A 144,179-nucleotide genomic window follows, 5' to 3' on the forward strand; every position below is an offset into this window, starting at 1 on the left:
GTCCCCCGGGGAGCTGCTGTAGCCCATCTCTCCTTGTTTTTTGAAACCTGTCCCATTTATCTGGCTTCTATGCTTCCCCCTCCCGCTTTTGGACAGAAACCAAAGCTATTCCTTTGTTTGCTCATTATTTGGACCAGATTGAAGAAAGTCCCAATCTTTTTGCTCTCTATACATTGGGACATAAACTGGTCATTGAATAAAGAAAATGTAATGGAGCTGAGGATGAAGCCCTATTTATAACGTCACCAAATTCTGTTCACATTTACTCTGGTGTAAATCCAGAGTAATTCCCTTGACGTTTGCATACTTGCTTTGGATTTATGCATGCGTAACTGAGAACAGTATTTAAAATGTAATCTGTAAAGCACCTTGAGGTACTTCCGGATAAAAGGTACTGTATAAATTGAGGGGTTATCGTCACTAGCAGGTGCTTTTCTTGGGAAGGGAGGTTTTCTTAGGCTTTTCTTCTTGGCAAGGCAGGATCATAACAAAAGCTTTAGATCTCTGAAATTTGACAGTGAATTCGCCTGTCCACGTGCCTGTGATTCAACACAAGATCAAGTGATACAGTGAGCTGTATGTACTTTCTGACTTGAAGCTGTAACTCTCTACATCATGAGCACACAGAAGAGACACTAATGCAAGGTATTGTTAGCACCTGTTCCTGACAAAGTGGCCTATAATAACTTTTTTATTTGTCCCTCTAAAAGGTGTTTTGTTTTTTTTTTTAAAAAAGGGTTCAACAAAGGCATTAAAAAGTCAGAGGGTACCTAGTTAGCCCTTCTCACTCAAACTTCAGATCTCCTCCTATACGCTGGGTTTAGAGTGCTGTTCGGACTATTTTTAGAGCTAAATTTAAAGAGGATGATGCAAGTTGGTCATACAGTCTACTTGTTGAACTACAACATGCATTGTTTGAGGCTTGGTTTATAAATAGTACATAGTTGCAAATGTAACCCACGTTCAGTCTTCCCCTCTCATGATGGCTGGGCCATGTACAAAGATCGAGAGGCCTGCTACAGCGTTGGATGACTGAGTTGGGTCTTCTAGCTCAGACAGTAGAGGTTTGTGCTTAAAGACCCTGAAGTCCTAGTCTGATCCCTGTTGCCAGTGATCTACCCAGAGACTTGTACTACAGCATTAGAATGATGAAAGCTGGAGTTTGTTTTTGTCAACATCCCTGTTTCATTTACATAGCACTCTTGTTGAGCATGATGCTTTTCAGGAGAAGGCAAAGTCCTTGGTCCAAGGAGCTTACAGTCTAAATAGGACAGGCATGAAAAGCACAAAAGATGACAACAGGCAGGTGAAATGCAGGGTAGGCATCAGAAAACGGGTTGGAGGAACCTGTTCTTAGAAAAGTCTTATTTATACAGAATAAATAGAATGACCCCATGGTCTAAAGATCTAGTGGACAGGGCAGAAGGATTAGGAGGAATAATAAATTCCTTTTTTGACCTGTCTAATCTGAAGTGGTGCAACATTCAGAAAGAGGTTCCTGATTGGCAGGTGGAAATGTGGGGTTTTGGGGAAGGGAAAAGATTCAGCACAGATGCAGATTTGATTGTTATAATTTCATGAGTGTCCGGTATTAAGTGCCTGACCCTGAAACAGATCTGATCGCTTCAGAATGCAGTGACTTGCCTGCTCCCCAGCACAAGCTGCAAGTGTCCATTTCCTCAGTCCTTTGCTTGCTGCACTGGCTCCCCAAACAGAGATCAAAGCTTCCACTTTTTACATTCAAAGCCTTCTGTTGGATTGGCCTAAGCCATTTCAGAGGCTATCCTGATCTCCCACAACAGCTATGATCCACTGGAACAACAACAGACCGCCTCGTGAGCATGGCAGACAAGCTTCCTTGGCAGCTGGCCCATCACTGTTGAATTCTGAGATTAGAATGAGCCTTGGTGCATTCGGAACAAACTGTAAAACTCACATCTTTGGCCTAAACCAAAGAGGACAATTCTATTTAGGCTGACCAGATAGCAAGTGTGAAAAATCAGGACAGAGGGTAGGGGGTAATAGGAGTCTACATAAGAAAAAGCCCCAAATATCGGGACTGTCCCTATAAAATCGGGACATTTGGTCACCCTAATTCTATTCAATAGGGATGAGGTGGAAAGGAACATAAGGGACCTGACTTCCCAGTGCCTTGCACCGTCATCTGCGCACTGGGTGTAAAATGTTACAAATCAAAATAGCAGCTTTTTATACTCTTTGCACAGGTGTAAATAACTGCACAAAGGGAAGCAGATTTGGGTCTAAAATCTTTTAGAAATGGAATCTTGTAAGTCACTCAAATACCTTGATGAGCATAACATACATGTGTGGATAGATTTGTGAGCCATGATACATCTGTGTGCGTACTGCTAGCCTTTCACCAATAGACAGCATTACATAGCATATGCAAAATGTAAGTGTCAGAAGGGGAAAAATATGAGTTGGGTTTAGGGAGGATTCTTGTATCAAAGCACTAAACTCTAAAGGAGACCCTGTTGCTCTTCATGACTCAGGCATCACAACTAGGCCTGACCAGAAAACAACAATCGGTTTAATATAAAATTTCAAGATTTTTTTTTTTAATTTTGTTTTGTTTGCAATATGTGGGTGCGCTCGCTCTCTCTCTCTAGGTATGTCATCATGAATCCACAAAACCTTCCAAATGCATTTTTTCATTGAAATTGATACATTTCCATGAAAAAATTTGGGTTTGATGAAATGACATTTCAGTTCTAATAACAATGTTGACTGGACCCCTTCTAGAATCTAATAACAACATTGATTGGACCCCTTCTAGAATTAATTTGTATTGCTGCCGGGGAGGTAAGAGAATCCATTAACAAGGAGGAAAAAAAAAAAACTCCAGGAACAGTTAAATGTGTTTTTTTTTTTTTTTCCTTCTCATTTCTCGTTTTATGTCCTCTTTCCTGGCTTTTATGTGTTTTTATATTTCTCCCTCAGGTTACAATAGCTGTGCTGAATGCTAATAACAATACTTGATGCAACTACAGGGTTCATTTTTGAATTATTCTTTCCCTTGAATATTGAAAACTCATCTGAATTATTTGGAGTAGTAGCTGGGTCAATTCACCAGATTATTTTGGCGTAGAGAGGGGTTCAATAAATGTTGTTGTTTTAACAGGTATTCCTTGCTAATTCGTTTAGCAAGGATTTCAAGCATAAATGACTATTTCAAAAAGGATCCCTAATGGGGGGCCATATAAAAATCTTTATTAAATGCATTAGTCCCCTGGCATGACCTTTTATTACATAAAAATAATACAATAAAAATTCATGATCGACTAAGAATAAAAGTCAAATGTATGTTTTAATTAAATGAATAACACTTAAAATATTTGGTGAAAGCAAAATTATTGCAGGTATTTAATTGATCTTTCTTTGGAAAAATGCATTTCATTGTAACTTAATTGACATATGTATTGCACTTTTAATGCAATGCGGCTAAATTTGTGTAATCTGAAACTTTTATATTCTGCTTCTGACAATTAGCTCTGAAAGAACTGATAGTTTTCATTTGATTTATATTTGTGTAAATACCAACAGTCTGGGCAAGTCTCTTTAAAAAAGTTTTGGCATGATCTTTCTTTGAGAGCGAACATAGAAAAAAGGTGATAAAGGACTGTTGTCTAAAACACGGAATTTAAAGGTCTTTAGAGTGTGAGACTTAAGTATTCACAGATGTTTGGTTGCAATTTATAGTGCAATTTAAAAGTTACTACTAATTTCTGCAAACACAGCTTTCTCTGCTGAGTCAGTCCTTCCCTTTCTGCCATGACTGTCTACTCATCTGTTGTGTGCTAGCCCTTAAATCCAGGGTTATGGGCAATATGGGGAAATGACTATCTGTTGTTTTTGTACAGTGTGAGGCACCCCTGCTCAGTCCCTTGCTTCTGGTGTGGCAGGACTAGAAATATTAGGGAGACACCAGGCCATGCCATTGCTGAGGGGTGATGGGGAAGAGTGCTTTGCATTGCTTGAAGGGATGAAATATTACTAGGGAGTAACATTGTTGAGTGCAGAGGAAGTCGGGATACGTGCATTCTGGCTGGCAGCTAAGTCGTACGCACACAACATGAGGGATAGGAGTTGGGACTTTCATCTCCAAAACCAAAGCCCCCTGTCAACTGAAATAAGAATTTCTCCTCTAACTGTTGGTAATGCCTCAAACAGTTATGCAAAATTCCCTGTAATCTCAATCAAACTCATATTCCCAGCAGTCTGTTAATTACACTGGTTTCAGAGTAACAGCCGTGTTAGTCTGTATTCGCAAAAAGAAAAGGAGTACTTGTGGCACCTTAGAGACTAACCAGTTTATTTGAGCATGAGCTTTCGTGAGCTACAGCTCACTTCATCGGATGCATACCGTGGAAACTGCAGCAGACTTTATATACACACAGAGATCATAAAACAATACCTCCTCCCACCCCACTGTCCTGCTGGTAATAGCTTATCTAAAGTGATCATCAAGTTGGGCCATTTTCAGCAGCAGCAAGGACCAACCAGTGGCCCACCTTGATTATCATGCACATTGTGTAGAGAGTTGTCACTTTGGATGGGCTATTACCAGCAGGAGAGTGAGTTTGTGAGTGCGGGGGTGGAGGGTGAGAGAACCTGGATTTGTGCTGGAAATGGCCCAACTTGATGATCACTTTAGATAAGCTATTATCAGCAGGACAGTGGGGTGGGAGGAGGTATTGTTTTATGATCTCTGTGTGTGTATATAAAGTCTGCTGCAGTTTCCATGGTATGCATCTGATGAAGTGAGCTGTAGCTCACGAAAGCTCATGCTCAAATAAACTGGTTAGTCTCTAAGGTGCCACAAGTCCTCCTTTTCTTTTTGTTAATTACACTGAAAATGTCCTCCATTTGGTCATCTAAAATTGCTCAGTGCATTCCGTGATACATTTGATAACTGAGGATGGAACTGTTCTAGTGGTAGCTAATGGGGTAGTTCAAACAATAGAAGATTGTATTTTAAGGTGGGAAGGTCCTGATCCCTGTGCTCCATCCTGCAGGTGTGGGATTTAGCTGATACTATACCAGTGTTCTCTGTATATTTATATCGCCCTCTAGAACCACATTGATTCTGTAGCTAAACTTTCAAAAGATCTCCACACCCTCCATTGGGCCAGATTTTCAAAACAACTCCACACACTGAGCTCTCTTGAAAATCTGGCCCCACATGACAAGAAAATTGCTATGTTGCACACCTCTGATTTGCCTGGAAAAGGGTCTCCGTGAAATCAGACATCTGAGAGGGGAAGATTCTGTGGGAGAAGGTCTTAGAGCAGGGGTTCCCAAGTTTCATTGCACTGCAACCCCCTTCTGACAACAAAAGTTACTACATGACCCCAGGATGGGGGGACTGAAACCTGAGCCCACCCCATCCCTGCCTCCCTGCATGGAGGGCCAAAGCCCCACTGACCTGGGGTAGGGGCAAAGCCAAAGCCCAAGGGCTTCAGCCCTAGGCAGGGGACCTGTAATCTCAGTCCCACTGCCCAAGGCAGAAGCCTGCAGGCTTTGGCCCAAGTCAGTAGGGCTTGGGCTTTGGCTTCCGGCCCCAGCAAGTCTAGCCAGCCCTGGCGACCCCATTAAAATGGGGTCGCGACCCACAGTTTGAGAACCACTGTCTTACAGTATAGCTTCCCAAGTACATGAAAAAAATCATTTTTACACAGCGGTCCTCCATGAACCCATGTCTATCATTCTATGGGTTTGACTTCCTTTCCCCTTCGCTAACAGATTCCAGCATTCTGTTGACTGAATTCACTGCAGCAAGTTCACCCAAAAGCCTATTGTCTTATGCATGCAGCTTATTAATTCACAGAGAAATAACACTACATTTGAATTTGGCTTTTATGTCAGTAAAAAGAAAACAAGTATAGCAATATTAAAAGAAAATATCCAGTGCAAACACCTTTGATGTATAGTAGAGATCAGTACAGTGTTCCTTAGAATAATGTTATAATGCAGACTGCAAAAAACCCCACAGTGATTATAGGAAATGTTATCTGGATGTTGTTTACAGAAGACTCTTTAGCTATGGCACTGAATAATTTTATAGCTAACATTTCCTGTTGAATAGCAACACCTTATTATACATAAAAATCTTAAAACATAAGTATTAATAACACAATCTTTATAATACAATCTTGCATTGAGGACTGGATTTGCAAATTAATGATTAAGTGAACAAACACAAATTTTAAAAAAGTACATTATTTATAAAGGGCCTGATCCAACCACCAATGGGAAGATTCCCAATGGGTTTGGATCAGGCCCGTATATGGAAAGTGTACTATAATTTGAATAATTGATGATAGTGTCCTACTAAATGTTGTATAGTGTATTTCAAAAAAAGGAGTGAAGTACTAATACGGAGACCACCCTGCAGATTTAATACCCTTGCTATTAAATCTTTGCTGAAAAAGGATACTGGGTTTTGTGCATCAGCTATGGGTGACTTAGTGAAATGCAAATCAGTGAAATTCTGCCACACTGGTTTAAAAGAGAAGACTTTAGTATTTGGATTAGCAACTATAATATAATCTAATCTTAAATCAAGAGATCAGCTAAACTAATTCCTACAGATCCTGCAAAACTGGGTATTTCATTGGCAGGACCCTGCTCCCATTAAAATTAATGGGAGTCTTACATCAGTGGGAGCAGGAGCCAGCCCATTGTCATCACTTGCCTAAATCCTGAAAACCATACATGTTTGTTTGACTAGATGCACCGTGCGCACTGGATTTCAGCTGAACAGGATGACTCCCCGCTGTGCATGAAGTTAAATATGCGCATGTGTCTTTGCAGGATCAGGGATGCAGTGGTGGTGGCATCCAAAACCTTGCTTATGTTCATGCCTTGGTCTTTCAGACAGACAGTAGAATACATAGATACAATACTTTCCTAGGTGGAAAATACCCATTTTACAGTACCTGTTTAAAAACAACATTCACAGTAATGAGACCCTTGACTTTTTTTCCCCTGAAATAGTTAAATTTCTTCAACAATATTAAAAAAGAGAACTCCTAGAAAAACCAACACCTGCTTAGCCTGTAATATGTGTGACTTGATTGTTGCAATCCAGTGAGACCGACAGTTCTGGAGCCTTAACATTCCACCTGATCTGCAGGTTCCCTGCCTGGCAGGATATAGTACATTGAATAGCACCAATATCTTAGTTAAGAAAGGAAAATCTTTTTTTCTGAGGATAAAGAGATTTTAATACTCCAGGATTGTGCCAGAAATCCCCACAGGCAAGCTTTTCAAAAATGACCAATTAAAACCACTCTGGTGGTCTTTTAAAAATCCCAAAGAGTTCTACTATCTTCCTGCAGTAGCCATTTTTGGAGTGGAAAGGTAACTAGTGAATTGGGAAGAAGGGAGAAATCATGAATCTCTTTGAACATAATGGAAGCATCTTTAGTATTAAATGATGATCCTCCCCTTTACTGTGTAAGCAAAGGCATGAATTATCCATGCAAGATGGTACAGGAGGCAAGGCAGACTTGAGGGGGAGGTGGCTACAGATGCCTCCATTATATGTTCCTTCCCAGAGCTGCTAGACTCCTCTGTTCTTAATTTTGCATTGATAACAGGGGGTGTGACCACATGGAATGGGGAAGAAATCAGGGCCATGCTGCTGTAGGCATCAGCATATATATGGAAAACTTTTGCGTCATTACTGCCCAGCACCTGTGAAAGACATGCTTTGTGGAGCCTACCTGTGGGTCATAGAGAACTAGTGTCAATGGAGGAGTCGGTGTGCTAGCTGAGCTGCCCATGCTGCGGGAATGGGACAAGAACAATGTCATTAATTTTTAAAAATGGATTTCGTTGTAATTTTTTAACCCAAAATGCGTTGAGTTTTTGGTGTCTAGAATCATAGTTACACGAGCAGTGCAGGATGTAAAGATCTGCTGATCCTCCTTTTGCATACTAGTTGCATCTTGGCTTTCCTATCTGTCTCTAGAGGGGGGAAAAAAACTAAACACAGTTGATTTGAACTTAATACACAAAGTCTTCATTTGGCTCCAATCCATAAAGCTCAGCTAACATTTTAAATCTTGGACCCCAGTCATTTAGAAAGTCATAGTCAATATCTGAATCTGAGGATCCTGACTCCAAAGAGCTAAGAGATTCTGCAATGGACTCAGCACCTTCATAGCCATAAATGTGAAGGGTGTCATATGGCAGCAAATCCCCATCATTGTCAGCTTCATCCTTCTTCACCTCAATCATAATTGCCATTTCCCCAGTGCCAGAATTTCCATTTCCTGTTGGCTTCTGGACCTGTGCATACAGGCAGGGCCTAGTCTCCAGGTTCATGCCATTCTTGCGGACAGAGTTGAGCACAGACACGTCGTAGCTGGTGGTGTCCATTTCACCACCACCTTCTTCATCGTAGGTGACAAGCTGCTCATGAATCTCTGCCACATTCTTCCTGAGTACAGTCAGCTCTTTCTTGTGCCTCTTTCTCAGAATGATTAACAATGTGATTACTGTAGAGAAAACATATCCCAGCAGTTGTAAATAAAGGCAAATATAGAGAATTAGAGTAAACCAAACTCAGTGTAGTTAAAATTGAACATAATCTGAAGTTTTTTCAGGAAAAATGCCATTACATTCAAAAAAGAATGTATCTAAAACATTCCTAAAGTAGGTCTGATGTGTTGACAAAAGGGGCCCGTTTTTGCATTCTGTCAATCTGCTTTAGTGTTGATCTCTTCATCTCCTTAGAACTTTATTTTTACAGCACCAGACTGTTAGTCCTGGAACCTGAAGTCCTGTAGTCATGAACACAGAACAGACAACAGCAGTGCAAGCTTTCCCTATGCTGCCCTGTCAATATGCCTGAGCCCTGCCCTGGAGGGTATATCTCTAGCAGAGAGACCATAGTTCATCCTCCATAATCAGCTGGCATTTGACCTCTTTTTTGCTGAGGCTGACTTATGGGTGTGGCGTCGTGATGTGGATATTTGTCCACCAGGAACTGAGTTTGGACCATCCAATCATTTAACATCTAGGCTATCAAACAATACTCACTTTCACCCTTACCAGTCCATGTTAAACTCAAACTGATGACCTAAAGGTGAACAGCTCCATCACCCAGCCAATCCCCACATGTCAGCCAGTTCATGTTAAGCACTATATTAATATTTTTTTAACATTATGCATTCTTATGTCACCCAAGTTACAATCCTGGATACCAGCTTTTCATTCACAATACTGCAATATCCATACATCAAGTACAGCAGCCTATTGTTGCACTATTAATGGGTTATGCAATATCATTTCTATTGGTGTCTTATTGCATTGTTGTGCCCATATGAATTCAGCCTTTTGAGATAGGGGCCCTGTTATTTCTCTGGCTCAGATCTCATGTACAGTTACACTATGCCTAATGGTGCTAAATAATATTAATGGTGAAATTACAACTGCTCCTTAGTTACAATAAGACAACTATTCTCATAGGCCAAAAAGAAAGTAAATGCAAGAGTTTACTGAATTTGACTGACTCTCTTAAAATGTTCTTTTTGATCCTGGAAAAGATCACAACTTCAGGTACTTCAATTAGAAAGAACATGTCAAGAGCAGAGTATGCTTGAAATATCAGATATTTACCAAGGATTGTGAGGATGCAGATAAAAATTGCCACCAACGCCTGAATGCTAACTCCAACTTGCTTAGCTGCTTCTTCGCAAAAAGTGAATTCTCCTTTCTCATCACACTTGCAGACACTGATGGAAAGTGTGTTTGTGCTGCTTAGCTCAGGTGTGCCACTGTCTGAGATGATGATAGGTAGGTAGTGGATTTTTGCCCGCTCACGGTTAAACTGTCCATATTTGACGGTGACATTAGCTGTGTTCTCTGGAAAAGGTAATGACATCTAATTAAGTGATAATGTCAGCCTCCTGACTTTCTTTATAGATTACCAATCATCTGGCACAATCCCCTGAGGCTAACTGAGCCTTTAAGGAACCCCGCAAATAGTTGGGTGGGCATGAACAACTCTTTATCTGCTGAAAAAACCTTAACTTGTTTATAAATAACAATAGCCCACTTGGACCCATCACAGATTATCTCTAGTTTTCACCTCCTGTTTCCTGGTGCCTCTTTTGCTATATGCTGAAATCTACTGAGGGGATACACTACCGTGATTGTCAACCAATGTGAAGTTGCTATCTTCTGTGGTCAGGGAATATTTGAAGTTAACGCCAGGCAACATTTCATCCTTGTCAGTAGCTGAAATCCTGATTATTACCTATAAAGATTCCAAAGTTCATAAATTTCAGGTATGCAGTGAACACAGTGGTAAAAACACTCCTTATGTAACGCAATAGCTTGTGCTGGGCCTTTCATGGACCATCTGCAGTAAGAGGTTGTGTGAAGCTGCATCACTCCAGAGGGGCCCCCAGAGAGGCGCAGTGCCTCCTGGGGCCTCCTATCCTTTGCAGTGCAATAGGAGTAATTTGATTATAGCCCTCTTCAAAGGGCTGCTTCCTTCCCCCGTTGCATGACTAGTCAGATCCACTGGCTGGTGTGGACGGAGAGTCAGAAAGATGGGTTTGCCTATTTCCTGCTTACGTACTTTTTATGGAGAGAAACTGGTGCAGAGTCTCTATACTCCCCCACAGTAGCAGGTGCTAAAAGCCAGGTAGCGTCAGTCCTGCCACACACACAGGAAAGGGATTCTCTCTCCTACTCTGCGGTGTGGCTGTGTTATGGCTTGTAATTAACCATAAAGAGAAAAAACTAATGTTCATTTAAATATCTTTAGGTGGAGTTTTTCTAAAGTGCCTAATGGACTTAGAGCACTAATAACAGTGAATGTCTAAGACTTCTGCTCCTAAATTCCTTGCTTGCTTTTGAAAATCTCCCCCAAATACCGAAAACACACAATACAGCTACTGGATGTATGGCAGATGAATAATCTATATGACATCAATAAATGATATACCAAAAGTATTTCAAAATCAAGTTAAAGATCAAATACTACCCCTGGGTCTGTACACACAGCTCCCATCAAATGGTAGAATCTGGCTCAAAAACTGTAAATTAATGAATATAAATAAAAAACTTACATGTAAAAGCTGCAGCTTGAGGAACCCATGACACCTAAAAATACCAACTCTATTTGTTGGCACACAAATTGGGCGCTGATGAAATTTGCAATCTTAATATTTACTCAAGTATTCGCCTGCCTATGTTACATAGCTCAGGTTTTGCATGTATGAATATTAGGTAGATGGAAAATGAATTGCTGGTAATAACTGCCACCTTGTAGGGTTAACTGAACTGGAATGACTAATGTGCATGCATACTGCTGACCTTCTGCTCGATGGGAGGGAGAGGGACTAAGGAGAGGGATGCTCTGTGTGTGTGTGTGTGTGTGTGTGTGTGTGTGTGTGAGAAGTGATAGGTCTGTATTATAGCAGCAAAAAGACCGAAGTAGAAAAGTTCTGAGGGCTGACAGCTCCGAAATCAATGCAGTCATGGAGTAGCCACTGGAAGCACATGCAGATCAGTATTTAGGATTAGCAAACAGGATAACTCTTATCAAAAGAGTTGTGGTTTAACTTGTGGTTGTAGATATATGGTTAAGTATAAATGGAAACAACCCTCTCATGTATTACCTACCTTTCCTGGTGCAGCATTTTCACACACTTTGGGCTCATAAGGATGAGCAAATTCTGGAGCATTGTCATTTTGATCAAGAACCTGGATATAAACTTGTGTATGTGATTCTATGTCAGACAGTCTATCTGAAATGATAAACATAAAATAATGGGTTTCAGAGTAACAGCCGTGTTAGTCTGTATTCGCAAAAAGAAAAGGAGTACTTGTGGCACCTTGGAGACTAACCAATTTATTTGAGCATGAGCTTTCGTGAGCTACAGCTCACTTCATCGGATGCTGAAGTGAGCTATAGCTCACGAAAGCTCATGCTCAAATAAATTGGTTAGTCTCTAAGGTGCCACAACTACTCCTTTTCTTTTTATAAAATAATGGATGATTTATCATTCAGTTGTCTGCAGACTGAGCCCCATACAGAATTCTTGTCCTGTGCTTTGCATCATTCATGGAACTTCTTCATAATGAGCAAGAATAGTACAGTATATCACACTTTGATGAATTTATGCTCATCCTACTTATTAGATGTGAATTTAGGCCCAGATTTGTTCCTACACAGGGTTGAATGGGATGAGGGGGAGCTGGTTACGGCTCCCTGATTTACTGTGCTGGACTCTGTGTAGGTTGTAACTACCTAGGGGCTGCTCTAAACTATGCCAGCTGTCTATAACCCGAAAGGAATGTATGCCAGTTGAAGATTGCCAAAGTGTAACAAGGAGGCTATTCTCCTTCCCACTTGCTCCTTGGCTCTTATGGCAGGACTTAAATGTTGAAGGGTCTGGCCTGGGAAGTGGTTACAATGGCTCTACATATGGATGTGAGGCGAATTTTGCTCTCTTTGTACTGTGGGAGTATAATCAGGCAAGATGCTTTTTCTATGACTTATGTTAGAGATCCAGGCATAAAGGTTAGTGGTTTTAAGTGATTCATTGCATTTGTACTGAAGGCTAAGTATTAAATCTGGTTTCTGGATTCTAGAGGGAGAAGACTTGCTGAGCTACCTTGAATCTAAAACATACATTGTATTTTACAGAATCTATACTTCACCTTTTAATGCTGACCAAGCAGTGTTCTTGAGTATCATTAAAGTGCCATATTGAAAGTTACATTCACTAAATCCAGTAGAACATAGATAATGTGGATTTTTTCCTCCTCGTACCCTTCAGTTTTACTAGTACTTTGAACTAAGAGGAAATTATTAGAGGTGAAATTGCCTCTGATGGAGAAGTGGGACAAGGCCACTTTAGAGTGATGCTATGCAGGGTTGCTGCTGTCCCAGCAGCTGTGTAGTGGGATTCTGCCATCTTGCATGCTTTGGAGGTTGAGCTCTGTGCCCTTCCTGCAATAAGTAGGTGTGAATGACAATGATGTGGCAGGCTCTGGGGATGCCTCTGGACAAATCCATTTACCTGAACATCCTGGGGAACAGTTGCTATTCCAGACTGCTTGTTGAGTGTCAGCCATGCACTGGCTCAAAAGTATATCTAGCTCAGCGGTTCTCAAACTGGGGTTGGGACCCCAAAATGGGTCGTAACCCTGTTTCAATGGGGTCGCCAGCGCTGGCGTTACACTTGCTGGGGCCCAGGACTGAAGCCAAAGCCTAAGCCCCACCGCCCGGGGCTGAAGCTGAAGCTCCAGGGCTTCAACCCTGGGCAGCGGGGCTCAAACTTCAGCCATGGGTGGCAGGGCTCAGGTTACAGGACCCCTGCCTGGGCTGAAGCTCTTGGGCTTTGACTTTGCACTCCCCACCCGGGGTGGCGGGGATGGGGCTTTAGCGTTGGTCCCTCCAGCTGGGGTGGAGGGGCTTGGGCAGACTCGGGCTTTGGTCCTCCCTCCTGGGGTCATGTAGTAATTTTTATTGTCAGAAGGGGGTCGCAGTGCAATGATGTTTGAGAACCCTTGACTAGCTTAAAGAAACAAGGTATATTCTGGTTAATGAGCTGAGTGAATTTGCATATTAATAACAGTCAAATTCTGAAAAAAGCATACTCCGCTCACTTGCTGAAATACACATTTGTTGGATTTGAACGTTTGCAATGCAAAATCATTCTAAAGCAAACATAGGCACTTTGATCAAAGGGGTGCATTAGCTTGTGTCAAATGTTGACAGGTTTTGTTTTTGGTTTGGCTTTTTTTCCCCTCTTTTAAACAATGATCATTCAGAAGAAATATACTGATTCTCTCCCCCCCCCCCCCCCCCGCAATGAAACCGGTTTCTAGTTGACACTTACTGTCTGCCATGATTTCTTGGGCTGCCACGGTTAGGTTATGCCAGGCACTGGCTTCTCTGTCCAGAGGCTTTGAGATGAAGATATCTCCACTATTGGATATTTTGACATAGTCCCCACTAGGGCTGGATCTTCGGAGGGTATATCTGTGTTTTATTTAAGAAGGATAATCCTCAACAAAACAAGAATAGTAACAGTGTGTAGCATTTCAGTGATTCATAGCAGAAGGTCTGGAAGTTGTTCAAAATTATATGATAAACTGCAGATCTGATCATTTGCATTTACCATGCGCTTTGCTAACCATTCTCCTCTCGGACTAACATTTTAAACAGCTTCAAACACGTGGCAGAGAAATATTTTCTTCTCTTCCAGCCCTCCTCACCAGATAGAATTTCCCCCCAAAATTACCTGGGCCAGAATAGAGTAATTAGCCCAATATATCTTATGTCAGCTAGAAAATTTTCCCAAATTTGTTGTGTAGATTTATTTATTTATTACTCCTTTGCTGATTTTAAATTAGTTCACTTTGTTTTAATTTTGGAGACTATACATGTCAAGGCAGTAGTTGCAATATAAAAAATTGCAACAGTAATTGTACAAAAACATAAAGTAAGACCTACAGAATTGTGCATTTTCACTTGTCTGCTAATCTGCATAGGCATAATGCGCATGTGCTATCATAGTGACTGTATGTGGTAATTGCATGTGCAAGTGCCCAGGCACTTAACTTTTGTGCAGTTATTGTGTGTGTGTGACTGCACATGCAGATTATGCATTTTTGCATACACAGTTCTGAAAGTTTGGCCAACTTCCTTTAAATTCTCAACATTTTAAAGATATAACAATGTCATTTGCTGGGAACTGATGTAGTATCCAGCATCATTTACCTGATTTTCCGTTTTGCTGCATCAGGATCTACTGCCAAAACTGTGCCAAGTGGGTTTTTTGGGAGGTAGTTTTCTTTTATTTTATAAACATAGGATGGCTGAGAGAAGATGGGAGGCTCGTCAACATCAAGAATTTCAATGGTAATGGCTGCAATGCTCTTTGGCCCACCAGACTTGAAGAAACGCATATTAACTGTTGGATCAGTTGCTTCAATGTCAAACTTGTACTCTTTTATTTTTTCATAGTCCAATGGCTAAATGAAAAGAGAAACATTCTCAGTCAGTAATAAAAATGCTATATATGCAAACTAAAGCACTGTACTGCAATGTGTGATTTGGAAATGCTAGTATGTTGTAACGGAACGAGATTATCAGGGAATCATTTATTCAGTGAATTTCTCCCATTTTATGTGTATTTATTACTTGAGCAGCTTGACTTTTTTCACAAATCTAGTCTTTATTCAAAATTCAGCACATAATTCTCAGTCTGTACTTTTATGTTTACAGTTCTGTGGCTACAAGCTTCAGTCAGAGCCAGCTATCTCTGACCGTAGGCAGGATAGCTAGTCTAAGGTGATCTGAGCTAGCTCCTTTCTTGAAAGGTGAGGCTGAAATCCACATCTCTGCCCTTCCCAACCACATTCATTGAATGCAGGAGATGGGGCTTTCTTGCCTGAGAGCCAAGACCCTTAACTGTAAACTACAGCCAGCAATCCAGCTAATAGTAAACAAACTATACCAGATTCTTATTTCATGGTAGAGGTCTGTTGGTGCCCTACCTACCAAAGAGAGGCTGGCTATGATAGGCCTCTCAGCCAAACTTGCTCACTGTGTGCAGAGTAGATTGCAGCGTTCATGCTACGTGTGAGAGCAATTGAACTCAGGAGAGATTTGGACATTTTGCCACGAGTTTGGAGTGGTGCAATATTATCAGTGCTTTAATGTAGCCAGAAATGCCTGGAAGTAGGCATGTCCAAGAGAGAACAATTTAATCTACAATGAAATAAGAATCCGGTATAGTATTTCTTTTTTGGGGGTGTGTGTGGGAGGGGGGCGGGCAGAATTCCTTTTCTGTATCCTATCAGCACCATACCTTCGAGTGCTGTCTTGTTTGCTTTTTTTAAAAGCTGCATATTTAGGGCAGTAGGAATGCTGCAAATTTCATCTCATGCCTTGCTGTAACTTGAACTCACTAAGGCTATAAAGTGTGTATATTCAGGATTCCTACTGCAAAGCTTGGATCTGACCTAAACGTTGGAGAGAGATTTCACAGCCTGCACAGGACTCAAGAAAATAAAACAACATCTCCAAACAGCTGTGAATGTTGAGATGCTCATAATCTCTGAGTTGGTATTCTGTCCGAAGCATTCAAAAGCCATGTAACAAGTCATCAGAATCATGAGATTTTGAGAAGTAAAAAAATGTGGGTATATTTCTTTGTCTTCTCATTTTGTTTTTAGGGTTCACATTTTCTTTTTTTCCCTTTTTCAACCATAAATGCTAGAAACCTATTTTTTTAATGAAATCTGAGATTCTCCTGCAATCACATTACTGTAAGAGCTGAGGCTTTAAGAAAAACACCAACCATCCCTAATTTTGAAGGTTGAGTCCATCTCTACCTTGTAGATAGTGTAGGTGTAGACAGCAGTGTTTGAGATACCCAGTATTCCTCATATAATACACTAATCTGAAACATGCTAATTAAATAGTGATAAAGGTGTTAAACTTATGACTGGACATAGTGGTAGAGACAATGGCCTTGAAACTGTTACATAAGCATTGACGTTTTGCCTTAGAGGACAGTGCAAACTTATCTCTGAGACAAAAACATGGGGACAAATTCATTCTTCTGGAAACTCCACGGATTCCAGTGAAATCGCATCATGGATGACTCTTGTCCATTATGAACTTCAAACAATGAACTGAGCCTTTAAGTAGTTCAAGTCCCGACTCCCCTTTTCTCCCACCCCTACCTTCTTCCAGATCATGTGCTCGAGCAGGTGAGGAAGAGTCATGCCTGCTTTGTAATATAAGCAGCAGCATTTTCCCCACAGTGGGAGAGGCCTGCAGGGAGGAGGAGATGCTTGGAGACCTGGGGAAGAGCAGCAGTTTGGTGGAGGTGTGTTGGGAACTGCGGTACTAGCGGCTGTGCCTTTAAGGGCTGAGCTTCCCGGATAGCATTTGGGTGGGGCTTTGTGAAGCTCTTGTTAAACTCAGCCAATTAGAAACAGACTCAGAATAAATCACAATAAATCTTGCAAGCACTCGCCACTTTCAGCACTGTGGGATCACTGAACACCACAGAAAGAGGCCATGGAGGAGGCCTAGTGACGAGGCCAATGTTACCAGCTCTTACGATTTTTATGAAGTCTTTGTGTTTAAGACCCTGATGCTGGAATAGAGGGATCTGAGAATCTCAGCTTCATTTAAAAAAAAAAAATTCTAGTCCTGTTGACGACAAAGAAAAGCTTGAAAACATGAAGTGTGTATATATAGTCAAACAGCTCAGGAACCAGGAAGCAAATAAAAACAGAACTGAATTTATAATATAAAGTAGTATCATGATTTTTTGGGGGGGCGGAGTCATGATTTTTGAATTCTTGGGGTTGGTAGTGCTGAAGCTAATGATGAAATATCCCTGATACCAGTGACGCAGGTTTGGGAGCTTGAGGGCAGGGTTTTGGGGAAGGCCCAGGCTCGTGGAGCCCCTACCACAGTACCTGGAGGTAGTGTGAAAACCCTCCTGTTTGCAGGGGAAAGGGTGGGAAAGGCAGTGAAGACTCCGGGAGGACAAAGTGCTATAAAACTTAAAGAAGGGAGAGGTAAAGAGATTAACTAGAAGAGTTTGAATTTTTCACTTCATTTGGACTTTGACCCCAGAAGGGGGTCAGGAAAGTCAAAGCATTAAAATTACTGGCCCACCAAGCTATCCAAATACCTAAGGACAGGGGAAACTAAGACGCCAAGCTGAGGGGAATCTGAGGTGTGCAATCTGGCATCTGATCAGGTAAGTCTCCATTATACACTGTGTGGGAAAATGAGTTTTTTATCCTACTAATAATACCGAATCAATGCACTTAATATGTATGTTACCTTGAAACTAAAAAAAAAAAAGTTGGATTTTTCTGTTCCATATTGTTTTTAGAGTATAGCTTGCCTAGATATCAATTGTCAACACAACAAACAACACATTTTTCTTTGTCACTAGGAATTGTACCTTCTTTGGCTTAATTATTCCTTCGTTGGTGAATGCATTTGGTATAATTTCAAAGGTATCTCTATAGTGTCCTCTGACAAAATTATACTTCGTGTTTCTGTTTTGTGGCTCATCAATGTCTTCTACTTTCAATCTGCCGACTTCACTTCCTACTCGAATGTTTTCAGGGACTTTAAAGTGGAACGATTCTGTTTTAAAACAAACAAACAAATTTAAAAACCACAGCCCCCTAAACACCACACATTCAAGTGAGAATTCTGTTAATCAATTGTTCATCTCAATTTATTTTTAGTAACAAGAACATAATTTCACAGAGAATATTGAGATTTGTCCCTGCAGACAAAGTAAGTTTTTAATTTTAAAAACTGCATTGATGCTCAAAAATGTCAAGATACCACTGAATGGATTTATTCTGCCCAGGATGTGCATCACAGCTTAATTGCAAAATTCAGGGCCTTTAATCAAACTTAAGCATACAGTGCTGGGTGGGGGGTGGGAAATGAGGAATCGGGAAGGGAGGAAGTTCTAATCATTTCAAGAGATATTTTAGCAATTTTTATAAAGAAATAAATCTTGATTGGATAAACTCTGATGAAACCATTTGTTTTAATCATGCCTGTTCGTGCCTTTCAAACAAAAAATCACTCTCACAACTTACGCTGTTTAAATGTTGGGAAGTTGTCATTGATGTCGGATAAAGTAATGATGACTGTAGCAGTGCTTGAATCCCCACCGTGAAGCCCTGGAGAATCTTTTGCTTTAACAACAATTTCGTATGTAGACTGAGTCTCTCTGTCTAAATCAGCTGTGGCTGTAGAAATCACTCCTTTAAAAAACACATTAAAAAGGATCAGTTTGTGATGTTACGCCCCATGTTCCTCATAGAAGTATTGTTATGAGATGAATATGGCCAGGGCCGTCCCTAGCAATTCTGGGGCCCTACGCAGCCCCGCCCCCAGGGAAAGGGGTGTGGGGGAGGGGAGGAGCAGGGGGCAGGCCCCAGGCCTCTGCGGAGGGTGGGGCTGTCTTGGTGGCTAGGGGGGAACCACTCACCGGCGGTGTGGCTGGGGCTTGGTCGCTGCACTTCCCGCGGCCGGTGAGTGCAGGCCCAGCCTTACTGCAGTCCTCAGGGGGCTGGGGCTGGGGCTGGGGCAGAGCAGGGACAGGAAAAGGCGGGGCTGGGGCGGGGCGGGAAAAGCTGGAGCAGCACACAGCTGCGCAGGGCACCAGGAAATGTGGTGCCCCAAATTTTCTGGTGCCCTATGCAGCTGCCTACTTTGCGTATGGGTAAGGATGGCCCTGAATATGGCACAACTAAGATATGTTTTATGCAAGATGGGTCATGTGAGGTTTATTGGAAAGGTTATGACTTACTGAATGTGATTATCCAGTTTGTATGAATGTATCATTTCTGTGTCTGAAGTTAGAAATATTGACTCTGTAATAATTACAACTGTGTTTTCACCTGGGGAATGCCCACCAGACAGTATGCAAACAGCCTGGATGGGCCATTAGGAAGGACAATGAGACTTTGAAGATACTACTCTAGCCTCCTTCCTGAGAAGTTTCCTGGGAGGCTGCTTTAACCCTGCAGGGTCAGGTGATCATGTCACCTAGTTCTGGACATCATTTTGGACTTCTGGTATTTTTCCATTAGAAGAGGTGGGGGTCAAACTAGGAAACAAAGGATTCCTGCAATGTGTAAATCCTATTTAAGGCTGGGGAATGAGTTAATCTTGGCTCGTCTCCACTGCCTCTCTCCCCAAGAAGGAAGACTGCTGAAAACACCAGAAGAAACAAAGGAATTAAGCTGCGAGGGTGGGTGGGACAGCAGCTGAGCCCAGGTGAGAAAGGTCAGCCTGTGAAGGGTATATGAGGAGATTTAAGCTGAAAGCAGTGCAGTTTACCTTCAAGAAACTCTACAACCTGCATAAAACAACATTTAGTGTGAGAAATTACTATTTGTAGTTAATTTCTTTAATGCATTAAGCCTAGTTGGCACATTTTGTTTTATTTGCTCAGTAATCTGCTTTAATGTTTTCTATCCCTGATAATCACTTAAAATCTACCTTTTTGAAGTTGTTAAACTTTTATCTTTTTGTTTATTCTAAAACCTGGTTTGTGTGATTCATAACTAGGGGATGGGGGAGAACGAATTTCATGAGCTTACGCTGTATAGATCTCCATACAGTGGAAGACCATATAATTTTGGGTTTATACTCCAGAAGGTGTGTGCACTAGAGTGCTGGGCAATTCCCCGAGCTGAGTCTTTCCACACACTGCTGATTGCAGATTCTGTGTGGTTCTACAGCTGGGTGTGTCCCGACTGGGGGGTGGGTGTGTGTGTGTGTGTGTGCGCGTGTGCAGCAGGACAGGGTAAGGGAGCCTTGGCTGGTGGGCTCACTGGGACCCCAATATATCAGGTGGCCGAAGTGGGGGGTCCAACCTGTCACATTTATTCTAGCATTTTTCACTTCTTGGCAATCTTCTGTTAGATGTCCCTGCGTGTACTTCTGCTGTTGGCTTTAAGTAGCGTTTTGGCTATTGCTTCTAATGCTGTGGTTAGAAATCTGATTTCTAAATGATGGGATGTTTTGTTTATCTCCATACACTATTTTGCATTTTTGAATATTTTGATTACAAAGCCACAAACACTGGCTAAATAGTATTCTCCTATTATAGATATCCTTTGTAGAGGTACTGCAGCTGGAAAAAGTAATGGATCCTTGCACAGTGTACTGCTGGGAATAACGTTACTGGTTTAAACATGTACATCTAATAGCCGGGTTTATTGTATGATGAATGAATTAGGAAACGCTCAGGTATTTGGGAGTAAGGGTAAAGCCCTTTAAAGTGTGTACATGTACTCTGTAGAAGCAATATTTTATGTACATCTGGATATAATCAGGCTCATGCGCTGCCCCCTATTTCTACTTAGCATGGGAATAATCTGAGGTGTGGCTGGACACAGAAAACATTGGCAGATCAAGCACGTTAACGTGTAACAATAGCTCCACAAAGGTCCTCGAGGGCTTGCAGAGCAAGGTCTCCATGAACTTATTGGAGAAGTCAAGTTCAGTGCTATGCTGCATGCATGTACATCCAGCCAAACTATGGTGCCATGGCTTTGTACGTGAATGCATCTAATGTAACAATGGAAGTCGTGGCATTCAACAAATGATGCAGCCTTTTTCTCTAGTGGAGATCAGTTGACTGTGGGTGGTGGAAAAAATGAGTGCTGTACGCTATCTCAAAAGGTGTCTGGAAAAGCTGTCAGACTTCCTTTTTAATTAATCTATAGACACAACCTCAGCTTGAAGCTGCTATTTATATGCATAAAGATTCTGGGAAATGGTAAAATTCATTTACATATTTCAAATGTATTTCTATAGTTTGAATATTTATAGGAACCCTCCTGCTGTACTATATCATCAAAAAGGTGACCATTGCACTTATTGGAAAAATTAGTGAATCTATGCCTTGTAATTGGTATGAAGACGGTGGGAGCTAACTCTCTGCCCCATATAGCAAACAGCATGATGGTAGACCTAAAATAGAGGTAAACACAGTATTTATAAAAGTTAACTACAATTCTGAGTGGTTTTACAAAGCTCCAGTAAGGCAGACAATGACTAACTCAATTGTCAGTGCTTAAGGGCCAAATCAACTGCTGAAAGTCTACCTGTTATCCCCCCAGTGAGATGCATAAACTGGATTAGTTGGGTTCAGGGGTCCCAGGACAAAGACACTTGGACACAGATGAAAGGATTGCCTCTCTATGAGCTCTTCAGGGGGAGACAATGAAAATCAGACTGAGATGGGGGCAGAGGCTGGAGAGGTGCAGACACTTGTCCTGGGACAAACTTGAACATTTAGGCAAGTAAAGATTTACGGGAGATAACAAAAGCCTATATGCATACTGTGTTAACCTTTTCCCTCTCTGTTACGTTCCTATGGATACGTTATTAATACTTTTGTTTTGAAGAGGCTGTTCTCTGTCACTGCATTTACCAGCTGGTCACAGCTGCCAAAGGGAAATCTGTAGCAGAGGACTCCTGGGTGGCAAACAGGGATACTGTGACATGAGGACCCTGTCTAAAAGTGGGGTTATTTGTGGGATTCCACCCTGAGAGAAATACAGGCATGAGCCTGTCACTTAGTGATGCCCATGGAGAGATTGAATGAAGGGTCTAGGATACAGCCACCCCTTGCCCTATAACAGGTTTAAGAATTTCGGTGATGTACAGTATTTCTGTGCTATCTTGTTCTTATTCCTGGTCAGTGGCATGAATGAGCTCACTCAGAACAGAAGTTGTTGGCTAAATTCAGCTCAATTCAGCCTTGAGCTATACTGCCTTCGCTGCACCTGCCTTCACCGGGGAAAACTCACCCCTTTACCTCCCCCCCCCCCCAGCAGTTAGCACACAAATGTCTTTTGGTTTTTCAGTTCACTTTTACATTCCTAAATTATACAGACATTGACACTTTGTCACTGTACCAGAACAAAACCTCTCTGTAAATACATACATTCTTGCTGATGACTAAACTTCCAACTCCTTCTCCCACTTGGCTAGAATGATAAAGGCTTAAACGTGTGACATTTTGTAACGTATATGGTAAAAGTCGAAAAATGTGTGTCATGCCTACCAGATTCATCAACTGTGAAATAGCGCTCTCCTTGAATAACTTGGTATATAACTGTGGCATGACCTGCAACTGTTGGGTCATCAGCATCCACTGCTGTCACTTTGGTGACTGAAGTTCCTAGAGAAGGAATTATCAAATGATACATTTTACTAAAAATCCCCTCTGTTAAACAGAAACATAAGGAGAAATGAGTAGTCAAAGAACTTACCTACTGGTGACATTTCTGGGACAGAACCATTGAATGCTTTTTGTACAAACACAGGAACATTATCATTAACATCATAGACTTTGATGATAAATGTGGATGGTGGCTCCAGTTCCTTGTTGGTTGTTCTGTCAATACAGTGAGCTGTCAGATTATACTCTGATTTCTTTTCTCGGTCCAGCCTCTCAAATGCATACACATCTCCGGTGTCTTCACGGACTTTAAAGATGCTGTTGGCATATTCCCCCTCAAGAACATACATAGCATTCTTCTTCCTTGCACTTGATGTGATCTAGAAAGCATAGTTGAGGGAGTTAAAAGTGAGTTTTAAAATCTGAAAACAGAACACTTTAAGCCTGGAGGTGGACATAATAATCACACAGATAAATTCAACAACTAGCTAAAGCCATTACTTTAGTTCATCTATAAATAATTTGCAATTGCTGGTTTGCACAAATCAAGTATAAATTAGGGAATTCCTGCCTCATTTTCCCCTTTGAAGGATGGGCAGTGTCATAAATATAAAGGGAAGGGTAAACCCCCTTGAAATCCCTCCTGGCCAGGGGAAAGCTCCTCTCACCTGTAAAGGGTTAAGAAGCTAAAGGTAACCTCGCTGGCACCTGACCAAAATGACCAATGAGGAGACAAGATACTTTCAAAAGCTGGGAGGAGAGAGAGAAACAAAGGGTCTGTGTCTGTCTGTATGCTGCTTTTGCCAGGGACAGAACAGGAATGGAGTCTTAGAACTTTTAGTAAGTAATCTAGCTAGGTATGTGTTAGATTATGATTTCTTTAAATGGCTGAGAAAAGAATTGTGCTGAATAGAATAACTATTTCTGTCTATGTATCTTTTTTGTAACTTAAGGTTTTGCCTAGAGGGGTTCTCTATGTTTCTGAATCTAATTACCCTGTAAGATATCTACCATCCTGATTTTACAAGGGGGATTTCTTTATTTCTATTTACTTCTATTTTTTATTAAAAGTCTTCTTGTAAAAAACTGAATGCTTTTTCATTGTTCTCAGATCCAAGGGTTTGGGTCTGTGGTCACCTATGCAAATTGGTGAGGCTTTTTATCCAACATTTCCCAGGAAAGGGGGGGTGCAAGTGTTGGGAGGATTGTTCATTGTTCTTAAGATCCAAGGGTCTGGGTCTGTAGTCACCTAGGCAAATTGGTGAGGCTTTTTACTAAACCTTGTCCAGGACGTGGGGTGCAAGGTTTTGGGAAGTATTTTGTGGGGAAGGACGCGTCCAAACAGCTCTTCCCCAGTAACCAGTATTAGTTTGGTGGTGGTAGCGGCCAGTCCAAGGACAACGGGGGTAATATTTTGTACCTTGGGGAAGTTTTGACCTAAGCTGGTAAAGATAAGCTTAGGAGGTTTTTCATGCAGGTCCCCACATCTGTACCCTAGAGTTCAGAGTGGGGGAGGAACCTTGACAGGCAGTTATCCAATTTACAATCAGAAAGGCGACATTTATATACACCCAGAAGTGCACCACCAAACTTTACAGTTGGGTTTTTGAGGCCATTTGATGCCTATATCGCTTTTCCACTATCACCTCTTCCTAGCTACTCTTTTTATAAGTTCAATCCAGCTATTAGCAATATACATTGTCCCACTAAAAATGGCCTGAATTTTCAGACCTAAATGCGGAGACTGGAAACGCTCACCAGTTTTGTTTTTCCAATAATGTTGTCTTATCCCAAGTCTTTCAAAAGTGACTAATGACTTTCTGATTTCCAGAAAGTGCCTAGGACCCACCCTCTGAAAGTTTGGCCCTCTTTTTAATAAGGTTTCCTAAGCTATCATTCGAAATCACTAGTTAATTTTGAAGATCTAGGCTTAAGTTTCTTGGTTTTAATGCCATTTTTGTAAACCTTACCCAAATGTTGAACCAGAGCAAGTATGTGACATTTCAACTGACAAAATAAATGGACTTGATGAACAGTTGAGGATTTTTATAATTTCTGTAATGGAAATATTATGCAAACACTCAACTTCGGATTGCTATGATCATTAGGCACGTGTTCCACTTATCACAGATTTTGGATCATGGGGTCAAATCCTGACCCCAGTGAAGTCAATAGCAAAACGCCCAACTGGGTCAGGATTTCATCCATGGAATCCAGGGCCCCTTGGAGTGGTGGATCATCTGTCACATCCTGGTATTAATAATGTATTATTTCTTCTACTGCTATTTGGGTTATAGTAGTAACCTCAATGTGCTAGGCGCTTTCAAAGCATGTAATAAGATTTAGTAGTTTACAATTTAAGAAGATGAATAACATAAGAAGGATGGAGGAAAAGGGGAAAAAATATATGATCAACTTTTTAAAAATAATTGAATCCACTCCCCCTACTGGTTCTGTGCATTATTATTAATCTGGAGGTAACTTTATGATTCTTCTATTTCCACATTTTATCTCCCAATTTCTGTCAGAAGATTTAAACCACTTAAAATAACACTTATTATACAATGATATATGTACTCGATATATTAGCACTCTGATTCCATTTATTGCAGTTGGATACTCACTGGCAGTCCTTATAATTAACCAAGAATTTCCAGTCCTACATCTCTGATGTTATCAGAGGTTGCATTTGTTTTTGTGTTTAGCATTTCTGCTTTAGCTTGCTGATGGTCAGGCTATTGCTGTTTAAACAGTTTTTTGTTTACACCTTCCCTTTTTGTAGTATGTCATGGAATTGTTCTTCCTTTAGTCCCCATTTTACGTCACGTTTTTTGTGGCTCCCTGATCCTGTGGCTGCTGAGGGGTGACTTAGAACTCCGAAGATGCAATTTAGCGCAGCTTGAACTCTGCTGGCTCACAGTGACCTCCAGAGGTCATTCTGGCAGCCAAGGCTTCTCAGGTTGTTGGGATGCCCCAGCACATCCCCTGCACCAGGGACCATACTGATGTGACCCAGAGCCTTTACACCAGCTCTGCACCATTCATATATTTCCTTAGTGAAGAGAGATGCTTATGATGGCTTTAAAACTATTCCGATTTTAAAAAAAACAACTCTTCAATAAGTAGATTCTATGCAGGTATTTGTATATTTCAACATGTTCCTTCAAAGTTAATTTTGTGATTGAGTTTGTGGGAAGAAAGTTCTCTTCATTGAAGGGCTTCCTAACTTCGTAAAGTGGTCTTAGGCCTAGGTGCTATGATTTTGATATGAAAGTCTAGCTAAAGAGGGAGAGAGATTGTAAATTTTGGTGGGTTTAACACTTTTTTCATTAGCTTTTACTTTTCTCACTGGTAGAATCTGCCCAGATAGATCATGGTCCGATTAGTGGAAAAAGCTTATTAGATTGGCTAGTTCATCCCCTCAGGGAGTCGTGCCAGATTGTTCCCTACAGCAGTCTTCTTTTAAATGTGTCAGAAAAATTCATATTGTTGTGGGTGTTGTCTAGCTCCCAAGCAGATGCCTGAATATTATTTCTTCATGGGATAAGTGCTTCTCCACTGACGTTTTTTGCTTTGGATCAGCCCTTTCCCCTTGCAATGCTCCAAGGAAGTGCCCTCTCTTGATACATTTTCAGGCGACTGATAAGACAGTCTCACAGAATTTTGGCTAGCATCCCATTACTGTGTCCATTCCTACTCTAACTGAACTACAAAGAATAGAAGATTCTCTGCTTTACAGTATGAATTCTTTTCTTCTTATACTTGGTGATGTAAATTTTCCATTCCACTGTTGTCCTATTAGCACATGGGGGAAAAAAACTTCCACCACATATTAAAGGTAGGAGCGTACTCTTTGCCTTCTCTCACAATCTCTGTTTTACTGATTGAATGTAAAGCACAGGGACTTCCAAAATTGCCTTTGCTACAGTTGTGGGGATGAACCTACAGGGAAAGCATCCCAGGTCATAAAAAATAAAATCAAACTGTATGAGCATATTCCTACTACTGTCACTCAATTTTACATGTCTGCTGCTGTGGCCTTTATTTAAAGACTTAAGTGTTCAGTCCAATGCACTGAATGCAGACGTTGGAAAAGTAATCAAAAGCATTCCACTGCTGGAAGACCACAGAGCACCATACAAAGTGAATTATTCTCTTATTTAGGACAGCACCAGGAATAGAGGTGTTCTCCTCAATCTCCTATTGAATTGGTCTGAAATGAAACAGAAATGCCCTGTGTTATCTGAGAATACCCTATGGCCTCTTTCTGTCTCTCGCTCTCTGCCAGTAAACAGCACTGATCCAGAAAAGTCTGTTTCATTTTACCAAGGCAGGCTGACAGATGCTGATTGTCGTACATGGGAAGAAAACGTACAGCTGCATTTATCAGAAAAGTGTCAAACTTGTTCAGATTGAAGGACTACATTTGAAGAACTTTGCCAGGGTGATGTGCAGTTAATCACAGGATTTTATGAGCAATGCCCTATAGAAAACGAGTTTGCAAGTAGGTCAAGGCTCATTTTTTTTTTTTAACAATTTTTTACTAAATTGTGATAAAACCTGAGGACTACAACATTTCCAAACACAGCCCCCCCCCCCATTTTGGTCTAATCTGAGAACTGTAGGCTTTCTTTTAAAAGAAACAAAACCAAACAAGTCAATCTCATAACTGCATCTAAGATATTACCATAAAGTGGTAATCAAACCACTGAGTGAGTGCTGGTATAACTCTTCTGCCTTTTAAAGTCCATTGTAAACTTTTACATGAAGTCTAACGAGAGTAAATTTCAAGAGTGGTGGGCAATGGCCTAAAATCCCACCCTTTGCGTATACCTAAAGGGAGCCTTTCAAATGATGTTCACTCTTGCAGTATATAGCATGCATGTCAGGTTTAGCTGCCAAATTTTCATGGTTCTTGTTTGATGGCTCGATGAATAAAACAAAACACAAAAATTGACAACCTGTTTGAGATTAGCCATGAACGCAGCATGCCTGGAGAATGGCTGACAGATTAGAATTGTATCCCTTTAGTATATTTAATTCATCTAGTGTTCATGAGACATTTTATATGTCATGGTGACTGATTTTTCTTATTACAGAGACTTGCAGTCAACACAGTTGTTTAATTAGAATATGCAAATTTGCCATGCACGCGGAAATAAGTTGATTGAGTGCTGATAATGACACTAGTCTAAATACAGTATAATTTAGGAAGCCTGCAGATATAAGTGGTAGGACTTAAACTCTTCTGAGACTGTAAGAAGCTGAAGATCTGGTAATATATTTTTGGAAAGGTAGTTTTCCTCTGGATTTGCGGTAAAGTTGTAGATCTGACCTATGACTTTGAAATTAGGACCTGTTAAAGAAATCCATAAGGTAATAAGCAGAAAGAACTTTCTTCAGATTTGCTACAATTGTATTTTGGGCCCAATACAACACAGACTGAAATCAATGGAAAGACTCCTATTGATTTCACTGAGCTTTGAATCAGGTGCTTGGTGAGGGTAAAATCTATTCATAAACTCATTAACTTCTGAAATCTGATTTATTCACACTGACTACATCCATTCCTTAGCTATGTTGCTGTATTAGCTGTTTATAATTCATGTGTGCAGAAATAACAAATCATCAAATTAAATGAGCACACAACACAAGTTTTTGTGTTTGCATCAAATATACTCTGCGCATCTTGACTTCTGGCATAATTAAAAAAAATGTGCACAAATAAAGCATCTCATTCAAATTACTCTTCATTTTTTGATCTGCACAGATTGGTATCTACAGTTAATAATGAAATGCAGACGCATGAATCTACAATTACACATATTAAGCATATCAGAGCTTTATTATCCTTTTAAAAGTGAAGCACAAGTTCAGTAATGTCATATGTGATTTTTAGGGGGCAACCGTGGAGTAATTAGAATATGCACTTCTGCTGCACAATGAACAGATTAAATCTATTTTCAGTAAAACTGGATTCTCAAAATAGACCGTGTTGCTTGTTGGTGGATCAACTGTCTCAAAATGCTCTGTAGGCTAATTTGTTTCATGACTGCCACATAAATCTATCAAAGTTGCAGATTATAGGTTGTTTTAGCAGAATTGACTTCGGAGAGTCAGAGTAGAGGGTAAATAAGATTAGCATAGTTTTGATACTTAAATTTAAATGAGTGATTTGTGTGTGTGTGTGAGAGAGAGAATTTATTAAGTAGTCTTGTAAAACTACCCCTGCTTACTGCAGGCATTTATCACTAACTCCACAATTCCCAAAGCAGTTTGTAAATTGGGTTCCTAACTCTCCCTAAATAACCAGATACTAATGTACAGTCATTGGGGGATGAGAAGTAGTAATGTGTATCTAGGGAGAGAGACTGGCATGCTAAACTACCTAATCATTTCTCTATTGTCTATAGAATTATACAGTTTCTCTGGTAATCAAGTTTTGTCTCTGATACTGAACCACCCACAACCACTTCCTCATACTCACTTTCCCTGTAAAAGGAGAACAGTAGTCAGAATTTATGAATATTGTAACAAAAGCACAAGTTCACTTCTCAATACATTTATTTAGAACTTAGAAGCATGAGCCAGATCCTTTGCTGGAGTAAACTGATGTAGCTGCACTGAAGTTAACAGAGCTGGGCCAATTTACACCAGCAGAAGATATGGCCCTTAAAAGACAGAATTCTGGCCTGTGCTTCAGAAAGAAGATAAAATGGTAGTGTAATATTTAGTGCAACTAATTTACAATTCATCCCATTACATCTGTATGCCACCAAAATACTCCCCAGTTGCACGGATGCCTAACCAATCTATAAAACTGATTTGTATTTTACAAATCAAGTAACTTTATTTTTGTAACATTCTTCTTGGCTTATTATAAATCTTCAGATTGTTACCATTACCCCTATCCTGTAGTTTGGGATTAAAACCACATTACAATTCTTCTTTCTTCTATCACATCTACAATGTCAAAAAGTAACGCTGTTCATCATGCTCTTGGATGGTATTAATTCACCCTAGTTAGTAACTGCTGACTGATTGACATTGTTAATTACCTTTCCAACATGATGTGGTAATGGTGAATTAATCTCTTCCATGATATGCATTTGATTCCAGATCCATTCTCTTTTAAATCGTTTATGACTGTCTGGTGAAAGATTTAGTTTTGTCTTGAAATCTTCTGTGTAAGCGGAGGCTGGAGCCAAGATCAGGGAGAAAAGGAGAATAAGCGTTTTCATCTTCTTTTGCAACCTAGAAAACATTGTAAAATATGAACAGTAGGGAATATAGAACAGATTTCTTAAGCAATGATAAATTGTTGCTAGAGATGGCCAAATTCATGAAGGCTCAGAAATGGCTCTGGCTGAGCTCAACATCCAAACCTATAACCCTACAGAGCCTACCTTTTTGTTCACACACTAATATAGGTCACAATTAACTCCACTGAAGTTACTGGATTTACCCTAGAGTATCAGGCCAATTCATTACAGTAGAACTAAACCTGATTAAAAAAAAATGGAATTTCCATCAGTAGTATGTATCTCGATAGCTTCATCACCATGTATTTTTGAAAGGTTTCTGCGTCCCATTTACGGCTTATCCTGCCCTCCGTCCCCATTTCTGTTGGCACCGAAGTTTGGCGCCATCAGTCATTTTGAAGAAAAGATTATTTTTTTTATGTTTGAATAGGGGGTATGTTGCGTGCTTGTGCTTTGATACATTTGATTGTTTAGAGAAAAAGGTTGAAAGAATAGTGTGTGAGAGCATGAAGATTAAAAATAAGAAAGCTTTGGTAAGGTTTAGAGCAGTGGTTCCCAAACTTGTTCCGCCGCTTGTGCAGGGAAAGCTCCTGACGGGCCAGGCCAGTTTGTTTACCTGCCACATCTGCAGGGTTGGCCAACCATGGCTCCTAGTGGTCACGGTTCGCTGCTCCAAGCCAACGGGAGCCGCTGGAAGCAGCGGCCAGTATGTCCCTCGGTTCACACCGTTTCCAGCAGCTCCCATTGGCCTGGAGCAGCGAACTGCAGCCACTGGGAGCCGCGATTCCTGAACCAATGCTATAATCCCAAGGTTTTTAAACAAGAGCTATCTCCCTCCCCCACCCATCTTTAACTGCCTTATTCTTATCTAAAAAAACCACACCCCAAGCATTTTTCCCCACCATGTAGCCCTTTTACATAGGGGCTTTAATAAAAGTTAAAACCATAAGCCCTGAATAACAAACAATTTTTAAAAGTTTCCCCCTATGTTTTAGACTAAATTGGTCATTTTTTAGTAAGAACAATTTGAAGCTGCAGCAGAACCCCTGTTAGCAAAAGATTTAGTGACTGCCACATAAAAACAGCATCTGTGAGTCAGTGGATCAGAGATAAGAAGGCTGCTTCTTCCCCAAACTTTTTAACAAGTGCAAGTAAAAGTTATATTATGTCTTGTAAAGGAATGAACACTTGAAAAGACAAGCCTATATGAAGACACATCCCTTCATTTAGCACTTTTGCATATGTTTCAATAAAAAGTGAGCATGCAGAAACATCCCAGGGTTAAAAACACAGAGAACCTGTTTATAAAACTAAATTATAGTGATAAAATAGTTTTCCCCCTATGTTTTAGGGAGGGAAAGCAATGGCAGCCCTAAACTATTGGTAAGAGTATCAGGTGGCCTCCCTCCCTAAGTAAGGAGAAGCTTCTATTTAAATGGGTCTGATGATTAAAGATGGCTGCACCTAGAAGTCCGTGGCCAACACAAGCAGTCAAGCCTCTCATGAAGAGACATTATACGGTTGCTGCTATGGGACCTGAAGAAACAAACATACCTTTGTGGCAAACAGTGTTTGACACGGGTGATGGGAGCGGGGAAACGGGGATCGCTAACGATGCGTGTACCTGCAAGAACAACGCGATGGAGAAACACGAAACCAGACCGCTGGGCCAAGATTTGTTTGAGACTCCAGACCCTGGCCAGGAGAACCCAAACGAATCAAACAAAGGGCTGTACGGAGACGAGGCACAGGTACCTTGTATGTAAGAAAGTTCAAGGGATAGTTTGGCAGGGACCCATTCACCAGTGCTCGGTTGGCTAGAGCCTTTTGGATCAAGCCTGCACAGAGACCTATTTCATTTGTTGTTTTTAAAAGCTGCATGCGGAAAGGGTCTCTTGACACACGGTGTAAAAGGTTTTTAAATCAGGTTATGGAAAAAGTACAAAGATGCCTTACACTTATTTCTTACTGTGAATTTTTCAGCAGCTGAGCGATGGCTCTTCAGAGGACTTGGAGGTTCTGGACTCTGACGGCTCCAAAGGGCCGAGTGGACTGGGCCTGATCTGTTTTTGCCCAGATGCTCAACAGAATGCTGAAACAGAAGGGGATGCTTATTCTATAGGCCTGTACTATCTAAAGTTGAGGGAGAAATTTGGTATTAAGCATGTGCGAGTTCATAACTGTAAGACAGTGATTTGTGCAAGCCGTTTTGCACGGAATCATCAAGCACTGCCTGAGAAACAAAATGAGGATTGTCCTGGGTGCACCATAGATGCCCCCAGTCAGAGACATCACAACTGCATGTACTGGTCTTTAGATGATGTGAACTGTAAAATTAAAGAAATTAGCTATAGTTTGTGTATGGAGAGTGTGTTAAATATCATCACCAGGTTGGGATATGCACTGCAGTGCCTCTGTGTAACCCAGGAACATTTAGCTCTAGGGGCAGATTTGGTGGATAAAGTGACAGAGGCCAAGGACCCAAATAGCATTTTAGATGAAATCATCAAACCGACAGATAAATGTTTAATGCGAAATGTTGAAAGTAGTCTTTGTTCAGCAAATTACAAAATCTTTCTAAGAAAAAACACTAACAGTTAGAGTGTGTTTTGGGAACAAAAGAGGGTGTATTGTAAAATAAAACGTCAGTTGAAAATAACTGTGTGAAGCGTGTTTTTATGGAGTTAAAGGGGTGTGAGGTTTGTCAAAAGGGAAGCAGGTTGTTCCCGTAGCATACGTGCAGTTAGGTTACAGTTTGTCAACAACAAGAAGTATACGAGTGTCCTGTTGCTTTAACAAAGGCCCACCCACCCCACACAGCCCTGGTGCTTGTGGATGAGGGATATAGGCTGTTGGGGCATCTGGACCATTGCAAAGCAGCCCCAGAACCCCTCTTAAATCATACCATCTTCTGCTTCGGCTTTACCTTTTCATTTCCCCCTCAGGTCCTCTGAATTAGGACTTAATCATGACCCTTCAGATTTCAACAATGTCTCAGGTCTCTTGTCTGCTGTTTCATATTATTTAATGCTGTACATCATCAAGGATTACAGTTTGCATAAAAGGGTTTTATAAAAACAAAAATATATTCTCTAGTAGCTTAGACAAGATAATGAACAACAAAATTGTAATTGTTGCTTTGCAGGCATTGCTACATAGTGTCTTTAAGTTTGTTTTTGTTAATATTTCTGATAGGCCGTAGGATGTAGGAGGTAATACCTCATAAAGTGGGAAAGTGTTTCCGACTGACTAACGCTTGCCCGTGCTAAAGCATAACAACTAACACAGAATGGCTGCCTATGAAACGGTTTCACTAAAAGAGTTATCAACATTCCCCCTAAAACTCTGGTCAGCTTCCTTACTCCAATGGGCTGATCTCTGTGGCTGTGGCTTTTTTAAAAATTTGTTTGTCCTCGGTTTAGATTTTCTAAAAAACATTAGAAAAGAGGAGAAAGGAGGTGGTGGTTGGGATGGGGTTAGAAAAGTGTGTGTGGCAGGGTGGGGAGGAAGACTCTTTATCTCTGTGTTAGCTTTTTAAAAAAGAACAAAACAAAAAACCTCCTCTTTTTACATAAGCTAATTTTTTCTTGTGTTTTTTGTATAAATCCGAACTTTAAAAAGCAATCTTGTTTATTTTTTTGTTTGTTCTCCCTTCAATTGACAGTTTTCATATTCTTACCCAGTTGCTGTTTTGGTACTTTAAAAAAACTATTTTAAAAAGGATAGGCTAGTATCTTAAGCCTTTTTAGTTCACTAAACTTCTACAGAATATCCCTAAGAAGGGCCTTGTTTTGTTACATCTCAGTCAATACTGCTTTTTCATATTAAACTTTTAAAAAAACAAACATAATGCTTCAAATAGGCCTCACTGCATACAGAATATCCTTAACAAAGGTCATGTTATGTTACATCGCAGTCAATGCTGTATTTTCATGTTAAATGTTAAAACAAACAAACAAACTTTATACAATGAAACACTGCATGTTTAGCAAGTGTTTAAAAGTATGGGGGAAAAGTCGAGGACGGGGGTGTTCTTCAAATAGCCTATCTCTGAGTTTCATGCAGTCACAAAGCGATGGTTTTTGTCTTTTACAATCCGTAAATGGAATAAAATATTTGTTATAACTTTCACAAAGTATCTTTCAATGCAATCTCACCATGTGTTAAAACTTTAACTGTGTTTAAAAAGTTAGGAAAGAAGTCTGTTTAAAAAAAAAACAAGCAAACTGAAGGGGTAACCCCTGGAGCCTTGCTAAGGCAGACTATAGTGCAAGGATCCGCAACCTTTGGCACGCGGCCTCCTAGGGTAAACCTCCTGGTGAGCCGGGCCAGTTTGCTTATCTGCTGCGACCTCAGGTTCGGCTGATCGTGGCTCCCACTTGCTGCAGTTCGCTGCTCCAGGCCAATGGGAGCTATGGGAAGCCGCATGGGCTTGGCCGCCACTTACTGCAGCCCCCATTGGCCTGGAGTGGCAAACTGCAGCCAATGGGAGCCGTGATCATCTGAACCTGTGGACGCAGCAGGTAAACAAACTGGCCCAGACTGCTAGGGGGCTTACCCTGGCGGGCCGTGTGCCAAAGGTTGCCGATCCCTGCTATAGTGCATGGATCAGTGGCTAGCCTAATTAGTCTTATCTGTTTTTAAAATGTGGAGAAAGCCACAGCTCCCACCTGTGCTGTATTATGTTAATAAAATGTATGGACCCAAAACAAACTCAGGAGTTTGTACTTGTGTCTCAGCACATGGGTTGCAAATATTTAAAAACAAAGACATTCTGATGATGCAACAGAAAAATTCATATTAAAATCCAAAAGTCCTAAGAAAACGAAAGCTTAATATTACTTTTGCATGGATTTGTTAAAAAGTGAGGAGGAAAATAAACTTCTTTGATCCACTGGATTACAGAATAAGGGGAATATAAACTGGCTGTAACTAAGGCCCTGTGGTTTTAAACCTGGGGTATTTCTGCATGTTCTATTTTATTGAAACACCTGTAAAAATGTTAAATGAAGGGATTTGTCTTCATATAGGCTTGTCTTTTCAAGTGTTCATTCCTTTACAAGACATAATATAATTTTACTTGCACTTGTTAAAAAGTTTGGGGAAGAAGCAGCCTTCTTATCTCTGATCTACTGATGCACAGATGCCGTTTTTGCTAACGGGTTTTGCTGCAGCTTCAAATAGTTCTTACTAAAAAATGACCAATTTAGTCTAAAACATAGGGGGAAACTTTTTTAAAAATTGTTTGTTATTCAGGGCTTATGGTTGTAACTTTTATTAAAGCCTCTATGTAAAAGGGCTACATGGTAGGAAAAATGCTTGGGGTCTGGTTTTTTCTTTTCTCTTTTTTTTTTTTTTTTTTTTTAAGATAAGAATAAGGCAGTTCTCAGAGACCTCCCTACTAACACTACAAAAAGAAGGATTCTAGGTGGACTCCTCCTGAAGGTCAAGACAGCAGACTGGACTTCTACATAGAGTGCTTCCGCCGACGTGCACGGGCTGAAATTGTGGAAAAGCAGCATCACTTGCCCCACAACCTCGGCCGTGCAGAACACAATGCCATCCACAGCCTCAGAAACAACTCTGACATCATAATCAAAAAGGCTGACAAAGGAGGTGCTGTTGTCATCATGAATAGGTCGGAATATGAACAAGAGGCTGCTCGGCAGCTCTCCAACACCACTTTCTACAAGCCATTACCCTCTGATCCCACTGAGAGTTACCAAAAGAAACTACAGCATTTGCCCAAGAAATTCCCTGAAAAAGCACAAGATCAAATCCACACAGACGCATCCCTGGAACCGAGACCTGGGATATTCTATCTACTACCCAGGATCCATAAACCTGGAAATCCTGGGTGCCCCATCATCTCAGGCATTGGCACCCTGACAGCAGGATTGTCTGGCTATGTAGACTCCCTCCTCAGGCCCTATGCTACCAGCACTCCCAGCTACCTTCAAGACACCACTGACATCCTGAGGAAACTACAGTCCATCGATGATCTTCCTGATAACGCCATCCTGGCCACTGTGGATGTAGAAGCCCTCTACACCAACATTCCTCACAAAGATGGACTACAAGCCGTCAAGAACACTATCCCCGATTGTCAAGGTTCCTCCCCCACTCTGAACTCTAGGGTACAGATGTGGGGACCTGCATGAAAAACCTCCTAAGCTTATCTTTACCAGCTTAGGTCAAAACTTCCCCAAGGTACAAAATATTCCACCCTTTGTCCTTGGATTGGCCGCTACCACCACCAAGCTAATACTGGTTACTGGGGAAGAGCTGTTTGGACGCGTCTTTCCCCCCAAAATACTTCCCAAAACCTTGCACCCCACGTCCTGGACAAGGTTTGGTAAAAAGCCTCACCAATTTGCATAGGTGACCACAGACCCAAACCCTTGGATCTGAGAACAATTAAAAAGCATTGTTTTCTTACAAGAAGACTTTTAATAGAAATAGAAGTAAATAGAAATAAAGAAATCCCCCCTGTAAAATCAGGATGGTAGATACCTTACAGGGTAATTAGATTCAAAGACATAGAGAACCCCTCTAGGCAAAACCTTTAAGTTACAAAAAAGATACACAGACAGAAATAGTTATTCTATTCAGCACAATTCTTTTCTCAGCCATTTAAAGAAATCATAATCTAACATGTACCTAGCTAGATTACTTACTAAAAGTTCTAAGACTCCATTCCTGGTCTATCCCCGGCAAAGACAGAATATAGACAGACACACAGACCCTTTGTTTCTCTCCCTCCTCCCAGCTTTTGAAAGTATCTTGTCTCCTCATTGGTCATTTTGGTCAGGTGCCAGCGAGGTTACCTTTAGCTTCTTAACCCTTTACAGGTGAGAGGAGCTTTCCCCTGGCCAGGAGGGATTTCAAGGGGGTTTACCCTTCCCTTTATATTTATGACACCGATAATGTCACAGCTAACCTGGTGGCTGAACTTTGTGACTTTGTCCTTACCCATAACTATTTTACATTTGGGGACAATGTATACCTTCAAATCAGCGGCACTGCTATGGGTGTCCGCATGGCCCTACAGTATGCCAACATTTTTATGGCTGACTTAAAACAACGCTTCCTCAGCTCTCATCCCCTAATGCCCCTACTCTACTTTTGCTACATTGATGACATCTTCATCATCTGGACCCATGGAAAAGAAGCCCTTGAGGAATTCCACCATGATTTCAACAATTTCCATCCCACCATCAACCTCAGCCTGGTCCAGTCCACACAAGAGATCCACTTCCTGGACACTACAGTGCTAATAAATGATGGTCACATAAACACCACCCTATACAGGAAACCTACTGACAGCTATTCCTACCTACATGCCTCCAGCTTTCACCCTGACCACACCACGCGATCCATTGTCTACAGCCAAGCTCTACGATATAACCGCATTTGCTCAAACCCCTCAGACAGAGACAAACACCTACAAGATCTCTATCAAGCATTCTTACAACTACAATACCCACCTGCGGAAATGAAGAAACAGATTGATACAGCCAGCAGAGTTCCCAGAAGTCACCTACTACAGGACAGGCCCAACAAAGAAAATAACAGAACGCCACTAGCCGTCACCTTCAGCCTCTAACTAAAACCCCTCCAATGCATTACCAAGGATCTACAACCTATCCTGAAGGATGACCCAACACACTCACAAATCTTGGGAAACAAGCCAGTCCTTGCCTACAGACAGCCCCGCAACCTGAAGCGAATACTCACCAGCAACCACATACCACACAACAGATCCACTAACCCAGGAAACCTATCCTTGCAACAAAGCCCGTTGCCAACTGTGCCCACATATCTATTCAGGGGACACCATCACAGGGCCTAATAACATCAACCACACTATCAGAGGCTCGTTCATCTGCACATCTACCAATGTGATATATGCCATCATGTGCCAGCAATGCCCCTCTGCCATGTACATTGGGCAAACTGGACAGTCTCTACTAAAAGAGTAAATGGACACAAATCAGATGTCAAGAATTATAACATTCATAAACCAGTCGGAGAACACTTCAAACTCTCTGGTCACTTGATTTCTGATCTCAAAGTGACTATCCGTCAACAAAAAAACTTCGAAAATAGACTCCAACGAGAGACTGCTGAATTGGAATTAATTTGCAAATTGGAAACAAATAACTTAGATTACTTTTTATAATGAATCAACCATTCCCAGTCTCTATTCAAGCCTCTTTCCCCTTGTTTATTCCTTTCCCCCCAACACTGTTCCTCAGACGTTCTTGTTAAACCCTGGATTTGTGCTGGAAATGGCCCACCTTGATTATCATACACATTAGATAAGCTATTACAAGCAGGAGAGTGGGGTGGGGGGAGAGAGAACCTTTTGTAGTGATACACCCATTTTTTCATGGTCTGTGTGTATAAAAACATCTTTTGTATTTTCCACAGTATGCATCCGATGAAGTGAGCTGTAGCTCATGAAAGCTTATGCTCAAATAAATTGGTTAGTCTCTAACGTGCCACAAGTACTCCTTTTCTTTTCTATGTTTGTGTTTCTCTTTTATGTAACTGCTTTTAAATGCTCTTTTCTTAACCCATCCTTGTATTTAATATTTTAAATGTTTCTTTCGTAACCAACCTTTATATTTTACCATGTGCTTACTAAACAGTTTCTGCTTTAGTAAATGCCCTTTTTTGCTATGTTTGTTCTTTATCTATTTTTCAATATTTAATGTTTTTAAATGCTCTTTTCTTAACCTACCCTTATTTTAAATGTTTCCTAACCAACCTTTATATTTTTACCATGTACTTACTAAACAGTTTCCTTTGTTTCTCTATTTAACTCTTTTTAAATGCTCTTTTCTTAATCTACCCTTATATTTACATTTTGCACCTTTTACATTTATCTCAAAAATTGTTATTCTATAGTATTCCAAACTAGTCCTTTAAAAAAACCTCTCCTTACTAAACCTCACCAAAAATCTCTTCTCTTCAATAACTTGCCTTTATTCTTTCAGACTATCCCTTTAAAAACAAAAATCTTTTTTCTTTAAACTCTTTCTATTTCTTTAATAATATGCCAAAGTAGGCCTTTAAAATAACCTCTCCTTACCCAACCTCACCAAACAACCTTTCTTTCCTTTTTTCCTCTAAACCTTACCAAAGCTTTCTTTTTTTAATCTTTGCACTCTCTCACTCTGTTTCGAGAAAAAGGTTGAAAGAATAAACAATCAAATGTATCAAAGCACAAGCATGCAACATACCTGCTATTCAAACACAAAATATAATTAATTTTTTTTCAAAATGGCTGATCTTGCCAAACTTTGATGCTTATGGAAACAAGGACAGATGGCAGGATATAAGCCCTAAATGGGGCATGGAAACCGGTCAAAAATACATGGTGATGAATGGTATCAAGGTATATACTACTTCAATCCCATAGGAAAATTCTGATATTTTGACATTCATTTTCATCCAAATCAGAAAAATATATATGAAATATCAAAACTTTTCATGGAAGAAAAAAATTGTTAGAACATTGTTTTGATACTGTTCATAAGAACGTTTCAACATTCATGAATCAAAACTTCCTATTTTGTTCAGCTGATATTACTCTGCGTCCACCTGAGCTGCCTCAGTTCATCATGGGAGCAACTGCTTAGACACAAGGGGAAGCTCTGTGAATCACAGGAGATGTAGTCAGGCAAGGAAGCACAGTCCCTGGGGTGAATGGGGGTAGGAGGCAATACGGCAGTTTAGGCAGATGGAAAGATTAATGTCAACCCAACCTGAAACAAAATGTTCTGGCTCAATTAAATGAAATGTTTTGATTTTCCTGACAGTAAATTCTGCTGAAATCAGTATTTTCACATGGAAAACATTGACTTAGACAAAGCCCCATCTTTTGAATGAAAAAATGTTTCACTTGAAATGTTTCAACCAGCTCTGAATAGAAGACAGGAACAAATGAGCCAGCTCAGAGAAATCTTTAGGTACTACTTCAGTTCCCTGTATTTGGAAAAGTTTCAAACCAAACATGCAATCCCCTCTGCCTTTGTATTCTTAAATTGTACAAGGTATAGAGTTAATGTTTCTAAGGCTGTTCTCTAGAACAATTTTTAAATCACGTTATTACTAGCTAACTTTAGACCTGACTTTCATATCAGATGGAGAAGTTCATATCATGTAGCAAAGCTGCCAAATTTTCCTTCTGAATCTTCCTTTCTACAGTACAAAGGACTGTCAGGGAAAGTTAACATTCAAATAGTTGGAGAACTTGAAATTACACATAAATTGTTTCCCATTACCTCTTACCAACTGTCAGTAGGTACATCAAAAGAGAAGCAATTATTAGTGATAGAAAAGTAGACACCACATGATTAGCTGAATGTTCTATTAAGCTAATATTTTGGGGGGTAAGGTAGTCAGATGTATTCCAAAGTTACTCTTCAGTATTAGGCAGTTACTTTTGTTCTGTAGTGCTGTAGCATGGTTGGAAAGTGGTGTTTTAGGACCTTCATGTCATAGTGATGTTTTTGTTTTTTTCCTGTCCCTTTATTCTGCATCGTTGTATGTGAGCTACACACACTGCATTCCTCATTCTACACGAATGTGTAGGAAATTGCTGGGCAAAATGATTGTAGCTTCTTTAACATCAAATGCCCATTGTTAAAGTATGTTTAGGATGTACATCTAGGAAGTAATTGATTTTTGTTTGCAATTGAGAAACCTTACACTGCAAAATGTAAAGGATCCTGGGGGGATTTTGATTCTGAAAGTCATGGTGACCACTTAACCGTATCTGTCCACCCTTAATCTGAACTATGGATGATCAATTTGAAAACAGCTTGTTAATGTCAGTTAGGATTGACTGTAGCTTTGGGAAATACTTGTGAAAAAGACCCCTCCACCCCCATCCTCAGGAAAGAGAACAGCAGTTGGAAATCTGTCCTTGCACCAGCCTAGGACTGAAGGGAATGGTACTTTTCATCATTCTGTTCTAGCCCTAGTACAGTAATTATCTCATTGTGCATTGCTGTATTGTAATGGCTAGTTGAGAAGACTGAAACACTACTCTGCAAGCTTAAATTGCTATTAACTTCACTAGCACTGACATATTTACAAAGACGCTCTCAGAAAGTGTTATCAACGTAAATGGCCAGCATTTTCATTAGAGCATGAGGACGGGAGAGTAGCTTGTCTTTCACATTATTCCTATCTTACCTAAAGGAGAATAATTCACGTCTGTTAGTTTGTTTTGCTTTTTACAGGAGAATATCCAGAGGCAAGAGATATTGAACCAAAACCACTTGCTTTGAACCAAAACCACTTGTTCAATGCCAGCCACTAGAAAATTCAGATATGGATCCAAACTTTGAGGCTCTGGCCTGTATCTACCAAAGAACACCTTGCTAAGGATACCTTTCGTTTCAATTAACCTTAGAAATATGCTGTCCAGAAAGGCATAGGTGCTGGAACTACGGTGCTGGGGTGCTACTGCACCCCCTGGCTTGAAGTGGTTTCCATTATATACATGGTTTACAGTTTGTTTCCATGGGTCTCAGCACCCTCACTATACCAATTGTCCCAGCACCCCTGTAGAATGGTGTTCTCTTTTCTGAACATCCTAGTCTTTAAAGAGCAGTTGCTAGAAAGTGAAGAATTTAATCTGAACAGATAATCAGTACCTTGGCTATCTCAATGTTGTGGTGATCTGTGGGCATGGAAATTGAAGACCTGTATCCAGAGAAGTCTGAGTGGATGGGTTTATCTATTGTATGAGCTCTGGGCCTGCTGCGCTGTCCTGATCCTTCTAAAGATTTATCAAGCTGGAACAGAGCTCCCTGAGAGGGAATATGGGGCCTTCACCATTTGAACCTCCATACAAATATGTCAATCATTAACACAGAACACAATACAAGAATAAGAAGCCAGGAACATCCCTGAGGCAGAGGGGAATATTGCTGTAGTTTACAGTAATAACCCCAAACATAGTGCAGAGCACAGTAATAAGTGGTGAATATCCCAAGGCATTGCATTTTATTTATGGGCCTTTGTCACCTACGTATCAGACCGAACCTCTTAAACAGATGTATAGTTTGGTTACAATACAAAATGTTTCACTTCACTCAGCAGATCCCTCTTTCCATGTTTTCCCAAGTTTTGAAATGATTTCGCTTTTGCTGGCTGCTGGCTAACAGACTGTATGTCCCCAAATGAAATAGTTTTACTGTCTCTTGACTTGCTTCAGAACTGCAGCTTTGGCTCCTTCCTCTGTAAAACAATTTCTTCAGTTAAGCTAGTACCCCACCCTTTGGTGTATCTTTCAAGTCAAACATATAGTGAAAACAAAACTCCAGGACTCCTTGCAAAAATACTTCCTCTTTTCTCCTTGGCAGCTTTCATCATTTCAATCAGAAGTGTCATTGTCTACTCTGCAGTTCCTTTGTATGGTATTGTTATGAGTGATGCTTGGCTCCATAGCACAGCTGGAGTCTGGAAGGAGATACTCATTTCGGGCTAGTCTGTGAACATCTCCTTCAGCAAAAAATCCTCCCCTTCTGGTGAGCCAGTCCCAGGGAGCTCCTTTCCCTGAAGTTGGAGATGTAACCACTCATGTTCAAGTATAACACATCCCTCACCACCATTCCAGCTTTAGAGGTCCTTCAGAAGTAACTGGGTAAGGGCATGAGGATCAAGTTCTGCAGATGTTAGACTCCTGAAGAAAGGCTAGGTAGTGCACTATTTCAGTCAACAAACCCCAGAGATAGTAGCAGGAGTTGTTGAAGCTGAGCAAGGGAAAGTATGCCCTATGCAACATGGTGCAGCATGTTGGAGTGACCAGAAGCAAGCAGCTAAAAATGCAGGGCTAGGTTATACCCATGTAAGTAGAGAAGTAAGCCTCCAACCAGATGTTCCCTTGCTCAGCCTACCTGTATCTTGGGTGTGGCTCAGGGGTGGAGCACACTCTGCTCTCCAGATACTTGCTGTGTCAGCAAGAAGGTGGCAGTGCATAGGGCAGAGTAGTCCATCCTATCCATCCCCATCTGCTGCCAGGAGTAGTTGGCCTGGCTTGGGGCCTGGTGGGGCCAGGAGAGGCAAGAGTAAGCTGCATTCATTTAAATGCTGCAGCAACTTACTCCCTCCTCCTAACGTCCTTCCAAAACAAGAGGATAATAAAGGATGAGCTATGACTGAGACAGTTCCTTCCCAAGTTGTTCCTTTCATCAGATCTGAGACTATAGGCTCAGTCTAGCTTTGGTCTGACTACTTGTACCAATAGCTTAAACCCCATTTATCTGAAGCAAGGACCTTAAATATGTCCTGAAGAGAGCAGGTGAAAAAATTCACAATTAGTTTATTCAATTAACTGAGCTCTCTACACTCATAAATCTTCTTTGAGCAGATCATGATTTTCTCAAATGTATTCATTATTTGAAATTGTGCTGGATAATTTCAGCAAATAATTCTCAGCCTGCAAAGTATAAGTGGAGAGTTCACTGAAAGATTTTGATATTCAAGCTGCTTTGCGATACACACGTCATGTGGTATGGTTTTTTTTTCCTAATTGGAAAAGTATAATTCTTTAGAATCAAGTTTTTGGTGCAAATGCATGTAAATAGTGTACTAATTAGAAATGTGCTTTGCACAAGTAGTTCTGCAATATTGGCTTTAAAATGTCCTGTTTCAGTGATGGTTGCTCCAGAAAATTTTTGCAGTCCCTGTCCAGCTCCGATTTGTTTTCCTCCCATTCTTTAAAGTTAATGTAATGCTTAAGTGAAATTAGTTTTAGTCAAAAATAAAAGATGAATATCTAGGCTCTCAAGTGCACTGTCCTATAGCTCTATCCTGTGGAAACTAGTAATCCAAATCTAATGTATGGTTGATTAAATAAATGACTAAGCAGTCGCAGTTGATACAATTTTTATTGCCCTGGCTGGGGAGGCTGAAATATCTCACAATAATCTCATGTAAAGAATCATTTTGATTTTTTTGCAATGAAGATTCCTTTAAAAGAATATCTCTAGCCCAACTGGAAAAGAATGATAAATATCCCATAAAAGAATTTTGGCTAAAAACAACAGCCATGAATCAGACTCGCAACAGAAATTTTCTGACCGGCTCTAGCAGCTCTTAAAATAGATCTTTTTACAAAATTTAAATTGAAGACAACTCCCGCCCTCCCCCAATGGTTTTTGTGGAATTTTCTGGGTTATTGTTGACAAACCAGAAATCAATTTTTTTTGGTTGTTGACAACCTAAAATGGTAGGTTTCCCCCTTCCCCCCCCAGTTTTTTAATGAGAACCTGAAAGATATTTATGAAAATGGCTGTTCTTTTAAAAAATATTAGAATTTTAGGTATAAAAAACAAAATAAAATATATACCGAAGAATATTTCAACCAGTTCGAGCACTTGTATGATGAACTGCAGAAAAATTAAACCTTCCCATAATATAAACGTTTGCCAGTGTTTGTAATAAGAATGCTTAAACTGCATTGGAATGACCAGATAGGTACAGTGCAGGCATTTCACTGATGTAGTGCCCAAGCCCCCACTCACTGATATCAACGGAAGGACTCACATTGACTTGGCATTGGACCTGTAATTATATAGTGGAAATGTTGCTCAAAAATACTGGGGTCCGATTTTGCTCTGTTACACCAATGTAAATCCAGAGTAACTACCGAACTCAGTTAAATTACATTGGATTTATACCCATGTAACAGAGAGACTATTCTGACTCGATATCTATCTGTACAGTAATAGTATGTATCTCCATGTAGAATCTACACTAAAAAGTTCTCACTTTGTCATCTATCTATGAACTTTGAAGGGTAAAGGCTCATGAACAGAATAACTGGCAATAAAACATACAGCAAGGTAACCACTAAATGACATAAGGTAAATAAATTATCTTTTTTTCTTTCTAAGGTGAGTGCACACCCTATCTATATAATGGAGAGACCTTCACTGCAGCACTCAAAGGGATAAAACCTTAGTAAATGAAAACAATCCTAGTAATACTTTGCACTTTGAAAACACCTTTCATTTAAGGACCCTAAAGCACTTTGCAGAAATGAACTAAGAAAGCTGCCTCAAGCTCCTGAGCAGTATAGTAGATACAGCATGCATTATGTACATCTTACAGATTGGTGAATTAAAGCACTTGCAGGTTCAATGACTTGGCAACGTTCCCACAATGGACCAGTATCAGAACTAGCCATAGAACCACAGGTTCTGGTCTCCTAGTCCCTTGATCTAATCATTAGACAACATTTCCTGGTGAAAGTCTAACAAACCTAATTAAAAAGAGAGGCAGCACAGTACAATAATAAAATAGAGAATTGTTACCTTTACTGTAGCTTCTGTTAGAGAACTATATCTAAAACTGTCAAAATGAGCGATTTCATTTCCTTGGGCTTAAAATGTAGCAATAGCTGAGGCAGTACATTTAGCTCAGTGCAAAATGCTAACTGGGTAGATTTTTAAACTCAAATAACACTTTTTTTGGTAGGATCCATGATATCTTATGTGACATGAGAGTCTTGGGACATTCGTAACTTTATAAAACCATCATTTTCTGAGATTCCAAATGGGATAAACACTGTTTTTTGTTATCAGAAATTATTATTAAAACACTCAACAAATGTTCCAAGCAATATACAGAAGTTAGAGCACTTTTTGGAAGTGACCTATTTTGACCTTTCTTTTATGACAATGATCTGTCACTTTGTGCTTATTAGATTAAGGAGCTGATCTCAACGGTGACATGGTGCTTTCCTTTGTTGTATCATTTTATTTTGGAATGTCATTTTCATCTCCTGGTTTACAGATCACAGAAGTAATCTCTTTGGGTAACCAAGCATTCTGGAATGTTTGTGACTATCTAAAAACTATTGGAGCATCACAGATTCTGAGACATCTTAAACAAGGATGTCTCTTTGCTTGTATTTTTATAAGAAAGATAGCACTACATGGAATACATAGGTACCTCAATATCCTAACCATAATTCCTCTGAAAATCTGGTCACACAATGTTACTGCCTTTGCAGTGTCCTTTGCATCATATTCACTCAATTCTGGGTCCCAGCAAGAAAGGGCCACGTATAATTATGGTTAAGGAGGCAATACACCGTTTTGTTGTAGGCCCCTGTTTGCAGGTGCTTATATAATTTTTCAGAAGAAGTTTATGGGCTGAAATTTCCCAGGCCTGTTTTATCCCTTAGATGATTCCTGGGAACTTCAGAAAAATTCTTATATTTCTGAATTAACTGAACATAACACTGTTTTTGTACATTCAAATATTATTTAGAAATGTCTTTCTATTTAGAACTCAAACAATTGCATTTTAAACTTCAGGCTTTCCATGGACTGAGTCTTCAGTCAGGACTGGTGCTTTTTACATCTGAAGAAATTTGGTTAGGAAGTTGTAAGCGTTTTCAATCGTGTGCTGTGCATGGTGAAGATTTATTGCTTATCAGTCATAGTCACAGGCTTTATGTTCACAGAGTCCAACAGCGAGAATGATATTTGCTTTCTTAACCCAGGACAGGCAAAACTTATATAGACCTGCTGGAAAGTAACAAACAGAACAGAAGTAGGACATCTGGTCTTTCTGTAACTATTGTCTAAAATATAGAGCTGATAGGGGAATAGGGGAGGGGAAGTGTTGACTATTGGATTTTTCATCAAAGTTTCAATTTTTGTCGGTTTTCCAGCTGGCTTTAATGAAATGTCAAAAAAGCACCAAGCAAATGGACAGATAACAAATACTAAAGATAGCTTGGTAGCAGCAGCCAGAAATACAGCAAAATCCCAGAGACGGTACCGAACGGGAGTCCTCTGTGTGCATTTTGGATCTATTTGCTGAGTCTTGGACTAAAGAACTGGAGAAAACGCTGAGGGGGTAAAACAAAACAAGGTAGAATGAGCTATCCACACCAATGTGGAATGAATTTAGCAAAGCCCACTGAAAGTGTTCTCAAGATCTGTATGTAAATGAGTAATTTCAGGGTAAGGGAGATAAGCCAGGAGGAAAAAAAAAAGCTTGTACAAGGGGCTCATAAAGGTCCCTTTTTCTTCCTCTCTCCTGGGAATTTTTTAAATGAAATTAGATTGATATTTTGTGTGATCCTTTTCACAGAGGAAAAAAATGTTTTTCAGAAGTGGCCCCGTTACTGTAGGTATAAACCGTTATGTGGTCCCTCTCCCCTCCCCATCGATCTAAAATGGGAAGACAAATCCTGAGGCCATATTTAGTCTAAGGGTCTAATCCTCCTGCATTCCTGATCCAAAGAACTCTCATTGAATTGATTAGGAGTTTAACCGACATCAAGAGTGGGCCCAAAGTATTTTAGCCATATAGGCAAAGAATAGGATAAAATAACAGTGAATGGAGAGGAACAGTAAACACGGCCTTTTGTCTTTTGGTTTGATTTTGAATGAGACTCTCAAAGTCAAATGAGAGCAGTTGCTCTGAGTAGCACAGCACCAAGCAGCGTAGCCATCTCACCAAGCCCAAATGAGGACATTTTGTGTCATTCTATCATTGTCCACCTCAGACTGACTGATTTTTGCTCACGTCTGTCTTCCCAGAGAGTCCAGTCCAGAGAGTTTCTTTCCCAGCCAGTCACTGCGTAGCTGCCACGCGGAGGAGCACGGACATACCATAAACTGTGATCTTAAGCAAACATCCCATTTTGCTGACAGTCCTTGACTCAGATGAAAAGATTTGGCAATGGGAATGAATGCTCAGCAACAAGCACCACCAAGATCGTCCTCCCTCCCCCTGTCCTTACCTCCATCCCCCCTCCCCAACTGCAAGCTACAAAAGTTATCTCAATTCTTAGAGCAAGTTAATGTGTGGCAGCCAAATAAGCACATGTCTATGTTTAAATTGCAGCCTCTCTTGTTTGGATTGCTGGGGAATGTTTGAGACTATGAGGGAAGGGGAAGAGAGGAATTGAAGTTCCTGAACCAGGAATGAGGTCACTTGGGTCATAAACCTTTGAAACCAATGTCAGTTTTGTCATTGGTTTCAGTGGGTTTTGGATCAGGGTCTTAGATACCATGGTGACAGGCACTTCTGATCTATTTTTGATAGATGAGAAGCCTGTATGGGGTAGTTTTGCAGTATCATACAGGCATGAACTCCATGAGAGACAAGGTTATTTTATTCCTTCAACTCAAAAGCTGCTTTTTCCTGAGCAAACTATTAAAAGGAGCCCAAGAGCCATATTGGAGACAACTGGTGCTAAAGAACAGCAGGGATTCTGTATGGTATACAGGAGTTAATTCTAAACTGATTTATACCCTGTGCAATCCACCTTGATCTCAGTTCTCATTTGGCCTGCAAAAACTCCTCAGGGCTAGGTATTTACTTTGTTGTTGAGAGAGTTCAGTCTAATGTTTTGTCTATGGGGACTGCTATACGCTAACTGCTTCTCCATTGTCTCTGGACTTATAATGAATAGTACATGTAGTCTTGTCTTTTTTTTTAAAAAAAACCCTCTAATATCTGAAGGGCATGTTTGGAGTTGAGTACTATTTGGAGAACTGTGGTGTTTTGGATGTGATGGAGAAGGCCTATTGTTAGAAAACCGGTTAATATGTTTTTGCTGGCATACACTTTTAGGCTTAGCTTCATGCTCACAAGAATGTGTTTGGTTGGCTTATGTTTTGATTAATTTATCCACCTCACAGTTGCATGCATGCCTATGGCTATGGGACAAACTGTGAACCCTAGGAGGAACATGATAGTTCAAGTCTGACACGTCCATGAAATTCTTTGTGGAAGCAAAAATCAAAGCATGTGACAGTTCAGTGAACTCTTCAGACTATCAGACTGCATCAGTTTCCTCCTTTCTAGATATAGAGGGCCAAATTCACCTCTGCCTTAACTCCATTAATTTCAGTGCAGTTGCACTGGCTCTGAGTGTGGCCTGTGTTAGAATAAAATGCAATCACCACTTGCCAGTTAGTTTATTTTAAAGTTATTGTTGGAAAGCTTGAAAGAGACAAAGAGACACACAGTCCATTGGGAGCCTGTCAGAACTTTTCAGGGGAGATTTGTGTTTAATCATGGGATTTGTTTTGTGCATACTGGGTCTGCCAGAAGCAGAACTTCTTTTTTTTTTTTAAATGCTTCTATTTGCCTGTACTTATGAACATGGGCATTAGGATGGGATTAGGATGTCGTATAGGGCTATCAAATGGCCTTGCAAACAAACAAAGCTGTGTAGATTTATTCAGAAATCTACATGCACAAACATCTAATTAAACAATTATTCCACTTACAGAGAATAGGTTATATTTTTTTAAAACAGTACTTCCTTATCTGAAAAAGTTGCTATAGAGTAATAGAGTTTAAGGCCAGAAGGCACCTTAAAAACTAGTCTGATCTGCTATATATCACAGTCCACCAGCGCCCACACGCTATGCCCATGAACATGAAGGAAATGGAATGGTGTGTGTTTTATTCATTGAACTAGACTCTTTCCCTAGACTTTGCAGGGGCATGCACCCCAGAGACTAGGTAAACTAACATTTCTAGAAATCATTTGAATGGCCCAAAGGGAATTAATGCTGTCACAGAGAAGTGAGGCGTTGTTTACTATGGTAAGAGTGACACATGTATCATGCAGGCAATTAAAGAATTTCAAATCACAAAAATGGACAGTAGTGGCATTAACCAGTCTCACCCACTTCTCCGCACATCAGTTATGCAATGTAGCTGTCATTAAAGTGGACGACTGTTTTCATTTTATTTGAGAATCTCAGCATGACTAGTAAGCAATTCACCAGATTTTATGAGACTGCTGGCTTTCCATCTGTCCCAAGAGATGAACGCACACAAAAGGCTATTAGTGCACCACTGCATAATGAGGTGAGTCTGAGGAATCTCACATCATTTCACTCTCTCAGTATGCAGATCATGTATCATGCCAGGTGCAGAATCAATGATGTCCTTGCCCAGTTTCCAGGATAATGTTATTTGTCATCATAAAGACTAGGGAGACACTTGGGAACTGGTGAAAACCCATTGCGGGCTGAACAGGTATAGTGCCTGCAGTATTCTATGTACATTTGTTTTGGCACTGACTAAGAGTTCTTGTTCCTTATAAGCTCTTGAATGATATATCATAACACCTTATTCCAGCAGCTTTCCCTGAAGTGATCTGCAAATTGGATTAGAACACTCTAAAGGGTGGAGCAAGCCTTATTATTGAAAATGGTGCAGGGTTTCCCTGCTGCATGCAGCCCTTAACTTCACATGCAAATCTATTTGCACAAAGGATGCTGCATGAGTATGCTGAAGAAAGATACTGAAGGCTCCTGAAGGGGAGTACTGGCTAGGAAGAGGGAGTAAAGCCGAGAGAAAAATCTATCTGTTTTGGAAGGAGAGTAGAGAAGAGTGTGTGAAGGAGTGGTGGGGGTCACAGGGAGGGAGAAGAGGGACCTAAGAAGGTTAGGCTCTGCATCATGTGCTGAGACTGAACCCAGTTGCTGAACATTTTGAAGTTTACTACTTAGCATAGCACCAGCCCACAGTGGTCATTATTTTATATTTGTGACATCACCCTTCATTTTGTAGTAATGAATGTAATGTCACAAACAGAGGATTATGACAACTTGCATGGAGTTAGTAGCATGACCAAGGAATCGCTAAAAAATTCTATTCTCTGATCTGCATCCATGGCTCCCAGGAATGGGCCGCAAACACCTGAGAGTAGAAGGGACTCTGGAGAAAGTAACAGAATACTTTGCTAATGCACATATAATTAAACAGATCAGCAGAACTTTTGTTTCTGATACAGAATACTTTCACTTAGTGCTCTATATTATTCATACTGTGATATAGCAATTTGTATTTTGTTGATTCAAAGGATTCCATTTTTAAAATCAGCAAGTGCAAGGGACCTGTGACTGATGTGATTTCTTGGCTTGGAAAATATTGTAGGAAAAAAGTAACAAGCGACACAAGATTTACATTTTGACCACAAGCGTTTTGATGACAGTGGCCAAATGCCATCAAACTCCAGGCTGTGTTTTCACGGTCAGATTACTCTGCACCTCCACCCATCTTATTAGATCATTCTGGAACAAAAGAGCTGTATTCAATGCACTCTAAAAACAGAAAGTAAGTAATGTTCTCCTGATGAATCCTTCATGAGAAGTAATAAGGTAAGAAAAGGTATTGTTAGGCAAAATGCTAGTAACTTATTGGACAAGGACAGATGTAGAAAAATATGACAGTGACCTAGTGAGAGGGAGCAAAATTGCAAGGGATATGTTATCCGCTATATGCTCCAAACAGAAGAGGTAGTTAGAGATGATGATCTGGCAATTTAGGTTCACTGATCCGTGAAGAAGGCCTCATCTCATTTGGAGAGTTGCTTTGGTTTGGATGTATTTCCTGAAGGCTGGTACTTAAAAATTCTGAAACAATTAGAGCCTTTTCCTTTCCTTCTCCCTAATGATAGCCCTTGCTCCTAAGTACATCTCTCTTAATCATGGCATTGGATTACTAGCTGACTTCCTGCAAGTCCCCTCAATCAGGATCTCCAGCTGCTTATGACCTGCAAAATGCAGTGACTTGGGAAACCTTTAAAAATCCTTCTGTTTTGGGGAAAGCATTTATATGGGGCCTAGTGGGTCTCTGTTCTATCTGCTGGGTGCAGGTTTTTCCCTGATAATCTTACTGATTCTGGTGTTTCCCTATCAGAAATGCACAGCAGTCCCTAAGGCTTGTTGATTAATTAGGAAGGTGTATGCTGACATATCTAAACCTTTACAAAGGTTCTAGTTCATTAAGACTGGGAGTTGGATTGAGATTCTGTCCAGTAGAATCTGTAAACATTGACCATCTTTATTTTCCTTTATACAACCTTCCTGCCAAAGGCCTCATTGTCAATACAATAGCCATGAAATTTAACTCTGAGACTACTGTAATCGTGAGGGATGACTTTTTCCATGATGTGGCAGGATAATTTTAGTAAAGCTTGTGTTATAAATAATAAAGATCTATATCTGGCTAGGCTGCTATTCATAAGGACCCCAGCCAAAATATTGCAAACTATTTTCTGTTCTTGCTGCAGTGAATTTAGGGTGTGTTTTGGAAATGATCTAAGTTTTGTGCCTTCCCCTGGTTAATTCTGCTGTGTATCGAGGTGTTAAATATTAGCTAGAGTTGTTCCTGAATGTTAAGAGTTTGTATAAGCCAAAGCAGAATAAGGTCCACTCTGCACAATTATAATAATGTAAAGGAACCTATATAGAGTACAACAGAATGAAATGTATTGCAAAGCTTTTATTGCTCCTCCTGTTTCCAAATGGAGACAGCCCTGAGTGGTGCAGAGGCTTCCTAGCACAGTTTTTAGTGTGAAATGCCAACTATGTTCTTGAGCAAGGAAAAAATCTCAACACTTCAAGACTTGTGTACAGTAATTATCACATGTTTTTAAAAATAAAAACTTTAAGGAAGCTGTCTTTACAGCAGATAAAATTTTAACTCATTCATTCGACAAAGGCTTAGTGAATAGAAACATAATATTCCCCCCAGTGCAAATACGGTGTATGGTCCACAATAACCAATATTTATTACACAAAAGCGCTGAAGTTTTGTTTTCTCAGACTGCAGTTAAAACTGCATCAGCTTGTGATAGGATGCATACATGCCACACTGGCAGCAAAAAGGTTAATGGAAGCCTGAAGGCTCAGTTAGCCCACCTAAGGGCACCTGTAGGGAATAATAGGTACAATTCCTTAGAAGACATAGCTAGGCCTTCTTTGTACAGGGAGCAACTCAGCACAATGGTGGAAAATATAGTGCCAATCTATAAAAAGGGAAATAAGGACAACCTAGGGAATTACAGACCAGTCATCTTAACTTCAGTACCCAGAGAGATTATGGAGCAAATAATTAAGTAATCAATTTTCAAACACCTAGAAGATAATAAGGTGATAAAGTAACAGTCAGCATGGATTTGTCAAGAACAAATCATGTCAAATCAACTTGATAGCTTTCTTTGACTGGATAACGAGCCTTGTGGATAGGGAGGAAGCAGTAGATGTGATATATCTTGACTTTAGTAAGGCTTTTGATACTGTCTTGCATGACAGTCTCATAAACAAACTAGAGAAATACAGCCTAGATGGAGCTACTATAAGGTGGGTGCATAACTGGTTGGAAAACCATTCCCAGAGAGTAGTTGTCAGTGATTCACAGGCAAGCGGGAATGGTATATCGAGTGGGGTCCCGCAGCAATCAGTTCTGGCTCTGATTCTGTTCAATATCTTCAACAATTTAGATATGGCATAGAGAGTACACTTAGAAGTTTGTGGACAGTACCAAGCTGGGAGGGGCTGCAAGTGCTTTGGAGGATAGAATTGATATTAAAAATGATCTGGACAAACTGGAGATAATGGTCTGAAGTAAATAGCATGAAATTCAATACAGATAAATGCAAAGTACTCCACTTTGGAAGGAACAATCAGTTGCATACATATGAAATGGGAAATGACTGCCTTGGAAAGAGTACTGCAGAAAGGGATCTGGGGGTCTTAATGGATCACAAGCTAAATATGAGTCAATAGTATAACATTGTTGCAAAAAAAGCAAATATCCTTCCGGGATGTATTAGCAGGAGTGTTGTAAGCAAGACACAAGTAAGTAAGTAAGTAATTCTTCTGCTCTACTCCATGCTGATTAGGCCTCAGCTGGAGTATTGTGTCCAGTTCTAGGTGCCACATTTCAGGAAAGATGTGGACAAATTGGAGAAAGTCCAGAGCTGAACAACAAAAATGATTTAAAGGTCTAGAAAACATGACCTATGAGGGAAGATTGAAAAAAAATTGGGTTTGTTTAGTCTGGAAAAGAGAAGACTGAGAGGGGACATGATACTAGTTTTCAAGTACATCAAAGGCTGTTACAAGAAGGAGGAAGAAACATTGTTCGCCTTAACCTCTGAGGATAGGACATGAAGCAACGGACTTAAATTGCATCAAGTGAGACTTAGGTAGGATATTAGGAAAAACTTCCTGTCAGGGTAGTTAAGCGCCTAGGGAGGTTGTGAGAGCTCCATCATTGGAGAATTTTAAGAGCAGGTTAGACAAACACCTGTCAGGGATGGTCTAGAACAGTCCTGCCTTGAGTGCAGGGGACTGTACTAGATGACTTCTTGAGGTCCCTTCCAGTCCTGTGATTCTAAGACACCTAGGAGACAGGAGGCCCAGGGAGAGAATAGACCTTGGGATCCTCTCCCAACAAGGGAGCTCTGGCAAAGGGCCAAAGTTGGGAGAGGGACTGAGAAGCTTCTGGAGTGGACGGAATTCCTGTGATGGGCACTGATAAAGGGAAAAGGCCACAGGCAGGCAGTCCTGTGGGGTGATGCTCCAGAAGAGGTGCAGGGAGCTGGGGAGAACCCAGAACTGCAAGCTGAGACCTGGGATGGGCAGAGTGGCTGAAGTTATGTCTGGTTCCATTTCAGGTTTGAGTTTTGCTGGGAAGGAGTCTGGGAGCCCACTACTCTGGAAGAAGAATGGGCTTGAAGAGGAGCCGTGGAGGGGCAAAATATTATATTGATAACTAGTGTCACGGGAGACTGATGCGGGACATTGATACCCTGGAAAGGAACTATGGTGTGACTTGGCTGGAGGACCAAGTCACCACACCAGATCACAGGAGCCCTGAGGACAAGAGGAGGCGGAAGTACTGCAATGCTGGGCCTCAAGACAAGGGACATTCTGGGATGGTGAGTCTGTCATGCAGCTATTAGAGCCCTTGTTTATATGTCGATACTCATAGATAACTACATTCATTATGTTATGATTAGAAAAGGAAATATTAAAGACTTCTTATCACACATACATAAATATCTTTTGAGGAAGGGGGCTACAATGTATGGAGAATGTGGATCTGCAGTGTATTTTGTTGAGTGCATAACCACTCTGTAATCTTTCCCTTTTAAACATTCAACTCAAATGTCCATCTCTTCTCTACTTCCTGGAGCTAGTCAACTAGTTCCCCAGACAATGCCTACTTAACCCTTCAGACCTTCCTGGTCCCCCACCTATATTTACCACCTCTTCCAGTACCCTTTCTATTGTTGTGACCACTGTGCATTGTGAAATAATGTTATGAATGACACGTCTGTTTTGTATTACCCATTTTGAAACTCTTGTGCTTTTATTGTGAGTCTTGTCATTTTTTCTTAAAGCCCCAGCTCCTGGAGTCATGTTGTTTTGTAAGAATCTCTCTCTTTTTTGGGAAAAGCAAGTTTTTCACTCTCATGGTGGTAGAGAAAAGCTTGAAATGAGAAGCCTAAAGGCTCAAGAGTCAGGAGGCAAAAAGTAATTTTAAAAAAATGTTTTGTGACTTTGATTTCAAGTCAATTTCATTCTTTTTTGTTGCCTGACTAATTTTTGAATGGTTGGATATGGCGATACCAGCTTACATTGTACTGCAGTTCAAGTGGCCATATATTTGTTGCTAGGGAATGGGGTGGACTTCAGAGCCTGAGCTCCAGCCCAAGCGTCTACACAGCTGTTTTTAGTGTCATAGGGCAAGACCCATGAGCCTAAGTCTGTAGACCTGGACTCTGAGACTCTCTGCTGCATATTCTGCTCATGGGGGTAGACATACCCAAAGAGGCCTTGCCCACGCTGGGAAACAGGATGGAGGTCTCCCGCCTTCTCCACAGCTGGAACACCAGCCACTGCTGCTGTGCCACTTCTACAGCTTGAGACCTCAAACAGCCCCAGCATCTGTAAAGTTCTTATTCAGATTTAGACCCAAATCCAAGTTTTGTGGCTTGATTTTGTTCAGAAGGTGGGTTTGCTCTCTGACTCTGAAAGATTGGTAGCTGTATTTCTTATGATTAGGAGGTAATTGTTACTACCTTTGATTAAAGTGAGAATATGTGGTAAGTGTTTAAGCCCTAGCCCGGTCTTTTAGTTATAAATTTCTTATGTAACTGAAGCATTTGTCTTGATTTAGAAAAATCAAAGATGAGACCATATAGGGAAAGGGGAACAACTCGCAACCTCTCTAAGTTAGGTCAGCACAAGGGAAATGAGGCAGCGTTTTATGACGGAAAACTTACTCAATTCCTCCTCCTAGAGATTTTAGTCATCTTTAGTACCGTTACTGGAAGATGGACCTGTACTAATCCAAAGATACTAGCAAACTCTTGTGGCAATTCTGGCCACAAGGGTACAGAGCTACTGTATCTTTTTGTTCCGTGCAACATTGTAATGGTTTAGTTGCCTTCCCAAAGGGAAACTACATAAGATTTCCTCCCCTTCTACTCATTTCCGTATTGGACGAGTCTTTGTTTTGTAGTGTTTAGAGGTATATTAACCCTATGCTGGCTGCCTGTATAGGCAGTGGCATTTGTTGACCTTTTATAAGGAAGATAAAATACCAGTCAAATTAGTGAATCACAGAAAGTGTATCTATTCATTGCAAGTTTGGGCCCCTAGATACCACAGTAGCGTAAAGCCGAGAACACATCAGTTGGTCATAGTTATAATTTTGACATTACTGTCATATAAAAACTGTTTTCCCTAAAAACAGATAGAAATAAAGTGAACCTCATATCTTATTAGTAATAAATATTGAGTACTTCAGACTAACCCCAAAATGTTGTTTAAGTAAATTGGCATTTTCAGATAAAATTTCATTTACTTTGAGTGGACTTTAAAACAAATCTTATGAATCTGGGAGATGACCATGACACCCTTCTATAAGATGCTAATGTAGCATAGAGGATGTCCTCCTCTGAATGCAGGCTGAGTTCTAAGGGGGAGTGGCAGCACAAACAGAATGGAATGGCTAATTCTGAATCTTTGCCCCAGAGGAGATTAATCGTTGTATGAAGTCTGTTCATTCATACAGGGCCCGCTCCTGCTCCCATGGCAATTAATGGTAAATTCTCCATGGTCTTCACTGAGAGCATGATCAGGCCAACAAACTATCTGAGCAGAAATCACAGGCCTACACATAGATTAGAGGGTGTCCTTTGTGCTCCTAGAACATTTTCAAAGCACAAGCTGAAAGTGGGTAGCATGGTGCGAGGCAGAAGAGAGCCATGGTAGCTGGGATGATTTAATTGGGGATTGGTCCTGCTTTGAGCAGGGGGTTGGACTAGATGATGTCCTGAGGTCCCTTCCAACCCTGATATTCTAGGATTCTATGAAAGGTGAAATCAAGCCCCTCCTCCAAATACCATGTGGAGCAGGAATGCCCTTCCCCAGCCTCACTGGACCAGAGATAAAGAGCCAATGGTTGCTGTGCAGACACCACGACTTTATAGCCTGGTGAGCTTCCTGTGATATCAGGAGCTGCTATTCTAAACTCTGCATGTGCAAAGGGGATGGAGATTTTTTCACAGGGCGGGTCTGATCTCAGGAGGGGTGTGTGGGGAAGATGCAAGGAGCGTGTCTTGGGCTCACTGTGTTGAGGGAAGGACAAAAGTTATTTTGTGGGGGAGAGACTGGAGGGTGATGGGTCGAAGAATAGTTTGTTTTGTTTTTTTAGTAAGCTTTTCTTAATAAAATAAAAAAATAAATAAAAAGCTTATTATGGATTTAAAGGTTTAGGTTTTGGATCTGATCTAGAACAAAAACTGTACGAGAGGGTTTAGATACCAACTCCTACCTGAAATTCAAATGGGATCAGATTCTGTTTTTGGCCCATCTCTAACTGGAGTGTGGCTTTGCAACCATCCTTCCCACTTGAGACCCTGGTGCTAATACAGCATGATACTCCTGGTCTCTATCGGCCTGGGAAAGAGCTGACTTTATATGGTGTCTGAAGTGCATCTCAGGTGACCATGCTTTTCCCTCCCTCTGAAATAGCAGGTTTTTCACTGCAAGCTCAGTGTTTCCATACTTCCAAATGTAATATTTAGTAATACTTTTACCTGATGGTCCTAACCTTCAAGAGCATTTGCTTACTTGGCCACACAAATATATCTGTGCTGAGAAAAAGACTGCTCAAATGTTTGGGCTGGCAGTATTGCTTTGCTAGAAAGGTTAATTGCCAGATGACTGAATGACTGTAGTTTTACACTATCACAGACAGACAGGTAGGAAAAAAATAGAAAGCCAGAAATAAACTATACCTAAGGGAAATTATATCCTTGATCTTTATGTGCCTTTGTTCCTTAGTGCAGCTACTGTTTTCAAGAGTTATGAAACTCAGATGTGAATTGAAGTGACTCAACAGCCTGATTGCTGAAAGTTAACTCTTTTTCCCAAATTATTTTTCATATAAATTATAGTAAGTCCCATATAAACCAGGGCATACTAAGTTCAGGAGAAAAGGAGTACTTGTGGCACCTTAGAGACTAACCAATTTATTTGAGCATAAGCTTTCGTGAGCTACAGCTCTCTTCATCGGATGCATACTGTGGAAAGTGTAGAAGATTTTTTTATATACACACAAAGCATGAAAAAATACCTCCTCCCACCCCACTCTCCTGCTGCTAATAGCTTATCTAAAGTGATCACTCTCCTTACAATGTGTATGATAATCAAGTTGGGCCATTTCCAGCACAAATCCAGGTTTTCTCACACTCCTCCCCCCCTCCCCCACAAACCCAGCAGGAGAGTGGGGTGTGTGTGTGTGGGGGTGTGTGTGTAAGAAAACCTGGATTTGTGCTGGAAATGGCCCAACTTGATTATCATACACATTGTAAGGAGAGTGATCACTTTAGATAAGCTATTAGCAGCAGGAGAGTGGGGTGAGAGGAGGTATTTTTTCATGCTTTGTGTGTATATAAAAAAATCTTCTACACTTTCCACAGTATGCATCCGATGAAGTGAGCTGTAGCTCACGAAAGCTTATGCTCAAATAAATTGGTTAGTCTCTAAGGTGCCACAAGTACTCCTTTTCTTTTTGCGAATACAGACTAACACAGCTGTTACTCTAAGTTCAGGAGGTGCCTGAAATGGGCATAGAACAACAGCTACTGCCTTTCAGCAGAATCAGCCACAGGACAAAACGTGTGTGTGTGTGTGTGTGTGTGTGTATCTATATCTAAAATATCTTTCTAGCTCACTGACTTCATGAGTTTCATGGAATTTGCACTTACACAGGGTCTGGTTCTGTAAGGTGTTGGAGTACTTCCCAAGCTCAACACTTCAGAGGTTCAGGCCCAAAATACCATCTCTGCCTGCCATACTGATATTTCATGCAGTACAATGAGCTCCCGGAGGCAGTAATATATTCTTGAGGTGTGTTGTAGTTAGAACTGTGCAAAATGTGTGCAACAAAACCACACATCTCTCAAAATTTGCCTGAATTTATGCTTTGTTACGAACTTGAAATTCAGATCAAGTTCACTAAAAGGTATATTTAAAGCTCACATTATTTTTGAGTAAACATAAGGTCAGTGAATGGGCCAATTTATGTTTTTGCAATGAAGTTGTGGCCTTTAATGGAAAACTTGGCATTTTTGATGGAGTTTGTTGGGGATTTGAACAAACTCCAAACTCAAAGCAGAACTTGGGTTGTGAACTTGAGAGAGGTTGAAACCAAATAAAATGTTAATGAAAACCCCTGATAAGTGAATTATGTTGAGTTTTATGCAGCTCAAAACATGAAAAGGAATGATGCCATGGTTACCAATTTCACAGCAGTATTTCTGAGAATGGATCCCAGAGCCGTGGAGCTGCCCGCAGCAGGTGACATGGTGGCTTCAGATCACCATGTTTGCTTGTGACTGGCAGTATGTTGGCTCCCTGTGTTTTGGTGTTTGTAATAATCGTGACACTAAATCAATTCCCCCCCCAGACTGGATCGCTCCAAAATGTTGTAGGTGTTTGAAATCTAAATCCAGAGTTGAGTTTAGCAAACAGCTGCTATCTTTGTAGTGGGCCACACCCATATCCTTGGATTTGAGTGTAGCCAAGGTCTGTTGGGAATCCAGATATAAATTAAAATTCTTGAGAGGATTTTCAAAGGTACAAGTAGGAGATAAGTATCCAGCTCACAGTGAAAATCAGTGTGGCTTGGGTGTCTGTCTGCCTTTTGTGTCTTGCAAATTCCCCTCCTATCCTCCCACTCCCCTGGCTCTTGGGCACATCGCCAGTTTGCACAAATAATCACTCTGACACACAACAGTGCAAGAAGGAAACTAATCCTTCCAACATGTGTGCTGAGCAGTAGGGGTTCATCTAATTTTAAACATACTGGATGAAGATTGGAAAGTACTTTGTAAACCTTTAAAATGTTTTTCTCCATCACAAAATATTCCCATTTTACACATCTCATGAAATAAGTCGGAAAGACTTTTTCCCCATTTGCCATTAGAGTTTGGACCTGTCTAAATTAAACTCCAAAGTGATCTGGAATGTGGATACTCTTACCTCAGAAACCAAAATGAAGTACAAATGGATTAAAAAATTATAGATTAAACCTTTTTAAAAACCCAACCACCAGCAATAACCATCCTCTTCTCCAGCCAGAAAGCACTAATTGTTTTAAAGCCAGACAAGAAACAGAAAAAAAATTCCTATTTTTCACTGGAAAAAGGAAGAATTTTTCTTTGAAATATTTTTTTATATTTTTATAGCCTAGTTCATCAAAAATTATCATCATATGCATGTGTAAGGCAGAAACTACACAAGTCCCTTTACCCATATCCTGTTTTCAATTACTCTATTCTACTTCAACAAAAGCAGGATATGAGGCAAACATATATTCTTTTGGCAAATATCTTCAAAACCATTAACTGTTTAAGTGAATCTATTTCTGCTTAAGCATCTTGAGCACTGAGCCCTGCATCTGGTCCTATAACAAATACCACAATTTTAATACTCTTAATGACTGAAAACTGTTCAGGTGTCTTCACAAAAGTAACCTATTCCATATTTTTCTTTCATTTCATTACAGCACGGCACACTGCACAGTAAGATATTGTCTGCCCGACAATCCCACCACTACAAAATATAATTCCAACAGAAACAAAGATGCATCAACTCCTCTCTTCTTCATAAACATTTGTGTCTTTGAAAGTTGTGTGGAAAACCTGTTAGCTGAGGGACCTGCTACGTGAAACATTATAGTTATAACAGCATAAAAGCCCTGTTAGCAGTTTGCTTGTTTCAAGGCTTTCTCCGTGAAGTAACTTACCGGAAAAATAAGTAAGTTTGGACAGCTGAGAGCCAGAGATTTCTACTTCCAGACCAATAGACAGTTGTAAGGTCTAGGTACTGTTAACTGGAACTTGGAAGATCAAGGGTAAAATTTTCAAAAGCACCTGAATCCCATTTTCAAAAGTGGCCCAGGCACTTAGGCCCCAAAATCTCATTGAAAGTCAATGGAGACTTAGGTTCCTAAGTGTCTGAGTCACTTTTGAAAATGGGACTGAGGCTTTAAATCACTTGCATGCTTTTGAAAACGTTACCCCTAGTCTTTACATAAATGTAGTTCCAGCTATGTGAGATCTGCATAGTGGCTGCCTTGGAAGATGAGAACCCTAACCCTTTGGTTCTTAGTCCAGTAGCGCTAAAATTCCTTTCATAATTTTAAGAAAGAAAAAAATACCACGGGCCTCTGCAACCTTGATCCAATGTATTTATGTATAAAGGAAGCGAGATATAACATGTACATTTTTCCAATGACAAAATAGTAAGCCTGTTACTGTCTGCACTGCAACTGAAAGGTCCCCAGGTACATTTTATAGTATTGATCTTGTTGTTATGTCTCATTGTAAAAGTCCAGTGGCTGCATACCCTGGTATCTCAGTTTGCAGTGTGAACCAGAGGTACAAAAAGATCCATTTCTTAATGTCTAAGCATTCCTTATAGTGTGGAAGCATTTTGCTGTAGCCTCAGAGAGCCTGACTTTCTTCTCACACCAGTGTAAATTACCACGTCAATAGAACTATGCCCAAGTGACAGCAGTATCCGATCCGAGGATGCTGCGAAGATGTCTGATGCACAGAATATTAAGTAAATAGCCCGTCTCAGAACTTTAAACAAAAATCAAAGCAATTAAATAGGGAATAAAGCCCTGGAAATTAACCTGCAGAGAGCAACACCAGCCCATTGTCCCTTACCTGATTCACATGAGTCAGTGAAGCTTCAGTTTTATCCCAAGTTAGGCAAACTAAATCAACAGTATCCAGAAATCTACACAGCACTACCCAGAGTGAAGAACAATAACAAAAAATCAGTTTTCATTTCATTAAGCAATACTGGGAGTGTTCAGCTTTCCAGTCTCCAAGGTTCCCCAGCTGGGAGTCAGCCTTTTCCCATCCTCCATCCCTGCATCCTGTTATTGTTCCAAGCCTTACTAATGCCAGTGAGAGAAAGGAGTGGAGGAAACCAGATAAACTTAGACTTGTTATTACTATACTTACCTTTTCAGAGGGAGCAACAAATAAGTAGCTGAATAAAGGGAAATGGACTCTAACAGAAATACAAAGCCAGCGCTGGTGCTTAATATATCAAGTACTAAACAGTGTAAAAAATAAATCCAGAATGAACATTTAGATTACTATTTGAATGTTTGATCACTATGGTCAGTATGGTTTATTTTCAAATGTTTTGTGTTCAGGCGGAACAGGATTTTTCAGCATTTTGGTGAGTCCTAGCCATCGGGTTTTTACACCAGAAACAACAAAGACTGAAGCTCACATCCATCATATGGGAGTTCCCATAAAGTTCCACTACTTCCCAAAAATCGATGAGTCAACCTTTGCTAGTGGTATGAAAAAATACGTAGTAGATTGAAGTATAATGAAATTGTGGGAAAGAAACCTGGGACAAATTCTGTTCTTGGCAACAGTGATGTAGATTTAAAGTAACTGGATTTACAACTGAGAGCAGAATTTGGTTGCACGTCTCCAATTTAGGGCCTGATTCTCCTTTGCACTTTGTATATTCATTTCCACCTGTACAAGAAGGGCGCAAAAATGCTGCCATTCTGATTTAGTTGCAAGGCAGTAAAGAGTCAGGCCAGAAAACTCTAAAGGGAAAACTGTTGAATTAAATTGTTGCCCAAATTGCATTTGAATTTTTAAAGCAGAGGAATATTTAGGGGAGAGGGAAGGGGAAAAGTTAAACATTCCAAGTAAGTGGTTTGAGTTATGCTAGTGGACCTGATTTGTTCCTCTGTTGCAGCCCAATGGGAGTTTCCCAGATTCAGGCCACAGTGACTCTAATGGGCATTGCACCCATGAAACTTAAGGTAGTTCAATGTGATGAGTAGATGGGCCCTCCTAGAACTCATATAGAATATTGGTGCTCTGTTCTGGGACAGCAACATATACTTAAATTTCTCCTCCTACCCTAAAACCAAAGAAAAAATGTAGACCCACTATTTCTTTTACCCTACAAGCCAGAGGGGAATTACTTTATTAAATAATTCAGGAGACACTCTGAGAAGCGTGAGATGAAAAAAGAGACCAATTGTTGAGGTCTTACAGATATGTTATAATAAATTTAGCCAAACGTGCAACATATTTTATAGAAGACTTTAAATAATAACATCCTGCAGTGAAATATGCTCTCACCCCTATTCTTCATCACAATTTAGCAAAGGTAATGGGATTGATTTTTCCAGTTTTCTAGAAGACTAAGCTTTGGTTACATTATTTCACATTTTTATGACATGCAGCAGCAAAGACGAATAGCTCTTTTAAAATTTTGATACATTAATTATTCAGGAAGGTTAAGCAGCTAATGAGGGGACATTTTTCAAAGTCTTCTTTAAGGAGACTGATTACAATTAGGTTTCCTCATAAGAAAATAAGCAATTTCTATTTCATTGCTGAGAGAAGGGGGCGGGGGAGGATGTTAACTGCCGTTCACTGGAAAACAGTCATCAGCTGAGGATGCAGCTTAAGCAATAGGCTCTGGTACCCAGAGCAGATGACAATGCTAGATATTGTTTATTTTTGTAAATAACTCTAAATTTGTTTGACTGACAGAATCATCTTTGGTGCCATCAGTATAACAAAGGATGGGGGATAAGATAGTCCTTCATGCCCCTTGCTTTCAAAAATGCTCATGTCTTCTTTACAGGTCATTTCTAGTCCAGGTCTCACCAAATCCACACAATAATCATCTACTTCTATCCCTTTAAGGACCAGTCATATAGGGCCTGATCCACAGCCTCTAGAAATCAATGGGAATCTTTCCATGGCCTTTACTGCAGTGGTTTTCAAACTTTTTGTATTGGTGACCTCTTTCACACAGCAAGCCTCTGAGTGTGATTCCCCCCCCCCTTATAAATTAAAAATGGGGGGGGGGTTAATTTTAATCAGGCTTGGGGATGTCAGTAACCACTTGAGACCCCCTGAGGGGTCACTACCCCAGTCTGAGAACCCCTGCTTTAGTGGGCACTGGAGGAGTCCCACAGTGACAATTTGTCTAGGTCTTGTAGAACTTGTTTCCTTTGCCTTTTCTTCCGATGCGTATCCTGGGACAGCAGACCAATCTTTTCCTTTGGATCCTATAGAACTTAATGGAGAATTGTCTGCTTCAGAGTTCTGAAAGGTGGGGGGGGGGGAAAACAAAACCAAGAAATACTATTTTTCTATCAGTTTTTAAAGTATTAGAACCTTATTAAATTTCCATAGACCCTTTTCTCACTGTATAGGTTTCACTTCTGCTGAATCCTATAGGATTTAAGAGATGATTATGAGGTAATGTAAGATTGGATATTTTAGGATAAACAACCCATCTTTGGATACTTATCCAAATAGAAACAAATCTCCTAACCTTTCAGGCATACTCTTCACCAATTTGAACCCAGCCTTTCTCACTCTTGTGCTTTCTGGACAACATAGATTTTAAATAGGGCACCTAAATAAAAGTGGTCTGGTTTTCAAAGGTGCTGAACACTTGCAGCTCATGCTGACAGTAATGTAAGCTCAAAATCAGATCCCTGTTCCAAGAACAGCTGGCATGATGGTTTTCCCTTAGACTGTTTTTTTTCCACCTCTTCTATAGGCCTGCAGGGTAAATCTACTAGTCTATGGGGAAGTGCTCTGCTGACTGGCTGCTTACAAATTAATGTAATTGTATGCAAATCTAAAAGGTACTGTGTTTTGTCCAAAGATGTTGGTAGAATCATAGAACAATAGGTTTAGAAGGGACCACAAGGGTCATCTAGACTAACTCCCTGCCAAGATCAGGATTTGTTGCGTCTAAACCATCCCAGGCAGATAGCTATCCAGCCTCCTCTTCAAAACCTCCAGTGATGGAGCTCCCGTAACTTCCACAGGCAGTCTGTCCTATTGTCGTACTGTTCTTACAGTTAGGAATTATTTCCTGTGATTTTATCTAAATCTGCTATGCTGTACTGTGAACCGATTGCCTCTTGTCCTGCCCTCTGTGGCAAGAGCAAACAATTTTTCTCCATCTTTTTTATGGCAGCCTTTCAAATATTTGAAGACTGCTATCATGTTCCTCCCCCCTCTTTTCCAAACTAAACATACCCAGTTCCTTCAGCTTTTGCTCATATGGCTTGCTTTCCATCTCTTTGATCATCTTTGTCGCTCACCTCTGGATTCTTTGTAGTTTCTCTACATCCTTTCTATACAGCTGACACACTACTGCAGCTGACACCTAACCAACCAAGTAGAGCTGTCCTATCGCCTCTTGTGATTTGCATGATATGCCTCCATTAATACAATCCAAAATTACATTTGGTAGGTATGTTTTTATTTAGGTGCCTAACTTTAAGCACACAAGCTTAAAAATTTAGACATCTGTGTTTAAATAGAAAAATTTCTGGAAGTGGATGGGAATGTGCAGACAACGCATGGAATCCTCAGCGAGAAATGAGCTCCATGCAGAGTGAAGGAGAATTAATGTTCCTTAGGAAATGGAAGGACTCAGAGGATGCAGACGTCGAGCCTGCAAAAGATGCTGAACTATTCACATAGGACCCATGGTAGTTTGGTGTGTCTGCATCTGTAAATCTCTTCTACCTCAAGGAGCATTCAGCCTTTTCCACTGATGACATATCTCTTCAACATTTATTCCACAACACATTTTTCAGTTAACTGTACCCAGCTATTTCACCCTGACAGCTTTGTTCCCTTCCGAGTCTTTGCCCCTTGGATGTTCAGCAGCTGCTCTGCATGCTGTTTTTGAGTAGCACAGTCAGTTTAGTGCCATCTGGTTCAGAGCAGCACCTCTTTCTATCACAAGCTAAGGTTTCAGAATCCTCCTTATGTTAGAGATGTTGAAGTAGACGCAGATGAGCTGAACAATTTACTTTTGTAAAGTTCAGTTTTTAAACAGTCTTTTTACTGGACTGGATAAAATTCTAGCTTTATTGTAGAGATTTGTCAGTCTCATCCAGCACTGTTTAACCTTGACATTTGCATGAATCCTAATAAGTATATAGGGGTTTTCTTTTATTAATGAGAATAACGCATTTCTGTGGCCTGTAATTGACCTACAATTTCATATGGTAAATACAGTCAATCTGCTTCTGCGCTCACTTCCGTAAATGTAAATTGATCAAAATCAATGGCATTACACCGGTGTAAAACCAATATGAAATCTGAATCAGTATATTGTCTTTTTTTTAAATTTGCAAGATTATATTTTATGTTTAAAGTACTGGGCAGGTTGTTTAGTTTATTATGAATCACGTTTTATTGTGATAGTGCCTAAAGGCCAACTCATAGTGGGGCCTCACTAGACACTGTACAAACACAGGCTCTGTTTACGGTTCGAGCTGGGGCTGTGATTCATAGCTGGGGCAGGTATGCTCTCGCCTCATTCTCATCATGCTGGCACGCAAAAATAGTAGTGTAGTCATGGTGGCATGGACAGCAGCAAGCAGTGGAACAGCCTAGTGACTCCAAGTGCCTGGACTGTATGGGCACGTACCGGGGGTGGCTATTCTCTGCTGACACTTGGTGCTGCCAGTGTTACTGTGACTATGCCACTATTTTTAGCAGGCTAGCTTAATAAGAGCTAGTACGAGTATGTCTACCTGAGCTGGGAGTCGCATCCCTAGCACCAGCAAAGACATAGCCACAGCGAAGTACAGAGTCCCTGCCCTGAAGAGCTGGTAACTTGAAACTCTAAGTCCTCATTTTTGTAGCCAGCACAGTGGTGTGAAATTCACCGTACAGTGCAATATATTATGCCAGGTTTTAACTCCTGATAGGACTGTTGCCTCAGTCTTTGCTATTACAGTCTCCATCAACACTGATAGCCGCATTACTTCACATGCTTCCATACGGAGAGCCCAATTCTCTCTGTTACACTAATGTAAATTCAGAGTTACTCCATAACTGAACACAATTTGGCCCATAATGTTCATACTTTTAAAGTTGCTTCTTCTTATTGTTCCCCCTGAGAAATGTGGAGTTTACATCTCAGTAAATGACTTTTTGTGCGGTATCTTGTTTTGTTTTTAATTTTCATTTTAGTTCTTGATTTGGGTTGCTTTCTATCTCATCTGACTTGTCTCTTAAACATTGCTGGTAACATTCCTGTGAACTGTAGTTTTAGGGCCAAATTCGCGGCGAGGTGAAGCAGGAGAAATTCTGCTGACATCAATGGAATCAAGTCTGCTTTTTGATAAGAGGGAGTTTAGTCCTTCAAGTTAGATGCCCCCACATATTCTGAGTGTCTTATTTAATTTATGAAATGAAATCATTTACCATGACAGCTATTGGAATGATAGAAACCAATATTATAGCAATTGCGGATTCATTAATCATAAACACTTGCTGTAATAATTTGACTCCCTTTGGCTGGAGCTTTACATTTGAGCAGTATACCCATAATTTGTTCCCACTGTATGTCTTGTAACATAACATGAAGACCAGGGCCAGTACACTTAGGGTGACCAGATGGCAAGTGTAAAAAATCAGGACAGGGAGTGGGGAGTAATAGGTGCCTATATAAGAAAAAGCCCCCCAAAATCGGGACTGTCCCTATAAAATCGGGACATCTGGTCACCCTAAGTACATTGTCCTCATAAAACTTACCCACAAGGTACTGTGTAAGTGAAGCTGTGCCAGAAGTTGACATTTAATCACAGCTGTGATATTTGTGTCAGTATTTTTAAGACTAGCTAAGAATTATGGAGAGACAGCTTTGCACCAGTTACACAAATAATCCCTAAACTACTAATTTGAAAAGCTTACATAATCATTGTAAAATTCCTCACATTTTAAATGGGGCACAATGGCATGTGACAGCTGTCTGAGTCCTCTCCGACAGCAACATAATTTATGGTTAAAAATAACAATTAATGTGCAATATGGCAGGTTTAATGTTGGTAAAAAGTTTTGTTGTTATTTCTGGGACTTTTAATCAGGGCTCTGCAGTGCTATCAGTCATTTCCATTTACTAGCTGTTTCCCTCTGTCACCGATTGATGTTTATATCTTGGAGCAGGTCTGACTTCAGCCTCCTATAGTGAGATTTGTTAAACAGAGGAATGTAATGCTGGACGTATTTGTGATGTAAGGTTTGTAGAAAATGTGAAGAAACATCAGCTCAGCAGGCTAATGGAAGCCGACATCGGTATGTGTAAAATAATAGTCTCAGTAATGTCTTCAGTTTGGGCTACTGCAGTGGTGACATCTGTATTTGATTACCTAGATCCCAAATTAAGGGCCAAATCCTACACACACTTATCAGGAAAGCTTGCCACTGACTTATTATATCTGAGAGTTCTGGCTGCATACAGACTAAGGCCTGCAGAATTTGACACTAAAAAATTCACTGGGGCAGAGTCCTACCAGGCAAATTGTCCTATTTCCTTGTTTATAAATGACAGGAAGAAACAGTTTTTTTGTTAGAAAAGTGGATTTATATTCGACTCTGACTCATAGTAGCATTGTCAGAATGAGCTATCAAATGAAACTCTACCTTACTGCAGAGTGACAATAAGAATCTAAAAAAAGAACAGGAGTACTTGTGGCACCTTATAGACTAACACATTTATTTATTTATTTGTCTCTAAGGTGCCACAAGTACTCCTTTTTCTTTTTGCGGATACAGACTAACACAGCTGCTACTCTGAAATTTATTTGAGCATAAGCTTTCGTGAGCTACAGCTCACTTCATCGGATGCATGCATCGACTCACGAAAGCTTATACTCAAATTTGTTCATCTCTAAGGTACCACAAGTACTCCTTTTCTTTTTGCAAATACAGACTAACATGGCTGCTACTCTGAAATAAGAATCTAGCAAGCATGCAAGATGAACCTGTTTGATTTGGTTATTAAAATTACAAACAAAGTTTGTAACTGGCAAGCTAAGCTAATCAATCCCTAATATGTAATATACATTTGTACTTTAATGAAGTAGGACTGGTCAGAAATTTTCCATCAAAACTTCTTTTAATGGAAAATTGTTTTTTTTTCTTTTTCTTTTTCCCTTTTTCCAGAAAGTGACTGTTTTTCTTGGCATTTTTTGGTTTTCTGATGGAAAACAAAGTTATTTGAAAACTGTTTTTCCCCCCCAATGACAAATCAAAAATTTGCATGGAAAACTTGAACAAAAATGAAAAATGTTTAGCTTTTGTTCTGTGGATGCTCTGGCACCATTCTCTGACTAGAGGAGACAATACGCAGTCAGGAGAGCTGCACTCTTTTCCCAGCAATTGATACTGATTTGGTGTGTGACGTAACTTCTCTGCCTCAGTTTTCCCATCTGTGAAATGAGGAGGATAATGCTCAGCCACCTTTTTAAAGTCCCTTAAGATCGTGGGTTAGAAAGTACTATGCAAATACAAAGTATTATGAATATTATTCTTAAAACACTCTCATATCAGTGGATAATTGACAGACTGTATTCCTATATTCACCACTTTCATAAGACTATGATACATTTTGTACAAAGTATGCCTTCTGAGGTATCATTTGAAAAAACATAATTTGCTGATTATTGTTGTCCTAGTAAAATATGTGTGGCAACATTGTATGTAAAATTATAAGATTCTACTGTATGATGTTACTAAGGCATATTCCAAATCCGGGGAAGCAGCCCAAACCAGTTCCTGAGAGACAAAAGGCAAACTGATGCCTCAGCCAGGTGTTAACTAAATCAAATGGACTATCACCTGGTTAAGCAGCCATTCTTTGGCAGGAAGAAGGGTGTGAATGAGGAATTTACATCTTGGCAATGGGAACAGCTGTTCCCATGTAAACAAACTGGCTGTCACCTGAACTTGGAGATGATTCTCAAAGAAGTGGAAAAGATATAAAAATGAGGAACAGAGGCCTGGAATCACCTCTCTCGCCTCATCTCTACTCACAGCATCAACAATGTCTGAAAGACACCCACCCCCCAAAAAAAGCATTCAACTATGGGAGTGGTTCTGGCAGAAGGATTCCAGCCACATAGCTGTAAGCATGAGAAACCTTTTTGCTTTGAATTCACTTAGCTTGATAAATCTGGTATTAATTTGTTTTACCTTTTATTTCTTTGTAACCAATTCTGACTTTTATGCCTCATTACTTGTAGTCACTTAGTCTTCCTTTCTCTCTTTTGTTAATATACCTGTTTTATTGTTTTATCTAAACCAGTGTGTGTTTGGATTGAAGTATGTGGGATAACAAGATTTGGGCATATGTTCTATAAATGAAATGGTGGACTTTCTATGAGCTTGTATTGTCTAGAAAGAAAGAGCTGGCCAGTGCAAAATGCACATTTCTGGGGACAAGTCTGGGACTGGGAATTTGCTGGTGTCACTCTAAAATATAATTTTAAGAGCGGCTGGCCAGGAGCACTCCTATAACTCAGGCATTTACATGCTAAAGGCTGTGTGTGAGTAGGCCAGAGTGATGGTTTTCACACCAAAGCAGTGTAAAAGGCACCCCAGGATAGAGAATTGGGGGGGACAGCTGTTCAGCAGTCCAGATTGTACCCTGGGAATGTCACAATAATGGAGAAGAGAAGGGAAGCAGTGCTTGTTAAGTTATGTAGTTCTCCACATTAATGGAGCAAACTCTGCCCTCTGAGATGTATATGCACCTATAAATGTGGGGTTTAGTTGGACGTTTGTAGTGATCTGGTTCCCTGTAGTCTCGTGGTTGCATCCAGCAATTCAAACTGCACTCAAAGCTAAATATACTCCAGAGTACTCCAAAATGAAAAGAAACTTAAGAAAAGGTTTAAAAGAACTCGCAGAAGGTGCTTTCTTTCCCTCATTTTATTTTTGAGGTTGCAGGGTAAACCAAAATCTGACATTTCAGCATCTCATTGTTTTCTGAAAGAGGCCAAGAGGGATAAATGCCAGATTTCTGTTTTTATCCACAACCCACTGAACACTAAATAAATAAATTAAATTAAAAAACAACCCAAGGACCTGGGTTCTATTTCCAGATCTGCCCCTGACCTGCTGGGTGACCTTGGGCTAGAGCTGGTTGGAGACCTTCTAATAGAACAGGGTTTAGTCAGAAAAGGCCAGTTTGTTGAATGCTGCCTATTGGGCAGGGGTTTGTTTGAAACCTACCTGGTTTCCTGCCAGCTTGTCTGACAGGCTGCTGGAAAGCCTAGGCTTTCCAAGACCATCAGGCAGACTGCCCAGGGCTGGGGACCCCCAGCTTCCCAGCTCCCTGTTGAAGAGCTGGGAGCTTCAGCTCTCACTCATGCTTGGCTCCTGGCTCCTCAGCTTGAGGCTGGGATTCTCAGGGCTTCCATGCATCCTACCACTCAGCAGCAAGCCTAGGCACTCCAAGGCTCAGCCAGGGCTTCTGGCTACCTGTGAGTCCACTGGGAGTAGAAATTCCAGCTTTTGACTAGCTCTACATTGGACAAGTCATTTTGCCCCTGTTTTGCCCCAAGCTTTGTCTATCTTGTCTATTTAGATTGTAAGCTCTCAGAAGCAGGGACTGCCTCTCACCAGGGGTTTGTTCAGTGCTTGCGGTGTCTTGCTAATTCTTGCACCAAAATATGCACCTGCAAATTTTTGCAGAAAACATGGCCCAACGTTTTAAAAATACAAATTACTCACAGAAGGGAGGAGGGACTTCTGAAAATGGAGTATAGGCCTTTGTACTACACACGGACCTGAGCAGCAAAATTGAGTTGAGCCATATTTTGAAAGATCTCTTTTCCCGTCCCGCCCCGCTCAAATTTCCAGGGTTTATGTTGTCCCATGAGTGCAATAAGGACCAGATGGATTCAGATCTGAAAGCACAACCACCACCATCCTTATCCCAAGCCTCAGGATTTCAGACCTGGTTTTCTTGTGCCCATATCTAACACAGTACACAGAAAAGAGAGGCAGATACATGTGCTCTGTATAAAAGCTCTTCATGAATGAGTCCACCTGGCTGTTTGTTTCAGTGTGTTTGGGTGTATCAGAAGGGAGTGGAGAGAGTTATTCTGAAAGATTTTGCTTCTGAAAGTTTTGGGGGCAATGCACTAATGGTTTAAATATTGCATCAATGACTTTTCCCTCATTTATATCCCTTCTTTTTATTATACCTCAAGATCTATGTTGCTTTGTTTTTGATACTGCTGCAAACATAGTGCAAATGCAGATGATTTAAGTGTATGACTGACATTCCCCCACGTACTGTTCCTGTTCTGTATTCTGCTTTGTGCTTCCTTTGAGCGAGGGAGTGTATGCATCAGAACTCTTAATGGCTTGGAAATCTCAGTCAGTATAGATATATTTTTCCCAATAGACACTGATCGATATAATTGGAGGTAGTTAGGGGTGATTTTAGTTGCACATCTGAGGTCCGTTTCTGCTCTGATGTCAGCAGGCGAAACTCCACTGATGTCACTGAAGCTGCACCCATTTTCACCTAGACTGAATTTGGCCTTTGGCTTTGAATATAGAATGAATGGAGAATTTGCTATAAATAGGGTTTAACTTTGCCCCCGGGACTAATAGAAATACCATCATTTATGTAATGTTAGATGGAAGACTAAATCTATTTGCCAAAATAATTCTTGACTAGTGTCCAACAGCATAGGCGGAGCTCAAATCTTCTGGAAACCGTAGGAGTGAACTTGCATTTATTTTTCCTTTTAAACTAATTGAAAGAGATGCCGGGGGGGAGGGAGAGATATTGAAGGTCACTGCCTATAAGACTTAATTCCAGGGTTATATTGTTCTTTGTCACTGTTGGGAAACATCAAAAGCTGGCAAAAATGAGTCAAGTTCTAGAGCACATGAGTGAGTTGGCTGAGTCTCTTAAGTTTTGCCCCCAAAGACTCCAGTGCCAACCCTTCTGCCATCTCTAGAACTATTTGAATTGTTTGCTGCTTATTGTATAATTTGCTTCTTCCTCCTTCCACCTCTACTGGTTTCATCGAGCTGTTGTTTCGTCATACCTCAGATTGCTAAACTTCAGTGTAGGGACTGAGGTTTCTATTGCCTGTCTGTACAGTGCCTAGAATAATGGTGTTTGATTGGTGCCCTTAGATGCAGTTTGGCTGTGAAGTGGTCACTTTGACTCTTTGTGCTATGATGTGTGGTTGGTCTCCTCAATCACATGGTATTGTTTCTGCTCCCTAACCGTATTATTGCAACTCTTTTAACCTAGAGAATAATGAAGGATGAGTAATGCATAGTGGATAACAAACAAGACTCTTCTGGTTTCAATTTTTAGAAAATAATCATTCATGCTGAATTGTGTTCCTGGATGGCTTTCTTTTGCTGATATGCTTTGTATGTCTAAAATGTTATCTATTGCCCCCCACTCTTCCCCAGTCCACTTTAACCTGGCTTTTGAAAAACAGAAGCCTAAAATTAGACTCTTAAATCCGTATTTCTCCAGTGTCACCTCAATAAGTGGGCAGCTTAAAAGTACTGGATAACCAGCAATGGTACTTCTGGATGCTTAGAACTTCTGAAAATCTATCTATTTAGTAAAGTGCCCAAGCATGGATTTAGGAGTAGTGCTGAATGAATAATTGGTGGTGGGTTTTTTTTTTTAAAATTCAGTGGCTGAAATGAAAACATTACATTTCAGGTTATATGAAACATTCATTCAACACAAACTGACTTTTTAATTTTTTTCATTCCATTTTCAGGTGTTTCTACCTTTTTTGGTTATTTAAATAAATTGAACTAAATTTTGGAAAAAAGATGTCTTTCAGAAATGAAAAGTCAAAACATTTCATTTAAAAAAAAATGTCAAAATGAACGATTTCAACTTTCAAAAAAAAAAAACAACCAAACCAAAAAACCCCCAAAACCGCTTAATTTTTTCCAGCAGAAACTACTTGCCAATTTTGGCCTGAATTTGTAATTTAGTCAAATAGTTTCTTCATGTTTGTGGTGAATAAACTATTCATCTGAAAAACTTTACTAGCTTTTTAATGAATTTAATTTTAGGATCCTATTTTAAAAAAATATTGGCTGTTTATTGGTACAAATTTATCTTTTATGCTTTTATGAAATCCAGCTAAATGACATGAACTATATCCTCCTATCCTACCCATAGAATACTGTACTCAAAAATTCAAACACATTGTTCATGCATCTTTGAATCCATTATGATTTTTTCTTACTAAATTTTTTCTGTAAACAAAAAGGCCTCAGCAACCACTTGGTGGGTGACTTCCCTTTGCTTCTCCCTAAATAAAATAGTAAAAATCTTTCCCAAGCATATCAGTTGGGATAGAAATTATGTACAAAGAAGCCATTTTTATCTGTCTCCCCTTCACTTTCTCATATTGGGACAAATTTTCAGATGCAGAATTCAATATCCAATTTTGTGCATTTTGCGTAGGCATCCTGTATTATTTACACATGCAAGTGTTGGTGCACTGTCATGCAGGTTTGTGCAAGCTAACAGTAATACATTTTTGTGGGTGTTAAAATCTGAAAATTTTTCTTTTTCCGCCATGCTTTTGTCAGGGAGGCAACAACTTTCCATCTCACATATTTGGGCTATGGTTAAGACCTTCTACCTGAGTCTACTCTGCCATTAACTCCTATTTCTTTTGAGGGATTATTGCTGCTATGAATCTAACTGTTCATTCACACTAAGTATTTGTCAGCGCTGGACATGTGGAGTTAGGCACATTGTGCCAATTATTGTTATGGGAGGTTTTGCACATAATCAAATATATGTGCACTTCAAATGTACCTGATGATGATATATTAATATTTTACATCTATATAGCTCTCTGCCTTCCGATAAGATCTGAAAGTGCTTTACAAATGGTATGAAAGTACTGTATGTTGAGTTGACATAAAATGCTGCACTAAGACAGCCATATGCAATGAACAACAACAAGCTTATGGGTCCTACAAAAACTTGGAACTGTGCTACACATTTTTAAGTGACACCTACTGGCACCTTATCTAGCAATTATTTACATATATACCCATCACTCTTGTAACACAGTTTTTACCTACCACTGAAATGCAGCCACTTATTGGGTGTTGTATGCTGTGTTTAACAACTCACAGCAACACCACAACAGTTTAGGACAGAAAATGGATCAAATTCTCTTCTCAAATTAAAATAGCATAATAAATGTAGACAGGCATGCTGTCCTTACCAGCTGGGATTTCCCTAACCTGAAAGAATTCCATGCCAGTCTTGAACTGATTTTGTGCCAGTGGACCATAGCAAAGCAGCTGCAATCTCTATGGGGGACCAGGATCTGGCACATGGAGTCCACATTTGATTGAGATAAATGTCCAGATGTTAAGATACTCGACAAGTGCTTATCTGAGCTATCGTAAAGCTCTCAGTTTCCAAAGCTGGGCTGAAAACCTTATGAGAATTGACTTCTGACATTCCCAGTATTTTCTGCTTCCAGTCTGAATGGCAAAACAACAAGAACAGCCTTTCTCGAAGAAGTTCGTTGTTCCCACTTCTTGCACTGGCTGGGGCCTACCCGGTGCAGGAGTAGCACAACAGTAGAAAGGGTATCCTTTAAACCTTCAGAGAGCTTTGGTTTGGGCTTGGATCAAATGTGGGGCATATGGGGATGGCTCCACCTATTCCTAATTGTTTCTGTGTAGCATTATCATGTACTATAATTAGGGCTACTAAATAGGAAATCAGTGTAAAGTGCTATGGGAAAGTTTGCATTAAAATATAAGCTTTTACATTCTGAATGATTCTTTAAAATCTGGTTCCTAAGAAAGCAAAAATGCCTCTGTGCAGACTCCTGTAATATTGAATCAATGAACTGGAATATTCCCTTTAAGTCTGAGCAGCTGTTGCTGGTGCCTGGTGGTTGATTGCTCTGATGGTGGCCTCCATCTGCAGTGGGGAGGAGGGGTGTCTTAAGATTAATAAGGAAAGAAAAGATTAGCTATCCAGAGTGTTTGCATTTTGACTTAGGTCAAAGAGATAACATAACCAAATATAACACCCTCCTACTCACAGTGAGATTGATTGATGTGCACCTGCCAAGGCTGAATTGTGAGTTACTATGCAGTGCTGTGCCATTGGTGTTTGGGGCCTCCTTCCCCCGCTGCAAAATACTACACAATCACTACTAAATACTTTTACTAAGGGAGCTTCCTAGCCTTCTCTGAAGTAGTCTCGTTAATTAGCTGATCCCAGTCTATCTGCATTGCTTCCAAGTTCTCTAGAGAAATAAGTCAAATTGCTTAACCTTTCCTGTCCCATGGACATTCTTAGATAGGTCTTGATTAATTTTAGCTTGCTGAAACTCCTTTCATTAGCAACTATGGTATAGAAAGCCAGCAAAAAACGTACATTGCTATTTCTGAATTCCGGAAACTCTCCTCTATATACCTTTTGTGAATCTAGCTAGCGAGATCAACAGGCACTTTCATTTCCAAGTCATCCTTAAAAATTCTACAAAAACTGGTGAAGAGCTTCATCTGATTCTCAAAACTGAGTTTAAATCCTCAAGATGGCTGCTTGCTAAGTTGTGAGCATGCCTTTTTAGGACTTCACCGCAAAGGCTTTTCAGCATCGCACCTGTCAAAAAAGCTAACCTTTCTCTGACTCCATTGTACTTACACATCCTATTGGCCAATTATGTTAATATTATGCATAAAACAGGGCTGAAAACCTCACATTCAGAAACGTTGTCAGGATCTGATGTAATTTTCCTTGGTGTTGCTTTCCTCCTTTTGAGATCATTTCTTCTTGTACGGCTTGGGTGGGTATTCTAATGTTTCGGCTTGTGAAGCAACAGCTTCCATACATGCAGCAAACCCAAAAGATCATAATTCTGATAAAGCATCTGATAAACTAGGACCCCTTTGAACATCAGGATCTGGACTGAGCAATTTTTTCTTGCAATGTTAATTTTTGATAAGATAGTACACCATATCTTGGCCAAAACAAGAAACTAAAACTCAGAAATGTTTGTTTTGTGAGGTATCTTCTTCTGACTAATAGAAGCAGGAAACAGGGTATACAATCTGTTTTTTGGAATTGTTCAAGATTGTATACCCTGTTTCCTGCTTCTATTAGTCATTTGGATGTGCTGAAAAACACGTATTAGGATTACATGCAAATGGTAAAGCATGACCGGCAAAGGCCAGAGGCAATCCATCTACTATGAAATCAGGTTGAGGGTGTCCTTCATGCTTACGGTGAGATCAAGGTTTCACACAGTTTTATGCCAGAACTTAAGTCAGAAGAGGATACCTCACAAAACAAATTCTGATCTTGGTTAGGGAGGCTGGTATAAACCCAGAGTAACTCCACTGAAATCATACCATAATTTAAGGTTTCCAGAAGGCTGTGATCATATCTAAATCACAGGTAGTAGTAGAATCTGCAGTGGATTTCCTTATCTTGAAGTGATTTTAGCTAGTTTGGATGCCCTAGGGTTTTAAACCCCCCGTCTGTCCCTCCCCCCACTTTTATTTTTGTATAATGATCTGGTAAGAAAGGAGAAACTACAGAGAGCAACTCATCATGGAGTTTAACCACTAAGTAAGAAAGTTTTCAGCATCACAAATAAGGAGAATAACAATTCCAGGATCTGGCTTTGCTTTCCAGAGTGAGACATAAAGTATAATATAGGTACCAACACTGTAGTATGGTATATAAATAAGAAATATGTACCATAGAGTGATATAAACTTCAGAAGCCCTCTGTAGCCAATATAATTTAGTGCCAGAATATTCTTATTAGCCATGAGGTTTCTTTCCCAGGTTCTCTCTATTATAACAAGAAGATTTCCCACTTTGTTCCTTCTGTATGCTGAGCTGTACACCCAATGAGTGAGAGGAGCATGTGAAGCTGCGGTCTGTGATAAGCGTAAGCAGCAGCCTGGGGGGCCAGAGATATTTCTCTGCCTTGAGCAAATTTGGTGCAGGAGCTCGTGAGGTCAATGCCCCTTCCTGCAGTTGCATGCCTTCTCCACCTCTATCTTTGGGGCTTCAGCCCCTTTCTCACTCTGTGAGCTGCTACTGTCTCTTTGTGACGTAGCCCTCCAGCCAGGTCACTATATGCATGTTCCCCTTCTGGGGTATCAAGGTGTTTCCTCACCAGAAGTCCTAGACAGTCTTCCCATTCACTGTCTCATTGTGCCACTGCCTCAGTAACTGGCAGGGGAACCTGGGCCTGTCCTTTACTCTGGGTTCCGGCTCAGGAAACCTCTAAACAGGAGTTCCCAAACTGTGGGTCACAGCTCAAAGATGGGCCGTGTCATAAATATAAAGGGAAGGGTAAACACCTTTAAAATCCTGGCCAGAGGAAAAACCCTTTCACCTGTAAAGGGTTAAGAAGCTAGGATAACCTCGCTGGCACCTGACCACAATGACCAATGAGGAGACAAGATACTTTCAAAGCTGGAGGTGGGGGGCGGGGAACAAAGGGTCTGGGTCTGTCTGTGTGATGCTCTTGCTGGGGACAGAACAGGAATGGAGTCTTAATACTTAGTAAGTAATCTAGCTAGATATGCGTTAGATTCTGTTTTCTTTAAATGGCTGAGAAAATAAGCTGTGCTGAATGGAATGGATATTCCTGTTTTTGTGTCTTTTTGTAACTTAAGGTTTTGCCTAGAGGGATTCTCTATGTTTTGAATCTAATTACCATGTAAGGTATTTACCATCCTGATTTTACAGAGGTGATTCTTTTTACTTTTTCTTCTGTTAAAATTCTTCTTTTAAGAAACGGAATGCTTTTTCATTGTTGTTAAGATCCAAGGGTTTGGGTCTGTGGTCACCTATGCAAATTGGTGAGGATTTTTTATCAAACCTTCCCCAGGAAGGGGGTTGCAAGGTTTTGGTGAAGATTTTTGGGGGGAAAGACGTTTCCAAATGGGCTCTTTCCTAATAAAAAAAATGGTTAGACGTTTGGTGGTGGCAGCGAAAGTCCAAGGGCAAAAGGTAAAATAGTTTGTACCCTGGGGAAGTTTTAACTTAAGCTGGTAAAAGTAAGCTTAGAAGGTTTTCATGCAGGTCCCCACATCTGTACCCTAGAGTTCAGAGTGGGGAAGGAACCTTGACAGGCCGCAGCACAGTTCTGTGTGGTCTGCCAGCGCAACTGCATTCTCTAGTTGAGCTCTTAGTAAATCTTTAACTCCACGTACCAGTGTCATCTACTTAAAAGCTATATAAATGTAATGCTTTAAACTGTATATGTTGGACACAGTATAGAAAAATCTTTATTTTAAAAAGAAAAGGAGTACTTGTGGCACCTTAGGGACTAACCAATTTATTTGAGCATAAGCTTTCGTGAGCTACAGCTCACTTCCTCGGATGCATCACGAAAGCTCATGAAAGCTTATGCTCAATTAAATTGGTTAGTCTCTAAGGTGCCACTAGTATTCCTTTTCTTTTTGCGAATACAGACTAACATGGCTGCTACTCTGAAACCTGTCTTTATTTTAAAAAACCCAAGCTGCAATATGTCAAGTTTAATTCTTGCGAGTACAATGGTGTGTTTCTTTGCAAGGTAACCTAGCAACGTACGCACAGCCCGCCATTTACAACTGTAAAAAACGGCAAGCAGTATTTCAATCTGACATGGATCGTTTTATTTTTCGACAATGAGAAGGGTGCGCTGGTGGAGAAGATAATGAAAGTCTTGGACCATCTACGGATACATGAAATGAGCCAGCCAAAAAAAAAAATAAAGTGATAAGAAAATATGACACATACTTGAAGTTTGGATTCTACTTTACCAGATGAGTACCCATTGCCTCAGTGTGTTATAAAGGAAACATGTACATTTCTTATTTACAATGTTATAGTTTATATGTCTATAATAGATAAAATTAGTAACATTCCTAAAGAAGTGACAGTAGTGGGCTGCGGTGCCCATTGTAGCAGCATAGGTGGGCCTCAGGGAAAAAAGTTTGGGAACCTGCTTTAAGCCAGCAATCAAGATCTGTTCCCTTCCAGACCTGGCTGTATTTCCCTGAGCCCTTTTTGAACCTTCTGGCTCTTCCTTGCTTCTCTGGGTCTGCCAGTTTCACTGCTCCCTCCTCCCAGGGAGCAACTGCTGCCTACACATTTCTGCTGCCACCAAACAGACCTCCCCCTTCCAAAGGAGTGACTGTAGACATTCCCAGCAGCCCCTTCTGCTTCCAATTTCCTGTCTCTATTGTCCCAGCCCAGCTCCTTCCTCCTCAGCTGGGCTCCCTCACACAGTCAGGAGATTACTTGGCCACCTGATTCCTCTCAGCTGTGGCTTGCTGAGTTAACCCTTTCCAGGCAAGTGTAGGGTAAACACCCCATCACCTAGGGGATGTGTAGAGTGTCGGGGCAGGGTAATGGGGACTGCGGGAGGAGGAAGATACAGGTGCGTGGGGAGCTACAGACACCCACCAGACAGTCCCTGCAATCACAGCTACTTTGTTTCTTACCTTCTAGTTATTTGTTAACCTGCTCCCTCCCCCCAGTTTCCTTTCCACCTGATCCCAGTAGTTCACACCCCTCCTAAGCTCAAGTTGGAATTGCTTCCCCCACATCCCCTTTTCTAGAGTCAATATTTGCAGAGGTTTAACTGAGAAACCCAGGGTTCCTTATAAACAGTTCCTGCTCCTCTCCCCTGTTTTCCTCTCTTCATCTCTCCCCTCTTCTCATCCCTTCTGGGTCCCTGCAAAGTACAGCAGCAAATCGAGTGGAGGAGCTGGGGAACAGAACAAGAGTCCTGATTCCCAATGACTAGAACTCATTCCTCACTTAAAGCTTGATTGTTTAAAGTGCTGAGGGATCCCAACTCCCACAGGCTTCAATGGGAGTTGAGGATGCTCAGCACATTGCAAGAGTGAGCCCTGATCCAAAGCACATTAAATCAATGGCAATCTTTCCACTGATTTCAGGGTTTTGAATCAGACCAGTGGTTCTCAGACTTTTTGCAGCATTGGTGACCCCTTTCAGACAGGAAGTCTCTGAGTTCAACCCCCCTTTATAAATTAAAAACACATTTTTTATAATTAAGACTATTTTAAATGCTAAATTTATAACACTACTGTTTAAAATGAATTTACCTTTTCTCACTGCTTTTCAGTTAAGATTAACACACATTTTTATTGCAACATTGTTAAGCAGAAACGTTTTTAAAAAAAGTTAGTGTTTGTTTAATACTGGGAGGGCACGAAGAAACTTTATCAGTATCACTTTTCACAGCAGACTCACTGCCCCATTGCCACCCTTACTTCTGCGCTGCTTTCAGAGCTGGATGGTCGGAGGGTGGCGACTGCCAGCCAGGCGCCCAGCTCTGAAGGGCAGAACTGTTGCCAGCAGCAGCGCAGAACTGTAGAAGTAAGGGTGGCAATGCCATACCATGTCACCCTTCTTTCTGCTGCATAATGTCTGACCTTTGCACTGGGAGGGGTGGCTATGAGGGTGGGGCTAAGGCAAGTTTTAGGGTGGCTATAACCCCTGCAACCCCACCCCACCAGCACTGCCCTTGCCTGTGTCTGACTGTTAAAATATAAATTACTTTTTTTTTGCTGATCTCAGTGTTCTGATTGGTCTGCTGTTTAATGCAGCTGAACAACCAAGCCCTCTAATGTTGCCTCAGTCCTACCCTTTTACTCTCTCAGGACAACAAATCTGTGCACAATATACTACAATCCCCAGAGTCCAGTTTCCTTAAAGCAGTGGTAATACAAATATATACATTTCGTTTAGGAACAATGATCACTGCATTATATGTTTACAATGCTTTTCGAAGTAAATACACTTCAGCGGACAGGTGTGTGCAGTTTTCTAAAATGCTAGATTTAAATTTATATATTTTGCGCTCTGTTTCGTGCATGTACTCATGATCCCCCTAGCTAATAGCTTTGCGACCCTCAGTTTGAGAATCCCCGAGTCAGACCAGTGAAGCTGAGGTTTAGCTAGGGTAACACATTTATTGACTTACCCCCACTCTAGCTTAATTAATATTAAAAGTGGGCTGGCTTTGCTTTTATGACTTAATATGCGCTTAACTTCTGAAATAGAAATTTGTTTGCTGCAAATGTATTACTCAAATGTCCTATTGATTGTTTATACTCCTTGCAGAACATATTGCTTTAAGAAAGGCATAGATTGTTCACTGTCTATTCTGATCCGTACACTGTAATTTGATAATACATTGCTAATGCTACTCCCTTCACTCATTAGAGTAGCCGCATTGTCTTTAATAGAACTGCTTGTATGAGTAAAGTAAACTGAGTTTTGTCCCTGTAGGCTGACACTTTGCAATGGATCTTTTTTTTCTTTAATCACTCTGTTTATGGCTGTTATGTGATTTGCTTTGGTACCTTGCAGAAGGAAAAGAGAGAAATTAAAACACTGTTGTAAGACACAAAACATTGTTTAATGACTCTTATTACCCTGTAATATCAAATATTGTGTGTATTTTAGACGTTGAGAGCAGAAGTTGATGTTTTTTCATTTTTATTCAGATACGGGTGATATTTCCATTCACTTTGTTACATGCAGCTGTAATGCAGCAGAGCTGCTTCTCTGATTATATCAACCATTCAAATGCTCACAAAGCTCTCCATCTCGTTTGCAAAAAAGTAGAGCTGGTGATGCTGTAAAAGTGTCGAGCAGGGAAAGGAGGGTTCGTATTCTGCTGTGTTATGCTGCGGTAACTAGGTATCAAAGGGTACTTCTTGATTTACACCAGTGTCGCCAAGATCAGACTCTGGCCATTAGCACTGGTGAACTGGAAAGGGCCCTGGAAGCTTCTTGTTAAAATTCCACTAATAAGTGAAGGGGTGATCTGCATCCAGCTAACTTATTCCTTGCCAGAGGATCCCTGGGGCTAATAAAAACGCATCTGAAAGAGCAAATTGAGATGCACCAGATGGTGCCAAGTGTCAGATATGTTGAGAAACATTTCCTGGCTGAAGATAACCCTCCCAGATCCTCTTAGAGTCTTCACCCCCCAACCCCTGCCACTCCCCAAAGTGAAGATTGTGCTGATACTATCAATGTACTCTATAGTTCACAGGAGCAAAGGATCATTTCCAGCTAAGTGCACTTCATGTGCATATTTACTAAGTGATGTTGCTTCTCTCCTTGGTTGTATGAGATGCTGGGAAAACAACTGATTTACTCTCCAGCCTCTCACCCCACTCTCAGTGGGCAAAGCCGCCTCTTGTACCCAGGGAATTGATCCACAGGATAAGGGGGAATGTTATTGGGTGAGCCCCTTCTTAAAACATCTCAGTGTGGTACAGTAAACACAGGAAAGTCCAGCCCTCCACCTCTTGTAGAAGATCCCCTGGCAGGGGAATGGGTCTGTTTGTGCTGTGTAAGGGGCAGGGGGCCACTCAAGGGGTAATAAATAATTGAAATATTTTGTGTTTAATAGAGCTGCAGAATTGTGGAGTTGGAGTACATGGGCCCTGTCATGGCCTTGAAAGTTTTGAATTTCTAGCCTTATAAGTTTTGCTGTCTCCTCTCAGTGGGAAGGAGTATTTGGAACCTTCTAATCTAGAATTGGGCTGTTTTTTAAAAGTTTGCAAGTTGTTTGTTTTATTTTAAAGAGGTTTTCAGAAACATGACCTGTGCAATCTCTGGGTAGGACGTCAAAGTTCTCCATTAATTTATTTACCTCTGGTGGACTGCCCTAGACTCAATGTTGTTACTCAGATGATGGGGTAAAATAACTTAAAGAATACACTCCCAAAATACTGACTATTTATTTTTCCTTTCATTTGTCTGGTCAACTAAATGACACATACAGTTATGGGAAGAATCTCCCTTTCCAAAATTCCCTTCCCCCTGATTTCCTAGCAGATGAATCTTTTAAGGTATTGCTTTCCTTTTCCTTCCAATCCTGAATTTTAAAGAGTTATATTTCAGTTGGGTGCTACAGTAGATTTGTTAGCACTTTCCTGAAATGCTTTAAAAAAGGAACTTCTTGTTTCCTTTGCTGAGCATGTAGTTTTGCTTGTGTTGACCCATCTGGGTTTCCAGCTAAAGGATTTCCTTTGTATAACAAAGCTCGGGATGGGGTCTAAATGACAGGAAGCACATTGTATTTGCACTCTAGCTGAAAATGCTCTAGGCTGCTGTAAGATTAATGCATATTAAATCCTTGATACTGAAAAGTAGGTTTTCTTTTTTGAATTGTTTCTTTCCACTTTAGAAAGAGCCTGTTAGGAGAACAAAGGCAAAAGAAGCAATACAGAGGCTAACGTCTTGCTCTCAATGTCCGAGTAATGTTTATACACTAACAGAGATGGAAGAGCTTGGGAAAGGGAAAAGTGTTCTTGCTTCAAAGGTTAAAAAAAAATCTCTAGCTTGGTTATGTTATTGCATTTACTAGGCTAGGAGGAACCCATGGGATTTTTAGCAAATCACTTATCCAGTACATTTTTCTTTTTAAAATTCATCCCAGAGCAGGCATTGATTGTTACAATTTTGTTTGTGGCTCAGAATTGTTTGAGGAAGTTTTATATGCTTACACTTCAACTATGGATTGTCTGTGACCTGTCACTTTGGCTGTGTCCTTCAAGTATTTGCTACTTGTTCGCTGAAAGATGGTAGCTAGGCCTTGTTAATCTACAGGCAAGCCTGCGTGCCTTGACCCCGCTCCCTTGCATGAACGCTGGGCTGTAATGATGCTGCCTTTGGGGGACACTTCTGAGAGTATCAGTTCAGGACAAATTGCTTAGAGCAGGGCAGTTACAGCCCAAGGCTGGGGTTTCTCCACTTCTAAGGCACACCAAATCAGCCAGACAGGACTTTGGTTTTACTCCACTGGCTAACCACAAGTCATACAAGCAATTTCCTTAGACACTCAAATTTCCCAGTATTACCACCAGTGCCACTCTTTATGGGGGGGCTAATGGTTATGAAAACTAATACCCCAGTAAAAGACAAAAGGTTCTCCCGATTCCAAAGGACCAAGCTCCAGACCCAGGTCAATATACAAATCAGATCTTACCCACAAACACACTGTTGCCAATCCTTTAGAATCTAAAATCTAAAGGTTTATTCATAAAAGGAAAAAGATAGAGATAAGAGCTAAAATTGGTTAAATGGAATCAATTACATACAGTAATGGCAAAGTTCTTGGTTCAGGCTTGTAGCAGTGATGCATCACATATTCAATTTGTGAACCACTAGAACCCTCAGATCCTTTTCTGTAGTAGTACCACCTAGCCAGTTACTCCCCCTTTTGTATTTGTGCTTTTGACTTTTCTTTCTTAAGGATAGTGCATATGAGATAAGGGGGTGAATGGAGAGATTTTTGAGGTAGAAAATAATGATGTAAAAGAAGTATTGTAGTCAGATGCAAAAGGTTTGCAGAAAGCATCTGCCTCTGAAGTCAGGAACAAATTTGTATTGGGGCCAACATAGCATCAATATAGACGGTTTATAGGACAATTTACTTTCCTGATGTTTTTCCCTAAATAGGGTCTCAAAGCAAGGAGAAAATTTGGAGTTTGTATATGAAATTCTGTGTTAATTTCATTGTTTTAATGAGATACTAACTAGAGAGCTTGTTGAGATTATGGAATTTTCTACTGGACATATAGAACAAATGGCTTGAACCACTGTGATTGTGTATGAATGGAAAGATTTTCTGCACTCTTCATGACCCTTCCTAAACCCTGCCCCAGAGCTGCTTTCACCACAGGTTTATCTTCTTCATGCTGTTTTGTCCACAATATGCAGGCCAGCCCTCATTCCAACACTGAAAAATGTACCCCACCTTTTGTGAGTGAATCAACTTTTAAGTTCAGAAGGAAAAACTCATTGTATCAATTACTGTGCAGAATCCCTTGGCAAGTGGAAAGTTCAGGGAAGCCTTAAGAAAGTAAACTGAAAACCAGACTGTGTTAAACACAGTTTTTAACCTTCAATGGATAACATTTTAGGTAATTTAGTGGATGTTATCTGTGGCCAGAGGCTATCGCATACCTCAGCCAACTGCAGGGAACATGCAATTCATTATGGGGAGAAGTCATTGCTAAAGATAGAACAATGGTCTCCCGTTTCCAGAGCAAAAACTCTTTTACTGAACGTAGAGCAGCTAGTTTTAAGCCAGCATGTTTCTGATGCATAATCAAGAAGTCTTCAGATGTCATCGTGTGGAAGGACTGAATGGAGATGTGTAATATGGTACAGAGCCTTTCACTAGTTCTAGTATGTGACTGGTGAATAGTAAATGGCTGTTCAGTGCCTTAGGAAAAACGACTTCATGGCTTCAAAGTTGTTCCGAGGGAGAGGGCAACATCTCGGCAGCAAAGCTAAGGAGTGAATGGGCATTATGGAATGTAACCTACCATCTCCTTAAAACTGGAGCAATGCATGGGATATTTGAAATGCTGTTCTCTAACAAAAAAAGGGCTAGGGCTGGTAATTCCAAACCATTCAGGAATTCCAGTTAAATGGAGTTAATTTTTTAATATCAAAGTGGCTCACGTAACTAAAATGCCAAATCTTCCCCATCTATATCAAGCACTGAGACTCTGTTCTGGAACTTGGGGGATCTGCAGGTGTTAGTTACTGATAGCAGATTCAGTGCCATTCTGTGGAGAAATAAATTTGCACCTTTTACCAGTGTTAAATTCACTTAATGAGAGAAGAGGAAACTGCTAAAAAGTTTTCTCAGAAAAGATGCTAACTGGTTTTCAGGTTTTAAAACAACTGATTTCATTAGTCTCCTCAAGTCCTGTGAATGTCTCAGAAGGTCTGAAACTCCTCCCAGAATTACTGAACTGCTGATGAAACAAATAGTGTTTTTTTTCCCCCTTGCCTTATAGCTTCTGATTACATCAGTGACGTGTTACATGAAACCACAAATTCTGGACTTCAGAAAAGCAGACTTTGACTCCCTCAGGGAACTGATGGGCAGGATCCCCTGGGAGGCTAATATGAGGGGGAAAGGAGTCCAGGAGGGCTGTATTTTAAAGCAGCCTTATTGACGGTGCAGGAACAAACCATCCCGATGTGCAGAAAGAATAGCAAATATGGCAGGTGACCAGTTTGGTTTAACAGAGAAATCTTCAGTGAGCTTAAACATAAAAAGGAAGGTTACAAGAAGTGGAAATTTGGACAGATTAGGAAGAAGTATAAAAATATTGCTCGAGCATGCAGGGGTGTAACCAGGAAGGCCAAAGCACAATTGGAGTTGCAGCTTGCAAGGGATGTGAAGGATAACAAGAAGGGTTTCTACAGGTATGATAGCAACAAGAAGGTGGTCAGGGAAAGTGTGAGACCCTTACTGAATGGGGGAGGCAACCTAGTGACAGATGATGTAGAAAAAGCTGAAGCACTCGATGCTTTTTTTGCCTCAGTCTTCACAGACAAGGTCAGCTCCCAGACTGCTGCACTGGGCAGCACAGTATGGGGCAGAGGTGAGCAGCCCTCAGTGGTGAAAGAACAGGTTAAGGACTATTTAGAAAATCTGGACATGCATAGGTCAACAGGGCCAGATGCAATGCATCCAAGAGTGCTGTGGGAGTTGGCTGATGTGATTGCAGAGCCATTGGCCATTATCTTTGAAAACTTGTGGCGATCGTGGGAGGTCCTGCACGATTGGAAAAAGGCAAATACAGTGCCTGTCTTTAAAAAAGGGAAGGAGGAGAATCTGGAGAACTAGAGACTAGTCAGCTCACCTCAGTCCCTGGAAAAATCAAGGAGCAGGTCCTCAAGGAATCCATTTTAAAGCACTTGAAGGAGAGGAAGGTGATCAGGAATAGTCAGTATGGATTCACCAAGGGCAAGTTATGTCTGACCAAACTGATAGCCTTCTATGATGAAATAACTGGCTGTGTGGATATGGGGAAAGTGGTGGATGTGATATACCTTGACTTTAGCAAAGATTCTGATATGGTCTCCCACAGTATTCTTGCCAGCAAGTTAAAGAAGTATGGATTGGATGAATGGACTACAAGGTAGATAGAAAGCTGGCTAGATCATCTGGCTTAACAGGTAGTGATCAACGGCTTGTTGTCTAGTTGGCAGTCAATATCCAGCAGAGTGCGCCAGGGGTTGGTCCTGGGGCCAGTTTTGGTCAACATCTTCATTAATGAATGATGGAATGGATTGCACTCTCAGCAAGTTCGCAGATGAAACTAAGCTGGGGGGAGAGGTAGATATGTTGGAGGGTAAGGATTGGGTCCAGAGTGACCTATACCAATTGGAGGATTGGGCCAAAAGAAATCTGTTGAGTTTCAGCGAGGACAAGTGCAGAGTCTTGCACTTAGGATGGAAGAATCCCATGCACTGCTACAGGCTGGGGACTGACTGGCTAAGCAGCAGTTCTGCAGAAAAGGACCTGGGGATTACAGTGGATGAGAAGTTGAATGAGTCAACAGTGTGCCCCTGTAGCCAAGAAGGCTAACGGCATATTGCCCTGCATTAGTAGGACCATTGCCAACAAATCGAGGGAAGTGATTATTCCCCTCTATTCGGCACTGTTGAGGCCACATCTGGAGTATTGCATCCAGTTTTGAGACCCCACTACAGAAAGGATGTGAAAATTGGAGGTTTCAGAGTAACAGCCGCGTTAGTCTGTATTCGCAAAAAGAAAAGGAGTACTTGTGGCACCTTAGAGACTAACCAATTTATTTGAGCATGAGCTTTCGTGAGCTACAGCTCACTTCATCGGATGCATGCCGTGGAAACTGCAGCAGACTTTATTTATACACAGAGAATATGAAAAAATACCTCCTCCCACTCCACTGTCCTGCTGGTAATTACCTGTCCTGTCCTGCTGGTATTTTTTCATATTCTCTGTGTATAAATAAAGTCTGCTGCAGTTTCCACGGCATGCATCCGATGAAGTGAGCTGTAGCTCCCGAAAGCTCATGCTCAAATAAATTGGTTAGTCTCTAAGGTGCCACAAGTACTCCTTTTCTTTTTTTTAATAAAATTGGAGAGTCCAGCGGAGGGCAATGAAAATGATTAGGGGGCTGGGGCATATGACTTATGAGGAGAGGCTGCAGGAAAGGGGCTTATTTAGTCTGCAGAAGAGAAGAGTGAGGTGGGATTTGATAGCAGCCTTCAAGAACCTGAAGGGGGGTTCCAAAGATGATGGAACTTGGCTGTTCTTAGTGGTGGCAGATGACAGAACAAGGAGCAATGGTCTCTAGTTCCAGTGGGGGAGGTCTAGGTTGGATATTAGAAAAATATGAAATTTGCACCACAGTTTAGAATTATTTCATAGATTACACTTTCATTTCTAGACATCTGAATGCACCCCTGCAAGGTCTGTTGCTAAACAGCTTCAAAGCAGCTCCGTTGTGAGAAAAATAAATCAAGGCAAGATAATGATTTCTTTGTGTGGAAGATAATGCATCACTAAGCATGATTCATTACAAGACGTATTGTGCTGGCAAATGAAGTACATTTTCGTTGCCCCTTTTCACAGAGATGAACTTATTCGTTAACCTTTATGTTAGCTTGCTGAAGAGATAAGCGTTTACTTATTTTGTCTTTGTTCTTTCTTTTGCTGCTTGTTTGCTTATATCTCCTATTTAACATTTCCACACTTTGCTTCCTTTTAAAATATATAGTGAGTAAATACATAGGCCACGTTGAAGTAGCATTGATAAAACCCAGTGAAAGATAGATGATCTTAAACTGATGGTATATGTTACAGGTTTAGTTTCTGCTTAGGTACACATGAAGGAAATGTGCAGACAAGATAATCAGTTTAAGAGTCAAGGCTCAGCTATAAAGTTGATTGCAGCAAGACAAACATCCACATACCTTTCCATACCCTGCTTTCTCTGATGGTCTGATAAAATTCTTCCTCAGCTTCAGTTTACACATTCATATTTCTTAGCTAAAATGTTCTTGTGATGGGTTGGGTCACAGAAACCTCCTTGGGACTGCCACCTCATGTGCTGAGACTACCTCCGAGCCCATTTTCCCCGGCAGCTTGGGACTTCAGAGCCCTGCCTTGTTGAGCCAGACATGCCAGTCTGCTCCAACACAGATCCAGGGTCTGAACCACATCCCCCCAAAACTGCAGACTTAACTGAAAACTGCCTAGAAAGTGCTCCTGTCTCTAGCACCCAGATACCCAGTTCCCAATGGGATCAAAACCCCAAATAAATCCATTTTACTCTGTATAAAGCTTATACAGGGTAAACTCATAAATTGTTTGCCCTCTATAACACTGACAGAGAGATATGCGCAGCCGTTTGCTCCCCCACGTATTAATTAATTGCTCTGGGTTAATAAGTAAAAAGTGATTTTATTAAATACAGCAAGTAGGATTTAAGTCGTTCCAAGTAATAACAAACAGAACAAAGTAAATTACCAAGCAAAATAAAACAAAAAACACTCAAGTCTAAGCCTAATAGAGTAGGAAACTGAACACAGATGAAACCTCACCCTCAGAGATTTTCCAATAAGCTTCTTTCACAGACTAGACTCCTTTCTAGTCTGGGCCCAATCCTTTCCCCTGGTGCTGTCCTTGTTCCAGCTCAGGGGGTAGCTAGGGGATTTCTCATGACTGTAGCCCCCTTTGTTCTGTTCCACCCCCTTGTAAACCTTTGGCTCAAGGCAGGAATATTTTGTCTCTTTGGGTCTCCACCCCTCCTTTTAAATGGAAAAGCACCAGGTTACTTGGTCACATGTCCTGTGAGACCCCAAGCCTTCATTCTTCCTCGCCTGACTCTCAGGAAGGCTTGCAAGTAAATGGAGCCATCTACATCTACCACCATCAATGGCCCACATAATTTGCATAATTACAATAGGACCTCAAAGATATATTTCATATTTCTAGTTTCAGATACAAGAATGATACATTTCATACAAAGAAGATGAGCGCACTCAGTAGATTATAAACTTTGTCATGATACCTTACAAGAGACCTTTTGCATGAAGCATATTCCAGTTACATTATATTCACACTTATTAGCATATTTTCATAAAATCGTATGGAGTGCAACGTCACATTTCTATCCCATACTTAACTCTTACTGTTGGCAGGTGGAGTTCAGGGATTTCCTGTTGACAGCAAAACTTCAGTGTTGCTGGCATGAAGGTGTTAATTATGTGCAGCCCATCCTGTTCCTTCTCTTTGGTTATGTTTTCTTTGTGATCTCTTACACAGTATTCCTATCCTCCCCGGGTGGGGGTGGGAGATGATTGGGTTCATATAACAGTGTTTGGAAGGGTAGGTAAAACAAATAACTTAAGCACCAATGTACAGGTGAGCTGGCAGGGCACCACTGCAAGCAGTATGTACCTCTGAGAATGAAGGCTGGAGATGGTGTAAAGACTTTTGGGTTATCTGAAAAAGTGTCACCTTTAGCCATTGCTGCTATTCCTCTAGCACAATCAGCAGATCACTTCAGCGGTTGAGTAAGCATTCCATCAGTGACTTCTCCCTAAAAGTGATTTGAATGACATGCACAGGGCAGTATTGCTGCCTAACTAGATTTGAAATGGTTTGTACTGTTGCATCTGTGCCTGGAAGATATAATCATAATAATGCTGTTTTGTGCTTAACTAGGGACATATTCTGATGCCCTTATGTTGGGTGGCATCTTACTCCATGATGAGTTCCACTGATGTCATTGGGGTTATTTGTGCAGTTCAGTAATATTCGTTGTGAGCAAGGGGATCTTTTCATCTGAGTTACTCAAAGTGCTCCAAAAATACTGGGCTGGATCCTTAGTTGGTAGGTCAGCGTAGCTCCATTGACTTTGCTGATGGATTTACCATCAATGTGCCAATTAAGTGGTCCATTAAATATTATAGCCATCATTCTATCCTTTTAAAAAGAGAGTCTAGCTCAGTGGTTCCCAAACTTTAATGGCTCATGTACCACCTTTTTAAAAAATTGATAATCGAAGTACCGCATGCACATTTCTCCTTTCTGTGCACATTTATTTAAGTCCAAAATAGGTATTTCTGGACTCATAGTAAAATAAAACACTTAAGGAACCCTATAGAACACACTTTTTAAAATATCTCAGCTTTTTAGACAGTGCATTCTTTTTTTGCATTACTCAGATTACAGGAAACAATTAAATGTCAACTGATGTCTTGGTGTCTTTTTTGGTATGCTGCTGGACTAAATCAAGAGTTTGACTTGTCTAATTTAAAATTAAAGTTCCTCCTAATTCTTATCTGGATTTTGTTGAACATGAGCTAAATTTCACTTTGCTTATTTTTGTACAAAAGTTAAATTGAGAAAAATACAAAACTTTTGAGTAGCTTTCAGAGAAAATTAAAAAATGCTAGAGTGTACTTGCTTCACAGAACATAGTTGCTTTATCACGTGAAGAGCTGGTTCTGCATCAAAGTTTGTCCTGTAGTTGTTTTCAGTGGTACACCAGGGAAGAAAAATTAATCTCACAGAAGTGCATAGTGCTGAAGGGCATCAAAATTTCAAAGCTCTGTCAGATACCAGACTAAACTTCTCTCTCCCCTTCTCAACCAAAAGTAAGTGAGCTGCATTTTATTGAACTCAAGCTTGAGCCCACCATTATATGTAAAGCAACTCTTTCTATTCCTTTGCCGAGAACCCCTCTGGCAGGATGTCTTCTACAGAAAATGGGTCTCTGATCCTAACCTGGGCCCTGGGCAACTTTTGCTTCAGTTCTCCCTTGTTCCAATGCTTTAGATTCCTGATTGCCCTCCAGCTCACTCTGAGCTGGGGAGCCTCTGCAAGCTCCACTTCAACCCTTGGCCTCTCTGGATAAACTTTTCCACAGATTTCTTCCTGCCCTGATCTTGGATTTGCAACATCTTACCCCTCGACTTAAGAAATTCTTAATACCTCCTTCATGGGGCTGTGCTGCAATTCAAGAAGGCTTCTCCAGCCCACCAGTTCCCAGGTTCTTGGACTCTCCCTCCTTGGTTTTAGACCCAACAACCCTCCTCCTCAGGGCTGTGCTGTGACTCAGGCAGGCTTCCCCAGCCCACCAGTCACCCTTATGGTTTGGTTCCCATCCTAGGGAAATTCACTTGTGACTCAATGCTTCCCTGAAGTTCTCCCCTCCAGACTGTCTGTCCTCTATCATCTTGGGAGTCACATGGGCTTCATCACGTTATGGTGGTATTAACACCTGGCCCTATTCTTCAAAGAGTCTACTGCTCCGTCAAATGTGTGTTTCCTTAAAGAGGCCAGGCTATGGAACAGGAGTTGGCTGGTCCCAGGCCTCACTACCTCTTAAAAAGAAAAGGAGTACTCGTGGCACCTTAGAGACTAACAAATTTATTTAGCATAAGCTTTTGTGAGCTACAGCTCGCTTCATTGGATGCATTCAGTGGAAAATACAGTGGGAGATTTATATACACAGAGAACATGAAACAATGGGTGTTACCATACACACTGTAATGAGAGTGATCAGGTAAGGTGAGCTATTACCGGCAGGAGAGCGGGGGGTGGGGAGAGGGAACCCTTTTGTAGTGATAATCAAGGTGGGCCATTTCCAGCAGTTGACAAGAACATCTGAGGAACGGTGCGGGGGGGGGGGGGGGAATAAACATGGGGAAATTGTGTAATGACACATCCACTCCCAACCTCTATTCAAGCCTAAGTTAATTATATCCAGTTTGCAAATTAATTCCAATTCAGCAGTCTCTCGTTGGAGTCTGTTTTTGAAGGTTTTTTGTTGAAGAATTGCCACTTTTAGGTCTGTAATCGAGTGACCAAAGAGATTGAAGTGTTCTCTGACTGGTTTTTGAATGTTATAATTCTTGACGTCTGATTTGTGTCCATTTATTCTTTTACGTAGAGACTGTCCAGTTTGACCAATGTACATGGCAGAGGGGTATTGCTGGCACATGATGGCATATATCACATTGGTAGACGTGCAGGTGAATGAGCCTCTGATAGTGTGGCTGATGTGATTAGGCCCTGTGATGGTGTCCCCTGAATAGATATGTGGACACAGTTGGCAACGGGCTTTGTTGCAAGGACAGGTTTCTGGGTTAGTGGTTCTGTTGTGTGGTTGCTGCTGAGTATTTGCTTCAGGTTGGGGGGCTGTCTGTAAGCAAGGACTGGCCTGTCTCCCAAGATTTGTGAGAGCGATGGGTCGTCCTTCAGGATAGGTTGTAGATCCTTGATGATGTGTTGGAGAGATTTTAGTTGGGGGATGAAGGTGATGGCTCGTGGCGTTCTGTTATTTGCTTTGTTGGGCCTGTCCTGTAGTAGGTGACTTCTGGGTACTCTTCTGTGGGACAGACCACCCTTTTACAGCATACCACTTCCAACAGGCTCACATATGACAGTGATATATGTACTGCAGTTTGGGAACCCCTTATCAAATATGCCTGTAATTATACCTATGAAACCCCATTAAATCTGTACAACCAACCACACTGCAAATGTTCAGCTGGAACTAAATTGTAAGTGGTGTCACAGGGATGTAACCCAAAACAGATGTTTAATTAGTTGCCAACTTTATCTCTCTTGTTCTGAAATATTTATACCTGCAGAAGATTCTTTAGAAAATCTGCAAACAAGGTATGATACTTAACATGGAACTTCTTAAAAGTGCGAGAGGTGCGGAAAGCTGTGAACAGATTGTTTTGTTTTTCAGAAACCAAATGAGGTTAGTAGCACCATCATGCAAAGAAATAATGCAACAATGGTATGTGCATTTTGTGCATCATATTTTGCTGTTGTAAAATGTGTATTTTGTGCATATGTAATGCTGAGAACACCTTGCACTGACAGCATTTATGCATGTTGCTTGAATTTTATTGAAAAACGTATATAAGGCTTTTGGGAAAACTGGTATAGTAACTATGATAAATATTTTACTTTGGAACATGTAGAAGCTAGTAAATATGACTGTGAAAGAGATATGAAATGAGTCCTATATAGTTATAGTCTACTAATACCTTACACTTCTGTAGTGCCTATCATCAGGGGAGCTCCAATTACACACACTAATTAATAAATTATGCCTTATAACAGGAGGTGGGTAAGTAGTAGTAATCTTCAAATGTTTAATTGGGACAGAACAGGTCAGCATTAATGTACTCTAAAAGTACAGTGCCCTGGAAAGTGACCTGATTCAAAAATTTCTGAATAGTTTCTGTCCTCTTTAAAAATAAGTAGAAAACTTAGAGCAGACAATTCCAAATCTTTCATGAGTTCCAGTTAAATGGTTTTAATTTTTTTAATTTTACATTAGTTCAGATAACTAAAATGCCAAATCTTCCCCACATATATCAAGCACTGAGACTCTTTCCTGGAGCTTAGGGGATCTGTAAGGATTGCCTTCAAACTTTCCCCAAAAGTTCTCTTTTTTTGGCTGTGACAAAATAGACAAAATTTTCCCAAGAGCAAAAATATTCAGAAAGTGAAATGAGTAAGTGAAAATAGATTGTTATAATGGAAATAATTTCCCATACTTCTTAAAATTATGTGTAGTACTTTTTTGTGTTAATAAGGGTCTGTACGCATTTTTGGTGAAACTATATATTGGGCAAATCATTTACTTCATTTTAAGGTCAGGCTGCTTTTAAATCACCTATTACTATAACTCAATGTGGAAAGTAGTCATAAATTGCATTGTGTAACATTAAGCATAAAAATGTTAATGGAGTCCCATTGGATTATAAATAGTGGTGGTTGGAAGACCTTCAAAAGTTTGTGGCTTTGCCATGCTTGAATTATGGGCATGATCTTTCACTGGAGGGATGCATATAAATATCTATAATCATTCTGTATACAGTTAAAACATGGGAATATAAATGAGAGCACAGTTCAGCAAAAAATACATTTTGACATTTTTGCTGCAGTGGTTTGTGCAAGAACAGGAAACCTGGCAATAGCACCTTCCTCCATTCTGGGTTCACTGATATGAGAAGTACTATGGGCAAAGTCAAATCTGTTGCATATCAGTAAATTAAAAACGGATGGTGCTGCTGATGGCTGATTAATATTGATGGTTACAGCATCATCCGTTTTTAATTTACTGGTTTAATCATTTCAGCTCTTCTCACACTGATGTTTAGGTATATTGTTCGTGGTACCAAAGCCTGTCCACCCTCTTGGCTTCAGCACTTAAGATTTCATTCCTTTGATGTGGTAAAGAGCGGAACAGTTACAAACTGTAACAAAAGATAAATAAACAGAAGAGACTTCTTTGGCAATACAGTGATTATGTTCCTAGTCCGAAGAGTGGAAAATTGTCTGTGCAGTCATAAAATCTATAACGTTCAGCTGTGTATCATAACATATTACAGGACGTTCTTTGAGTTGAATGAGTTCATCATACTCAAGCTCAGTCTCTTTGCTTCAATAGGCACTAAACCAGAGCTGGTTAAACCTTCGGTCTGGCTTTGTGGTGAAACTAAGGACTGACATAACATTTCACTGAAAGCAGAGAAACAAAGCTATGCAACTCGTTGTGATGCTTGTCAGCATGACATGAAAAGTTGCTCAATATAATTCAAAAAAAGCGCTGTCGCTGTAGCTAGCAATACTAACTAAGAGCACTGAAGAGTGCAATTCAGGGACTTCAATACCAAACACTTTTAAGATGCATCTCATTGATCCTCTTATTAGATCTTACTGAAGAGTGGTGAGTATACTTTCCATGAAAGTGCATGCAGCATATGTTTGTGCATTGTATATTCTGTATGGAAATGTATCTGCATGCTAGGTATATAGCTAGTTGTGATTAATCTGACATTTCCCTAGGAAAGAGACATTTCCCTAGGAAAGAGACTTTGAATTGGAGTGGGGTGGGGGCAATGAGGGCAAATTAAACTTTACTTATGCATAAATTGCGTCTTCAAAGAACTGCATCACAGCTAACAGCACAGTATTTCTGCCAGGGCTACTTAAGCACTGCAAGTATGACTATCTGTAACAGCACCATCTGTGACTTTTGCAAATATTACAAGCATGATTGCCATCCCAAACTCCTAAGGGTAAAAATCTTTACACCACACCACATAATGATGTACTCATTTTCTCTGCTTCACTCAGTGATGCTGCACCATGCACACCAGGTAGCGCTGTGCCTAAATTACTCTTTTATAAAATTACTCACAGGGAAGCCCTTTTTACCACAGAAGAGGAAGGGGAGGAGGGGACAGGTGAGGGTAATCCAGAACAGTTCTACTAGCAAAAAGAAAAGGAGTACTTGTGGCACCTTAGAGACTAACCAATTTATTTGAGCAATCATTTCAATAAAAGGAAGAGATGCAGGAAACTGTTTGCTGCCATAGACTGTGCTTAATTTTTGCTGTGGTTTTTTGCTCATTGCTGTTGAGGGAGCTGGTTTTCCTTTTAATGACTCATTTAGTTACGACTACCCAAAAAACTCCTCTCCTTCCCATGAAAAAGTTTGATTTCTAGCGGCCCCCAAGCTTGCAGGCACCCCTCTGAATACTTAAAAAAGCTTGCAGTTCATTTCTTCTGCTCTTGTTAATGAGCTTCCCTTTTTACAGTTATACATGACTGCAACTTTTCTGTTATGCCGGGGAGACCTGGATGAAATAATGCCGGAGAATGAAATTATTCTTGAGGTTGTATTCCCAGTCCTCTTGTGATTCCCTCCCGATTTGAAACTTTGGAATGAATTTACTTGCAAGTAGAAGAAAAACAATTTTCACTTACAAGCACCATCGAATAAAATACTGCAAAATAGACCCCACTAGTGGGCAAATTTATAAAAGCACGAACAGAAAAATACTGCCCTGTCACAAGAGGCATTAACATGTTGTTTTCAAATTTCAGTTAAATCGCCAATGTCTGAGGATTTGTTTTAATGTAGTTACCTGAGGAGTTATTTAAATGCACTTCCTCCTGTAATACCATCAAAAGAGGTCTGTAATACTCTACTTAATTATTTCAGAGAATGAAAATGAACCTTAATGCCTCCTTCTGCACTAAATATGTCCCCTGTAGAAGAAAGGATGGTGCACATTATAATTTTCATGCACTGAATGATGGTTTCATGCCAGGCCTAATGCAATCTTGATTTACAGTATATCAGCATATTAAGGCAGATCAGTTGCTGCAGTAATTTGGACTATGTTTCTTTCTTAGTTCCTGTTGTGAATACTCTCAGCTGTTTTCATCATATAGCCATATGACTTCTGCAGCTAAAAAGGCTGAAGCATGAATTACCACTGTCTACAATGTGCTTATTGTCTAGATTTGAGGGAAGAGACAGTTTTTTGTGCCATGATTCAGCCCTCACTTTGTAAACGTCTAAAGAAATGCATTACTGCAATTTTTATTTTAATGAGAAACATTTTTTACACTAGAGAAGACTGTGTTTTAGAAGAAAATGTAGAGAAGTTCACTTTATAAACTACCCCTAAAGTTTACTGTCACCAAGCTCCGGCGCATATTCCATGAAAGAGCTGTGTTGTTGTTACAGTTGTGGTTTTCAACTAATAAGTATGCTTGTATTTTCTAACTGCTGCTCCCACAGATCTTGCTATGCCATGGCTTCACCTATAGATGAATACAGTGTCTGAATAAATACCACCAAGTGCTGTTAAGATCAAACGTGATTCTCTAAGATGGTGAATAAGCACTCGGTAAGCGATAACAGCAGTGCAAATCCTGAGGCCAACAGTCAGTGACTGTAAAGCAATGTATTTTCCTGAATTGACATGGTTTACTGTAAGCCTCATCTAACTTAGGAGCTTTTATTCATTAATTGTTTTGGCTCCTTGAATACTGCAGAAAGGTTCAATGTTTTCAAAACTTTGCATGATTGCATGTTCGTGCTACTTTTTATAACTACTCTAAGTCTAAACACCAATTTTTAACAGTTGCCCTTTAAAATTGTGCCTGGAGTTTTGCATGGACAAAAGGCAACATGCAGCCAATCTGTATTTTCATTTGCTAAGCATGTAGCTGGGTACTTAACTGGCCCGTTTCTGCACCAGATCCTGAGCTGGTGTGCAGCACTGTTGTAATCAATGGATTTATGCCTATTGACATTAGCTTGGGATCTGCCCCGTTTGTGTAAATGTGAGGTTAACATGGTAAGCAATTGGAGGTGCAATTTAAGGCACAGAAATTTAGAGGTTCTGGCTGAGAAGTTGGTCAAAGTAAGATAAATAGTACTCATGGGCGATGTGTGAACCCCACCTTTGGGGAGACTAGTTCCCCGATGCCCCGCCCCGGCTCTGCACCTACCCCAACCCTGCCTCTTCTGTTCCCCTCACCCGCTGGAGCCCCTAGCCTCCCCACCCTGTGGCCGGAGGAACTCTGGCCAAATTGCCCTGAGCACCGGCCTGTCTGCCCAACCCGCCCTGAGCACTGGGCCGCCCCAACCCGCCTCTGAGCACCGGGCTGACAGGTGGCCCTGAGCACTGGCTTCAGCTGCTGGTTGGCTGAGCCCAGAGCTCCAGGCTGCCAACCTGAGCTGAGCCCCTGTTATCTTTGTGGGATAGTGGAGCGAGGGCAGGGCCTTGGGGCAGAGTGTGGGCAGGGCCATGGGCTGGGTTAGCCTCCCCTGGCCAATTATACCCACTGCCCATGCTAATACTCCATGCAGTTGTTAACAGTGAAAAGAATGGGTAGATGACAGCATGTAATCAGAGCATACAATCTGTCAATAGCTGTTAGTTTTTATATTGCACTCATCAACAATATTGTCACAAAACCTGTATTTGCTAAGTAAATTGGGAGGAATATAAAGCAATCCTCACAGGCTCCTTGTTCCAGTCTACTTCCCCAATCCCTAACTTGTGTCCCTCCTGCATTCGAATCAGACAGCTTCTTCCTCCATGTTGTCTGGGCCTAGCAGTGGGTGTGACTGAGAGACTGAGAACACAGGAGTGACCGGCTCCTTGCTCTCAGTTCCAGGGCCTAGCTCCAGCAAGACTGCAGCTGCTCTGAGGTGCACTGCAGCAGAGGAAGTCGTGCTCTGAGCATGCCCGGTGTGGACAGAATCTTTGAGAAATTTTGTTTTATGCCTGGTAGAGACTTGCAAATTGATTTTTTTTCCCCCCCAAAGGCTTAAACTGGGACAAATTTGGGTGGATTTTCACAGGTATTGCAAAGGCACGTTGCTTACGCGAAGCCCATCCTTATCAAAATTCAAGAACGTGCTCTAAAGCATGGGGTTGCTAGAGCATTTCGAGGGAAAGGTCACCAGAATCTTTTAAGATGTGTAAAACAATAGATGTTTGCCTAGCTTCATTCTCAGAAACAGCTGAACCATTTGGGTTGAATTTTTCACAAACATTCAGCCTGAGGTTGACCTGGCATGGAGAATTTCAGCCTGAATAGATGAAAGTTTGGCTAAGTTATAAGGATCTCATAATAGGCTACCAGTCCCTCCTATAAATCTCCAAAGGGTTATGACTTTCCTATATCTCCATATATATCCTGGCTTTCCTGGGCTGCTTGTTTGTGTTGCAAACCTTCAAGTCATATTATTTATAGTAGCCAAGCTACTACATGTTTTTGTGCTGTATATTTAAATCCCATGGGATCAAGAATGGTAAAACATCTATTTAATAGATTTGCAATTTTTGTATATTATGATGTCTCTAGCAGAACAGCTATAATGCTTTCTTAGGGAGTCCAGACAAAATCTCTGTGTAACGATCGGTGTATTACACATGCAATGTACATAACAACAAAATCCAGCAGGCAGAAGCTCTCTGCAAGTTCTGAAGGGCAAACAAAGGAGGAATAGTTTTAATTAGTGAACCTAGTTTGTATTACAGAGGGATCAAAGGAGACAAAGCTGTCTATAGCACTTTTTTTGTAAAATAAAGATGCCAATTACAGAAGTTGGTGCAGCAGCTGGGCTGCTCTGACCGTTTAAAAGGAGAAACAGAACAGTGACTCTTGTTGCATTATTATTAATTCTTGCTTGAAGTAGGCAAGTTCAGGAATTATGTACTTGATTTTTCAAAAGGCTAGTCTGGGACTAGGGATGAAAGGCTCAAAGGTGACTAGGCCCAGATTCTGAAAGATTTGTAGGCATTGCTGTGTTCAGTGTTGTAATGTCTACCTGATTTAGGAGCCTAAACATCATTTTCAAAAGTGATTTTGGCAATTAGGAGTCTAAATCCTGTTGATGGGATTTAGGCTCCTAAAAGCCTAAATCAGTTTTGAAAATATTTAGGTACCTAAATCAGGTAGACATTACAATATTGTGCACTGCAATGCCTAAATACCTTTCAAAAAATCTGGGCCTTAGACACTTAGGAACTTAAGTCTCTTTGAAAGTCAATGGGATTTAGGCTCCTAATGGCCAGATTTTCTAAGGTATGTAGGCACCTAGTGATTTAAGCTCCTATTTTACTTAGGTTCTTTTAAAATTTCTGCCCTATTGAATAGCTTGTCATACCTAAATGTTGTCTGCTTTATTGGCTAATATTGGCTAATTTTAAAGTACTTAAAATATGTTGAATTAGTTTTATTTATTCTACATTTTAGGATTCTTTGATATAATTTATACTCTCGGAGCCCTACCTGGTTATAGTTGAAATACAAAGCAGTCATTCTCTTTCTGTGCGGCTAGGATATTTATACACCAGACCCCACTGCTGGCCACTTGTTAATATTACTGCAACTAGCACTGAATAATAAGTTGGCACTTCTGTAGCATCTTTCATCCAAAGATTTCATAGCACTTTACGAACACAAGTTAACTATATTTCACAATACACTGAAGTTAGATACCTATTACTGTATGTACCCATTTAACAAGTAGGGAAATTGAAGGCAAAACAAATTCATGGCTAGATTGCTACTTGGACTACATACCTGTGCAGGGAGTAAGTGGGAATAAGAATCTCCTATTCCTGCCTGGGCTACCCAGACCTTGACTCTGAGTGCTCAGGAATGAGCCCAAGTGCCTAGAGAGAGGGTAGGGAATGGTCAGAGCACCTCAGTGTACCAGCCATTGCATCGCAGGGGGAATGTGGTGTGGATGGAGAACTAGTAATTCCTGCTGCTGTAGACTAGCTGCAAATTACTCTTCGTCCCTGAGCAAGGGGAAAGCCAGGAGGGAATAGTGCCTCAATGGGTTATGTCTGAGGCTGTCATAAATATAAAGGGAAGGGTAAACCCCTTTAAAATCCCTCCTGGCCAGAGGAAAAATCCTTTCACCTGTAAAGGGTTAAGAAGCTAAAGGTAACCTCGCTGGCACCTGACCAAAATGACCAATGAGGAGACAAGATACTTTCAAAAGCTGGGAGGAGGCAGAAAAACAAAGGGTCTGCGTCTGTCTGTATGCTGCTTTTGCCGGGGACAGAACAGGAATGGAGTCTTAGAACTTTTAGTAAGTAATCTAGCTAGGTATGTGTTAGATTATGATTTCTTTAAATGGCTGAGAAAAGAGCTGTGCTGAATAGAATGACTATTCCTGTCTGTGTGTCTTTTTTGTAACTTAAGGTTTTGCCTAGAGGGATTCTCTGTTTTGAATCTAATTACCCTGTAAGGTATCTACCATCCTGATTTTACAGAGGTGATTCCTTTACTTCTATTAAAAGTCATCTTGTAAGAAATCTGAATGCTTTTTCATTGTTCTAAGATCCAAGGGTTTGGGTCTGTGGTCACCTATGCAAATTGGTGAGGATTTTTACCAAACCTTCCCCAGGAAGTGGGGTGCAAGGGTTGGGAGGATTTTGGGGGGAAAGACGTGTCCAAACTACGTTTCCCAGTAAACCCAGATAAAGTTTGGTGGTGGCAGTGGAAATCCAAGGGCAAAGGGTAAAATTAATTTGTACCTTGGGGAAGTTTTAACCTAAGCTGGTAAAAGTAAGCTTAGGAGGTTTTCATGAAGGTCCCCACATCTGTACCCTAGAGTTCAGAGTGGGGAAGGAACCTTGACAGAGGCACAATGGCTCCTGGGGTTATTCCTAGGGAGGTGCAGCTTATATTTATCTCTGTGCCTAAAGACAAATATTGCCCATGTTCCCAAAGGCATTTTGAACCAAACCCCACTGAAGTCAATAGAGTGACTGGCTGACAGATTGCTCCTCCCTGCACCAACAGGATTGAGTCTGTTGTGAATGTATAAATTGTGCCACTCAAAGATGTGAAGACTGTAGGCAATTCATATGCAAACTAAACTTGCAGCATAAGTTATGGTGTATTGTGTGTGCCACTGTGCATCCATGGCACTGAATTGCAGTCGGCTGTCCAAGTGTCCTACTGATTGCTAATGTGAGACTGTGTTCTGCTGACAGACCTCAAGTTGTTAATTTATGTGCATAACAACGTATTTTAACAACGTGTCACATGCACTGTTAATACTATGACAAAGCCTTGCGAGGATGCTGTTTAGTACACGGAAAACAGCTTTCCAAACCTTTACTGCATGGTACTATGCCAGCCTGGCAGAACTTGCTTGTGTGTTGTTTGAGAACACGCAAGCAAGTTAGTTGGTTGTTATATGGTAGCAGATTGGGCGATGCTGAAATTGCTTTTGGCCTGACTCTGTGAAAGTGCTTTGCAGCTCTTTACGCTCACCTTAAAAGACCCTGTACATTACACTATTGTGCTTGCATAGTCTACTTGCACCAGCATTTATTGTACCTGTGCTGGCCATTTTCCAGTCACATCCCCATTCTGTGAAGCCACACCCTTTACAGCCGCTAGACTTACTCCAGCTCTAGTATAAATCATCTCTCACTTTTCTAGTTCTTATGCCACTTTGGAGACTGATCTGCAGCTGGTGTGAATCAGTGGCTCCATTACATCAGCAGACTATTTGGCCCGATGTTTATCAGTTACATAATACACAGTGCTGTTTAACTATAACATTTTGTGAACAGTTACAAGCTCTACAATAATAAGACAAAAACAGTAGAATATATATTTTGATGCACTAGATTTCAGTCATATAGAATTGATCAGTTTATGCTTGGCAAGGGTAATAGGATATGAAGTTACATTTGGGGGACAAGTTAAAAATAATAAATTGGATCAGTATATTGAAAACCCGGAGCTCCCAGACTACAAGTATTATTCACAACAGCAACACAATCTGTTAGTATTTGAGTTGTGTGTCTCATGAAGGTTGATGACATAAATGATTAACCCTTTCTTCTGCTCTGCCATGGACTTCACTGGGCAAATCTGCAAACACATCTAGGGTCTAGATTCTGTTGCAATTGAGTTAATTAGCAGTGAGATTAGGTTCTCGGGCCTGATCTGCTCAGAGAAATAGCCCAATTGCACATTTGCCAGAGATTTAGTGAAAATATATTGAGCATCTTCGCCCCACTCCCGCCCAGTTGTACTAGAGGATGATGTGCACTTAGGCACATGCTGGCTATCAGCAATGTTCATGTGTGCTTCCAAATTCCATAAAACACTTGTTTTCATTTGTTTTCCTGTGAAAAATCTGGAGAAGTTACCAGATGCTTTGTTTTTGTTCTGCAAAACCAGTTGCATTGGGATTGAATGCTACCTATATATTTTCCCCTATGCTTTAGTTTAAATCCTGAGAAATACTGGTGCTTGCTTGAAATATGTATTAAACGGCATAAATAAGTATATTAGAGGAGGTTGAAAATGGAGAGGAAAATTGACCCCTATCATAAGCAGATGCCACACCATTCAGTATGGAACTTGGGAAGGCTCCATAATACTATATTATTGGTGATTATTTATTAAAAATTAATAAAATTAAAATATAAAAATATCACGAGCCCTTTTCCACCAAATTTGTCTAGAAAAGTATATAGCATTATTAGTGTATGTATGGTGTTGCAGACTTAGTTCTGAAATCAACAGGAGAATTCAGCCCTGTAACTCTATTACTATAATTATTAATATTTATGACAATAGTGCCTAAGGGGCAGTCAACCCCATAGTGCTAGGCACTGTACAAATACAGAGCAGTGGATGGTCCTTGCCCTAAAGAGCTTACATTCTAAATAGACAAGATAGACACAGAACGGGGGAAGAGGTACAACATGCCTGCAGAGTGAACAGTATGATGGTGGCAAATGTCAAATTAGTGCTAGGATTTAATTTTTTTTAGGGGGCTGTGTTTAGTGGGGATAAATGGAGTGTGGAAGAGAAGTGAGGACATAGGACAGGGGAAGAGGGGCAGATGTGGAATGAAGCTGAAGTGAAGAGACTAAGGGAGGTGGAAAGTTGGAGCAAACAGTCAATCAACACAAGGCCAGAAATTCCAGCCACAACTGGAGAAAGTTCTCTGAATGTCCAAAGGGCCCTGCTTTGGCTGCTTCTGCTGGAGTGTCCGGCTGTCTCCTCTCTGAAACCTTTTTTATTCCAAAGATACATGTGGAGGAGGAGGAGAGGAACCACCTGGTTCCTAGTGCCCCCAAAGCCGGTGTGTGTGGGTGTGTGTGTCCCTTGTACAGTTCGGTGTCCAGCCAGGTGCTGCGGGGAAGTGAGGGGTAGCCCCAGGCATGCCCCATTTCACCCTACTCCCCAGTACAGCTGTGTTTGCTTTGGCTGCTTCTGCCCCTACCAGCTGGAGTTTCTGGCTGGCTCTTCTCTGCAGTTTTCTCTCAAGGTCACAGTAACTGCAATGTTGCAGTTCTGATCTCAGGGAAGCCACTTTGCTGTAAAAGTGGCTTCCATCTCAAATTTTAATTACAAATCTTTGTGTTATACTCTGGCTCTTTATAGATGCTCCATTAAAGGCATAAAACTGCATCTATATAAACATCTTGTAAAAGTGTGATTCCCGAAACAAATGCTCCCAGGTAGACAGTATCTGTTCAGGTGGGGTTTAGGGTTGCACTGAAAATCAAAGATACAAATGAAGCCTCATTGTATATATAAAAATATTAAGTATATGCACTGCAGTAAGCACTTGTCAGACACTAAAGGACAGATTCTGATATGTTTAATCATATAGAATAGTATCTTACTTCATCAGTAAGCTTGCAGAATAAGGTACTACTACTCAATGTCAATAAAGATGGCAGAATCTAGCCAAAAGTTGGCAAATTTTTACCTTTTTATTTGTTAATTTTTCAGCAGTTCTCTTGCCTCTTCTTCATGAAACTTTTCCTACCTCTACATTCTAACTTAATGCACAGATCTAAAGGTTCGCCTAGCAACCAACAGATGCAATAGCTAGCATGGAAAAGCTAATTAACATCAGTTATTGGTACTCAACATCACACATTATTCTGTCAGAGCTCACATATCTCTGAGTGACAAATATAGCTGGTTTGGATATTCACTGCATAATTTCCTCTGTGTCACATCAGTGTGGAATTATTCCTGTTTGTTTATTTACAGGCTAAATTGTGGAATTTGCCACAAGCCCTGAGTAAGAAACCAAGGGGAGACCAGGGTCCATATTACAACAACCTCTCCCTACTGGCCTGTTGCTCTTTGGGAGAATGGTCAAGGAAGCCTGGAGTTTTTTTTTTTTTTTTAAAAGCTGATGATGTTAGAGCTCTGTGGGCACTGTCCCACTGCTACAGCTCCATGTGATGGGGGGAGACGAAGGGCTTTTCACCTTGGGCTTGGTTTCTTGGAGTGGCTACTGCTGGTCCAACTGAGGTGATGGGAAAGGTGAGAGGGCTAGTTGCTCCATTGGGGCTGGGAGGCTCTGCATTCACCACCCCAGACCCTGCTGCTGGCCTGACTCATGCAGCTGTGTTTAGGAATGACAATGCCATGTTCTGCCATGTATTGGAGTACTTTCTGAATGATGTTCTGTGACTTTGGCTGCAGGCCATCTCTCTTATTTTAGTGCAAATAAACATTGCAGCATCTTTATATTATCCTCCACAAACCAATAAATAATGGTGATTAATGTATGAAGTCAACCCTTAGCAGATTGTGTACATGAATTCCTTTGACATTTCTCTAGTTTAAGGATATGTGGTGGTATCTTAGATATCAATGTATGGTAACTGTCCATTTTATAGTGGTGATAGGTGTAGTTACCAGAACAAATCTCTTACCTATGACAGTGCCTAACACAATGGAACCCCAATCCCAGTTTGGGACTTGAAGTGTTACTGTGATACAAACAATGATGATAATATGCAAATTAGGAGTAACATTTTGGTTTTGAGTTACTTAGAAATTGCAGCCAGGAGGTGAACAGCAGGGCACAACTGTTGAGTCTCCCACCTGAGCACTCTGCATGAGACATGCTGAAGGTTCTCTGCACTTTGGTGCAGTAAAGTTGATACAATCCTTACTGTTGACTAAAAGTGGGCCCTCTGTGCTTCAGGAGATTGTTGCAGTTTTGGGCCAGATTACAGACTCTGTGTTTTACTGTGGAATCTGCTCACTCACCAGAGGCTACTCTGTACCCTCCCCTACTTGGATTTGGATGACTTGGACTCCTGGCATGAGTAACCTATGTGAACAGCTGTGAGCTGGCCAGCCAGAACAGAGGTGGGAAAATGATTCCCTTTGCCTATTGTGGAGAGGTGAAGGTAAAGAGAATCAGAATTTGGCTTTTGCATTCTTCAGCTGACCTGGCATGTGCTGGACAAGTCACTTCACTGCTCCATGCCTTTTTCCCTATCTGTGGAATGGGAATAATGGTACCCTCCTTTGCAAAGCACTGTGAGATCTCTAGATGAAAACTGCTATATGCATGTTGATATTTAAAACAAATGTATGTAGCACTAGTACTGTGCCCATCAGTGGAGGAAATGGCAGATATACCAAGACAATGCACATACGGCAAATCATACTTTGTGCTGCATATAAAATAAGCTATTTAATTAGATATTAATATAGTGTATAAGCAAATGTTGATTCAGATACACTGGAATTTCCATGGAAATGATGTCTATGCCTCAAGATATGATGCATATAAACCAAAATTTATTTACTTTATTTCATTCCTAATTTGTGTTTTAAGGAAATAAATGCCATAGACAAGCTATTGTGTTTTATTAAGAAATCAACATGTTGGAAATGCAAGCTAATCTGTTATGCAGAGGAATCATGCCTGGGTATAAATGCAATATATAATATGCACAATTCTTAGTGGCTTTTTTACTTTACTGTTTAGAACCTCAAATAAAATAGCCTCCATTAGCTGCTTAGCTAGTAAGTAGAGAAGAAGACCATTTGAAACTGCCGTATCGTTGTCTTTTGAGCTGAACTGTTGAAACTGAAAAAATGGGGGCAACATGGAATATGGGGGAGACAGTTATTAAAATATAATCACAAATGCATAACTAATATGCAAATCAGCAAATTTAACTGAAGCAGGAAAATACTGTAGAGTGCTAATAATCAAATGAATATACATGAAAATAGATTGTTTATATATCCTATCATCCAACTGATTAGTGTGTATGCAAATAAAAGTGACAATGAAATACCATTTCCTCTTACTCATTATACAATAGCTTGTTAAGAATTTTGAAGCTTTACAATAAATACACAAACTCCCCATCTCATTAATAACTACATGTGCAATATTGTTTGCTGTGTTGTAGCTGTGTTGCTCCCAGGATATTAGAGGGACAAGGTGGGTGAGGGAATATCTTTTATTGGACCAACTTCTGTTGGCGAGAAACAAACTTCTGAGCTTACACCAGCGCTCTCCTCCAGATCTGAACTTTGTGTAAACTCAAAAGCTCGTCTCTTTCAACAATGAAGTTTGCCCAATAAAAGATATTATCTCACCCACTTTGTCTCTCTAAATATGCAATAGTCCATTAAGCCTATAGTCTAGGTCTCAAATTCCATTACAGCTCATCATCAGTATGATACTGTGATATAGTACTTCAGGCCCCGTCTTACATATGGGTTAGTATTAAAAAAATATTTGTAGCCTTAGAAAATGGAATAGAGAACAGGCTAGATTGTGTTCAAGTGAAATAAATTATGCTCACAAGTGCAATGGTAAACAAGAAACATGAAGATTTAGAGTAGTACTATAGTCAGCTGTTTTCCTTTATTTAAAATGACTGGCAAACAGTCAATGTAATTCAGACTATGGGGTGCAGTATGCTTTCAAAGCAGTGAGAAGGATTTTGGCTGCCTGACTTCCATTGACTTGAAGTGCTAACTGAAAATAGATCCACAACTCCAACCATGAATGAATGAATACCTACATCTCTACTTATTTAATATTGGAAGAGCTCTTTGGAAGTACAAAGTGTTGGCTTGACCTGATCTGCAAAATTTTGCAAGATAGACACTGGGGTGATAAAAAGAAAAGAAGTCAGCAGGCTGACATTTTACTCAAAGGGTATGATAAACTGGGCTGGATAAACACCAGTAGAAGCCACCTAAAAGGAGAGACTATTGTCAACCGTTATGAGGGGCTAGAATGTCTATGGTTCAGATCCTGTTAAATCGGTCTTTCTAAACTTTGCTTGGTGGAGCACAGAGTGCAATACACACAGTAGTATTCTGAAAGTAATCTAAGAATCAAATCATCTGTATAGATCACCAGTACCTTTTGCATAGATTATCTCACCCCTCCTGTTTTTTAGGGTGAGAATCCTGTGTGGATGGTCCCATTTCTCTGATGCTCCACACGGTCACTATATGTGTTCCGAGATAAAAGTCCACATGCCTTCTCCAGCTATACATCTGGGTAGCATTGCACATATATTTGTGCTTTTCCTTCCCCTCTCATTTGGTGAGACTGATGGCTCATATTTGTATTTGAGAGCAGGGAAGTCTCAAAAACTGGATCGTGCAGGAGTCAGGGCGCCATCCTGTTCCATTTTTGCCATATCTCCTTTTGGCAGGTAGCAAACCTTTGTGCTGTGCCTTGTTGGTGGGGGGCATCAATGAAAGTTGATTTGGGTCACTATACACCCCCACACTGAGAGCTCAACTGTCGCAGCCCTAGCTTAGCCATGCAGGCTCCCATTGCACCTCCGATGGAGGATAGCAGGGGCTACTGCTCACTGTGACCACATGCAGGCTCCATCTGCCCGGCCCCCGCTCACTGGCCAGAGTAGCTGGCTAGGCATGGGAGGGAGGAAGTAAACTGCTCCATGAAAAGAGGTGAACTAACTTATTCCTCACCACATTCAAAGCAAAAGGGGAACATGGAAGGAATTGTGACGGTGTCACAACCCATTCTGTGGTCTGTTCTGGGGTTGGTGCAGCTATTCATGGCCCTTTAGTCAGGGCAGAGTGTAAGGCTAGTACCAAACAATCAGAAGTCGGGATCCCCCTAAAAGTTCTGCCTCATTCTTGTTTTTCTGGGGAACTAAGGGAGTGGTTAGTGCCATTATCGGAATAGAGGGGAGTCCTGATAGGCTTATGAAGAGACTGATTACTCTCTTCCCTGATACGCTGTTTGTTAGGGAAATAATTAATCACAATTCCCTGTATATAGTCTGCAATTAATATATCAGGGTGAGGAAAGAAACTTCACGTATAGAGCACCTTAAAATTGTATATACCTTTAAAGCTTAAAAATAGCCCCTTAAGAATGGCAATTTAAACTAATTTAGCTATTTAGAAAGTTGTAATCTTATTGTAACAGATAATGACTTCAGCTTTTTTTTTTTGTAGTTAAGGAAACAACAGCACATATTTAAGAGGAACATTGCCTTGTTTATAGATAGAAAGATTTCCCATTTTACATTTGCTAGATAATTTCAGAGTCATTTCTACAATACACTGTAAATCTGAATTTCCTCTATAATTTGAAGTAAATTGAATAGAGATTTGAAGGGGAAATTATCTTTTAAACTGAATTTACCAGACTTAAGGAGTGGGAAGAGCTTATGCTGGCCAATGTGGTGTTGCCCAAATTATTGCAAGGTATTGAAATTTACAAGGGTATGTTGCAGCTGTCCATATTATTCAGAAGAACATGACAGCATTCTGAAGAGACTCTATGGTTCATTTACACTTGATCACATTTGGTAAGTCAGCATTTACTGTGCCTACTCAGCTGCCTCCATATCACCCCAGACATCATCTCTGCTCTCTGGGTATGATCTAAAATGCACTGAAGTCAAGCCATCCTTTTTAACATCCATATGATGTGACTAGGGAAAATGTGAGACACCCAGGGTCTAAAGTACCAGCAATATGCAATTGGTTCCCAGGGTTGCATCTGTTTCCTCCAATACAAATATCATTATTGCCCATCAATCCTCCTGGCTGTCTGATTTGAGCAGCTTGTTGAAACTGAACAGGGCTATTAATGCTCCTGATTCTGTCACTTGCACTATCTGAAAGGTGCTGTATCCAAGTCTTCAGCAGTAATCGGCTCAATTTGGATCCACAGATTTAGGAAAAAGACACTCACGCTAGAAATGTGAAGATAGGAGAAGTTGTTACTCCACAATATAAGCCTTGGTATTGCCTTTAAAAAGTTAGGTGTAATAATATTCTGTGCTTTATTCTTATATAAGATGCAAAGAATCCCAAACATGAATGGAAAATGGATTTTTCATGGCATGGTCCCAACCAGTAAGTAAGCTTGAAGAAAAAATGCTGTCACTGGAAAGAGAAGATATGCAAGCTGTTTAAAGAAATCATGATTTTACCCAGTGCATTAGAGAAATTGTTCAAGAGAAGTTCATCCAGCTGAAAATACGATCCCAGAAATGTTGCCAAAGTCAATGAGGCACTGTAACCTTCTGGGAAAATGCTAGCTATGTGAGTTAAAGCTGCCTGAGGGAGCATTAACATCTACACTCAATTTTCAAAGATTTAAACAATGAGAGACTAGAATGAGTAAGTTGCTTATGTGGGTCAGTTCCTCTTCCTCCCCCACCCTTCCATTGTTGATATACTATACATGCTTTCCAGTCACAAATGGGAAGTTTCTCAAAAAGCAAGGAGTGGAAAAATAGTGACTGAATTCTATGAACGAAAGAGAGAACTTCAGTGTCCACCATTTGGTTAAGGTTGGATGAAAACCCAAGATACAGAGAGTGGTGGATCAGAGTGAATTAGAACCAATATTTGAGTCGATTCAGTATGGTACATGCTAATCCTCTGCTTGACTCTGTTTAATAATAAGAAAATATTTTAATGTTCTTAAAATATTTAAGGTCAGAAAAAAATCAAATAGCATGATCTCCCATCCTCCAGTTTGTTCATATGCACACATTTATGAAAGCTTGGGTGCACTATCCTCTACGTTCGTATGTAATCAATTCTTATCGAAGAGACTCCTTCACCTATGCATATTGATGCTTGTCCACCAGGCATGTACACATAAATGCATGTGCCAAATTACACGTGCATAGATGGATGCTGTGTTAAAGCCCCATTGAAAATCAAGCCCGTAAACTCTGAAACAGGAATATCTGAACCAGCAAATGCTGTATTTCTACACAGACAACCCATTCTTAGGACTGAACAGAGGACATGATTGACAAAGAACTCTAAGTTTCAAGGTCTTCCTTTGTATGCATACATGGCTCCCATAACTTCAATGGCAGCCATTCACATGAAGCTGAGGGCAGAATTTGGATCTAAGTAAACACACAGGGTCTGATTCACTACTGCATTAATCCAGTTGGCTTCAAGGGACTTACAATGGTGTAAAACCAAACTTGAACAGTAGCAAATTGGGCCCATACAATGGCGGAGCCCATAAACTGTAAGAATCATTTGGGAATATACAATGTGCAGTATTGAGAGCCTTTCCTTTGAAGTGGTACTGAGCAGGCCCCAAAGAGTTCACAACAAGATTACAGTTCTCAAGTTGAGAAAGTTGGTTTTTTTTTGTTGCTAATGGAAGAAGGAATTCATGCTGACCAAATGGATTTTTTTTTATGTGAGCCAATTGATGCAGGAAGAGAAAGCATTTGAGCAAAATCTTAGGTTTGAAAAGAAAATAGAACAAGAGAATACAATCTAAACAAAGTAGGATCAGAACATGTTGGGAAAATCTGTTTTATGGAAAAGGAAAACAAATGTACTGAATACATATTGCTATTTAGGGGCTGTAGTAACAATAAATATATCAGCATATCTGACAGAAGGCCAGATGATCAATTTTCAAAATGAAGTGAGCATGGAGGAAAAAAACAATATGTTAAGGAAACAAGAACAGAAAAAAGGGGAGCCAAAGTAAATAGAAATGAAGTCTTTTCTGTTCCTTCATCAAATATATCCATATCTTTAACCTCTGCACAGTGATGTCATTTCTAAAATTAAAGGGCCAAATTCTGCATTGACTTATGTCCTGGGTGTAAGTCAATCATGAGTTTCCTTCACCATCTTTTGAAGGCAGTACAGCTAGGAATAGCTTCGAGAAACATTTCTTCAGTTAAGAGTTTTCTGCAGTGAAGTTGAGATGCAAGTTTCACATATGGCCTCTCTACTCACAGGTCTGTGGGCACTTTTCTTTGGAAGGATACCTAGTAAAGCTATGCTAAATGTGCTGGTTTGTGCAATTCATTTTTTCCTGTTTTCAGCTCATCTTGTTTCATAGACTCTGAAGTTCCACTTTAAGATTTGAGACCATTCAAAGAGAGAGATTAAACATCCGTTCAATATCTCGCAGTCAGCACTGAAAATGAAACCAAAGAGTTTTGTAAAACTCTCTGCCATGTGTGTGAGGGCCATGTGTGCCATCTTTGGAGTTATTTCGAAGCAGACCTACCATGGGGCCAATAGTTAAAAGTTTCATAATACAATCAAAATGAAGACCTGAAACTCAGTCTTGAAAGGTTCATTTTTAGGTTCATTTTTTCACAGACAGCAAAAAGTTTGACTTTGGGTTTCAGTGACAGTTCTACAGACCTATTGAAATTGTGCCCAATAGTTGGTTGGTTCAATTCCACCTTCAAGCATAAAACCATCTGGAAGCTACATAATTTCAGGGTTTCACCGGTCTAGGAAATAGGCATCTATAAGAGTTGTAAATGGGTTTTCCATGGTCTTTAATGAGATTATGTTCTTGTAGGACTTTATTTTTGAAAACTGACCTCCTATTTTACACCTAGCGTTAATAGTGGTTAAAAATGTGGCACAAAATAACGTTGGGGCAGGCTGATGTCACCAAGTGATGCTGTTACATGTAGTCTTCCAAGTATTTTTTTTTTCAGTGAGTGGGCAAATGTTCAGTCCTGGGAAGACATGTTGTGTCTTTTTGAGTCTGTTATGGATGGTTCTGTGAAGAGAATTGTACGATCAGAGGAATTTGCTCTCTGCCTTGCTCTCTGTTTGGAGCACATTCCTAAGGTGGGGTTGTTCCCTGGGAGCTGGGGACTGGTGTTGGGCTGAGATTCCAGAGAAAAGGAATCACCTACATGCTGTTTGTGACCACTTCAGTTCCAGGACTGTCTCTGTGTGTAAAATAATACAAGTTACACTAGAATATATCTGGACTCTCTGGCATCTTGGTGAAGGAAGTATCAGTGACAATCTTCAAGGCCCCAAACATCTGCTACTACATAGCAGAGGGGCCACAATAAGATTACTTCACTGTTCTGTGAAGCAGTTTTCATCCAGACATCTCAGTATGCTTTTCAAAGTAAGCTAAGTAGTAGTATCCCTGCTTTACCGATGGTGTAACTAGAATAGAGAGGTGAATTCAAGTTGCTGCATTTAGCACTGCAACTGTCACTGAGATACAAAGCAAGACAATTTGTATTGGAAATATGCAGTATAATGGATTTGTAAGCCCTTTTGTTGGTCTTTGGTTTCCTGGGTGCCATGGAGATGATTAAAGATGACACTTGCTAAATGTTTAAATGTGTGCTTTATCATAAGCATTCAGGTATATGGCTTTGTAGCTAAGCGTACCCACTCTGATGACTTAACTAGAACAGAATTGCTGAAGAAAGGCTTGTGGCAAGGGCAGTGCGTTAGTTGTAAATGGTGAAAATGGATAATTGACTAGGTCACAATGTGTCTTGTTCTTTCTGGACCATGTGATCAGTTCCATACAATTATAACTGTCAGGGCTCTTTTCGTTGTCCTTAGAGGTTAACATTCACTTGAGGTTAAGCTCAGGTAAGGGCCATATGAGGACAATATGTCTGACAAAGATAAATTGTCATTCCTCCTTTCCATTCTGCATTTCATAGAACTAATGCAGCTCACATATTTCTACAATGTGGCTTATGGCCACCTTCATTTTTAATACTGAGATGCAGCTTGCAGAAGCTGTGGGCTCCAGCATGCTATACTGCCTATCTTGACAGTGATGTACTGCCAATAATTTAAGGAGATGCTCTTGCAGAAATCGACTCCACCAAGCCTGTGAAAACACAGTCTGTTCAGGGGTTGTGCCCATAGAATATATTTACTTGTTCCTTATTTTATCTAAATACTCTCTCTCTCTCCTATAAGCCAGGAGGGAGGCAACACAACTTACCAAACATATTGAGCACACTTAGAAGCAAATATTTTTATCGTACTTTGTTCTAGAAACATATTTTCGGTATAGCGCAGAGTACAGCTCAAGTCGTCTAAAGTGTGTGTGACAGAGAGAGAGAAGACATGGGGGTGTGGTTCATGGGGATGGTGGGGGGCATGCTCTGATTGGGATGGTTGAATAGCTGAGACCTGGCACCAGCTGATGTGTAGCAAAGAAATTATTTGCTCTTCAGAAGCATTTTTGTGTGTTGCAGAGAGGATTTGTTTAGTAGCAGGGAGAAGGGTGATGAACTCCTCTATGGGGGCAGAGGAGAAACCACTCTAGCCTTCTCTGCAATATGGGAATATATACAATATGGGGATAGAATATTAGCATATAGCTCCTGCAAGAGCTGCCTCCTAGAACATCACTGTAACATTAACTTAAGTCTTCTTTTGGATCAACAGGGAACATTGCATGCTGGTCCTTGGAGTCTCCTACGTAGAGAGGGGAGTGGCAATCTGTTACATGACTCTCAAAACTTCTGGAAATGGCCTAGTATGGCCCTTGCTTGATAAGTTTGAGAACCTTCCAGAGTAGTCACGAAAAAGCACAGTGAAGATGTAAAAGAGAGAGAACTTTTTTTTTTACTGTGGCTACGTGTGTAAATGCGGAATAAACTTGAGAAAGTTTTAAGGTAATGGCTAGAATCAATTACTGCAGCAACTGAGAATTCAGGTGCAGCAAAATGACTGCAGCAGGACATGGGGAGCAGGTTGCTACCAGGGATAAGTTTGTAGTCCTGAAAATATTTCAAAATATTTACTTACTGTGCAGCCCCCAAGTAGAACAATAGTAAATGAAAATGTGATATGCCATTGTCAGGGTTTCAGGCCTCAAATTTCAGCTACGTTAAAGTTGTTATAAGTTATGTACTAACATAATCTGGTTTTGAGAATCCAGACCGTGTATTCTGCTAAGGTCTCTGGAGTAGCATTAAGAGATCTGTATAACTAACGGAGCTAGTCCCCCAGGATCATCCCTGGTGGAGCACTCACTAAGAGGTGCACAGCTGCCAGAAAAGCTCCATGTCCCCTCCTGCAGCACCCAGTGTATGGGGCATGCCAAAAGTGTGGAAAGTGGGCATGTCTGGAGCCCCCTGCTTTCCATTTATTTTTTGTCCAGTGTAGCAGCTCCTAGGGGTCAGTTAAAAGCAGACAACACATAGAGCAGCCCTGGTGATGCTCTAAATTGTTCCAGGACTGAATTGGCCTCTGAAGACTCCAGAATATGTAGAGGCACAAAGATATCTTTGAAGCCTCTCCCCTACTCCATTCCTGCACTGAGTAGAGCTCTGGAGGGACAGAGAAATTGGCCCTAAATATCTAGTTGAAAGTGTGGCTATTTTATTACTTAATAGAAATAATAAGTGAAAATAAATCTACTAGCCAATTGATAGTTTTTTTAAAATAAAACAATAAGTATTAGTTTTATACGCCCCTTAGAAATGCCAAGTTTTGTACTCTGCCTGCTAGCTCTACAGCAGCAGTTAATTAACAAACACAATTCCCAGAGCTGTGTTGACATTAATTGTTGATGCTGGTGCACAAACAAAGATGTTTTGGCATGAAAAGGTGCTTTGGTAGTTGAAATTGTTGCTGCTGTTAAACAAAACAACCTCATTAATTTGAGATCCATTCAAAACATAGGAAAATAAATTAATGTTTCTAAATGGAAGAGAACAAAAGTGTTAGGGAAATGGATGTGTCGCTCAAAGTTCTTGCTGTGAAATGTGAACAATGGTGAGCAAAATAATGAATAAGAGTACTTGCAATAGATACTCAAGTATTACTTTTAATTGAAGGTGTCAAAGAGAAGAGTAGGGTCCTGATCTTGCCGACATTTATACACGAGGAACTTCATGCATGTGAGTAGTTCCACTGAAGTAGCTCACATGCTTTCATGTTTGCTCTGAGCATAGAATTCCCATTGAAGTTAATGGGTGTTTGGCATGGCTGTATCACTCTCGCTCTGATCAGATTTGCTCAATTTGTACCTGAAAAGAATTCTCCCCCCTCCCACCCCCCCGATCCCAGATGTTAAGGCTGCTGTTAGACTGGACTCCAGGAGCTAAAGCTGGGCTCTTTGCCTTTCCTATCCATTATTACCCATAATAATGATTCTGCAGGCCAGATTCTGCCCTGACTGAGTTGCACAGATATGACTGAGAGGATAATTGGAAGTTACTGTGTAGAATGTACCATGTGGGAAAGCTGTTTCTGACTCTATTCATTCCGATCCCTTAAATGCCTTTTCTGAACTTCAACTGCATGTTATGCCAGTGGACAGGATGAGAGAGGGGAGCATGCCATGGACTCTCACCCCTTTCTCTCTATTTGAACTTGGGGGGTGATCAAGGAAAGCAGGATCTGTACTATAGAAACCCTTTGGTGGAGTAAGGAAAGTGTGGATGGGGGAGGGGAGAAAAATATTTTAAGAGAATCTCTTAGGATGGAAAAAATAACAAGACCAACATTAAATCACTAATCAAACTTCATCTACTAATAAGCTGAATGTTGTTCTCATGTTACCTCTATATAAATCCATGGTATGCCCACATCTTGAATACTGTGTGCAGATGTGGTCGCCCCATCTCAAAAAAGATATATTGGAATTGGAAAAGGTTCAGAAAAGGGCAACAAAAATTATTAGGTGTATGGAATGGCTTCTGTATGAGGAGAGATTGATAAGACTGGGACTTTTCAGCTTGGAAAAGAGATGGCTAAAGGGAGATATGATTGAGGTCTATAAAATCATGACTGGTGTAGAGAAAGTAGATAAGGAAGTGTTGTTGTTTACTACTTCTCATAACATGAGAACTAGGGGTCATCAAATGAAATTAATAGGCAGCAGGTTTAAAACAAATAAAAGTAAGTATTTCTTCACACAACTCAGTCAACCTGTGGAACTCCTTGCCAGAGGATGTTGTGAAGGGTGAGACCATAACAGGGTTAAAAAAAGAGCTAGATAAATTCATGGAGCTATTAGCCAGGATGGGCAGGAATGGTGTCCCTAGCCTCTGTTTGCCAGAAGCTGAGAATGAGCAACAGGGAATGGATCACTTGATTACCTGTTCTGTTCATTCCCTCTGGGGCACCTGGCACTGGTCACTCTTAGAAAACAAGATACTGGACTTGATGGACCTTTGTTCTAACCCCGTAGGGCCATTCTTATGTTTGCTCGCGCTCGTTCTCTCTCTTTTTTTTTTAAGGAATACACATTTACGGTATGAAATTCACAAACCAGATTTTCATGGTTGTAGTTCATTTGCATGCTGGATTTGTGTGTGCAGTCACAGTAATTGTAGCCACAAATGTTCACCTAACTGGTAATTTGTGCATGTATTCATAATGAATATCTGACAAATCATGGTAATTGCACATGCAGATGTATTTGCGCATTTACATTTTTAAAATTAGGGCCAGTACATAATAGTTTTGTCTAAAATTTCTTTTCTCTGATTTTGATAAAAATTCTGAAGCAGCCAACTGTTCCATTGAAAGGCAGATCTTCAGCACTGACATTATTCTTATTGTTTGGCTGGAACCTTGCTATGTTTATTAGGTAGTGGTGGATAGTTAGGGAAAGGATGCTGCTTTTCAAGTCCTGTCTCCATTAAATTTATAACCAAACGTAAAGCTGCCAGATACCATCCTCCTCATTTGAAGATCCTTTGTCAGACTTATTGGTACTGTACCACTGACTAGTGCCTGTATTCCTAGTGTCTGAGGTAGAGGAGTCTTTCTCAGGTTGCGCTGCATGCATTTACAGAAGCTAATCTGAAACATGGTTTGTCCACATATTCTACATCTTTGCTGTAGTCCTGAATTCTGGAATGTTAATGCAAAGTCATGCTTTAAACGCAAGGGAAGGAAAGATGCAACATGCAGGGTTGCAGTAGTCAGAAGTACATAATGACAGTCGTGTTAGATCTCTGCTTGCAATTTTTCAGTATTGCCACGAAAAAGCAAAGTTCATCTTACTTTCCTGGACTGCAGTCTGTTACAAGGTATGCTCTAAAGAGGAGTCTTGTGTTTTACTGTGTCAATGTAGAGGGAGCAGAAAGGTCCAGTAGAGGGCAGTAGAATTCTAGGGTTCATGTGTTGCTTCACATTAGCTGAAAGTGCCATAGGGAAGTCTTTGACTCCTTGCCTCCATCTATCAGCACCAGAATTTTCAAATGTATGACAATGTCAAACTGTAGCATTTTATAAATGTGAACAAAATACGTTTTAACAATCTGATTTCACCCCATCTCCAAACTGCTTGCAGACATTTTTTCCTTGACAAAATGCCTGTTGAATCAGAATTCACTTTGCAGTTGGATTTAACAACATATGTATTTTTTTCCAATTTGAAAAAAATGTATCTTTCTAACTGGTCATGTAGAAAGACAGATAAATTGTTGCAAGATATTGTAATATGCCATTCTAGTATGATTTATTGTATTAGAATACTCAATGGTTGACATTGGTATTATGTTCTGTGTCTTTGCTACTTTATAAAGTAAAAGGGCTATGCACATGCCTAACATTAGGAACAATGCACCTTCTGTGAAGGTATTATAAAAGCTCTGTCTACTTGCATATTGAGCAGGAGGACAAGCTATTATTAAAAGATTGTAGTGAATAGGAACATTTCTTTTCACCTTTAGGCTGATATTAGGTATTCTCAACGTCAATTGTGGGAGAATATAGAGGAAGACAAAAGCATGGGTAAGGCCAGTTGTATTTTCTATTTTCCATTTAACTGCAGCCTTCAAATCAGAATAATTTATATCTCAGGTGTACCTCGCTCTGACCCTAAAGTAAATTCCCACCGAGTTCAGGAGAGCCCTTTCCTTTGTGCTGAAAATGCAGCTGCACGTTCTTCTGATTCAATCCCTCTTGTACACATCAAGTCGCTAGGAAATGCCTGAAGTTTTCTTAGTCTGATTATGCTCCTATTTTTAATTACAGTTTTTCTGCTTGTGTGCTTATTTGATCTTATTTGACACCTGGAGAGTTTTATGTACCAAGATTGCATTCAAGTTAGTTCAGATGTGACCATTGGTCATTGGAATCTAGACTATTGATCACGGCAATGATTTATAGTAACATTTTTTAAAAAAATATGCTTAAGAAATGTTTAGCCTGTGATCTAGAGGAACAGAAGCCAAGAAACTGAGGTTTAAAGATGGAATTACACTTTTGGCTCACTTGGTTTTTACATAGACTGCATCTCTATGTATGTTTTAACTTCTCTTGGAGCTATGTGATCCTCCTGTACTCAGTAGGGTTGCACATACATAAATGAGTGCAGAATCTGTCTCATGCTGCAACATAATGCACTGATTTGTAATCTCCCTTCAGTATATATGTGCAGTGGGACAAATTAAAGATAGATGACCATTTTCTCTTTGAATTTACTTGCTTTAATGGATTTGGTTCAACATCAGTAGTATTAGGATAAACCTTTAAAATTATATGTTAATACCCTGTTACTACTGGAGGGTACTAGAGAAGAAAAATAAAATGTCAAAAAACCCAAACAAAACATCTAAAAACTAGAGAGTCTCCTATTAAACCATTTCAGCCTACATGGTTACAGGCTACTAAGTAGAAGGGTTATTCATCAACTCATCCTGGGTAGCTTCATTTATTACTAAATTGACAGCTTCCCAGCTGTCTTTGAGCAAGTCACTTAAACCTTTTGCCTCACTTTCCCTTTTGCAAAATGAATGCCTGTAATACCATTTGCCTACTTCACATGGATTATATGACACAAAGTATTTTAATTATTAATAAAGGCCCAAATCCTGGTGGTCTTGAAGCAGTGGCAAAACTTTCATTCATTTCAGTGAGATCAGGATTTGGCTCAAAATGGATTTATGTCCAAATTAGCTTGGCAGTGCAATACAATTAACGAATTGCATATTATTACCACAAATAAACTTAAAAGAAAAAACTCTTAACAATAGTCCCTAAAAGATGGTGCAGGAATTAAGACCTATTACACAAATAGATATTCGTAATAATCTTAAATGTTTTTATACCAGTTGGTTGTTGGTAGATGTTACTGATGATTAATTATAGAGCACATATTGCAATATAAATAAATGCATAAAGACAGTCCCTGCTCTTGGGGATGTTACAGTTCATTACAAAGATTTCCCTATGAAATATTCTGCCTGGATTAAGTTTCATTGGGAGCATGCCTCATTTTAGGATTTGCTACAAACTGGAAATTGAGCCATAGTTCCTTGAAAGGTTTGTGAACCTTCTGAGTGAACAAGGCCAAGTTTCAAGCAAATCTAGGTCAATTTTGGTTTTGATGCACAATCTGTCTGTTGGCTTGGTCCTTGTGAAATTACACTAGAGCCCAGTCTTGTCACCAGTCTCACAGAGGTCAGTGGCACTAGGATATGGCTCTTGGTGAAAGTCTGCAACATTTTTTTACCAGGATGCCACTGCTATTGTATAGAACTGCACATTATGGACAGTGTCTTCAAACTTAAGTTGGACTCCCAATAAATGGCCTGATGATCAAAGGTGATGTGAGCAGAAGCTGTGGTACTTAGTGTCACTCTGTCCAGAGTGGTTCACGACCGTGATTGCCAACCTCAGGGCAGATTGTCATGAGCATTGCAAGCACAGGGCGCATGATCCTGCAGCATTTGCAGAGCCACAAGAGGAGCCGCGGGGAACATGATGCTTCCTTGGAGGCTAGATTGCTGTGAGACTTAGAAAGAAACAATTCAAGGTTGTTGATAGTGTTCATGGAGAAGCTGGAGATAGTGGAGTGCTGGTTCTGGGCCTAAGAAACAAGCAGTGACAGGTGGGATCATGTTATCATGTTGATTTGGGATGACGAGCAGTGGCTAAAGAACTTTCGGATGCGCCAGGCGATGTTTCTGGATCTGTGTGCAGTGCTCACCCCAGCCCTCCAGCACAGGGATACAAAAATGAGAGCTGCACTAACAGCAGAGAAGCAAGAGGTGATTATACTATGGAAACTTGCAATGCCAGATTGCTACTGATCAGTTGGAAATCAATTTGGAGTTGGGAAATCCACGACAGGGGCCATTGTCATGGAAGTGTGCAGGGCCATTAATCGCCTCCTGCTACCTAGGACTGTGGATCTGGGCAATGTGTCGGACATAGTGGATGGTTTTGCAGCAATATGGTTCCCAAACTGTGGTGGGGTGTTAGATGGCATGCATATCCCTATTTTGGCATCAGACCATTTTGCCACAGAGTATGTCAACAGAAAAGGCTACTTTTCTGTGGTAATTCAAGCACTGGTGGATCACCTGGGACGCTTTAGTGACATCATTGTGGGCTGGTCAGGGAAGTTGCATGATGCATGCATCTTTAATAACACAGGCCTGTTTAGAAAGCTGCAAGCAGGGAGTCTCTTTCCTAACTGGTGGATTACCCTTGGGAATGTTGAAATGCCAGTAGTGATCCTGGGAGACCCAGCCTACCCCTTGCTCCCATGGCTCACGAAGCTGTACACCAGCTACCTTGACAGCACCAAAGAGTGCTTCAACTACAGGTGCAACAGATGCAGAATGACAGTTGAATGTGCCTTTGGTCATTTGAAGGGTGGTTGGTATTGTTTACTTACAAGATTGGACCTCAGTGAGAAAAATATCCCCATGATTATAGTTGCCTGCTATGTCCTGCATAATAACTGTGAATCAAAGGGGGAAAAGTTTCCCCTGGCATAGGCAGAGTGGCTCTCTCTGATGAATTTGGACAGCCAGATACAAGAGCCATTAGAAGAGCTCAACACGCAGCTACATGACTCAGGGAGGCTTTGAAAGACCATTTCAATAGGGAGCCAGAGTAGTGTTTGTTGCTGTCGTGTCCTCTAGCTGGGCTTGCTCTTTTGCAGCCTGGTATGAATCCTGTAGTGATTGCTGTGTCTGCAGGAATATAACAGTCAATGCATCTATTAATATTGTCTGTGAATGATGTTATGGATTCTGTGACAAAGTGAAGTAACAGCAAATTGGTGAGTGTCAGATCTGGTGAGCACCAGACAGAATATGTTGTGAGCCAATAAAGACAAATTTTCCCCAAAAGTATAATTTTATTCTGTAAAATGAACTGGACCATTAAAAACATTTAAAACTTAAATAAATTAAGGGACCAGAACTTATGAAGTGGAAATTTCCATTTCAGGTATGCGAGCATCCCTGGGTAGAATGATAGGTAGTGTACCGACTCCTGATGCCACGTGGAATGTTGAAGGGGGTATAGAGAGGTCTCAATATTGCATTTTCTATGGGCTGCAGAGGGAGGTGAGCATGCAGTTGTTGAGCCTGTGGGTCTACCAGAGTCCGCAGCATCTCTGTTTGCTGTCTGAGAAGCACAAGAATCTCCTACTGCACATCCCTCTCCTTTTACTTTACCCTTCTCCACTCCACTCCACTCCTCTATGCTGTCTGCAAGGTTGATCATCTAGGCCCTGTGCTCATTCTCTGATGCAGCACAGGCTTGTAGGATCTCCTGGAACAAGTAATCCCGAGTCCTCCTCTTTCTCCTCCATCTCTGGCTCAGGTGTTCCGCAGGTGTGTAGGTGGAGACCCAGATACAACACACAGAGGTACCATTGTCAGTGTATTTGCAATGAAAATTGAAACTTAAGATACTGAACTCACTCCCTCTTGCTCCCCAAAAGATGTAAGTACTACGTCCTCACTTCTGCATGCGATTGATAGAGAATGGCACCAGTCACGGCACCAGCCATGGTGAGTATAGCCCTTGGGGTATATTGTTGGGGAAATGAGGGGGGAATGATTCTAGTAGCATAAGGCAATGGAACTGAACACTGGCACCGTTTTCCACAGGTGGTGGTTATTTTAGCTGATATCTCACTCCTGAGGGTAACAGAGGCGGAAAGATCAAAGCTGCAGCTAGATCCCGATGCTGCTTGGGCCCATATACCGCTAGCCTGTGTACTACCATGGTGCCTGCTGAAGTGGCATGGAAAGTGTCCTACCACACTGGAAGAAATAAGGGAGCCCTTCCCAGAAACCTCCAGCAGAGGATTGCAGAGTTCATCCATTAAAGTTTCATTGAGATCTCTACTGAGGATTCATGGGATATGCTGGTGCACATAAAAAACCCCCCTGCTCTGCATAGCCCCATCTGCCAAACTTCAGAGGGGAGTGGAAGGCAGATAGCACTCTACCTCTCTTGCTGGTTCATTACCTCTTCTGGCACAATAAAAAAGAGAGAACCAACAAATGTGTCCTGCTACTTTGGGGGTTCCATCCCTGTAATTTCAAAGGAAACTGCATACTTATCTGAAGTTCCTTCCCCTGCATCAGGCTTACCTGTGCTCGACTATCTGGACTGTGGTGGAGTCAAAAACATGTCCTGGCTCACTGCACAGCTGGATCCCCCAGTCACCTGTCCCCCATGCGTCTCTTTCTTTTCCTCCTCCTCCTCCTCCTCACTGTGACTTGGGCTCCTTGGAAGTATTCATGGTGCTCTTGGGGGTAGTGGTAGGCCTCCATTGAGGATGGCTTCTAGCTCTTTGTAAAAGCGGCAGGTCTGCAGCTCAGACTGGATTGATTATTGGCCTCCCTGGACTTCTGTTATGCCCGCTGCAGCTCCTTGGCTTTCACACAGCACTGCTGCTGGTCCCTGTTGTAGCCCTTCTCCTGCATTGGCAATCTGCTTGTAGATGCCATGTCCGTGGCAGGATTGAAACTGTGCCTGTACAGCCTTTTCTCCCCCCAGACCCAGAAGATTCAATCCCTCCTGGGCGTTCCAGGCAGGAGCACAGTCTGTAGCATGTCACTGCTTGGTCAACTAGACAGTTACACTAAAAAATGGAGAGCTGCTAGGTGTGCTCACCAAGCTGGGCAACCAGGAAAAGAAATTTCAAAAATTTGTGGAGCTTTAATAGGGTGGAGTGAGGGACTTCCGGTCTACCTGACCACCAGGCAGCAAAGATCACAGCAGTGACCAGAGTGGTCAGTGTGGGGCATTGTGGAAGAGCTTCTAGATGCCGGTAACAGTCAATGTAATGAACTCAGTGTCTATGCTATCGCTGCGTTGATCTAACTACATCGACTGTGTCTCTGTGCGGCTCGGGGAAGTGGTGTTGTTAAGTTGGCATAGCACAGCACTTATGTCAGTGGGAGCCAAATTTAAGAGAAGACACATTCACAGCTGAGTCGATGTAAGCTGCCTTGCATTGACCTAACTGTGTAGTGTAGACCAGTCCATAGGTAGTGCATATGATTAGTTTAGTTGGAAGGTGCATTTGATAATAGAATCCTTTTTACCATTCTGAACATGTGGCAGAACTTTGATACCCTAATTTTCCATGTTTTGCTCTTACCTATTCCAGTAGTGCTGGTGTGTGACATTTTAATGACTGCTTAAGTTGATCCTGGGGTTCCTTGGAGCTTTTTGGGGATCCAACTTTTACTCTCTGGTTGTGAAATATTTTGTCACTTGAATTATGAAATACTTCACAACTAATTGCTGGATGTAAAATTTCAAACAAAATATTACTGATTCTATTAACCAGTGTTAGGGGGCTTATTCCTTCACCCGCTTACTTCCCTGGTCCTTCTCACATGAACAGAGAGCAACAATACCCGAAGTCCAAAGGTGCAAACAATTTTATGTTTATTGGGGTGAACTTCCAGCAAGCATGATTCCAGTTTCCTTCCTTAGTGTCCCCCTTCCCAACTTTGACACCACAGAGCCTTACCTGTGTCCCTGTTCCCATTCCCCCACCCTTAGCAAAACATGATTCCAATTTCCCCACCCCCAGTCCCTGTTCCCATTTCCCCCCCCCTTACTTCCTGATTGACTGCAGACTATATAGTAAAACGTGAGTTCTGCTTAGCTATACTTTAACCAATCATTTTCCTGAAATTTAACTAACCAATCCTAACATATTGTAACATGAGTATTTAACCAATTATATCCCACTACCTTAATTAGTTTACACCCAGCAAAATTAATTATACAGCAGACAGAAACAATCACAGAACCAGACAGAGATTATACAGACAAACAATAGGGAAATGGGGACTACATAGATAGAACAAACACAGAAATGAGGATTTCACATCCCAGCTATTGATAAGTGAGTTCTTTCCAGACAGGATGCTATTAAACTAAGTTTTCTTTTACATTTTCTAGGCTCTTTCCTTTCTCTGGAGGTAATAGGCACTATCAGGACAGGATTGTATTCCGAACAGCCCAATAGCACCTTATTTCAATGTGACTAGTTTGGAATGTAAGGATGTGACCATTTGCTTCCCAGCTTATGACTGCCTCTGCTGCTTAGCCAGAGGCCGTAGCCTAAGAACAGGGCCTCAGACTGTCAGAGTGAGAAAAGGCCTTATACGATCAGACAGTGATTTTGATTCTCTTTTATACCGCTATAACCAGCTAAGTGATAGGAATACACCTAAATTCTTTTAGAGTATAGGCCTTTACAGACCTGGATATAGGCCTGAATATCTATATCCTAACAACCAGGTTTTGTAAAAGGACTGTTTTTAGAAGGTGAGGGTGCCATCTTCTTCTTTCAGCAGCACTAAGGTCCTAATTCAGAGACCCGTCTCCATTTAGCGAAGCACTTCAGCATGCTCAAGTCCCAATGGGATGTGAGCGTACACTTATAGTTAAGCATGTGCTTAAGTGCTTTGCTGAGTAGGAATGGACTTAAGAATATGCTTAAATACTTTGCTAACATTTAGTTCCTAATTTAATTTCCTGTAGCTTTGCATGGAAAATACCAGCAGAATGCATACTTGCACTGAATTTTCCTATCTTGGTCATGTATTTCACTAAAAAGGAGGTGCTTTGTCAGTAGCCCTGCTTGCTATTTTATATTTAGTTCCTTTTCCACTCACGTACATTTCAACACCGAATAGTTCAGTAAGAACCAATCAGGGACTTTGACAAATGTTTTAAACGTCCATATCTTTCTTCACTGCCAGTAGAACACTTATTCTCATTTCTGTATGTCAACTGATTTGTGCAAGCAGTTTTCTTCTTTCTTTCATATGGCATTTTGAAAAAACAGACTGGGATTATTATTGAATTTTAACATTTGAAATGTTAACATTCAAATACTTCTGGGGTAGCTAGGTGGGTCCCCCTTGTACCACCACTATAAGCCTGAATGGGGCAGTTGTCCATGTTGTCATATGATTTGTACCTCACAACAGTCACAATTTGGTGAGTCTCTGATTTTTTTCCATTTGTGGAGGAAATATCCATACCTTCTGTGCATTGTCTGAACATAAGAAAGGCCATACTGGGTCAGACCAAAAGTCCCTTTAGCCCAGTATCCTGTCCTCCATCAGTGGTCAATTCCAGGTACCCGAGAAAGGATGAACAGAACAGGTAATCATCAAGTGATCCATCCCCATCCCCTGTTCCTAACTTCCGGCAAACAGAGGCTAGGGAACAAACAGGGAATATGGTTGAGTGCAGTACACTGCCTACAGGGAAAACAGGATCTCAGGACTTCTTTCATTAGAGTTTCAATCAGGTCTTTGTCTGGGACATCACAAATGGCCCACAATCCAAGCCAGTGAGTGCTGGCATCTTTTCTGGACTGAGTGCTAGACTGTTGACGTGTGGATCCAGAAAGGATTCCTGGATTTGAGTCAGGAGAGTGGCAGTGAATTGAGATCTTGGTGTATCAGCAGGTCCAGAGTGGCCAGGGTCTTACTCTACTCCTGGACCACATTCGTGTCTCGCCTGATGTTGACTGGTGCAATAACCGCCAAAACTGGGAGCCAGGGTGTTGGTGTTGATTTGAGAGAACTGCTCACGATCCTAAGTGTGGCATTGATTTTAGTGCCAACGAGATTGGTGTGGGAGCTGTTGCATCAAACTGGTGAGCAATACTCTGCTGTTGACAAAATCAGGGTTTGTACTGATGTTTGAAATGTGCATGGATTACATCCCCAGGATGCGCCAGCAAGCTTCTGAATGATGTTAACCCTTGTTTTTATCTTCTTTTTGGTGTTGTCAAGGTGTTGGCAGTAGGTCAGTGTCTGAACGAGGGTAACTCCAAACCACTGTTAATTGTGGTCCTGAGATAAAGGCAGACCACAAAAATCCACTTTCAGTGGCACTTTGGCCTTGTGGTTGTTCAAGTGGAAGGCAGAGACAAGTGTTTTCAAAGCGGTGGGTTTCAGTTGCCAAGCTTTGAAATAAGTCTCAAGTGTCCAAAGATCGGAGATATTTGTTCATGACGTTTTCTGTGGCCTTAAGAAGGGATGTTTGAGTTACTAGTGCAATATCATCTGCATAGATGAATTTATGGGATGATGTGACTAGAATGTCGCTGGTGTAGAGATTGAACAGTGCAGGTGCTAAGATGGATCGCAGACCATTGTTCAATCTCTGTGATTTGCTAGCAGATTTACCAAGGTGTATTGTGAATCTTCTGTTACTCAGCATCTTGCTGATGAGTCTGTTGGTTGATTGGTATGGGAAAGCTAGTGATAACTTCAACAGCAGACCTTTGCATCATGCAATAAACAAGCCTCACTAACACTCACTAGGGGAAGTAAACTAATAATGCTTCTTCCATCTTTACAAATTAAACAAACCAGCAAATAATTTAAACAAATATTGCAGATTTTTCTTTGAGTTTAGCTTTCCAAGGTTTGCATATTTTTTTCCTCCCCTTATAAAAGTCTCGCGCTCTCTCTCTCCTGTTAATAGTTTAAATGCATTGGAATGTAAATGAATACTTGTTTTTAAATGTGTCCTATAACTAGATGGGCTGGGAGTTAAGCTCACACTTTTTCCTCCAGCCTCTCTCCTCTTGCTCTAACACAGGACAACTAACACAGTCAGGGTATAATGTACCCATATTGAGAAATGAATTCTGGCGTGAAAATTCTAATTTGCCACTCAGGGCCTGATTCAACTTTCAAACCGATTTTTTTTACATGGGTGCAATTTCACAGACTCTGCTGGAGGTACTCCTATTTTACACTGATGTAACTGAGCAGACTCTGGCCCTTTATCTTCATCTCTCGCTCAGCAGTCACTATCGCTATTTTAAAAAGGCTGTTCTATCTATTCACCTCCCCTACATTTTTTTTTATTCAGTAGAGGCTCTCTTTTCTGATGGAAACAGGTTTTACCTTTCTACTTGATTCAAAATCAAAAATAAAGGCCAGATACTGCTCTTGATCCCCAGTGGAACTCCAGTAGATCAAGGGCACACGGACTGAGGGCAGTATATTGCTCTAAGAATACAAATGACCTGATTATCACAGATTGTGTGCTGTGTTCAGATCAAAATACACACTTACAACTCTGTCTGTAGAAAACATATAGGAAATGAAAACACTCCTTGGTGTATTTCACAGGTGTTGTAGGGCTACATTCAACCTTCAGATTTCAGTATAAACAGCATGGGTGGGCCTTAGTTTGTTTAGCACTTTGGGATGAAGAGTCCTATGTAATGTAAAATAGCATAATTTATTATTGTGTTGACTGTTCAGTAGTAAATTACACTTCATCAGATTCACACATAACAAAAGATTTGGCTGTCTTTAAAAGTATAAACTTCTGTATCTGTTATGCCTGTACAGAACATTTTAGCAAGTGTCCTGTATCCTGTTCCCAGACAAAACTCTTTGGGAAAGTTCTCATAAGGGCAAAATTCTCCTCTTGGATTCACTTGGTAGTACTTGGCTGTGATACACTGCTCTCCATATGTATTAGGATTTAGCATTCATGTCAAAGGGAGAGGCGCACAGTACTACTCACTAGCTCTGAGAGGGCAGAATTACTCTAGAAGGCTGTTCCTGATGAGTCTGGTCTGAAAAAGGATACCAAACAATTGCAATTTCAAGAAGCCAGAGTGCATGTTATTCAAAATACCAGGTTTGAAGATCAACAGAGTTGGGGAAGCCTGCCACAGGCAGATGTCAAATGTTAGGCTATTAGGTAAGTCTGCCCCCTATTTCCTTTGATCTACAATGTTGAGAGAAAGTTGGAAGAGGTGAAACTGGCATTTATAAGTGAGTTGGGAAATGCATGTTTTCCCCACAGGCCATCTAACTAGTGTGAGCAATGTTCACATCTCCCTGATGCTATTGTACTTTATTTTATGCAAAAACCCCTCTACTTTTCTGTTTTAGGAGCAGTTGTATTCTAAGTAGATAACGTACTGAACTTCATCTGATGTGCGACCCATTTATTTACAACTTTTCTTTGGTTCCCACATAGGCAAATAAGGGATACAGTGGTGGTTTGCTATACGCAGGGCAGAATTACTGATGGTACCTTCAGGTTATGGAGCAGAGCTTACTGAATATCAACTTTCTGCTATGATAAGTTGCTGCAATTAGCGTGTAGAAATACCAAAAATATACATAACACCGGCAAAGAAAATGAATGGATGTGTATATGAACAAACATTCATATATGTGTGTTCTCTAAATAATTGCATGTGTGAGCACACATTTATATATAGATAACAGGGATGTGAGGAGAGTAAGGTCCCACCACCATTTACTCCCTTTCTTGGATACGCTGTGGTTGCAGGGGGCAGAGCAGGAGCTGCTCTTTCATTCTCCTTTCTGAGCAGTGAGAGGTGAGGAGTTAGAGGAATCTTGGCTCCATCCCTTCCATTAGCCAGCTGGTGCAGCTTCTTCACATGCATAGGGTGGACTAAATTTCACCACAGAAATGGGGTGCAGTAATTTACTCATCAGCAGAACAAAGGCGGAGCAAGAGAGAGGCACAGTTCTTCTCTGAGCGCCACCTGCGGTAATTCAGCTACGCGTCCCTCCTACAAGTAAGGTGAGCCCTAGTGGACGCCTTCTAGCCCAGGGGTTCTCAAACTGGGGGTCGGGACCCTTCAGGGGGGTCACAAGGTTATTACATGGGGGGTCGCGAGCTGTCAACCTCCACCCCAAACCCTGCTTTGCCTCCAGCATTTATAATGGTGTTAAATATATTAAAAAGTTTTCTTAATTTATAAGGGAGGGTCGCACTCAGAGGCTTGCTATGTGAAAGGGGACACCAGTAAAAAAAAGTTTGAGAGCCACTGTTCTAGCCCCTACAAAATAAATGTGGTGGTGATAAGACCACATGCTTTGCAAGACCCTCTAAATATCTCTATAAAGTAGGGACAATGCTCTGCAGGTTTTTTTTTTTTAAACATAACTCAAGCTGAGAAGTTTTTCCCCATGCAATTGTTGTGCTTGACTATCTGGAAGAAGCTCCAGTGCACCATCAATACAATGGATTGATACTGTGTGTTTGTATAAAGTTTTCATATTGCATCTTGGGAAGGAAATGAATAACCTGAAGAGTAAAGGTTGAGTCCCAGTAAAAAACAGCACTTTAGCCTAACTGCACATATAGGCTGGTAAATATACAACCTTCTGTCAAAGAAAGAAGAACTATAAATGTATATTAGCTGAATCTATGCCAAACAGTATGACTGCAGTTGCATCGTTTCTGTGATAGAGAGTGTGCTGCCTGATGTCAACATAAATTCTTATATTATTTTCACGGTGGGAAAAACAGAACTTATTTTAGACCTACAGCGAGGTTATATATCAGAAATACAAAATGCTGATTGTCTATATTTCAAACCCAGGACTATCTGGAAAGTTGAAATGCTCTAGTCATCTTGTGGTATCTATGGCAATTATGTGCATCTACTTTCTCAGAGCGGTTTATTTGGCTTTGTGTAGTTCTTGAAATGAAAAAAAGAAGAGGAAAAGCACTATGCAGAGACTCAACCTAGAGTAGAGAATCTCAAAGGACTGTGAGGGTAATTCAACTTCATTATTTTCTACCGAGACATGAACAAAGTAGAGAGTGGGCAAAATTAGTTTATCATTTCATTTACATGGAGAACAAATGATTATGAATGAATATCAAAGAAATCTGCCTGACAAAAACCCAGCAGAATGTAGGTAAGATTTGCATTGTGTTTATGACTGATTTTCTACAGCAGTCCTCAAAGATAAACTGAGAGTTATTTTTCATTCTAGTTTAAAAAAGGGGGAAGGGCTTCGGCAAGAGGTGTAATTGCTCAAACCATTAAGGTGAAAATAGCTGCTGACTGCAGTTATTTTCCTCTACGACAGGCTGTAGGAATTACAGTCTAGGGTGTGATAGCCTTTCATTAACATCAGCACCCAAGCTAATGATACAACTAAAACTGTTGTACTTTATTACGTTCTTGCTGTCATTTAATTGCCCGATAATAGGTTTTCATAACAATAGAGGCCCACAGAAAGCTGACTGGAGTAATCCCAGCTGATGTATTAACTGTAGCAAAGTTGCCATTAACAAAGCAGGTTGTTTTGGGAGGTCATTCAGAACAGATGGCCATTATTTAGGGAAAATAGCAGTGGAGCCTTGCCTCGTGAGAGGAGCTACAGTTCTCATATTTAATAGGAACTATATGAAAAACATGCAAAAGTGTTCCCAGGGCCATATACACACAAGCAATAGTCGGATGTAAACACTTCACAGTGGAATCATTGTGAACAATACAAGTGCTGTTAGATGGAAATTGCTTTTAAAAATATGGACATATATTATGTTCATCTTCCCTTCAATAGGTTGTTTTACTATAGAGGAGATTCTCTTATATTTTGTGTCTCTCTGTTTTGTGTGTATGTGTACAAAACCACCAGTGTGAGTGAAGGAAAGCAACTACCTATGAATAACCGCATTAATCATTACTAATACATTATGTGTGCATGCAAATTTGTGCATACAAACATGGGTGTTGTACATGCCCATTTTGAAATGCTGTTTTCCATTTGTGACTTCGAACGCTCACTGGTAGCATTTAAATGGATGTTAAAAACAGCGAGTGCTCTGAAAAAATATTAAGTAACAAACTTTTTTTCAATGTCTTTGTAAGGGAGAAATGATAATGTCTGTTCCACACTTTCTGAAATTGCCAAATACCACTTTTCCCCTCTAGAGGACACATTTCTTCACATCACAAGTGGTAGGCCACATTGCCTGTTGCAATTCTTGACAATGTAAAGAATTTTTATATCAAAATTGTGAATCATCCCAAAAACCCAAGGAACTAGGAGATGTCTAGCCTGTTGAATAAATATTTTCTACCCCATGATATTTGATAGCGATAGGATTAAATCCTTACAAATCGTGCAACTCCAAGACTATCAGTGGCAGTGTGGCACATCAGCACTTTGATGTGGCCATTTCTCTGAGGGAGGTGAACTACTTTCATAGAGTTATAGAACCAGTGGTGCAAGTAGATTTTAACTCTTGCTGGCATGGTACTGACACTCCCGACACCATCCCGCCTCACAAAAAATGTTCTGTGACGAGAGCCTTGCACGGATTCAAATGTATACCTGTGGATGCGGCTATCCGGAGACAGGAATTGGTACCACTGAACTGCAAGGCTCTCCCGGGAACTGCAGCAGCGAAAGGAGCTGAATGTGGGGCTGCCGCTTCCAGTGCCCTGTTCTCTGGCAGGGCTGTACGGATCCCAGACAGGAGCTGCAGGTGTGTGGAAGGGCTGGGGGCAGGGCAAGGGCTAGGGACAGTACCGCTGCACCAGAGGAGCTGCCGGCGTGGGGCGCTGGCTCCTGGGACCAGCGGTCCCACGTTGTGCTTCTTTCGCCACTGTGGTTCCTGGGAGAGCCCTGTGGTTCAGCAGATGTCTATTTCTATCCGCAGATATCCGCATCTGCGGGTATAAATTTGTATCCGTGCAGAGCTCTACAATTCATTCTTGAAAATGTGCCTCTCTGGTAAGGCGTATTGGCAATAAATGTCTTAAGGGTACAGCGTACCTGACCATATCAGCTTACTTGCACCACTGTATGGAACGTGGAGTTGGAGTGTAACTATTAGATAATATGGTCCATTTTGCCCTATTGTAGGCATACTTGCATTTTGTATTTTAGAGTCCGTTTGAATTATCTGAGAATATTTCAGACACAATACTCTTGAAGCAATACACTGTTTATACTCTGAAACAAATATTTGTAATATATGGCTGTGGTCTTGGCAGATCTCACAAGTTTGACAGGCTCCGAACTTGTCATTACAACTCCAGTGAAATCCTTGTGTGCTACTGGAAGTGATGCTGGTGATCCAGTGGGTGGCACTCTTGCCTCTGGTTTGCTGCTGAACTGGTGGCCCAATAGGGGGGCAGTGTGCTGTTGGAGATGCTTGACCTGAGTCTCAGTTCCTTCAAGGCCCCTGGACATCTCTCTGGCAGTGTGAATGGGCCTCAAAGGAAATGTAAATTGTGGTTGTACCCACTTGAAGGCCCCTTTACACTCACAGACTGGTGTAAAGTGGCCTTAATGGAATTCAGAATTCAGGCTACTGCCTGTTTGGATGAGATATAAAACTGGCACTTGTGAAAACTGCTTGATCACTTATAATCACGAGAGTAGGGGTGCTAGCTCATTGTTCTGATTTTTGTGTGGCTACTTCTATGCTTAAAGATGAAACATGATCTTTGCTGGATCATGGCCATAACCTCTAAGTAATACTGCCCCTCAGTGAGTTTCATCTCCCACCCAACAAATTTAGAAACCACTGGGAACCCTACTATTTTTTAAACCACATGAACTACAGAATCCTTAATTCATAGCCAGCTCTTTAAGTTCTACTGAACTTTCTTTTTAGTGTACACTTACATTTTACACTCTGAAAACTAAAAGTCCCAGTTCAGCAAGGTGCTTAAGCCCATGCTAAACTTTTAAGCATGAGAATTGTCTCATTGGTTTCAATGGTACTCAGGTTCTTAAAGCTAGGCATGAACTGAGGCCAGAGTGAAGAAGGTGTATGACAATGTTCTGAAAATGTGTTCGGAGAAGCAAGGCCCCATAATACCGTAGCAGAACAATGGTGCTCTGCTGATCTATGTTACACATCCTGATAGCTCTTTGCATCAGTAGGCCAGAGGACTTCAGTAGAAAGTGCACAATTATACATTGTCTACAGAGAAAATATGAGAGGGCCTATATGTACACTCTGGAGAGAGCAGTGACTCTTGAAACATGATTGTTTTAGTGAGTTGACGTAGTTTGGGGTATTCTAAAATGGCCAGAGCCAGTGCATTTAATTTGTGTGAAGAACAGTTTTTGCTCACTTTAGGAAAAAAGCCATAAATGCATGGAAAGTAAATGGACTTGTGTAATGTGTCCTTAAAAGTTCCTTTTGTAACTTACTTTAAAAAAAATCTTATACAAAATATTCCGCCATAAAATGCAATCATGATGCAAAACCTTTTTCAGCAAAAAGCTAGTCAGACACAAAAGTGGATCATTGGCCTCCTTGGGCCAGGCCAAAACAATCAAATACAAGTCATAGAAGTTAGAGATGGAAAAGCCTTTTAGATCATTGCAGCTTTGCAAATGCAGAAAAACTTCCCTGGAGATGAAGGACATATTAACTGAATCAGAAAACATAATATCATCCTCAATCTGTACCTGAGCGTTTCCTTTTAGGAAAGAACTATTTGTGTACATGGACTAGGGTGGAGATAGAGATTCAGGGTGTGGGAATAGAGGAGAAGAAAAATTTGAAGAACAGCAGAAGTTTGTGATAAATAACCCCTAGGGCGGAATGAAATCTGCATCTTAAATGACACATTTACTTGGCACCATTACTGTAGTATATAGGCCCCTCAAAGCTAAAGGATCACAGTGAGATAGGTCCAAACAACTTTGCTGACTTTAGGGGAGTTACACCAGTAACAAATTTGTTCTATGCTATTTTTAGTTCTTTTGCCTAAATGATAGCATCTTCCTGGAAAAAGGCAGGTGTCAAGAACAGATTTGCTAAAGCAGTTACTTTTGTTCTGCACTTTTTCTTGGAATAGTTTGAGCAGATTCTGTCATGTTGGGCCTCGTCCAAACCCCACTGAGGTTAATGGAAAGACTCCCATTGATTTTAAAGTTGTTTGGATCAGACCTTTAAATCAGGATGTTTCTTCCAAGAGAAGTTCTGAAATTTCCACTGCCATAATAAGCCATTTTACCCCACAGGTTTGATTATACTTAATGCTTATCTCTTGGTTTGCCTGCTGTACCTCTGGAACTGCATTCATGGAAATGCCTGCCTTCTAAGGATGTAAACCCATCAAAGATAAAAATAAGAGTCTCTTGCTTTGAATTGGCAGGTCTTAATTGAATTTTGGGCATAGTTTTGTAACCATTTCTTCTTGAAGAGTTTTGCTGTGCATGTGCTGTCAAAAAATCAGATCTAACGGAAGGATTCTGTATATTTTATACAAACCTCCTTTAAGTTCATGAATAAATCTGTGTCTCTAATCAAGGTTTGCTATAATGTTGGGGAACCTTATTAATAATTTATAAAAGCTATTTCATGTAATTAAAATTGGAGAATAAAGTATTATTTTACAATTATGCTGACAGCCTGTCTTTGATCTCGGAACCTTTGCCAAGCTATGTTAGTAATGAAAGAAAATGCCCTCTGACTTTAACCTCTGAGTAAAGCTATCATTATGTTTACTAAGGCAGAAATGCCCTGTGAAAGCAAAGTAGTACATTAATTGTACTCCATGATAGGATCTGCTTGGCTTTTTTAACCTTTTTTCCCAGATCCCGTTACTTTTGAATCACAAAACTTTAATGAATAACGCTTAAAAAAAGAAATAAAATTGCCATTGCTTTGTAATTTTTCAAAAATTTAAATGTAAAAGGTTATTAAAATACCAGTGCACCATGGGTGCTTTTGTTAGTTTACAATATAATTCTGTGAATGGTACATTTCATGTTTTGGTTTAAAGCACAGTACAATGCTTTCTCTCCTTGCTTTCATGATAACTTCATTTCACAGTAGCATGATAGGTAGCAGATGCTACTCCAATGGAAGTTTAGGGTACTCAGAATATTTAATTGCTTAAATAAGGATTTAGCTATCTAACTTTAGACATCCAGGTTTGAAAATGTTAGTTTTAGCCACTGCATTAGTCAAAAACAAGAGGTGTGGTTTGGTGTGCTAGGTGTGGGTGTGTGAAGTATTGTTTTGTAAAGAAACAATGGTTAGACTTAAAAAACAAAACATAACCAGAAACAACCTCCATTTCAATTCCTTATATTATTTCTCCTTAAGGTTAAGAGGCAGCTTTGGAATATGTTTTAAAGGACCCTCCTTCTTAGCTTATTTGGTGTTTCAAAACCAATTTTAAACCAGAGTAATATTTACTAACAGGTTCTCTTGGAAATGCTTTCCTTTTAAATAAAAATCAATAAAGTAAAATCATGGAAATTTATGTACTGAAGCAAATCGGAAAGTATGCAGTAACATATTCTACTGCATAAAACAGAGGAATTGCTATTTGGTATGGTTGGATCTTCAGATGGCTGTGGACTGCTATTTTCTTTGGGAATCAGTGTATCTATATGTGGATCTTGAACCAACACTAATATCTTGGCCTGCCCTAACTATACTGTCTCCCCAACACATTCCCATGGGATGGATCATCATGGAGCTTGAGTTCATGGAGTGCGGGAGGCTATGCAATCGCCTTGATCCATGTTCTGCCACACACAGTCACAGTTCTGCACTTTATGGACCTTCAATGGCTACCCTCCTTCATCCCTACTAGAATGTCACCTTTGTTGAGCAAAATTCCTTCTGCTTGCTTCCACCGCCAGGTAGCAGCAGAATACCTGTTATCCATAAGTTATTACCTGATTTTTCTCCCTGTGTTTATCTGTTGTTAATTCCCCTTCATAATATTAAAAATGTTAATTCACTGTTTGCTAAGTCTTCTGTTTCCCAGTGAGAATAAGACCAAGCTGTTTAATCTTTCCACACAACCCACTGTAATTTTTGAGAATTGTTATCATTTTGATTACTCTGTAATGCACCTCCCAGAACAATTATAAACTCTGTAAACTAAAGCTGCAGCAAGCTGTTTGTCAGAGATTCAGATTCTGGTGAACAGGCCTTTGTAAGCTTGCCTTAAAAATGTGTCCCTTCCACTGTGCTTGTGTATTAGGGGCGCAGTGTTTGTAAGGCACTAGAAGACATATCTTTAGGGTCACTTCTGTGTTGTAGGTCTTTTAACATGAGGAGAAAAAATAGACCTGTTTAAAAGCAGCTTGGATGGATACAAAGTCAGGATAATGAGAAGCTGTAAGAGAATTTGGTTCTGATTGTGAAATGCAGCACAGCTCAATGAAGAGGCCAGGGCAAGAAATTGACAACTAAAGGTACACATGATGGGTGGGAAAGCAACGTGACCAGTGCAAATAAAAGTGCCATGCCTGCCCAGCCACTTGGCTGGCTGGCCTCATGGAGGGGCTCAAGTCAGTGCTCTATGTTTGTATACTGGACCAGTACTCCCTTTGCTGTTTTTGTATAAGCTAGTGGATTCACAAACATGAGTCAGTTCAGAGGGGCTGATTGCTCCCTAATCTTCAATGGCTACCTTCATACCCAACAAAACAGGAGCTTTGAGGAGCTATCAACCTTCTAAATTGACTCAGAGATTTTGTGAGTTTACTGTTTTTTTTTTTTTTTTAAAGAAGCTGAGGGACCTTTCTGCTTCCTATAAGGTTTTCTAAATCTCACAGCTCCACTTGTTTCTTGCTTTGTGTCTCTGCCCTCCCCCTTCGTTAAGGGTTTTCAGGTGCCTGTCCTTTCTGAGGGTGAAATTGGCACCTGCAATGAAGCTGTGGGTGCAAATCCGAGTAATTACGCCTCTCACTGCCTCAGAGCAGGTGCCGATCAGGTCTTGAGAGGTGTTACTATTTGTTTCTCCTTGAAGTTCATTCTATGGGAACAATTTAAGCCCACAAAGAGGGAGGCCATTTTTGAACCCGACTGACAACGCATCCCCTCTAAACTCATTAGACTGTAAGCTCTTGCTATGGTTGAAAGACTGGGAGATCTTTTTTCTTTAAAAGAGAAACTCACTAGCAGGCAGATTTTCTCAAGCTCTACAGCAAATTGTACTCTAGTGCCTCACATAATAAAACAATCATCCCATTTGATTTATACCACAGACTTCTAGCAAGACAGTCTAATGTCCTGTTTGCCTGTTTCACAGCACATTGGGCTGAAGGTTTTAGAGATGGTTCTGTAATAACTTCCATATAGGTGGGTATGCTTTAACACCTTTCCATTTAATAGATCTTTTCTCTTTTGCTTCTTTGCAGCAGGACTTATTAATCTATATTTAACTCTAATGCTATGCATCTGAAATCTGTTTGCTTAGAATCATAGACAGTTTGCCTCTCCTTGCCTTTTGTCATCAGGGTGTGTTGTGGCTCCCAGTTTAGTGTGGAAATGCTACTGTCAATTTTTGGCTTGCTTCTGTAAACCAGAGTTTTAGTCTTGCACTAAATAAGCGATATTATAACACCCCACACACAGAATCCTGGCCCAAAACCATGCTATCAAGAGCTAACAGCAACCTTCGCCACGCAAAAGCTTGTTTTATGTCTCAGCTACTAGAGCGATAAGGGCAGTAGAAGTACCTAGCTAGCTACCAGTCTCTTCCACTATCTCTTCCACATTCCAGGGCATGCTCCTCTTAGTTCAGCATGTATGTAGATTCATCATGATATAATTCTCCTCTGACGATAGTTCCCTGTCTGACAATGCCATCTGTAAAGATTCTGTTTTCTACATTCTCCTTGTGATTTTTCAGAATTCCCTAGGGTTTTGATAACCCCAGAGACATTTGACATCCAAATGGAGAGAGAGTCATTTGCTATTTTAGTATGGTGTGTCTTGCAACAGAAGTTGGTTTATTTAAAAATATAAATAATCCCACAACACTGGGAAAGTCTGCATTTTTACAGTAAATGTTTCAGTGAACTGGGGCAAGGTATGGTAATGCAGAATGGCAGCCTAGATGGGGAGGGGAATGATTTAAATATCTGACACATGGCTTAAGGCATGGGAATGAGATTGGAATTCTGCAACAAAGGGGTATGTTACATTTAGAATGATACAGTCTTGTGAAGGGTGCTGGGTTGACACCTCTGGTGATTTAAGTAACCCCCAGAAGACTCCAGACATGATGCCAAACCAGTTTGCTAAGAATTAGACTGAGACCACCAAATAATTTCACTAGCCCATCAAAGAGCCTTTAGATGGTAAATTATTTTCTCTTCCAACCTTGGTTGGATGAACACTAGACACTAATTGGCAATGGCATAACGTTCCTTTCACCTGTCTCCTGACTCATCCAGTTCCCTAGGACACTTTTATAATATGACAGCTTGATTGTGGAAGCCATTGGAATCATGAAATCTTGTTCTTTAAACAGGGCAGGGACCATCCTATACTTTGAATTTTGTGTGGCGTCTAGAATGATGGGGTCCTGATGGTGACTGGGAACTGTAGGTTCTTCTTTCATGCGAAGATGTAACAGTAAAATGTATGTCCAGCAGGGTGGGTGAGTTGGCAAAATAAAGTGCAATAAATTCTGTATTGTCTTCTCAATAATTCGGACACTGCAATCTCTCCACTGCACTTCCCCAAGCTAGTTTTTCCTCATTTTACAGTGAAATGGCCAAGGATTACAACTTGAGAATTCTATCACTTAGGAATGCTGGTGTAAGATTCTGCAAGAGAGAGAGGTTCACAGCAATAGAAGTAACATTGGCCAGACAAACCTGATTACCTAAAGTTAGGCCTCTAATTTTATATTTGGCACCTATAATAAAAATGACCAGGTATTATGTGAGAAAGATGGTTTGGAGCAGTGGAAACAAGTGGATTATCAGTGAGATGTTTCCACCACCCGTACTAGATGTGTTGTCAGTGAACAAAGAAGGTAAGCTCTTCTCTCTGCTGCTTGAGACCACCACGTAGCCCCATCATCACAAGTCTTGGATCTACAAGGATGACTGATTTGCATATCTGTGATGAGAACTGGTTGGATGTTTTTTCCACAGAAAGTATGAAATAGTCCCTCTCTCCTTTACAAACTGCTGTGGGGGAAACATTTTGGGGAAAAATATTTGGATTGAAAATCGAATCGATTTTTGATTAAAATGATCATGGAAAATAAGATTCACGTGTTTTTGTTCACGGTATCTTAGACTGTATCAAGTCAGAAGTACCCAGCCTTTGCATACACTTAAGACTGTTTTTCACATAAATATGGTATAGTTTTGTGACTCACACCATATAGATTTTGAAAAACAAAACCCCTCTGTTCTATGAAAGTGTCGAATGAGATTATTAACAGAGAAACTGTGTGTGTGTGTGTAAAATTATACTCCTCATTCCACCAATGATGCATCTACCACCATTGTCATATGTTTAGTTGTGAATTATGTTTTGCTAGTTATCTTGTACAAGATGAGTCTCCTGAGCTGTACCTCAGGCTTACCCACTTTCCATTTGCTCCTGTGTGGATCTCTGCATCCGGAGAGAGGCCTACACAAAGGAGATGAGGTGCAATGAAAGGAGTGTATCCAAGAAAGAGATTCCGTGTGGGACATCTGTGTACATAGGGGCGCCTTCTGATATAGATTTGGAGGACACAATCCTATGTCATTGACGTCATGTGGTAATTCTTTTGACTGAGATTCTGAATGTAAGTTGTTCAGGTAAAGTTTAAAAAACAACAACATAAAACCCAAGTTGTAATTGATTATCAAAGGAAGAAACACATGATAAAAATAGAAAAATTTCTCTTTTGCTTACTACAGAATTAGTTCCACTGTTCTATCTGTGCATGAGAAAGAGTTTGGGAGTGAAAATGAATAGAGCTGCAGGTAATTTGAATAACTATGAACACGTAACATACCCTGAGCAGCATAAGTTACAGTATGTACTTTGCTACCCATGGTGGCATACTTCAAGTGGCTTATATTTGGCATAGTATGTCTTTAGATTACAGAAAGAAATACTATACATGGGGCTCTTATTGCTCCTCTCAGGCTTAGCAATTAGGAAAAATAAAAAATTTACCAGAGCCTAAGCTCTCAGAGTAGTAAACATGGGGAAAATTAAGGGACAAGAAAATTATAGCAGCTTCAGTAAACCACTATAATTAAGGCTGAATTGCTTTTTATATTATAACATTCATGAAGCAAAATGTTGAAATAAGGGAGAAATGAAAACTCAGATGCTAGATGAGGCTGAAACTTGGCAGGCCAAATCTGATCTATTTCCTCTTTCTCTGAAAATAATTACACCTTTATTTGGTGGTTTCTTCCCTATGCATCCCATTCCCCAAGGGGTGATTTGACCTCCAGAGAGCATGATGGACAGTATGTGAGCTCCCACAAGTTCAAGAATGGCAAGGTGAGGAAAGGCTCCCACACAAAGGCCATGTAGAATCTAGCCCTTGATAGAGATTGAGTGGGATTTTTCAAGGCTTCTAAATCACTTAGATCCTTTTGAAAATTCCACTGTATATTATATCCACTAAGGACCAAGCCAGGGGCACTTTTACCTTTTGACTTTAGGATCTGAGCCCAAGCAAAAATTAGTTCTATTAAGAAAAATGGATTTTTGTTTTATACCTTTACTTCATAAACATTTTTAATGGCAATAGATTCTAATGTGAGAATTTGAAGGAATTATTGACCTCTTTCTAAAAGGTATCTTCTAGAGAAATCTTTATTTTTTATTGTTTTAAATTATATTAATGTCACATAGGAACCAATAAAATACACAAAAAACTAGATATATTTAGGACTCTGTTAAATGATCTTTTGGTTTCTGAGCCTTTAGGGAGCACTTGGCTCATGTTTTTAAGCTTCTTTTATGCAAACGTGGGCTAGAAATGTATTTTTTTAAAAATGGAAGCTGAGATTCTCACATAATCAGAGGATTCCAAGACCTGGTGTTTTAAATGGAACACCAAATATGTCTTAAGACCCATGAAAGAATCACAAGAGTTGGTAACTTTGCCCAAGTCTGCTTCTAGTGAAGTCAATGATAAACTGACTTCACTGGGAGCAAAGTTAGGCTAGTCCTGAACATTTTTGAAAATCCCATTTAAACCATATATTGATTCTGTCCCCATTCAAGACCGTGATAAAATATTCATTAACTTGAATGGGATCAGCACTGGGCCCTTTATCTTTAAATTCCTTTATATGTGGGCCAAAAGCGTTGGCTCTCTTGTTCTTATCTGTTACAGTATTGCTAACTCTCACAATCTGATCACAAGTCTGGCAATGTCTGATATCTTAAAGTCCCTGCTCATGAAATCATGTAAGCCCTAGCTTTCATTTATTTTTAAAAGCAGTTTCTAGTGCTCTTGGTTGCAAAGAGCTGGAAAATGTGAACATTGAAGGCTCAAATACCAGAAAGCAAATAAAATAAAAAGATGCTGGAATTTATTATTTTTAAATTCTCCTGATCTTTGAATGTCTGGGGTTGGCAGTACTTCCGTAGGATGAACAAGCCCAGTTAGGGTGTACAGAAGAATGTGGGAATATGCTGGCACTCGTGAAGCCTGTTGTTTGGAGAGTCACTGATGGGCCCCATTGGGAAGTATTCCAGGATGTTACACATCCTCGCGCTCAGTCTGGTTGCCAAAGACATTGCTATAGAGTGCATGGCGGTGGGGAGGAAGAAGAAAGGGGCATGTTATCCTCTCCATTTCCTTCCTTTTGGCTGATGGGAATAGAGAGGACAGAGCAAGGTGATGGTGCAGCTTTTTGCAGATACTCTACCAACTCTCCTGCCCCTGTCCCTGCTCC

General features: G+C 40.6%; 1 protein-coding gene across 1 annotated transcript; it reads right to left on the reverse strand.

Annotated features, from left to right (window-relative positions):
• Positions 1-4,824: 4,824 nt before the first annotated feature.
• CDH5 (cadherin 5) lies at positions 4,825-62,308 on the reverse strand. Its single transcript, XM_084644978.1, has 12 exons — positions 62,070-62,308; positions 29,813-30,008; positions 22,846-23,134; positions 22,638-22,754; positions 18,649-18,816; positions 17,991-18,178; positions 14,774-15,027; positions 13,890-14,032; positions 11,665-11,789; positions 10,180-10,288; positions 9,649-9,894; positions 4,825-8,525 (listed from the first exon to the last, which is right to left on the reverse strand). Exons 2-12 carry the CDS (start codon positions 29,993-29,995, stop codon positions 8,032-8,034), a joined length of 2,316 nt encoding a protein of 771 aa, XP_084501104.1. The 5' UTR covers positions 29,996-30,008; positions 62,070-62,308; the 3' UTR covers positions 4,825-8,031.
• Positions 62,309-144,179: the final 81,871 nt, after the last annotated feature.

The sequence above is a fragment of the Lepidochelys olivacea genome, assembly GCF_965140295.1.
Source record: "Lepidochelys olivacea isolate rLepOli2 genome assembly, chromosome: 12".
Lineage (NCBI taxonomy): Eukaryota > Metazoa > Chordata > Testudines > Cheloniidae > Lepidochelys > Lepidochelys olivacea.

What these genes read in the sequence shown, in the direction of transcription:
- CDH5 (XM_084644978.1), bottom strand. Translation starts at nt 29,995, where the DNA reads ATGAAAACGCTTATTCTCCTTTTCTCCCTGATCTTGGCTCCAGCCTCC. An exon ending in CACATTGGTTGACAATCACG is followed by an intron (nt 9,895 to 10,179) that starts GTAGTGTATCCC and finishes TACCTTTTCCAG; the next exon opens with AGAACACAGCTAATGTCACC. An exon ending in CTGCATCCTCACAATCCTTG is followed by an intron (nt 8,526 to 9,648) that starts GTAAATATCTGA and finishes TTTTCTCTACAG; the next exon opens with TAATCACATTGTTAATCATT.